Here is a 144179-nt window from a genome sequence, read left to right as displayed (position 1 = left end):
CATTCACATTAAGCAGTGATAGGAAGACATCATGGTTTGATAACCACCATAAGTTTCTACCTTCTGATCATCCTTTCAGACATAATAAGAACTAGTTCCTAAAAAACAAAATGGAGTTCTCACCACCACCACCTATAAGAACCAATAAGGAAATGTTGCACATGATAGATGAATTGAGACTACGTAAAGTCACTAAACTTAATGCCTAAGAGATTAATGGACATATTTGTAAGGACTGTGGTTAGAAGAAAATGAGTATATTTTAGGATTTATCATACTGGAGTTTGAATCTCATTAGACATAACTTAGATGTAATGCATATTGAGAAGAATGTCTTTAAGAATATTTTCAACATTGTTTTCAATATTAAGAAGAAAAATAAAGATAATGGGAAGGTAAGAGAAGAAATGAAAAGTTATGCATAAGATATGAGTTTGAAAAAAATGAAGCAACAAGGAAATATTCGAAAGCGTGCTACATATTAGATAAAACTATCCAAACAAGAACTGTTTGAGTGAGTTAAAAATTTAAAATACCTTGATGGTTATGTTTTCAACATGGGACGATGTGTGGACATGAGAAAATTGAAGATGTTTGGAAAAAAGAGCCACGGTTGCCATATTTTTATATAAAGGTTGATGCCTATTGCTTTTCATGAGCTACTGCAAACAAATGTGTGGCATGCTTTAAAAGAGTTTAGCCTTTTCTTTAAAGACTTAACATCCATAATAATTATAGTTGTAAACATGGAGAGACTTAAAAGAGAAATTCTAGTCAATATTTAAAAAAATGGAATGTATAATCCCTCCTGGTTAGTTGAGTCAATGGAGCATCTTCCAGTGCACTTGCCTTATGAGGCAAAAATTGCTAGTCTAGTGCAATTTCAGTGGATGTATTCGTTTGAAAGGTATAAACATCAGATTAATCTTTTATTAATTTATCTTAATTTGTTGCTTATGTAGAATTGTTTATCTTCCAACAGATTTCTTGGACACTTGAAAAAAGTGTCAATAATAAAGCAAAAGTGGAAGCTTCCATTTGTAATGTATACTTAATGGAAGAAGTGTCCACTTTTTATTCTTATTATTTTGAGCCCCATGTGTACAGGAGATTGTAGAGTGTTCTTTGTAATGATGATGGTGACAATGTCAAAGAAGTTGAAGGAGCTCTTTCGGTTTTTAAACATCCTAGTTGTGCATATGGGCGATTGATATGCTATTTATGTAGCTACAATCTAAGACAGTGAACCTATCGATGCAATCTAGCACTAATGGCGAGTATCAAGGTCGTATCCCTCGAAAAAGTGAAAGCCCAGAGTTACTGCTTTATTCTCTGTTATATTAGCCTAAAATGAATGATGAATAATTTCTAAATTCAATAATAACTACAAGCTGAGTTCTAAGTGAGATGCATGAATGAATGGATAAATGAAACAACTAAGACAAGAAAGTAAACCCAAAAGGAACCTAAACTAGTTGGCAATCAAACAAAAGATAACAGATTGATAAGTCCAATTACGCTACCCGTAGATGAATTCTTAACTGAATTCGGTTTCTCTCTCGAGATAACCGAATTCCTAAATTCAAGAACCTAAAGTTGGAATCTCTTCCTAACGATTGATCCTTAAATTAGCATTAAGCTTTAATCCGCCTCTATTAAGCTTTGTTAATTCTTAATCCGGCTAGTCAATTATCCTTATCTCTAAGTGATTATTAACCAGTTCTTGCTATTCAAAATTTCAATTACTAAATGAACTTCTCAATCACAAAAAGCAATCTAAACACCAGAATTCATAACGTCTCATGAAAAATGCATTATCTTATTAATACTGAAAGCAAGAAGGATATAAAACTAAACTCAAACAATCTAACAATTTAATACTAAGCCAACATAGTAACGAAATCCCAATGAATTTAATCGATCTAGCTACTCATGTTCATGTTTAAAACAACTAGGAAATTAATTATAATGAAAGAATAACAAAAAATGAAACATATACACCCTTTTCTCTCGAATTGGATGAATAACTCCAGATCTGAATCAGCACTACGATTAATCTCCCCAATTGCCTCTCGATTTGCTCCACTACTGTTTTGCACTCGGAACCTTGCGATTCCAGGATTTTCTCTTTCTGCAACTCTCTCTCAAACTTAGTACTCTACAAAAACCGAACCAGCCGCCAAAACTCTCTCTTTCCTCCTTGCTAACCCTAGCTCAAGGAATCGTTTTCCTTATATAATTGTCCCAGCACGGCTGGAGTTTAAGCCGTGCTGAACCTTCGGATCTTGCAAATTAGATCTTCTTCCTAGCTGTGCCCTCGCCGGTGCTAAGCCACCACGGGCCGTGCTGGAGGTCGTGATAGCCTCGGAAACCATGCCAAAACACCACATTTGAGGATCAAAGGCTAATAGGTTGAGCACGGCCAGAGTCCAAGCCGTGCTGATCAGCACGGCCTTGACCTAGGCCGTGCTCAATGTTTGAAATGCAAGCCCTTGTCCAATTTTAATGAATTCCCGTCCGTTTTTGTATGTATTGATCTAAAATTGCTCAAACACTAATGATGGAGCTATAAATTCTCCTGAAATGCAAAAGAACATAAAACACGGGTGATCTTGGAATAAAAACATAATAATTGCTAAGAAAAGACACAATAATATGCAAGCAAATATATGTAAAACTATACACATCAAATCACCCCACACTTAAGCTATTGCTTGTACTCAAGCAATTAACAACTCAACTCATAAAATTGTAGTCAGCAAGTCCTTATAGTTTATGCCTCTAGTGGACAACAGATAGTATTCAACACATCTTAAAAAGAACTCAATCATAAATCAAATTGCAAATCATTAACCGAGAATGGAAATAATATTAATGCATGAATAACTTAAATAGCAACTCAATACAAACATCACAAATCAATGCCTTACAAGGATCACTCATGTCACTCAAAGTGTATATAAGGTGAAAAACAAATCCCTTAAAGCAAATGCACAAAACCCGATCACCATAAGCTTGCTCATAAATCATATATTCGCTACTATGAATAAGTAAATACCAAAATCAAAGGGTCTTTACTAAGGTTGTAATGGAGCTAAGGTAAAGGTACGAAGATTTGGGAAAAAAGTGTGAAAATGCTAGAAATCTTGCAATAAACAACAATATATGCTCAAAGGATTAAATACCTAAAAATACAAGAGGAATTATTCACTAAAATTCTCCCTTCATAGAATAACACTCGAAAATATTCTAAATCCAATAAAGAGATAGATAATTAAAGAATTTTGTTTATTTTCTTCTTCCTCTTTTTTTTCATTTTTTTCATTTTCATTTTTTTTAATAATAAACTAGCAGCTTATAAGAGACTTGTTGCATATGTAAAGAATAGATATACAGTTTGGATCGAAGGGAGCATCTAAAATAACAAAAAGACTTAGTGAATTTACCAACATAGCAACTGGCATTTTAATCCCACATAAGGGTGAGCATATCACAAAAAGAGATTCCAGCATAAGGGTATAAGAAAGACAAATGTAAAGAATAGTATAATTGAAATGTGTAGGTGTAATTTATAAAGAAAAGTTTAAGGCTCAAAACTAGCTAACTAATGGAAACATAAAGGGTAGGCTTTTGGCCAAATGTCGTGAATCCTAAATCGACCAAATCATCTCATGGTATTCACAATATTCATGTAACTTCAACAAGTATTACAAAGCAAGTTCTAGAAGCAAAGTCAAGTACAATGCACACTCAAATAAGAAATATAAAGAGCATAAATATATTGAATGCTCAACAGGCTCAAAATCTCACTTTTGGGTATGGTATTAGGTGCAATTGGTTCGTAACATTATTAATTGAATCATTACTTAAGAAACACATGCATACGAAATTATCAACGTTCTAAGTTAAAATTCGACAATTCAAAAAATAATTAAATAACACCGGTTTAACCCGGCAGGGCTGATGTGTAACACACCATCAATTATTTTCCAAGGACAATGAACAACAAAGAAAAGTAATTACAATTCTATAAATCAAGTCATCAATTAGCTTAAAATAGCATACTTAAGTGCATAAAGACACAGTGTCCTAACATCCTAACAATACACAACACCTAGTGATAGCAATTTCAGATCTATCTAAAAACCATAGGAGAGAGAAGGATCATCAGGTTTACCCACAACCACCCCACACTTGAACAACACACTGTTCTCAGTGTAAAACGTTATGGATACCCTGCATGGAATGCTCAACTAAGAGAAACAAAGGCAATACAATCCAAGTGCATGACATGTATGAAAAATAAAGTAAATAAATGCAAAAATAAAAGATCTAGGGGACTGCCCTGATCATCCGCCGAGGCTAGTGTAGTGGAAATTCAATGTCCTCGGTAGAAGCTGAATAAAATAAAGAAATAATCGAAACTGAAAATAAAAATTTAAATAAAATATGAAAACTAAAACTAATAAAATGTTTCAAAATAAAAGTTTAGAATATTAAAAATAAAAAATAAAGTTTGGGGTGCCTCCCAAAAGCGCTTTTTTTTTTATGTGATGAGTCTTCTTAGCTGGACTTATGGTGAAAAGCATATGGGTGTAATCGACAACCATCCATCATTCTTCTAGGTAAATGGCTTTAAGTATCTACTTAGAAGGATAATTGTCAACTTCCTCATCTCGATTGTCAAGCAAGCTGCCAATATGATGGGTAAAACTTGCTCCTCATATAGTTGTAAGTAGTCATGATGCTCTGGGGGCTCTTCCAATTTGAAAGCTGAAGTTTCACCAATTGGAAGGGCAATTTCTTCAGGAATGTCAATGGTTTTCTCCAGTCTTTGGCTTGGTTTACTTGCTAGAAGAAACTCGAGCTGCTCCAAGACTTCTTCATTGGATAACTCGTGCTCATCTTCTATAATTGAAGGTACTTGTGGAAAATCCACAAAAATTCCTATAACTGCAACTCAGCATCATCAACTGTACGTTCTTGTTGGTAGTCTTTCAGAGGAATCATGTTTACCTCTTCCTTTTCTGGTTCTATCTCCATGTTCAAGGAGTCGTCCTGCACATAAGCATCATCGTAAAACATAGTAGATAAACCAGAAAATCTCTCACCTGAACGCAAAGTGACGGCGCTCATCTATTCCTCAAATTCAGTAGTGTTTGATGGAGTTCCCAATTGTTCTACAGCTAGTAACTTGAAGATCAAGCCTAATTGATGCTCTATGTTCTCAATTGAGGCTTGTTGACTTTCAAGTACGCTCTTTACTTGTTGGAATCTATCCTCAAGACTTGTGAAGAACCTCATTAGCAGCTCCTCTGAAACTAACTCTTCATCTTGAGTTGAAAGTGCAAGACTAGGCCGATATAGTCACGAAATCACAGTGGTTCTTGGCCATCTAAGCTCCATCCAAAAGGTGAATGAGTGCTCCATTCTTGATTGTACGTGCTTTCATACGAGTTATTTAGCCAGCTTTCCATATAATTCACTTATTCACAGTTATAAGAACAATGAGCAAAATCACTACTCAATGGACATTCATTACTCAAATGTAAACCAAAACAAAACAAAAAACTTGAGATGAAAGGATAGGAGTGGAGAGTTGATCGGTCGCCCCGCAAAACGATTCCACTTGAGCTTCTAAGGCTGCACGTGTATCCCAATTTTTAGCACTCTCTTGGTTTCTGATCCCATTCTCCAACGCATCATACAAAGAATTAGAATTTAGCATTGAACCCTCTTATCATTCACTATTTGAATCATAAACTTAAACTAAATAAATATGTACAAAAAAAAGAATAAAATAGAATAAAAATGGCTAAAGTAACAAATAGTAAATTTCACTTTAGTTTCCAAACAATCCCTGACAACAGCGCTAAAAACTTGATATGCTATTTGTGTAGCTACAGTCTAAGGCAGTGAACCTATCGATGCAGTCTAGCACTAATGGCAAGTATCAAGGTCGTATCCCTCGGGAAAGTGAAAGCCCAGAGTTACTATATTAGCCTAAAATGAATAATGAATAATTTCTAAATTTAATAATAACTACAAGCTGAGTTCTAAGTGAGATGCAGGAATGAATGAATAAATGAAACAACCAAGACAAGAAAGCAAACCCAAAGGGAACCTAAACTAGTTGGCAATCAAACAAAAGATAACAGATTGATAAGTCCAACTATGCTAGCCATGGACGAATTCTTAATTGAATTTAGTTTCTCTCTCAAGATAACCGAATTCCTAAATTCAAGAACCTAAAGTTGGAATCTCTTCTTAACGATTGATCCTTAAATTAGCATTAAGCTTTAATCCACCTCTATTAAGCTTTGTTAGTTCTTAATCTGGCTAGTCAATTACCCTTATCTCTAAGTGATAATTAACTAGTTCTTGCTATTCAAATTTTTAATTACTAAATGAACTTCTCAATCATAAAAAGTAATCTAAACACCACAATTCATAACGTCTCATGAATAATGCATTATCTTATTAATACTGAAAGCAAGAAGGATACAAAACTAAACTCAAATAATCCAACAATTTAATACTAAGCCAATATAGTAAAGAAATCCCAATGGATTTAATCGATCTAGCTACTCATGTTCATGTTTAAAACAACTAGGAAATCAATTATAATGAAAGAATAACAAAAAATGAATCGTATACACCATTTTCTCTCGAATTGAATGAACAACTCCAAATCTGAATCAGCACTACGATTGATCTCCCCAATTGCCTCTTGTTTTGCTCCATTACTATTTTGCACTCGAAACCTTGCGATTCTAGGATTCTCCCTTTCTGCAACTCTCTCCCGAACTGAGTACTCTACAAAAACTGTACCAGCCGCCAAAACTCTCTCTTTGCTCCGGCTAACCCTAGCTCAAGAAATCATTTTCCTTATATATTGTCCCAGCATGGCCGAAGTCCAGGCCGTGCTGAACCGTCGGATCTCACAAATTAGGTCTTCTTCCTAGTTGTGCCCTCACCGGTGCTGAGCCACCACAGGCCGTGCTGGAGGCCGTGATAGCCTCAGAAACCATGCCAAAACACCACATTTGAGGATCAAAGGCTAATAGGTTGAGCACGACCAGAGTCCCAGTCGTGCTGATCAGCACGACCTTGACCTAGGCCGTGCTCAATGTTTGAAATGCGAGCCCTTATCCAATTTTGATTAATTCCCATCCATTTTCGCATGTATTGATCTAAAATTGCTCAAAACTGATGATGGACCTATAAATTCTCTTGAAATGCGAAAGAATACAAAATACGGGTGATCTTGGAATAAAAGCACAAAAAGTCTGTTTTAAATTGTCAAGTTTCAAATATTTAGTTACTGAGATCCAGTTATAATTGTTAAGAAAATACACAATAATATGCAAGCAAATATTTATAAAACTGTGCACATCAATGATCAAAATCAAGGAGGATATTTGACATTAAGTATAAGACTGCATAAACATTTATTTTATTGAATTATGAGGAGGTTAATCCATATGTTAAGTAAGTTCAATTTTTTTATTAACACTTTCCCTCCTTACATATGTCAACTAAGTTGTTTAGCATATTCCTTTATCTATTTAGCATATTTACGGATGAGTTGAAAAGAGCATTGCCTCAAATTACTGATTCTGAGCTTGATGGAATGCTTGAAAACTATTTTGCAGAATGGTTTGAAACCTATGTAAGTAATTAGTACAAACTTTAATTCTTTATAAACAACACACATTATTCCACTAAAAGTTGAATACAAAATTTGTTGTATCATTTTTAGATCTGCCATAATATTATAAACGAGTTCATCCAAGACCTTGCAAAAGAGCCTTTACATATGGTTGAATCTTATCCAACATATTTCGTTAATGGTGATAAAATCCATATGAAAGCTCATGGTTTGATTAAATTAACTTCCAAAAGTAGAGTTTGTATTAGAAGCTCAAATTATAGTGTAACCAAGAGTGACTATTATGGGCGATTAATAGAGATTCTGCGGTTAGAATATCCAAATCCCCAATTAAGTGGACTATACTATTCAAGTGTGAATGGTTTGATCCTAGTGATAATTTTAGGTTGAGGGTGCATAGATTATATCCTTTAATGAATTTTAACCAAAGATGCAGACTCAACAAGTACGGACCATTTATTCTCGCTACGCAAGCTGCACAAGTCTATTATGTTCTTTATTCTAGCTTGAGAAGGGATATATCTGACTGGTTGGCTGTATGCAAAATAAAAGTGAGGTCGATTATCGATGTCCTACTAAAATTGAGCCACCAACAATCGATAATACAACCTTTCAAGAAGATGAGCCAGTGAATCTGCATATCAATGACACATCTACAATCATCAGTGGATGTGTGCTCTTGAATGATGCTGAATGAGTATTTGTTGATTTAGTTGATGATGAACATGGAAATTCAGATAACTAATACTTGAGTCAGATTCAAAAGATAAAGAGAAAGACGAGGATACATATGCTAGTGATAATGATTCGTTTGATTACGTATTTCTTGTCTTTATTTCAAATTATTTAATAAGCATATTTGTAAGAATGTAATTTCTTACAATTACTTTTGTTGTAATTACTCATGTGATATATATTTTCTGACCGTTTAAAATATTGTAAATGTCCATAGGTTTTACACATGGCAGGTAGGAAAAGAAATGATAGTAGGCGTCAATCTACTATACCTACACTATCTCCACCTATCACCATACATCATCCACCTCCTACCAAACATACTGCACTACCATCACCTCCTCCACCTCCACCTCTTATATAGGTTTTGACTTTACAACCTTCATTATCACATCCACCACCTGCCCCTCCTAATACGCACTCTCGATCGACATCTATATCAGTGGATGTACTAGCTCTACCTCCACTGACGCCTACAATGTCCAGTACACCATTTACAACTAGGTTTGTAGTCCATACTGATTCTGGGTTGCACATAGTCGGCTACGAGTCAACTTGCGTAATAATATGTAAGCAATATATAATTATTTTATTACTTAATATTTTTTAAATAATTATTTATTGATTCATATGCACTAATATCTATTATGTTTTATATGTTCGTTACAGTTTGGAGCCATTTGGGTTTTGCTCACACAATATTCAAATTTTTTTAGGAAAAGATAAGATATGAAAGGGATGAGGTGGAAGTTAGTTTCTGAGGAAACTAAACACTTTTATTTTAATGAATTTAAGGTATTTTAATAAATGTTATTTAAAAGGTGTAGAATATGTAGTACATGTCTATTGCATAATTCATTTACATTATTGTAGAATATGTGCTTGTGGGAGGAAGTGGTAAATGCCCCTGTTCGAGATGCATGGAAGAAGAAAGTTGCTACTCGATATCGTGATAAGATATGCAAGATAAAGAAGGCAGGCAAGAAGCCAAAGTTTATGGAATGAGAAGCTTGAGAGAGATGGTAACATAAATAGAACAAGCTTAAAGCTAAACAGATATCAGAGCAGTATTTCCAGAATTTATTGTCACATGCTTCTAATGGCTCTAGACCATCTACCCATACAAGAAGCATGACTACCCATCATGAGCATATAAGACGACTTGTAAGTTTTATTATTAGAATTTTTCTAATACAATATATATTTTATGATCTATATTCATTTTCTATTAATCAATTACAATCACTAGAATGCCTACCTATTGCTCTAGAGTTGTTTCCGCACACCCATATTAAAAGGGGTGACAACTAGACTTTTATAGATTCGAAGTTTAAAACTATTTATGTATAGTAACTTACTTATAGTAAAATATCTTTAATTCAATTTTGAGGTTATATTGACATGTTTTGAAATATTTAACACATTTTCAGAATATGTACCCGACGAGTCGGGAGTAGCTTACATAGAGTTATGAGACCATGGATGATAATTTGTTATTCTATAGGGTTATCGACGGAGAGAAGAAGAGTCGGATTTACGGTCTCGGTTCATAGTCCTTTAAGTTTTATGGGCATAATTCTGCCTCTTCTTTAGCAACATACCTTCCTGGTGGTAATATAGATTCCACCGAGTTTCAGGACTTGTAGATGAGGGTGTTCAAGTAGATTGTGCAGCTGCATGAGAAAAATGTGCAGATTCAGGAGTAGAATGTGTAGATCTGAGACTTACAACAACATTTACAAGACCTTGCCCGCCAAATTCAGGAGATGCGCTCAGCTTAGCCTCAACCTAAGCCCCCTCCCCAGTCTCCTAGTGACAATGAGTCACTAGCTCATTAGTTTACTTTTGACAGTTTGACTGTATTATAATTATTGGTACTTATCATTTTCTTATATCATTGTAATGTATATATTTTCTATACTTATTTACTTTCTAAGTTTTTAATATACAATTAATTTTTGCAATCATTTAGTGTTAATTTATAATATTATTCAATAAAATTAGTCAAGTGTAGAAAAAATTTAAATAAAATTATTATTTCTTAATTTAGTAATTTACTAACGGATTACCGATGGAATTATTTTTCAAGAACAGTGATCATGTACTGATGGATTATGGATAGTTTTTTCTTTTCTTTCTTAAGAAAAAGAAAAGAAATTAGATTATCGACAGTTTACCGTTAATAAAACGGTAGCTAAATTGTGACAGTTTACTGACGGTAGATCTGTTGGTAAATTTTCTTTAATTTATAAAAACTAAGATAATTTAGCGACAACCAATCTAACTAATTATCGATGATTTAGTCGTTGGTAATTTATCGATGGTCACTATTTCCATATATAATTCTTTCTGACGATAGAATTACCAACAAATTTTATTTATTTCTAAACCATCGATAAGTAGGTTTATCGATAGAATTTCTTCCATTACCAACGGTTCCATTGGTAAATTGTCAGATTTTTGCAATGGTTATTCAAGATCCTTCGACAAAAGTTCATGAAGTGATGATGCAAGACTACCAAGGTGTGGCATTCTTTAAAGTTGTTCGTGCCACCAGCATTGATCACTATGCTATTTCAACCTCCTTTCTTTAATAAAAATAGTAACTTCTCATTTTATTCTCATGCCATTGCTATGCGTAGCATTGGAACACCTTCCATTTTTTTCCCTTAGTATTTGTAAATAATAATTCTTGAATGATGAATTGCAAATCTATCATAAAATAATAGAAATAAAATAAAAATAAAGTCTAAAAAAATATAAACTAAATAAAAGACTCATTTTCCTAATACTATTTGGACGAGTGCGAATAAGAATAAACAAAAAGAAAATGAAAATTAAAAGATAAATATTTAAAATAAGGTTGCATATTTTTCTTTTTATTCTTAAAATTTTTAAAAATTCATTAAATAAGAGTAAAGAATTATTCACGCTTTTAGTTTGAGGTATTGCAAACAAAGTTATTAATATCATTTTGATCGGTGTTTTGGAATAATATATTTCAAATTTTTATTTCGGTTTATATATTGTATAAAAAAATTAATTAAATAAATATGATTGTATTGATTACTTTAAAATTTATATTTCTATACATATTAATATAGTTAGGAAATTTTTTTATATAGACTTGATGTATTCACTATCATAAATAGGAAAGTGATGGGTTATGAGTTTTATATTTTGATATTAGGTGATTGACACATACTCTATTATTTAAAACTAATGAATATGTGCCAATCATCTATTGATTTAGTGCAAGGGTGGGGACATACACCAAATATATATAATAATTTTCTTATAATTAGTACTGATATTGAAAATGATTAATGTAATTATAACTTGTTACAATTATTTCTATAAATTCAAATAATTGAATTAAATTTTAAAATGTGACAAATATTATATAATGAACTAAATATTTTATTAGAAAAGTATTCAATCTAGGTACTACTTTTAAAAGTTTTACATTATGAATTGAAAATAGAAAAATAGAAATAGAAGAAAAATATATCGGTTGAAATACACATGAGTTGTTTCGACCAAAACAATCAAAATAGTTAAAATTTTAAGCGGAACAAAGTAAAATATTACTTTATATATGATCCCTTATTTTCTCACCTTTTCAAATTCTTCCTTTCCATATGCCTTTCTTTCAAAAAAATGGATAGAAAAAATCATAGTTATCAAATCTGGTATGACCCGACCAGCTGAACCATGAATTAAATTATATTTCGATTCGAGTAGTTTTTAAAGTCTATTTTTACATTAATTTGCTTTGAAACTGACGACCTGATGGAGTCACCAGTGACATTGTGATCCGGTCACGAGTCACACAGGTAAGTGGATCAACTGCATCAATTAAAATTTAATATTGTAAGCTAAAATTCAAACTCTCAAACTTTCAACTTTCAGATTAGAATAAATGTGCTTTAACCAATGACCCAAACTAATTCTATAGATATTTTATTGTAAAACTTATTTCTATATATTAATTTTTCTACATAACTAATTTTTGAATAATAGAATAATCAATGTTTATAAAATAATATTGTAAGAAATTATTTCTTATATTAGCTTTATTTATACAAAATTTCAAATTTCAAATAATAGGAAAACTTATTTTATTATTTATGTGATTATACAAATTTACCAATTTATGATATTTTAGATTTTCTAAAAGATATTTTAAAATTAAAAAGCTACTTAAATTATAAACATAATCTATTAAATTTAGCATAATTTAATATATTTTATAATTTATTTTATAAAAGCTATTAATTATGTATATTCTATAAAAATATTCAATATATAGTAAAATTTTTCTATAGTCATGCATTTAAAATTAAATAAAATTTATAATTATTAAAAGTTATAATTTAATAGAAATTTGAGTATTAATTTTTTTTAGATTTCATATTTAATAGAATCAGTAAAATAATAGAAACTAAAGATAATATATGTACATATTTTATTATATTATATAAATAAAATTAATGAGACAAAATAATATTATAATAAAATAAAATATAATATAACATATATTGTTTAAAGTTATATATATAAATATTCCTATTTAGGAGATAATTTTTTAAAGCGAGATTGAAGAAATGTATAATTCATTATAATAGAAAATTTATTCTTATTTATAACTGATTCAAATTAAAATTGTAATTTTTCATCATTATATAAAAATTATTTTATATAAAATATCACTATATAAAAATTTTAGGGTATATTTCAAAAATACCGGTTTGATGTCGGTTAATTCCTGACTCTTAACCTTTTGATATGAGCCGGTTGGAGCCGGGACCGAATTTGAAAACATTGAGAAATAAAACTACTTAAATTAGTTGCCCTCACTTTCCCCAACTCCCAAACAAGCTCTTAAACCGATTTTAGAAAGAATCCAAACAAACTGGTCCCTACGCACTCCCAATTCAACCAAATCCTCCCTTTCCATTAATTTCCACATCTTACCATTTCTGCCCTCACCATTTCCCCTAATTACCCCCCATCGAACCCGACTTCATTAGACTTCACAGGACCTAAACTCGTCATTCCACAAAAGTAACCTCAGCTAAAGAAGTGCACGAGACAACCGAGGCATGACATAACTGTTCGTATTTATAAAATTATAATACCCTAAAACCGTACGCTTCGACTACCACGTCAACATCAGGTATGTGTATGTCTCGTCAAAATCAACGCATCATCATCACTGTTAATTCAGCAAAAGTGACATAAAAGTGAAGATCGAACGGTTGTACTACTAGGAAGCAAAATGATGTAATTCAGTTAGCATAGCAGAAGATAAAGTCGGAGACAGTCGGGAGTGGGCTCTATTTATTTCAAAAAAAGCTGTTTGGCTTGCGCTAAGTAGAATTTGTAGAGTTTTGAAACAGTAGTAGGAGCAGTAGTCGTAAATTGAAGGTAGAGTGGTGGAAAGGTCTCTCTGCCTCTGCCTCTTCCTCTTCCTCTTTTTATCTGGTTTTCCTTCTTAGTTTTCTTTTTAATAAAAAAATTAGGGTTTCAGTTTTAGCGCTCGATATTGAGTGCGTTCACTGTGTTTCAGAGTTGAGTAAATTTTCTTTTTTTTTGGTTTTGGAATTAGGGTTTTTGAGGTTCATCATCTGCAATGTGGCGCTTTTCTTAGCTAATTTTGCAAAATTTTGGGGTGTCTCCTTGTTTTGATTGTTTTCATTTTCCTGTTTCTGAGTCGTATTCTCTATTTTTAGTTTTGTTTCCATTTTTTTTAAATATTAATTTGTGGTTTTGTTTTTATTATATTATATATAAATCAAACCTGATTACAGTAATTTTTTATTTTTTTTTGTTTTTCTCTCTGAAAAGTAACTTGCATGCCTTTTTATTTGAGTTTAGAAAATACTATTCGTGATTGATTGCGGCTCTGTTGACGGCACTTTTTGTCACTAGATGAGCTTTTGTAATTTATTATATATTTTCTTTACATATTTGTTTTTTCAAAATATTTTTGCCTATGTATATTTATTTGCTTAGGAAGACTTTTGTCTGTTTTACCGCCAACTCTTCAAGCGTATTTTGTATGATTTTTATGTTTATTACATGCGCTGTTTTACATACGTTGATCTGTGCTAAATATTTATTGATTTTGTTTGCAGGGTAGTCTCTTAGCTATTTGCTTATATAGCAGTGATTTTCTCTACTGCTTAAGGTATATGATCTTATGATTATATGTACTTTTTTACTGTGATTGCATGTGGGTTTGCCAGCAATGTTGACTTCTTTTTCCTCTATCATATAATTTGATGTTTGACTTTGCTTTGTTTGTCTGTGAAGTGTATTTTGCTCTTTTGGTGTGAATAAGTTTGTGGGTGCTTTCTTGTTCATTATTGTGCTATTTTTAGGATAATTTGTTTTATAAATTGGGATTATTGAAGAAAATGTTTTCTCTGGACTTTTGTCAGTAACTGTTTTTAGTTTGTATTTATTAGGAAAACTTTAGCAATCTTTGATCTGCTAACTTGGATTTGTATAAATTCTAAAATTATTTTGGTGCTTCACGGCAGATTTGTTTTTTATGCTCGAGATTTTTACTTAATTTTGACACATGTTTTATAGTCACTGTAGTTGGTTATTCTGCTTGGTGTTGAAAGAGAAGGTTTTGTTAGTGTCGCTTATGATGTATCTTCTCGCAATGTTTATGTGCATATATGCTAGATTTAATCTATCTGTGCTCTTTAGCTTATGAATAATGGCAATGATGTAATTATTTTCCCCTTATTTCCCCTGGGTGTTAGGTTTTTTTCTGTTCCTTAGGTTAATGTATGGTGAATTAGTAGCTGCAGTTTCTTGCTTTGTTGATCTAGTACTTATTCTCATGTTCTTTTACTCTTGTGGTGAAATAAATGTTTCATAGCAAGGAATTAACAATATACATGTACAATTTTACTACCACTTTTTAAGGCTGTGAAGATTTGCTTTTCTTGCAGTGTTTTTCAGCATACAAAATTTTGCTTTGGTTAGAGTTTCCATTATGTAGTACTACAAAATTTTACAAAGTTAATTTCCTTAAAGTATTACATTCTGTTGCTTCCTCATTTTTGTGTTATGTTTATGGGTAGATTAATTTTGAATTTTGCATGGTTTTTGCTGAATGGTTTTTATTAGTATGATGCCTGGTTCTGTAACCTTCTTTTACTGGGGCCTGGTCATCCAGTCATTCATCAGTCACATTCATCATCTTCATTGGATGAAGGCTTCTGTTTCTGTCTGTCTCGTTTCCTTTCTCTCATTCACTTGTGTCTTCATTTCTTGTTGATTCTTAGGTAATGGATTCATTTGAACCTGATGGAAATGGGTTGCGTGAAGGAAATGGGATCCACGAGGGAAATGGATCACAGGAAGGCTTACCGCCTCCCCCACCTGTTGTTCCACCAGATGTGGTTCCAATGCGAGCAGAACCTGAACCAGTCAAGAAAAAGGTTGTCAGGGTTCCAATAGCTAGGCGTGGCCTTGGATCTAAAGGCCAGAAGATATCTCTACTAACTAATCACTTTAAAGTTAATGTTAACAAAGTTGATGACTATTTCTTCCATTACTGTGTATGTTCTGCCTTCCTCGCTCAGTTATCTACTTCCTTTTTCTTATTTGTTAATCTGCAACCATTTTGCACATAGTTTGCTTCAATATTTTATTTGTTTGAACAGGTGTCCCTTTCCTATGAGGATGGCCGCCCGGTTGATGGTAAGGGTGTTGGAAGAAAGGTCATTGATCGAGTGCATGAAACTTATGACTCTGAAATGGGTGGAAAGAAATTTGCTTACGATGGAGAGAAAAGCTTATTCACTGTTGGTGCTCTTCCACGCAACAAACTTGAGTTCACTGTCGTGCTTGAGGATGTCACCTCTAACAGGTAGGAAAACTGATGCATGTTCTGGTCAAGCTCTTGGCTTATCTTTTCTTTTGGCAATTTATGTTTCTTTAAAAACCTTATATTTTTCTTTTTAGTTGTCAAATTTTGTTTTGGTTTTTGCAACCCTAGTTTATTTTGAGTTCCTCTTTTTTTATTCTTTTTATTCTTTTCCCCAACTCCCAGAAATAACGGAAATGCAAGCCCTGATGGGCATGGTAGTCCCAATGAGGGTGACCGAAAGAGAATGCGGCGCCCATATCAGTCCAAAACATTCAAAGTGGAGATCAGTTTTGCTGCAAAAATTCCCATGCAGGCCATTGCTAATGCACTGCGTGGACAGGAATCTGAGAATTCTCAAGAAGCCATAAGGGTCCTGGATATTATATTGCGCCAGCATGCGGCTAAACAGTAAATGAAACTTGTTTATTTGATTTTTCATTTTGATCTGTGAGGCTATGTATTTCAACATTTGTAATGTTGTTTGTCTACCTCAGGGGCTGCCTTCTTGTACGCCAGAATTTCTTTCACAATGATCCAAAGAATTTTGCAGATGTCGGGGGTGGTGTTCTAGGTTGTCGAGGATTTCATTCTAGTTTTAGAACCACTCAGGGAGGGCTGTCTCTGAATATTGGTATGAATGTATTACTAGAGCTCCATGATGTTTAAGTTTTGGAGATTATATTTTTCACTTGCTTTCCTGTTCAGATGTATCAACTACCATGATAATTCAGCCTGGTCCTGTTGTGGATTTTTTGATTGCAAACCAAAATGTGAGAGATCCCTTTCAGCTTGACTGGGCTAAGGTAACCAATGTCATGTGTATTGTTGTCGCTGTGTTTAAAGCTCCTATTCGTTTGCAGAACCTTGATTCTTATGTCTATTGACAGGCCAAACGAACATTGAAAAACTTGAGGATTAAGGCAAGTCCCTCCAACCAAGAATACAAGATAACTGGTTTGAGTGAGATGCCCTGCAAAGAGCAAACGTATGCTTTTTTGTGATTTCTTTTTGTTTTGCTGTAAATATTTTTGGTAGGTCCATATTGCCTTTTATATCTTCACAGCTTAAAAAAAGCTCCTTTTTTTTTTCTTATGTAGTTTTCAATTAAACCAAAAGGGAAGGGATGATAATGACCCGCTTGAATTAACAGTTTATGACTACTTTGTTAATCATCGCCGTATAGAATTGCGCTATTCTGGTGATTTACCATGCATCAATGTAGGGAAACCAAAGCGGCCTACTTTTATTCCTATTGAGGTAAGCCATTTGATTATCTATATGCGCAATAAATAACCCTTATTATGGTGTATTTATGTTTCTTTTGCTGTTTGTTTCCATCTAGCTTTGTTCTTTGGTGTCCTTGCAACGTTACACAAAAGCACTCAACACCCTTCAAAGGGCTTCTTTGGTGGAGAAATCAAGACAAAAGCCACAAGAGAGGATGAGTACTTTATCAAATGTGGGTGTCCTCTGTATTTTCTAGCTTGTATCATTTTGAATTCAGCAAGTTCATTTTCAGTAACCTATTTTTATTACAGGCTTTGAAGAGCAGCAATTATGATGCTGAACCTATGCTACGCTCATGTGGGGTCTCAATCAGTACTAGTTTTGTTCAAGTTGATGGCCGTCAATTGCAGGCGCCAAAGGTATTTGTCTAACTTGCTTGTGGCCTTCAGCTCAATGTGATAGTTAAGTTCACCCTACAGCTTATTAGTTCTTTCATTTCTTTACAGCTAAAAGTAGGCAATGGGGAGGATTTCTTTCCACGAAATGGGCGCTGGAATTTTAATAACAAGGTAATTGTTTTTTTTTTTTTCTTTTTCCTGATTATGGTTTTGATTTCCTTTCTGACAATGTAATGGAATTCTGTTGAAGAAACTTGTGGACCCAAGTAAAATAGAGCGATGGGCTGTTGTGAACTTCTCAGCACGTTGTGATATACGTAACCTTGTACGTGATTTGACAAAATGTGCAGAGATGAAAGGAATTGTAAGTTGTCTCGTATTAGGTTTGTCAGTGACATGCATAATCTACTAAGTGAACTGACTGGCCTTATTTGCACTGTTCTTTAGCCTATAGAGCCTCCTTTTGATGTATTTGAGGAGAACCCGCAGTTCAGACGTGCCCCGCCTACAGTTCGAGTTGAGAAAATGTTTGATTCGATACAGTCTAAGCTTCCTGGTGCTCCGAAGTTCCTTTTATGTCTACTTCCTGAGAGAAAAAACTCTGACCTATATGGTTAGCAATTTAAGTTTTCTTATGTTGTAATGAGGCTCTTTTTTGGGCTTTTCTGGTTACTGAATATCTATTGTTACTCCAAGGTCCTTGGAAAAAGAAAAATCTTTCTGATTTTGGAATTGTCACCCAGTGCATTGCTCCCCAGAGGGTCAATGACCAGTATTTGACAAATGTTCTTCTGAAGATAAATGCAAAGGTGAGATATATCAGATGGTTTTTCTTTCTACCATATTTTTCTTTGATCCCTCTTTCCCCTTTGTTCTTCTTAATCGTCGTTTTGGACATAACCATGCATTAAAAAACAGATATGTAATGGAAGTTACCAGGCGGTTTCCCAATTAGAAACATATTTCAATGGCTTGAATACCTAAATTGAAGGCACTTTTCATTCTGCTGACAGTTTGGACTTTTGGGGACCTATTGGAAGGTCTCCTTTCCTGCTTTATTGCTAATATTCTTGTAATCAAATTTACTTGTTTTGAAATAGAAGTTTTAAAAACTAGTTAAAGTCAAGCTTCATAAATACTAATTTTACACATTTATTTGCTTGATCTACTAAATTATTTCAAATATTTTGGAACTGTTACTTGTATTGTGAAAGTGTTTAATCCCTACTCATATTAATTAATTAATAATGATAACTAGAAATGATTAGTTATGTATTTATGCCTATTAGTTGTTTTCTTTATAATTTTAATCAATTCGTTTCTCTTTTGCTTGCAATGTTTTCCAAAGTTTGCATATGTATTGTAATAATCCGATTTTCTCAGTGTTGGGCCACCTGTTAATTTCTCTCTTTTGCAAAATCATTGCAGCTTGGTGGTTTAAACTCTATGCTGGCAGTTGAACATTCTCCCTCTATACCACTGGTTTCTAAGGTTCCTACCATTATCATTGGTATGGATGTCTCACATGGCTCTCCTGGGCATTCTGATGTCCCATCAATTGCTGCGGTACTTTTTTGTGCTTATTTATGTTTACAGATATGCTTTGGATATTAAGTTTTTCATGTTCCGTGTTTCCTTTGAGTCACAGGATTGATTTTTTTGCATTGTCATCTTTGGAAATTATAGGTAGTCAGTTCCAGGCAGTGGCCATTAATTTCTCGATATAGGGCATGTGTCCGCACTCAGTCTCCGAAGGTTGAAATGATAGACTCTCTGTACAAGCCTGTGTCTGACACTGAGGACGAAGGCATGATGAGGTGTTTCAGATAACTAGTTGAGCAATTTGTTGTTCCTTTGTAGTTGAATTTTGAAAGCTGGAATTCCTATATATCATATTCAAGTGATGTATATGTGATGTGTTTTCTTTTTCTCTTTCTTTCTAGGGAGCTTTTGTTGGACTTCTATTCTAGTTCAGGAAAAAGGAAACCTGAACAGATCATCATATTCAGGTACTACTTTTACATTTTCTATCCTATCCTGTTTAAATGCTTCTATCTGTTTATACTTATTTATATTAGAAGATATTAAAAATAAGTCTAATTGATGGCACACTTGGTCTCTGAAAACCATATGTGGGGATATGAACTTGCCCCCTTTTAAGTTCTATTTTATACATTTAACTCTTTTTTTTGGGCCTTACTGTGATTTGTCCTCTCATTTCTGTATAAGATTTGATCCAGAGAGCATTTATTTACTTACTTGATTTTTTATTTAATTTCTGATTGTGGTTTCACATTGATGGATGTCTACTAATTGCATGTACCTGTATGACACAAAAATGATCTGGTGTTCTTCAAATGGCATTTGCCATGTAGAAACAAGCCCTATTTTTTCTTTTTTGTATTTGATGTTGTACTACCGTGACCATAAAAAATTAGGGTTAAATTCATATGCAGTCCCTGACTTTATGTGCATTTCGAATTGCAGTTCCTAAATTTTAATTTGTATCACAAAAATATTTAATTTAAGCAATGCTGAAATCCTTTTTGCATAATTTTGATAAAAATTCATTACAGATATGATATAGTATAATAGCTTGACGTAGAATTAATATATTTATGAGTTTAAGAAGTCCATAATAGTATATCACATCATAGTTTAATGGGATTTTACCTTATCGAGTTAAAAAGGATTGTAGGGAGTTTTGTGATACAAATTGAATTTTAGGGATTGCAAGGCAAAAACACTTCAAATTGAGGATTATTAATGAAATTTACCCTCTTGAGTTACCATTACATGATCTTGATGCATATCTATCATACTGGATCTATTGTATTGTCTTTTGTTTGTTGAAAAAGATTTGTTTTTGTTGTCATCCTAGATGAAACTTGTTTTTCTCATCATTGTAGTTTGAATTATTTTTCTAGAGTTTTGTATGTGAGTGGCTTCATGCAAACGCTGTGTTTGTGTAACCCCCAACCTCAAGGTATGACTTGTTATTTATATTAGGATTTGCTCGAGGTTCTAGCTGATGGTTGTTATGTTACTTTCATGTTGCATGAATAAGTGCTCGTGGTCCCTCCTATTTTAGTTTTTATCAAGTGTTGATGATTAAGGTTTGATTAGGGATGGCGTCAGTGAATCACAATTCAATCAAGTGTTGAACATTGAATTGAATCAGATAATCGAGGTTAGAATCAATTCATCCAACTGGCATGCCTTGATTTATTTATTTAATTAAATGGAAGTCAACTTCATTTGCATTCTTACAGGCATGTAAGCATCTTGATGAAAAGTGGAATCCCAAGTTTGTGGTGATTATTGCACAAAAAAACCACCACACTAAGTTCTTCCAGCCTGGACTTCCTGATAATGTTCCACCTGGTAAACTAATTTCATTGATACTTATAGTTCCATGAATTTGTGGTTGGATTTATGTTGTTATATTTGTTGCCTTTCAGGAACTGTCATTGATAATAAAGTCTGTCATCCACGGAACAATGATTTCTATCTCTGTGCACATGCTGGGATGATTGTGAGTATCAACATAATGCCTTGATAGGCTGTTAGAACTTGGTAGATGTTGTTTGCATCTTTTCTTAACCAAAAGAAAAATTTGTTACATGCCATTTTTACTGAATGTCATCACTGGATTTTAAGAATACCATTTGATTATAGAAAAACAAGAATACCGTTTTTGCCTTTGGGCTTACAACGGGCATACATTTTCCTCTGGTTGATATGCAGGCATACAATTGTCCTCTGGTTCATATGCGGGCATACATTGTCCTCTGGTTCATATGCGGGCTTACATTGTCCTCTGGTTTATATGCGGGCATATGTTGTCCTCTGCATACATTTTTCTCTGGTTTGTATGCGGGCATACATGTCCTTGGTCTTCTTGCATTTATTAGTTTATTGTTCCTCATTTTCTTTTTTGGTTTTACGAGCATTCTCATGTATTTATTCTCTTGTTACATAGCATGCTGTTTACCAACAAATGATTTATTCGGGTGGATGCTGTCCTCTGGTTTATATGCGGCATGCATGTCCTCTGGTTTATATGCAGGCATGCATGTCCTTAGTTTTATTATAACTGCATTTATTAGTTTATTGTTCCTCAATTTTGTTTTTGGTTTTATGAGCATTCTCATGTTATATAGCATGCTGTTTATTGACAAATGATTTCTGAGAGATGGTAATAACTAAAAATGTTCTGTGTGATCTTTAAAATGATACACGCGCATATACATGGAGTATGTTGTATTTCCACAAAATTTAGAAGAGGATGGAGGCTGTATAATGTCTATATGAAGTTGCCATGGTAAATGATAAAAAATGTAAATCAGTCCGAGTCTTTGGTAGGTTTTTCATATTTATTTTAAAGTTGATTGCATTACTTTGTGACTACTACAACTTTGTTTTCTGTCATTTGCTGTACCTTACTGTGTATTCTAGTTGAGACTGATTGTAATTTCAGGGAACTACGAGGCCCACCCATTATCATGTTTTATTAGATGAGGTTGGCTTTTCAGCGGATGAACTTCAGGAACTTGTGCATTCATTGTCCTACGTGTGAGTAGATTTTTGTCTTGGTATAGTTTGTCTATAATCATTTCAGGGTCTAGGAAATATAAACAATTATGCTGAGTGATACTGTTGCTTGTTATTGTAGGTACCAAAGAAGCACAACTGCCATTTCTGTAGGTAAGTGTTTTTTTTTTAATATTGATTATATTTGTGTTGCTATTATCCTTGTAAGATATTTTGAATGTTTAAGGCTGTGCTTGCCTACTGAATTGCGAGTTGAGTACAAATATGGAAGATTAGATTAGATTAGCTATTGCTGCTTCCCGGATTCTGTTCTACCAGTATCTTCTACGGTGTCCATCTATATGATATATAATCACTAAATCGGGTGGTCAGATCTTTTTAGCTGTGATATCTTTGTTTTTGTGCATTGTCTGTGCAGTTGCACCGGTGTGTTATGCTCACCTGGCTGCCACTCAGATGGGACAATTCATGAAGTTTGAGGATGCATCTGAGACATCCTCAAGTCATGGTGGTGTAACTTCTGCTGGAGCTGTTCCTGTTCCTCAGATGCCCAAATTGTCAGATAAAGTCTCCAGTTCAATGTTCTTTTGTTGAGAGGCCTATGCCCCTGTTTCCCTTGCTTCTGTACAAATGATGCTTGAAAGATATATTCGGTGTACATGGGCATTTTGCTTTTGCTGCTCTTTTGTTACAGGATCTGAAACATGCCACAGGGTAGCGCTGCTGGTCGGGTCGGGTCGCGTTAGTTTAGTTTTATCTTAAGATGGAAGAATGTTTTTTGTTATAGGGTAGCGGCGCCTGACGGCCACCTAGGCTTCTTTTTGTTTATGCAAGTTTTCGATACTCTGGATGTAAGTATATGGTTTAACGTGACAACCTGACTAGGTGATGTTTTGTTGCTTTCATCTTTATTTGATTCTGCTACATCTGAAAAGCCAATGCTTGCTTAGTATATTGAACAGGAGAGAACACTGTAAATAAGCTAAAAAAAATAAAAATTCGATATATACTATACAACAGTCTTAATCCCCGAAATATGCAGGCAGTGAAAAGTTTGCTGGTAATTAATTTATATGAAGTGATTCTGGAGTTAATCCCATAGCCAAGAAGCTCATCTGTTCATCTGCAGGACCGGAAGCATTTGTTTCGTCAGTTTGCTTATGTTTGATATGCATGTAATGGAATTGGGGCAAAGGGCCAATTTGGGCCGGTTAAATATATTTAATTTAAATCTTTTCAATAAATGGCTTTCAATTTAAAATTTTCTGTATATGGTCCTCAGAAGTCAATTACACTTCTAACTTGACTTCACTTCTAACTTTCGATTTATTAATTGTTTCTTTATTGAATATTGAAATTGAATTCAGATGCCCATAACCATAAAAAGGTTTGATTTTATTTTATTTTAGAATTGTTCCGTGTATGTGTATGTGTATGTGTGTATATATATATATATATATATATATATATATATATATATATATATATATATATATATATATATATATATATATATATGTCTTCTTTGGTTCATATTGAAATTTCAGTTAAGTTATGCTATAACTATAAGAGAACGAAGAGTTTTGGATTTTTTCGCTTTTATTAAGAAAATGTTCATTCTTCAGCTCATTTCAAAATATTTCAATTGATATACGTAAAAAAATAGACCAATTTCGCTACTTTATTACTTAATACTTTATAGATTACTTAATATTTTATAGTATGGAAATGCAATCATTTCTTCTGCATTGATCCGATTTATGAAGTGAAATAAGAGATTTAAAGAATGATATAGGCTAAACTATATTAGTAATAAGTAAATTCTTTGTATGTAAAAAGTCTCGATATTTTTTAGAGATAAACACCAATCGAAAGGTCTGAGACGTTATATTTTAATTGGTCTAAAAAAATTACGAATCTATTTATCAAAAAAATTAAAATCTAACTTATTAGATTAAATTTTAATTTATTTAAAATATTGAATTTTGATTTATTTAATTCTGAGAAAGTTAAATTTTTAAATTTTTTTAAGTATATTTTTATATAATGCGTCACTAGAATTAAAAAATAGATATTATTTTTAATTTTTATAATTTAATTAAAATATAAAAATAAATATTATTTTATTCTTAAAAAAATTAAATTAGTATATTTACTATTTGAATACAAATTCAAGGAGTTATCTATTTAAAAAATATATATTGAATGTATTTAATCTTAAGATATAAGTTTAACTTTTAATTATGAGAAAATTAAACTTTTAAATTTTTTTAAACATGTTTTTATATAATGCATCACTAAAATTAAAAAGGAAATATTATTTTTAATTCTTATAATCAATTAAAATATGAAAATAAAATATTATTTTACTTTTTAGAAAGTCTAAATTAATATATTTATTATTTAGATATAAATTTAAGAAGTTATTTACGTAAAAAAATATAAATTAGATATATTTAATTCTTAGACATCAATTTAAGAATTTGCTAAAGAAATTTAAAATAAATGGATTTAATCCATATTATATTTAAGGGGACAAATGGACCATTTATCCAATGGAATTATCATTATGTTTTATTATTATTTTGCATGGTAACGCAAAAATATCATAAGTAGTATGTGGGTGACTATCATTAACGGGAAAGACTCCCTGAAAATATATTCTTGAAGAATCTGAACTACACCCGTAGTAGAACTCATCTGAAAGGGAAAAGGTACGATTTTGCCCTGCCAAATGAGGACCGGATTAAGGCATAAATAAATATTTATACTGGATTAAATAAATTTTTATAACAGTAAGAATCTGAAATTTAATTCCTTTAAGAAAGCTGTTATTATGCATTGATAGGGGGTCTTATTAGCTGAAAAATATACTTATTTTAAAAGTATTAATTACATTATTTTAAAAATTTATTTTAAAAGTATTAATTAATTTGATAACACCTGAAATTTTAAAGATATTAGTGGTAACCCCTGTGTTCTGGCCTCTATTTTGCCACTCAGTCACTCTCCCTAATATAATTGTAGTTTTAAATTCACTTAGTAGTATGACGGTGCCTCAATGGCGCAAGCACATGAATAGAGAGGACTCAAATCACATTCTGACCAAAATCACATTAAGAAGAAAAAAGTAAAATTTCTTTCAACTTTTTCCTCGTTAGTTAAAGTTTTCCTTTTTTTTTACAGCCAACCACATAAACATTCGAATCCTCTTTTAAGGCATCGGAGCTTTCAAAATAATTTTTCAAAGCTGACTAGCATCTGAACTATTGGACTAAACAAGAGCTTAATTAGCTGACTTTACAGAGAAAATATCACTCTTTGATAACTTTTAGATATCACCATCTCGAGCTTCACAATCTTCATACACCAGAAAAATAATTTCTTTTCAACATTGGGGAAAGAAGCTAGGTTGCATGAAAACTTCAAAATGCTCTATTTTTGTATCATACATGTTTTGGACATTTGGAATTTTTAAAATCTTTGAACACCCTTTAGAAACTTCAAAAATTATACTTCATTCGGTGCTTATTAAACATGTCGACCAACTTCAAAAATAGTCAATGCATCATAGTTGTTATGTTATAGGCATCCCCCTTATAGATTTTAAAACAGAATTTAAAAACTCAGCATAGTTAATTGTCATATCATCATATGTCGATATCTGTTATCAAATGACAGTGTCGACTTCTTCTTTGGTATACTATTAAACCATATAACTGTTTCTTGATGCCTAGCTTTGATTTTCTTCATTCACGTATTAAATTTTTTCTTTTGATGTTCGTGACATATTTCAGAATCTAAATTCCACTTTGCTTCTAAAGAACAAGTTCTTGTCTTCTCATCTTCAACTTTGGTTGATTGCCATTATTGATCATAAAGGTCCAACTGTCTTCTCTTTTTTCTTTTCCTTACTTTCATTAATTTTTTTTTCTTGAAAAATATTTCTCTTCAATTATTTGACCCGCTAATTCATTGTGAATTAATTGTTATTTAACTCTATTATTACTAATGTAATTTATAATTGTTTCATTATTTCAATTTAATTATTTTTTTTCTAAAATCTTATGATCTTGATATAGTTGATGTTGAATTGTTTGAGTAAGTGGTTATAGTGGCATTTGCATCAGAAACTTCAAAAGTTTGAGCTCTTTCCTAACTTTTTATTCATTATTATCTTTAAAATTTAACAGATATTGTTCCTTTTTGTATAGACCATTCTTCAGTATCATAAAACATTGCTCTTAATTTATTAATATCTTTTTCTAATTATATAAAATTAGATATTTATTTTTTATCCTTTCTTTACTCTACATAAATTGCATATTATAATCAAAGATCATTTTAGCGAATCCTAAAAAGAGGTATATTTTGCTAATTTAAATTTGCATAATTTATCATAAAACTACTTTAAAATAATCAATGATATATTTCCTAATAAAAAAAATAAACATAACAACAACCATAAATTTAATCTGAAAAATTACAAATAAACTTTTTACCTTGTATGATAGTTTCTTGTATAATTTCAATAATACCTACAAAATCATAAAATAATAAGTATATTAACATACTAAAAAGTACAAAAAATATAAACAGTTATAAAAATGGTCATTTAAGGTAAAAAAAGATATACATACAATCATTATCTTTTTAAAATAAAAAAAAATTTCACTTCCAATGAAAAGAATATTCTACACCGATCACAAAATAAAAACACAGAAAAATACTCACGAGCTACTCTAAAAGAAAGAAAGAAATATTTTTTTTTTGAAAGAATAAAGAAAGAAACAAAGAAATGAAAGAAAGACAATTGAAGGAAGTAAAAAAAAAAAAAATGAAAGAAGAAAAAACAAAGAAGAAGAAGAAAACAAAAGAAGAAAAGAAAGATGGCGACAGAACTTTTGAGAGAAGAAGTGATATTAATATTTGCTTGTGAAAATGGTAAGCATAGGAAACAATCACATTTTATTTTCAACTTTAATTTTTCTTTTTATAAAGAGTAGTTATTTCAGTTAGTGCTACATGCATGCAAATTAGCTAAACCAGCTACTCTCCGTAATATGAGTAAACTGCAAATTATTAAAAAAAAAAATTCTTGGTCCTATTCGCTTGTTGAACTGGCACTGTCTGACATGACCAAAACTTTTTTTTGATTTTAAAAGTATTCTAAAATGGGATTTATTTCTAAAACTATCCTAAATTCAGAAGTTTATTTAAATCTATCCTAAAATGATAATTTTTTTTTTCAAATGTATTAAATTGAGAAAAAGCCCCAACCTTATAACATTTTTTTTCTCAGGGCTAACCTTCAAACCCAGCACAAGTATTTAGGTTAATACTCAAACCCTTGCAAGAGCATTTAATACTTTACAATAATCTTTACAAGGTTTGTATACAAAAATATCAAAGAAGATGAAAAAGTGTTAAGCAATTAAATTGACACAATTAGGAGGTTGTTTGTTGATCCCAAGATTTTATGTGTGCTTTTGATGATGCAAAATATTATTATTACTAATAACCTTATTTAGTATTGTTGTTCTTAGTAGCTAATCTTTAGTTATCATTAATGCATATAAATGAAGATAAAGACATAATAAGTATGGATATAGATTCAAGAGTCAAGGACGTAAATACTTGAGTCGATATGAAGATCAAGATAAAGTCATGAAGTAATAAAGATGAGAAGAGTGATATAGCATATAAGGGCAATACAAATAGCATGTGGAGTCAAGAAGCTCATGTGAACAAGCATGATCTCAATGGAATAAAATTAGTTAGCTGAAATTTGAAAAACAAATTGTACCACTTGAAAGAGTCTATGAGAAAAAACTATATATGGATGGATGGCTATATCAGTCTAGTTTTAAGAACAAAAATTAGAATAAGCTTTGGAGTTAATAAAATAGAGTTTTGAATTTTTGAGTGAATTATGCACAAGCTGTCAGATTAGACTACAATTGATGATGCTAATTTGAATTAGTGGTATTATTGCTAAAAGAGGATTTTTAACATTGCCCTTCTTCAGATTTTTAATTCTAGAAGCCTAGTTTCATATGCAAAAGGTTTTATATCAATCCGAGATATATGGAAGATGCAACATCCAGAATATTGAAGCATATCCAAAGTGTCATGCCGAGATGAGCAACAAAATGTTTTGATTTTTTAGAGTATGAAGATGACTGTTTTTAATGTTTCTTAAAATTACAAAGTTGTAGTAGACTGGTGAAAGTTAAAAAAAAAAATGATTCATTATTTAGAGTTATAGAGCTCAAGATATTGAATTTGGAAATAATCGCGCTTGTGACATAAAAATCGCGACTGCAAAAAGGAGCAAAAACAGTTCACTAGAGATCGCGACCGCGATTCTTCAACGATCAGATTTTGGTTCAATCTCGACAAGGATTTTTTAATCGCGAAATTTGTGCTGACAATGCATTTAGCGGCGATTTTATAGATGTTAGAGAAGATTTGACCTAATCAACTTTTGTAACGGCTATATAGAGGAGAGACATTATAAATACTCACTTGGAATATGAACTTGAAGGTTGTTAAACTCTTCAAAGATCAAATACAAGTGGAAAACATCTATATACATCTTTGAGCATAGAATTTATCATCAAACTCTCTTGTTCTTTATTTGTAAGTTTGAAATACTTTTATGTGAGGATTGTAAGTCTACTTTACCCTTTACTATTGAGCAATATTTGTAACGGTGGACTTGGTTTCTTTATTCTCTAAATCATTCTCTATTGTAATAGTTTGAGTGTGAGCCATAAAACACTTGGATTTGAAGGTTTGAGTGTTAGCTATTGAAAGTACTTGGTTTAAGTGTTAGCCATTCAAAAACACTTAGGTTTGAGTGTTAGCCATAGGTTAACATTTGGATCTTAAGGTTTGAGTATTAGCCATAGAAAAACACTTAGATTTGAGCATTAGCCATCGAAATATTTGTAAGAAGTTTATTGCTCCTGTAAAAGGATCATTAATAGTGGAAATCTCAACTGAAGCTTGAGGAGTGGATGTAGGCAAGGAGTTGGTCGAACCACTATAAATCTTGTGTTTGGATCTCTCTTCCCTACACTTTTATATTTGTTATATTTATGCTTGCTATATGTGGTGATTTATTCTTGCATTTTGTATTCAGAATTATTCAATTGCTTTGATTAATTGCTTCCGCCAAATTTTTTTTTAATACTCACATTTTTCAAAGTAAATTTTTTTAAGTAGAATTGATTTTTGTAAATAACTAATTCACCCCCCCTCTTGGTTGCCATAAGATATTTCATTGTTGATTACCAAAAATATCCTTTAGAAGGGTTTTCATAATCCCTTAAGGCCAAAGAGACATTAGTCTACAATCATAGGGCAAAACCTTACTTAAACCTCTAGATAGTGCATTAAATGCATTATCATAAGATAATCATGGTTGCTACACTTTAATTGCACTCGCAACTAGAATTTTACGGTTATGATATTTAAAGTTGAAATGGCTATAATCCACATGGCATTTCATAATTCACCATCTCAGAGATAACCGTTGGCGATCTTCCTAACGGGTATGAACATCGCAGTCGTGAAAGGATTACTACGATCACAATCTACCCAAAATGAGGAACATTATAAAAAAAATTATGTTTATCCGTCGCTAAAAGTGTAAATTGTGTCGGTAAAAGGATTGAGCGACAGCGTAGCGTTAGACCACGACCGCCGCTAAAAATAGTGTCTTACCAGTGTAATGATGTCATAGGAGTCCGTAGAGAAAACTGGTGACGGCAAATGCAACTGGCGACGAAAAATGCTGTCACGATAACTTAATGTTGTCTTCACTAAAGGCATAGCCAAAAAGGCATCGTATCTCAATTTACCGATGGACAAAAGGCCATCAATAAACCATCAGAAAGCTAGGACATCGCCAAATATCCATTGGTATGCCGTCACTGACGCTGTTATATTTATTATTAAAATATTAAATGGTGGTCGCTAATTCATTGGTAAATGCAGTTTTTTTATAAAGTTAATTAGCATACAATATTAATATTTAATGATATTATAATAATTAAAAAATAGAAATAGAAACTAAAATTATAAAATTACAAGATATAAATATTTATGTACAAAAGTATATAGTAAAATGAATCAACTATAAAAAAATATTATAACATACAATATAAAAATGAGTCTAATCAGAGCCAGCAGACAAGGAGGAGTCAACCTAGTCCTGAGCTGGAGGATCGGGGATACCAATCGCAAACGCACTGGCTAGAGGAGCAGACACAAGTGGTGGAATGATGCCAACACCAAACATATGAACCATGTGCTGCATCGTTCGGTCTAGATCTGCTATGCAAGCGCCATACTCCTGATCCAGCTTCTCTCGTAGCTCATGTCTCAGCGCCTCCTATGAGTGACAAAGGTGGTATTGTTGGAGCTATCAAAGCTATGGAGCTGGGTGAAAGTGTGCTTGTTGGGAATTAATATAAAACATGAAGAAAGACGCAACGGAAGCAAAATAAAAAATCTTCAATTTCCACCAAGGATCTCATTGATGTAAATCATTCATAACACACAAAGCAAACAAAAAAGGAGAAGGCTTACAAAGAGAATTTCCAGCCGATTTAAGGAGTGCTTCTTGCTTAGTTGATTCTTAATTCTTAAGGATGATTGATGCACTTCAAAGCTACTCAAATGACCAGTCTCTTATAGTGATCTACACAACCTTCTAAGCAAAGATCTCTTAAAAACTTTTAAGAGATTGAGAAGAGAAGTAGTAGATTGAATGCTAGTTCTAAGTAAAAGGGATGAATCAATTAATCTTATTGATTGATTCACCTGGGGTATTCTTCTCAAGAAAATATTTTTTTTCATCAAGATCATCAAATTATTAGCCGCTTTTATTAATCTCTTTATATATATATAGCCTTTTTAATTAAAATCCTATTTAGAATTTCTACAAAACCCAAGCTTATGTTAAGTCATACTTTTGTTTTTCTAATTGAAATTTGATTGGTTAAGATATAGTCCATGGATAATAAATTCATTTAGGCAGAATACTATACATTAGCTCTTAATTAATTAACTCTTAAATAGGCCTAATATATATAATCTTAAGCCTAAATACTTAAAGTTGCATTTTAATCCTCACTTAAATTCTATTTTTATGTGACCCAAAAGATTCCTAACATGTTGGAAATGAATATGGATTATGAATTAAACTCCTTTAATTCAATATTAATTCTCTAATTAACTTAATCTATATTCATAGATTAAGATTGACATCTAGTAATGCATCATGACCATCCAAATGTGTAGGAATGATTAAAGTATTTCAATCAACCTTCGCAATGAACAATTTTACAATGTAATTCAATCCTTTCATTGTATTTTTATCCTAATTTATTTATGGAGCATGAATGCAAGTGTCAACTCTATAATTAAACTAATTATATTTATCCCTAACGATTGCGTATAACATTTTGAATAAGATCTATGACACACTTTTCATAATCTTCATTCATATAACCTTAGCCAAGGGTTTCCATGTTAAAACATATAAAGAATCATTGGGATAAGGTCCCGTGAAATATTACCTTGGGCAATAATTTCTTTATTGATAATTTATTATCTTCATATGACTCTTACTATACCAATTGATTATCCTTTGAGCACTCTATTTTTAAGAGGACATAAGATAATATCAAAGTATAAAATCCTTATATAAGATAATTTATTGTTATCTCAAGTCTAAGGATCATCCTTACATAATTTTCACAAGAGTATTGTCTATAGACACCTGGGATAATTTCCATATGGACTGCTTAGTAGGATCATGTTCAATGAACTTATTCTTATAATAAGCACCCATATATTTATCTTAGAATTCCTATTCTTCCACCTTATGAGATAGATTGCTTACTTTATAATTAAGTGATAACACATTATGATAGTCTTGAGCGTTTGATTAATATCCAACAATCAATATTTGATTCTTTATCAAACATCGACTATGAACAAAGTTTATGAACATATGTAATGAGAATCTCATCACTATAAACTTTCTTTATAATTTCTCTTACTTTGTGTTTATATTTCATGGTGTTCATCTTTAATAGTCTGGATTATTTCTTTATAATACTATGGCCACTCATACCATCAAGAGTTGAACAATGCCTGTAGTGTAATTATATACCATCAATTATGATGTATAAATTAACATTGAACAATTAACAACTCCTTATTTTTGGGACATACTTTAACAATGCGCCTCTGAACCCATCTCGTAGATGCATTACTTCTTCTCCCCGTTGCTGATGTTGATAAACAACTACAACATGTCAACCAATGGAGGATCGGAATAACCCTCTTCGGGATGAGATGCAGCAACTACCCGTACCTTAATAGTATCATGTATTAGAAAAAAATTAAAATTAATTAAAATACCATATGAAATTAAAATACTAGGAATATTAATTAAAAATTTATAAGTAACGACTGACTGTCGATGAACTGACCATCGGTCTTGTTGTGCAACCGCCTAAACAGCTCAAATGCAATAGGATTGCGACCAGCTCCCTGGCTTAAACAAAAGAAAATGGTTAAATTAAAAATAATTATAGATTACAAATTTAATTAGTACTTGTAAATAAATAGTTGAAGTTTGTTAATTCTTACTAATGTCCGTTTATGGTTAATGACCGACCTTGATCAAATAATATGATAAATAGGGCCTGTACCAGTGTTGACAACTTCATCGAGATAGTTCTTGTTGTGGGTCTCAGAGGCTGCTTTCACCTCGAGCCTCTTCCAGTAGTCTGTCTAGTGGACTCAAGTGTCCCTTCTTCCGTTTCTCTTCAATTAAGGTTTCATGCTAAGTTTCACATGGAAGATTGGTAATGGATAGGATACACACCTATTTAAAGATATTTGAATTCGAACCTGATTAAAATATATATCCCTGAAATCGATTCCAAATCTGTTTAAAAGACTGTCTTTATTATCCGAATCCATCCGAAACCCAAATAAAATTATCTGCATATTACTAACACCTGATAAAAATCCGTTTAAATAAAATAATTATTAAATATATTTATGAATATTTAAATGAATAGTGGGAATCCTACCCGTTTATATAAACATTCAATTAATTAAATAAGTATCTATTTATCAAACTTGTTTAAAATAATTAAATTTTAAAATATTGTCTTTAAGTTAAGGAAGCCGAGTTGAACAAAAGATAGAGTTTCAGTTCCAATGAAAGCCCCTACTCCCATAAAGTTGGAAAGTGAAGTTCAAGTGCTGAAGTCAAAGAGAAGTTTCTTATTTCTGTGACCGTGGCTACAGTTGCAATAAGTACTTTAAAGCTCAACAAGGAAAAATACAACCTTACTACTGGTTCATTGGATTTCGGGCCGGATGGATCCAGTGCATTGATCAGTAGAGGGTCTTGATTATCAAAAAATCTTAGCCAACTAGTTCCTCTTCCTGCTGTCCCCGTGAGGGAGAGCTACCGCTAGTATTAGAGGCTGCGTTAACCGAAGGCGATTTTCCAATAGCTAAATAGAAAGATGAGCCTCTATAACTGAACATAAGATAATAAAATCTAAGCCTCGATTGAAGATTCAAGAGAATTGGATTTCTCGAGCCAGTGAGAAAGATAGTTCGATAGATACCATAGCCGTTACGAAGATGGGTGCTTCTCGACAAAAAGAGATTTTGGATGAGCTGGGGGAAGAGCCTTTGAATGCAAGAGATCGAAAAAATAGGAAATTTCAAGGCTAAAAAAAGTGAACCGAGTTGGCCCTAATAAGACTCAATTTCTATTAAAGGAGAGGAAGCTGGTTTAAAGGCCCTCATCGGGAGCTAATCGATTTTTTTCATAGAGATTTCCTAACTATGAATATCTTCGGTCGGGATAGAAAAAACTAAGTGGCGACTGAGCGGGGAATCCCCCATATTAATAAAAATTAATATAAAAAAAACTATAAAATATAACCTAATCAAATTTAATATTCAGCCTATTAATAATAACTCAAATATAAATTTAATAAAATCTAGAATAATATGTTAAATAATAAAAATAATACAATATAATAATTTTATAAATTTGAATCCAACCTAAGTGATACAGATAATAAAATTAAATTTTAAATTCATTTCAAACTCATTTATAATTACTTGAATTCATCTTATTAAAATTTGGTCAAATTAAATATCTAAGATAGCCGCTCGCCTGTCATCGCTATTACCGTGTACATTTATCAATAAATTTGGTGGCTGCGTGTTACAATGGCATTGAAAATATATGACTTTATTACCACATTTAATAGACAAAACTGAAGATATGACTCAGCTAAGCTAAATCATGACATGTAATCTACTGGAATATATACAAACAATTCTAGATTCATTTTTTAATATATTCTTCTTTGTAATATACATTATAAATACCTTCTTAAGTTTGTTTCCTATAATATATTTACATCAAAAGATATAATAATCATTTTATTTTAGAATATATCCTAGCACCATAGTACTTGAAAAACAATATAAATCATTAATTCTTTCTAATAAATATACTATTCATTTTGCAATTAATGTATTTTTTAATAATTAATGAATAACTTTATTTATAGATTTGTTTAAATTCATGAATTAAAAATGAATATTAAATTCCATTCAGCTCGATCTAATAAAAAAAATTTAATTTAATCAAATTTCAATTTGGTTTGCTTTTTGGCTTTAGCTTAGTGTAATCCAATTAAAAATATAAAAGAATTTTCTTTTTCCAAATTAGAAAACATATGATTGTTTGTGCTACTTATTGTCTTCGATGCTATAAGAGAGTTCATATTGTTGATGTGATGATAATTTCCCTCAACATTACTAATAATAATATGCCTAATGGCATGCGATTAAGGTAGAAATAAAGAGATAATTCATGGTTGGAGGCTCTAGATATAGAAAAAGTCAATCAAGAAACTCTAAACAGAAAAAGTAATCAATTTGCAATAGCTAGCTACTATATATCAAAAAATGTGTTTACATAAATATATGATCTTTTTACATTAGAAGTTTTTTTTTTTTTAAAAAAAAAAAAAGAAATTATGTTGTTTGAAAGATAAGGAAGTTGACTTTATTATTTAAAGTCAAGTAGTTATTAAAAGTGTAATAAAGCCATTCATACTAATGGTCCTGCCAACAATTTCCGTACGGAGAAAGGACGAAATCAAAACAATGTTCTGGGATTAGGAAACTGAGCCATTTTCTGATGTTTCTGTAATCTGCGCTGACATCAAGACGAGGACTAAATTAAAGAAGAATGTCCGCACCATGCGACACCATAAACATGGGCTGCGCAGGCCTTTATATTGCAGGTCAAATGACCCATGTCTTTAGTTCACTCATCATGCTGTCCAGCTGAAATTTCACTGTCACGGTCTTTTTCTTCTTTTCTTTTTTTCCTTTTCTTTCACTTGTTATGGTTTTTTTCCTAAAAACTTTTTTTATATTTACGCTTTTTCTTTTCAAAAAATTCTATTATACATTTTTATTTTTAAATTTTTTAAAAAAAACTAAAAATATACATAAAAAATACTAAAAGTATATCAATTAATTTGTATTATTATCAAACTAATCAAGTGAGATAAATTTTTTTTTATTTTGTATTTTTATGTTTAGTTTCAATGAATTAGAAAATATTACATATATTTTTTTATAGTAGCTAGCGTATTTTGATAACAATAAAGATGTGTGTTTCAAAAAATATATCATAATATATATAAAAAAGACTAAAATATATTAAGATAAAATTAAAATAAAATAAAAAGAATAGTAATTTATATATAATTTATTACAAAGAATTCAAATCATTTATATATAATTTTATAATAGAATTTATTTATAAATACATCTCTTTATTTGGTGAAATATTTGAATTAATTTACAAATTATTTTAGAATTTAAGAGATAAAAGGAGAAAGAAAGAAAGAAAGAAGAAAATGGATAAAAGAAAAAAGAAAGAAATAGAAGAGGATGAATGTATTTAAATCAAGAATAATTTTGTGATGATAAAAAAATAATCTCATTTATATGTTTATTAAACTATAGTAAATTTTATTGTATCTAGTTTAGTTAAACCACACTTCTAAAGATCCAACGAAATAGATTTCTAAATTAATTTTTGTTTATAAGAAATATAGATTTACATATGATTTTCAAAAAAGATTTATAAGATTTGCTTATATAAGCACAATATTCAAATCACATTTATAAAAGTTTGTTGTTTCTAAATAATTCAAAATAAAAATTAATATTTTTGAGAGACTAAATAAAAAAAATAGTTAAAAAGTCTCTTTTAGAATTTGAATTCTTTATAAAAAGAAATTAAAATATTAAATATTTAGCTAAATATAATAAACTAATTTAACAAAATTTAAGTCATTTAATTCAAAATAAATAGTTAAAAGCTTATCATCCGAAAGATAAGTATCTAATTTTTAATTAAAATTTAAGTCGTTGATTTCAAATTAAAGGTTAAGATCACCCAAATATTAATTATCATGTCTAATCATATTTAAGAGGATCTATTTTAATATTTAAAAACATACATTCTAAAAATACAAAATTTAAAGATTTAAATTTTTAAAAAATAGATAATTAAAATCTAAAATAATAAAAAGTAATAAATTTTGAAACTCCAAAATATTAATATGTCTGACATAATATTGAAAAAGAGCTGATAGCTGTTCAGTTTTAAAAAGTTAATCTTATATATTTGGTAATCTTATTGCTAATATCTTTTAGAACTCTTAACAATTATAATTCATATCAATTCTAAATCAAAAATTTTGTGGACAACTTTATTAATCTAAATATCTTCTTATATCTTTAAGATCCTAAACTAAAAAAATATCTCCTCTTTTTATTATAACTTTCAACCCTTTTTCTTTTTAGTATAAGCAAAAAACTATTATTATATATATCTTTTAGTTATTCCACTGTATGTATATATATAATTTTTTATTAGCATGTAAATCTTAAAAATAAAAAATAATTAGTTGATATCTATATTGATAATTAAACATATGAATAACAATTATAGATGATTCATTAAATATAATTACTAATTAATTATCAGTTATAAATCACCGACTACCAGTTACTAGTAAAATTTATAAGTCTTAGGCTATAAAATTCATAAAAATCTAAATCTTTACAAAAGAACATACTTAATAACTATTTCTTAAAAGAAATATAAAAGGATCTCATTATCCTTCTTTTAGCACATCAAATAATCACAATACATATATATAGTTTTGAGGATTTTTACTTTTCTCCCTTTAATCACTCTTAGTATAACTGTCTGGATAAGTTTTCCTTAAAGCCAATTACTCGTATATTTCCTAACAACTAGAAAAATACCTTAAGTCTCCAAACGCCAAGGCTCCAAAATCTCAAGTCTTCAATATATTCAAAATTATGTTGAGAATATTTTAGAAAACGATAACCTAATTTCTAACTCTATTCTCTCAAACCAGATTAATCCTTTATCCAAATCATTAACAGAGTTCTAAAGTTAGCTTGTAGTACCTAAAAGTAAAAATGGCAATTCTTTTAAATCATAATCACACATCACATTAATGGACTTTGGCTGAATTTTTTAGGATACTGTCCCTTCTATGAGAAACTGAACTTATGTAAATTTTGGATAAATTTTTCAGTTGGTGCCAATCCTTTGGACTATATTTCAAATTGATATCAATACTTTAATTTGAATATAACTGGTACCCAAACTACACAAAAGGATATCAATTTAGAGCAACTCTCCAATTTTCGACCAATTGATACTAATATGACAATCTGATGATGAGGTATACCTACTCATTTCAATTTTTCTTATACAAAGTTTGATTTTATTAATATAATCTTTAATGAGGAAAAAACATGATATTAGTACGCTCAACTGCCCAAAATCATCAGGCCTCCTAAATATACTCTGAAGTTGGACCAAAGTCCATGAGAATATCATGTGAAAATAACCTAGTTAGAGGAATGTACGCAAAAAGGGGTAAAACAAAATAGGGCTGTTAAATAGCAGTATAAAAGAGTAGAGAAACTAAAATAATAACCAACACACTATACAAAAAACCAACCAGAACACAACAGCGAGCAATATATCTAAAATATAGATCAAGACATCCACAAAAAAAAAGAAAAAAAAGAATCTAGAAAGCACACGAGCAAAATGATGAATAGTTTTTTCTGGTTTTCTAGTTATAGAAAAGAAATGCTATTACAATTTCTGAACAAAAATGTGATACACGTCAAATCTTGTTAAGGAAAAGCAAGATAAGTTTTTGCAATAACAATTTTGACATTAAAAGCGTTTTTGTTATTGGAAGCAATTATTAAGCCAACTGAATTGTAATCCTCAAAAAAAGAAAAGAAAAAAGAATAGTGCCATTATTGATCTAATATAAAAAGGTGAGTAATATTTGCCACTCTTCAACAAATATCTCTTCCCCTCCAAAGAGACATATTCTTGTCTCCAGGAACATCTAACCTCTTCACTAAAGCAATGGCTTTGCCAATTACTTCAAATCAAGAAAATGTTGGCTCTTCCATTTGTGGGTTCCATTGGCTTCATGCCTTTCTTGCAAGTTTAAGGGCTAAAGTCTTAGAAATTGCAAAATATGCAAAGAAAATAGCAAAAGATGATCCAAGAAGAATCATTCACTCACTTAAGGCAGGACTTGCTGTTATTTTGGTTTCTTTACTATACTACATTGAACCACTTTATAATAGTTTTGGTGTTAATACAACTTGGGCAGTTTTAACTGCTGTGGTCGTCTTTGAATTTTCTGTGGGTAAGTTTTGCATTGTATTTAGTTGTAAAAATTTATACATATTTTCTTCTTGTTAGTTCTTTTTTTTTTCTTAATATTTATTTGCACATATATCTTTATTTTTCAGGAGCAACTCTTGGAAGAGGTCTAAGTAGGATGTTAGCAACACTGGTAGCTGGTGCTCTTGGCCTTGGAGCTCATCGTCTAGCGACACTTTCCGGGGACATGTCAGAGGCCATAGTAATCAACGTAATTGTCTTTTCAATAGGTACTGACAACATTTAAATTTATTGAAGTATATGCACTTTCAACTTGTTCAACTGATCATTTACATATATGTTATGGTTTTGATGCAGTTGCAATTGTGTCGTTTGCAAGGTTTTTCCCGAAAATGAAAGCAAGATTTGATTATGGATTGATGATATTCATATTGACATTCTCCTTGATAGCAGTATCAGGTTATCGAGAAGAAAGCATACCAAAAATGGCACTTGAGAGACTCACAACAATTGTTGCTGGCAGTTGTGTTACTATTCTAGTCAATATTTGCATATTCCCTGTATGGATCGGACAGGATCTTCACAATCTAGTTGCTGCTAACTTGGAGAAGCTTGGAAACTTTTTACTAGGTACATATCCAATGCATGTGCTTTTGTACATATTTAAAGACCTCATATATTGTATAGACACTATCACAGGAGAGATGACGCATGCTGCTACAATGAATCACTGAAATATCAAGAGATTTAAGTGAAGAAAGCAATAAAAAGAAACAAAGAAGAGGAGTCCATTAAGAGTTTTTCTTTTCACGGCAATATACTCATTGTAAAAACAATAATCATTTATATCACATAAGAAAACTTGAATCTGAAGCCTTTATCTCTAAAAAGCAATTGGTCTTTATCACTTGAGAATATTTTATGTATATAAACATTATACATCATCCATAAGTGATTGAAATGATTAAAATTGCAGGATTTGGAGGTGAATACTTTGGAGTGTCAGAAGATGAAGATGCACCTAATGAAGATAGGTCATTTCTTCAAGGATATAAAAGTGTTCTCACTTCTCAAAGTGGTCAAGAAAACATGGTGAGGAACAAGCTCACAGAAGTGTCTCTTTTAAGTAGTTCAAGAAGTTGCTTGAAATGAGAAGAATTTTAAATGTTCATATCGTTTTACAGGTTAATTTGGCAAGATGGGAACCTGGTCATGGCCGCTTTAGGTTTCGCCATCCTTGGAAGCAATACCTAAAGATTGGAAACTTAATTCACCAATGTGCCATTAAAATTGATGCTCTTAACAACTACCTCGACCCTCAAATCCAGGTCACAATATTAGTTCGTACATATTACATTAACTAAAACTTGAGTGACTAATGGTGTAATTAGCGAGGCATATTTATTGCCATGCTCACTAGTTCTTGCTTGTCCTCCAGACTCCCATGGAAATTCGAAGAAAAATTCAAGAACAATGCACAGAAATCAGCTTAGAGTGCGGAAGAGCTCTCAGGGAATCATCATTATCATTGAAAACGATGGCCCGAAATGAATCTGCTCGTCTCCATGTAGCAAACTCAAAAACTGCTGCTGAAAATCTCAAATCACTTATAAAAATAGGTTTATGGGAAGAAGCAGACCTACTAGAGATAACATCAGTCACTGCAGTTGCTACCCTTTTAATGGGGACTGTTCAAAGCACTGAAAGAATTGTTGATGCTGTCCATGAATTAGCATCTATGGCAGGTTTCAAGACTGAAATAACAACGTCAAGTTTCATCCAAAGAGTACACGATGTCAATGTACAGAACCATGAAATTACCATGGGTGGTGAATGATCCAGAACTATATATGAATTGCTTCAAAATTCTACGGAATGCTGTAAAATGGGAGTAGAAATGAATCCCAAAAGCCTAATTACATGTTACTGAAAGTAATAAAGTAAGTATGTTCAGTTTATTATTACTTTCTTTTTATTGATAAAACGTTAATGAATTTTATGATAAACATAAGCACATTAACTAAAAATGACAAATTTATAATAATATTAAAACTCTTAATACTCTAATTAGGAATTTATTATTTAATTTGTGGTAGCTTTCATATTTTTCTCTTACATAACATATACAACTTGTATTGTTTATTTTTCCGTTTGTACTATCAATTCTAATAGTATAGGACTTCTAATTCAATTTTCAGTTTCCTTTCTTTTTACTCCTACAACTTTTAATGCTCTGGGTCATAGCATCACACAATTTGTATTCATGTGTAAGAAATTCAAAAGAAAAGTTTAGTAACAATATCTGTATTAACTAATCGTTTACTTAAAATTAAATTTATTGAAAAAATTTAATAAATTTTTTAATATTTTATATCCTTTTAAAAAATTAAAATTTTATTAATATTATAAAATAAAAATTATTTTAAAATTATTTATTGATTAATATTTTAAAATTACATAAATTAATATTATAAATATAATAGCGGATGCAAGGAGGGCAAGAGTGGGCCACCCTTTCAAATTACTTTTAATTAATATCTTTTTAAAAGGTATAAAAATGTGACATGTGGTTTTAAGAATTGTAGTTTTTCTATGGAATGACGTACTTTATAATTTGAAGTTTCTCATTCTTTTACTACCTTATAAATTAATATCTTTAGATTTTTGTAATTTAATACTAGCATAATACTTATTTTTAATAATAAAATTATTTATTAAATAAATTAAAATACAACTAATTACATCGAATTCATATTAAATAATATATATATATATATATATATATATACATATATATATATATATTTTATTAGAAATAAAATTATAATATTTTTAGATGTATCCTAACCGTTGATTTGATGGTATATTACTTATAAAATAATTTTATTATTAAAAATAAATATTATACCAATATTAAATTATAAAATCTAAAATATTAATTTATAAGTTAGTAAAAGATATAATAAAACTAATCGCGGTGTACTCTTTTATCTCTAAAAAAAATACATTTCTCTAACTACAAAAAGTCTAACCACAAGATCTGTTTTTGTAATTTTTTAAATTTTTTTACTAATACTTTTTATATTTTAAATTGCTCACCAAAAGACTTCCTAAAAAGACTTTTTTACTAATATCATCGTTCTTCACTTTATATCCCATATACTTTTTAATATTCAATTCGCAACTGAATATAGTTGATATTACTATTTTTTAGAATTAGAAATTATTGTATTATTAAAAAGCTAACTTCTTAGTTAATATAATATTTAAATTATTATTTTATACAATTAAGATTATTGGTAATTAGGAAACTAAGTTGTTGTTACTATAATATTAAAAGTATAATTAAAATAATATTTTTAAAAATTATAATAATTATTTAATTATAGATATAACTTATTAATTAATAAATTAATAAAAATTATAAAATCAAATATAAACTTGATTTCCATCAGAAATAAATATACATAAAATAAAAAAAATTATGTCAAAAATATTTTACATTTCAAGATTATATATATATATATATATATATATATATATATATATATATTTAAAATTTTTAGGAAAGACAGTTTTTAATTTCAATTTGCTATTTGTATGGGGTGCCAACTCAATTCCTTATGATGTTGAATGGAAAAATCGGTAATCAAAAACTATATATATTTGAAATAAATATGACAGACAGTACACGATTAAAACAAGTTTATATGGCATTCAAAGTCATCCCTTACAACGTCATGCATAAAATGGGAGGTACTTCTGCGATTTCTTTTTCATAATTAATAGGCTGCTCGTGGTTATTTTGTTCCACAAAGGTTATTAATCAAAACAATAAGTTAAATTAGATTATAATATTTTTTTTATAATTTATTGTTAATCAAATTATAAATAATAAATTTCAAGAAATTATTGTTGCTAAAAATAAAAGTATAAGGATATATTATTTAAAAAATAAAATTACAGGAGGTAAACTATGGGTGGTAGTTTCGGGCACGCACTCAAGTGTTTTTAGCGACTACGGCACTGCAAGGCCTTTCAATCTAATCGAGAACACTCACAAAGACTAGCGCGGAGATGTGAGTCGTCACCCGGATAACTGGAACACTTTTACTAATAAGTGATATTTCTCAATTCCATAAGGAAACTTACGTCACAAATTTTGAGATGGATTATAATATTTCTGCACATTAAACACTACAACATGTGAAAGTATATCTAAGTCTAGTCTATTTTATTAAGCCCAACCCATACTCCAAGTTATTAACCTAACTTACTAATTAATTATACACAAAGCCTACTTAGTCTAGCCAAATACCAATTATGCTCTTGAATTACAACCTTTAAATCTAATGGAGTACTTTTTATGATAAGACCCAATTCAGTTATCTTATTATAAGTGGGTTGATTAATTAACTTTAAACATGGCAAAGCACATCTAAATATAACTAATTTTAATTTTAGGCTCAATTACCATCTTATTAATCCTATGGGCTACAAGTTTTATGCCAAAGTCCAAATTGAAAGCCCTAAGTCTAGGTGATCAGTTTTATCAATCAATGAGGTACTTTTCATCAAAAGTTATAAAAGTAAAGCAAAATAAAAGAAAGCAGGAAAATCGCTAAGCTATTACAAACCTCTTACAACTGGAATAACTCAAAAATAATTAAAAATAGGCTAAAATTGGCAGAAAACGATGAAAATCCTTGATATCATTAAAATCAAGAGACTGGCAGACAAACAACCGATCGGCTACGTCACAGAGCTGATCGGCTCTAGGGTTTTCTTAGACCAAATTTGCAATCTTTTAGCTTTCTTACTCCAAAGTACTCGAAATGCATGCAGGGAAACACGTAGAAACAGTTAGAATATGTACAAAACACATAATTAAACTTATTTTAAAGACATAGAAAAATTAAATTTATGAATAAAGAAAACTTAGAGTGAGTGAAGATGTCAATTTCCTAAAACATGTGTATGGAAAAAATCATGCCTAACCTAAATCTAATCATTAAATAATTAGATTCTATTATCCCTAGTGGAGTTGCCACTATGGGCGGCAAGTTTTAAGCGTGCACCCAAGTGTCTTTAGCGACTACGGTACTGCAAGGCTTTTTAACCTATTCAGAATCACGCTAACTAGTCATAGAGACTAGCGTAGAGATGGAAGTCGACACCCGGATAATCGTGACACTTTTACTAATGAGTGATGCTTCTCGATCCCATAAGAAAGTTTATGTCACAAATCTAGAGATGGATCCGGAAGTCAACTTTCTTATTTGTGTATATCTGGTTTTAATTTCATTTTTTAACGGTTTATTGCCTGTAAATGCATCATAATATTTCTAAATATCAAGCACCACAACATGTGAAAGTCCATTAAAGTTTAGTCCATTTTATTAAGTCCAACCCCATACTCCTAGTTATTAATCTAACTTACTAATTAATTATGTACATAGCTCACTTAGTATAGTCAATCACCAATTATGCTATTGAATTACAGCCTTTAAACCTAATGGACTACTTTTTATGATAAGACCCAATTCAGTCATCATATTCTAATTGGGTTGATTGATTAACATTAAATATGGCAAAGCGCATCTAAGTCTAACTAATTTTACTTTTAGGCTCAATTACCATCTTATTAACCCTATGGGCTACAGGTTTCATGCCAAAGTCTAAATTAAAAGCCCTAAGTCTAGGTGATCGATTTTATCAATCAATCAAGTACTTTTCATCACAAATTACAAAAATAAAGTAGAATAAAAGAAAGCAAGAAAATTACTAAGCTATTACAACCCTCCTACAACTTAAATAACTCAAAAATAATTGAAAATAGGCTAAAATTGGTAAAAAAAATAGTGAAAATCATTGATATCATCAAAATCAGGCGAATGGAAGACAAACAAGTGATCGGCTATGTCATGAAGTTGATCGGCCCTACGTGCAGCTGATCGGCTATGCATAGAGCCGATCGGCTCTAGGGTTTTCTGATACCGAATTTGCAATCTTTTAGCGCTCTAACTCCAAAATACTCAAAATGCATGCAAGAGAACACATAGAAACAGTTAGAATATGTACAAAAATATAATTAAACTTATTTAAAGACATAGAAAAATTAAATTCATGAACAAAGAAAACTTACAATGAATGAAGATGTCAATTTTCTAAAACATTCATATTGAATAAATCATGCCTAACCTAAATCTAATCATTAAATACATTAGATTCTCTTATTCCTGGCAGAGTCGCCAGTGTGGGCGGCAGTTTCGAGCGTGCACCCAAGTGTCTTTAATGACTACGGCACTGCAAGGAACTTCAAACAAAGAAGGGGCCCTCACTGCATTTACTCCCCCTTCGGCCTTGCCCCATTATACGATGAGAGGATCGGGCTTTCCAATGTACGAGATCTTGTAGCACTTACCAATGAGGCCCTATCAATTAGTATTACACAGAAGAAATCATTTCAACCTATTCGGGAACACGCTAACTAGTCATAAAGACTAGCGTAGAGATGTGAGTTGCCACACGGGTAACCGGAACACTTTTACTAATGAGTGATGCTTCTCGATTCCATAAGGAAGCTTACGTCACAAATCCATAGATGGATCCGGAAGCCAACTTCCTTATTTGTGTATATCTGATTTTAATTTTATTGTTTAACGAGTTATTCCTTATAAATGTATCATAATATTTCTACACATCAAGCACTACAACATGTGAAGTCCACCTAAGTTTAGCCCATTTTATTAAGCCCGATCCATACTCCAATTTATTAACCTATCTTACTAATTAATTATGTACAAAGCGCACATAGTCTAGCCAAATTACCAATTATGCTTTTGAATTCCAGTCTTTAAGCCTAATGGACTACCTTTTATAATAAGATCCAATTCAATAATCCTATTCTAAGTAGGTTGATTGATTAACTTTAAACATGGCAAAATGCATCTAAGTCTAATTAATTTTACTTTTAGGCTCAATTACCATCTTATTAACCTTGTGGGCTACAGATTTCATGCCAAAGTCTAAATTTAAAACCCTAAGTCTAGGTGATCAGTTATATCAATCAATCAGGTACTTTTCATCATAAGTTACAAAAATAAAGCAAAATAAAAGAAAGCAAGAAAATTACTAAGCTATTACAACCCTCCTACAACTAGAATAACTCAAAAGAGGCTAAAATTGGTAGAAAACGGTGAAAATCCTTGAAATCATCAAAATCAGGCGATTGGCAGACGAACAACCAATCGACTATGTCATAGAGCCAATCGCCTCTATATATTACCGATCGACTTTAGGATTTTCCTTGGCCGAATTTGTAATTTTTTGGCACTCCAACTCTACAATACTCGAAATACATGTAAGGAAATACGTAGGAACAGTTAGAATATGTACAAAGCACATAATTAAACTTATTTTAAAGACAAAAAAATTAAATTCATGAACAAAGAAAACTTACACTGAATAAAACATGCATATTGAACAAATCATGTCTAACCTAAATCTAATAATTCAAATACATTAATCATCGCTAAAGAAAAATTGGTATAACATGTTAACATATTCATTTATAGCATATGATTATCATATTTTAAACCCAAGAATACAGGAGTTATCAGATTCAAAACCTAAGAACATAGAAGTTATCAGATTCAAAATCCAGGAAACATGGATATCATAAAAACATGTGAGTCATGATAAGACTTAATTCTAACACATATAACATTAAAAAATAACAATCATTGCAATAAATTACAAAATCCTAATATGTTTCTAATAATATAAAGATAAAAAAAAGTAATAAAGAAATTAGGAAAGAAGACAAAAATAATGATATGGATGCTTTAAAATCCTCAGGTTGTCACTGTATTAAGTAGATTCTTGAGTCTTAGGAGTAGAGGAGGAAGTTGATCTAAAGATGGAGTAGGGATTTATAGTGTTTAGTGGGTTTCGTGTTTGATTTTGAAAATTACAATATGTATGCGAAAAATCTTTCCAATCGTTCTATACAAGTTGCTAACCCTTTAAAACCTAGGGTTTTCTTTTCTATTTATATAAAAAGGTTAGGAAAACCCTAGAGACTTAGATATACTCTCCATTTAATTATCGATAATTTCAATAACTAAGATAAAAATGGCTTTATTAAAATCTTTTTCTAATCGATAAAAAATACTGATTTTTTAATAACTTGAAATAATACTGATAAATACCAATTTAATCATATGAATAATAAAAAAATTAGATAATTATTGATAAAATTCCTTCTAGAAAGTTGATTTTGATAATTTTGGGTGCTTAAAATTGGAAATACATAAAAAAATGACCACAAAATTCGAGTTTTGAGCCAATCGGTATTGCATAGAGTCGATTAGCTCTACATATTGGCAGACTCGTATAATTTATAATTTAGACCTCGAACTTGGCCATCTTATTGATTTTGACCTAAAAATTTAATTTTTTTTAGTCAATTTAGCTTAATTTGATTTCCAGCCATAATATTTAGCTCAATTAACTATACTAACTAGAATTTTGACCTTCTCTAACTCTGTGAGGCTCGAAGGAAATAACAACTTTCATCGTCGGGTTTTTTTTAATTCCCTCGATATCTAAATCCGTAAAATAGGTGATAATACAAATATTTATGAAAAGTTTAATTGAAAAACTCAAAAATTCATTTACACTTTCATTAATGGAGCATGTAATACACACACTAACTCGCCGTTAAAAAGGGACTTAATGCCAACAAAAATAAAAGTATAAGGACTCTATGGATAAATAAAATTACAAGGGAGAATTGTAAAAAACAGTAAAGTGCAGGGGCCAAATATGCATTTATCCTTTTTTTTTTTTCAAGATTTCAATATTTTTGCTAGAGCCACGCTAAAGGAAAGGAAGCAAGCCAACAAAACTACTTTGTATGAAGGTACCTCTAGTCAAGTAATTAATCTTGATAAATTGAGTTTGTCTTTTAGAAGATATATTATTGAGGGTTGTTATTTGGAATAGTTTGGGTGTCAAGGTGGTCCTTTAGCATGAGAAATAATTTGTGCCACCTACAATCATTGGAGACCATAGAAAGCAAATCTTTAGAAACTGGAGTCAGAGAGGATTGGGAAGAAGCTAAATGGACCGAAGGAGAAAATGTCTTTTTATTACAGCCAAGTAGGTACTTCTTAAATCTATTATTTGTGGAAATATCCACGTGTATTTATTAGTCAAAGATTATTAGTGCACTATTAGTTTGTACACAGTGTAAATGTTTTACTATCTTAGAGGTATCGTAGTTAGTTGATAATCAATTGTATATATTCTGTTTTGTAGTCTTAATTCACTAATGAGAAGTATACCTTTTCGGATACACTTTTTCTCTTTCTAATTCCAACTACTGATATACTTTTTCTAAGCTCCAAACTCGATCTTATCTTTGCATATAGTATCAAAGCTTCGGTATTAGGAGCTTAGAGTCTATTCTGCTACAATTTTTGCTAATTTTTTTTCAAATCAACTTGTTCGATTTTACTCTACAACTGAAATGGTGGAAATTGATATTTCTCAAGTTGATGAAGCTACAAGGAACAGTTCTAGGGTTCCAAAGAGTTCATCAAATGACTCTTATATGTTACAATCTTCAGATTATCTAGGTTTAGTACTTGTAAGTGCAATGTTGGATGGAAACAATTATCTCTCTTAGAGTCGTTCAATGCATATTACATTAGGGGTGAAAATGAAGTTAGAATTTATAAATGATAAAGTTATTATGCCAAATGAAGACTAAGAGGAGTACGAGGCTTGGTTGAAATGTGATCTAATGGTTAGATCTTGGATAGTCAATGCTATTTTTAAGGAATTTGCAGTTGCTTTTCTCTACACAACAACAACTAAAGATTTATGGGTAAGATTAAAGAAAGGTTTAGGAGAGTAATGGTCCACAATTATACCAGATTCAAAAAGAAATAGGCTTTATTTTTCAAGGTAACTCTAATGTCTTTGTTTACTTCACTAAGCTAAAAACGTTTTAGGACGAACTTAATTGTTTTTAGTCCATTACATGTTTGCAATTGTGGTACTATGAAGAATTGCTCATGTAATATAGTTAAGTTTTTTATTGATTCAACTAATCAAACTCGATTAATGCAATTCTTAATAGGATTAGATGATTGTTTTGAGGCTGTTAAGAACTAGATACTATTAATGGAACCACTACCAACTATTAGTAAGGCTTATTCTTTGATTTTGCTAGTTGAGAAGCAAACGGAAGTTATGACTAACTTTATTAATAATAGTAGTGCAAATGTTACAATGATGGCTAGGCATGGTCAGTTTAATAGAGACGGTTATTGTAGGGTTTTGGTATGAATACTAGTAGTAATTACCATGTTAGAGTGAATAATTTTGGTAGTTTCAAAAAGGATTTCAGAAAAGAAAAACCTAAAGCCAAGCATTATGACTATTGTAATAAGGATAATCACACTAGGATACATGCTTTCATTTACATGGATTTCCTGAGTGGTTTAGTGAGCATAAGAAAAAGAAAAACACTAGATGGTTGCATAAGTTTCTGGCCTCAAGGCCATCTAAATAATCCATATAATCAATAGTATGGCACTCCTTTGGATGATTTTGAAAAAGCTACTCCATAGGTTTTGGGAGATCTGAGTACTCAGCTGGTCTCAGTTGCCAATTCATAATAAGGTTTGATAAGGAAGGCTAAAAGGAAGTATTCTCAAGATCAGAACTACTTTGGCAGTTCTAACTTTATTGGCACATCTCATCAGATTGGAGGTTCTTCCTTTGCAGGTAAACTCTCATCTATCTCTTTGTTGTGGTTGTTTTGCTAAACCTGGAACTCTAAACACAGGGGCTACAGACCATATTATATGATCTGTCCTTATTCCATTCTCCTTTTGAACCTAAACAACCCATACTTAAATACTTACCTGATAGTACAACCCAACTTGTTTCCCATGTTGGACATGCAGCTTGGACATGCAGCTCTTTCTTGTAAAATCAAATTGCATAATGTACTGTATCTACCATCCCTTCACTGTAATGTTTTGTCTATCAATAAACTTACCAAAACTGAGCATCATTTTTGCCAGTGCACATTGTTTCTTTCAAGACCTCTTGACTGCTGAAGTGCTTGATGTGGCAAAAGTTTAACATGGTCTTTACAAGCCAGATAAAACTAGTTTTCATGTTTTACTGTTAAAGACCAACACAAAAAAGCATTACACAGTCCAGAAACTAGGAACCAAAGGACAACAGACCTGGGAGCATGTGGCCTCAGATCTGTACAGCTGTCAGCTGTGCAGACAAGTACATCACAGGCCTGGCAAAGGCAAGAAAGGGAGCGACCTTTCTTCCCTAAGGAGCTAATCAGGTAGCAAAGAAGACCGTTGAAGCTCAACCATGTATATATATCTGTAAAATTCACTTGTAAAGACTCAGAATTCTAATTTCCTTTGTAATAGAATCATCATTGTTCATAAATATAAATTCTACATAGTATCAGAGCAGGTATAACCTGTCATCACTTACCTCAAACCACAGTCACAAGCATTCAGCATGGCTCGCAACGACACCACAAAGATAACCAACATTGTTCTCAAAGGCAGCCAGAATTATTTTGAATGGTCAAAATCGATATATATTGGTCTCAATGGCCAGAAAAAACTGGGATTCATTACTGGAAGCAAACAGAGACCAAAACCAGTAAACCCAGTAGCTCCAACAGAGGAAGAATTGGAGAAAATGGAGGAATGGCAGACGACTGACCATTTGGTCATGTCGATGATTACCAATACCATGGAGACACAAATCTCCCGACTCTATATTCTAATGGAGTAGTCAAAAGCCATTTGGGACAAAATGAAGGGTCTCTACGGGCATCAGTACAACTTTGCCTATATGTTTAAACTCAAGCAAGAGTTGTCACAAACAACTCAGGGTACAAAAAATTCCTCCGAATACGCCACTGAAATTCTAACAAAATGGGAAGAATTACAAAGTTACTTACCTCCGACGAACAACCCCAAAGAACTACAGAAAAGGGCAGAATAGGACCTTGTTTACACCTACCTAGGGGGACTGGATTCCAATTACGAATCCCTTCAGTCACAAATACTCTTGTCATCCTCCCTTCCAAAGATCGATGCAGTCATAGCCTCTGTCCAATAGGAAGAGACTAGACGAGCAGCGATGAACCCTGGCCTCGAAAGCACAGATAATCAAGCCTTTTTTTCTTGTCACTTAGACCCTCTAGACGCGCTGCGCATGCGAGGAGCGCCTACATCTGTCGAAAGGTGCGACCACTGCCGAAGGCAGGGTCCCACCCGTGACAGGTGTTGACACCTTCATCCGCACTTGCGCCCATCTCATGGGAAAGGTGACCGAGGGAATCGAGAGAGAGGCGATGGAGGAAGAAGAGAAAAGAGAGACAAGAGATTCGGCGGCTCATGTCTCTCTAACCCTAACATATGGGAAAATGAAGTCGGGTCTCGGGGCAATGATGAAGCCAAGTCTCGGGGCGGTGTACGCGGGTCAGCACGCGGATCCGACCTTGGGCCTGGATCAAGTCATCCCAAACAAAGCGAGCCCATGGACTTCATTCGATCCGAGCCCAACAGTGCAGCCCGACCCGACCCGGACTCCTTCAACCATTCGGATCCGACCCATTTTTCATAACCAATTAGACTCGATTCAGCAGACAATTCTCAACTCTCTCAGATTATTTCCCAACTTTAGTCGTTTGTAAATCAACAACAAATCCGTGGGTCAGGTTTAGTCTCTAACTCAAAAAGTTATTTCTCTTCCGCTTATTCTAATGATTGGATTATTGATTCTGGTGCAACTGATCACATGACATGGGACTCAACAAAATTTCATAATTTTGTTCCAATTGAGTCTCAACATGTCATCGTTGCAAATGGTGGGAAGGCCAAAATTTCTAGTTGTGGCACTTCCACCCTTCTTTCTAAAACTATTCCTGACACTTTATTATTACTTGATTTTGACATCTAATTTATTATCTGTTGGAAAAAAACTCGCCATTTAAATTGCAATGTCATCTTCTCACTTGCTTCAGTGACATTTCAGGATCGCACCACAGGGACGATGATTGGTGAGGGATATTGCAAAAATGGACTTTATTACCTACCCAACTCCATCACCCAATGTCTTGCGTCGACAAACCTGGTTGATCAAGGGATGTTGATGCATCGGCGATTTGGACATCCATCCGACCAAGTCTTAAATAAGTTTTTTCCTTACAAATTAAACTCTAGTTGTTGTGATATTTGTAAATTTTCAAAACATACTCGTCTTCCTTTCCCTTTATGTACCACTGTCTCTGAAAAACTGTTTGATTTAATCCACTCTGATGTTTGGGGACCCGCCCTTGTTACTTCTTATAATCATTTTCGATATTTTGTTACATTTATTGATGATTACTCGCGCACTACTTGGCTTTACTTATTAAAAGGAAAAAAAATGAAGTTTTCTCCTGTTTCCAACAATTTTTCAATTTCATTCAAAATCAATACAATGCTAAAATTAAAATTTTTCGCTCTGACAACAGTACTGAATATCTAAACAAAAATTTCTCCGACTTTTTTATACAAAAAGGAATTCTTCATCAAACTACGTGTGTTAACACTCCTGAACAAAATGGAGTCTCTGAACGCAAAAACCAACATCTTCTTGAAGTAACTCGGACTTTACTTTTTCAAAATAATGTTCCCAACATTTTTTGGTCGAATGCTATCCTCATCGCTACCTACCTCATCAACCGCCTACCCAGTGTTAAGTTAAACTATCTCAGTCCCCTTGAAATCCTCAAAGGTCGAAAAATTGAACTTGGGCACCTTCGTGTCTTCAGTTGTACCACCTTTGTTCACACCAAAAGACACTATAAATTTGACAAAAGCTCTGTTAAAACTCTTTTCCTAGGGTATTCCTCTGAAAAAAAAGGGGTACAAGTGCTACGACCCTACCACTCACAAAACTTATATCTCTTGTGATGTCACCTTTGTTGAGCATGAACCCTATTATCCCAGTGATCCAGTCAGAACCCCTGAATCTCATGATTTATTATTTCCGCATAATCCTCTTTTTTCTGATAACCAAGTACAGGAAGGGGGGTCTCATCACAACTCTCAGTCAATTCCTTTAGGGGAGAAATCGGTAACACTGAGGAAGTAATTGCCTTAGAAAGATCCACTCGATCCATCAGGCCTTCTGTCAGGTTAAGAGACTATGAGTCCTATGAGGTATCGTACCCTATTCAAAATTTTATTTCTTATCAGTCCGTGTCCAATCAGTATAAGGCTTATCTAGGAAGTCTTACTAAGCATACCGAACTGACTTCCTTCTATGAAGCTAACACCGACCTAAGTTGGTGCAAGGCTATGGAGGAAGAACTTCAGGCCTTAGAAAGAAATGGCACCTAGGAACTTGTTCCTCTTCCACCAAAAAAAAACCTATTGGCTGTAAATGGGTTTATAAAATCAAATACAATCATGATGGGACAATTGAAAGGTATAAGGCTAGGTTAGTAGTAAAAGGGTTCACTCAGACCTATGGAGTAGATTACCAAGAAACCTTTGCTCCTGTGGTTAAAATGAGCACTGTGCGTATTTTATTATCTGTTGCTACTAACTCAGGATGGAGCTTATTTTAGATGGATGTTAAGAATGCATTCCTTCAAGGATCTCTAGAAGAAGAAGTCTATATGACTCTTCCCCCCGGTCATAAATCTACCTCTGATCCCTCTCTGGTATGTAAGCTTAAGAAGGCAATTTACGGGTTAAAACAATCCCCAAGAGCATGGTATGCCAAGCTAAGCTATTTTCTTTTAAAGATTAATTTCAGCAAGTGTGCGTCTGATTCTTCTATGTTTGTCAAACACACTCGCACCTGCACTATCATTATCCTTGTATATGTGGATGATATTATTATAACAGGTAACAATAACGAGGAGATTGAAGAAGTAAAAAAGAAACTAAAAAGGGAATTTGATATCAAAGATCTTAGCCAATTGTCCTATTTTCTCGGAATAGAAATAGCCAAATCTCATTAAGGGCTTTTCTTATCTCAAAGAAAGTATACTCTGGACTTACTAAAAGAAATTGGAAAAATAGGTGCCAAGCCCATAAACACCCCTATGGAGACTAAAACTAAACTCAACTTAGAAGATGGAAAACCCCTCGACAACATAGGTCACTACCAATGTCTAGTGGGAAAATTGATTTATTTAACGGTCACCAGACCTGATATTAGTTTCGTTGTAAGTATGGTTAGCCAATTTATGCATACTCCCCGCACTTCCCATTTAGATGCAATCGACAGAATACTCAGATATCTTAAAAGGACCCCGGGTCAAGGTATTTGGATGAAAAATAATGACACTGCTAACACCATTGTTGCTTTCTATGATGCAAATTGGGCAGGAAGCTGTGATAGAAAGTCAACCTCAGGTTTATGCACCTTCGTGAGAGGAAATCTAGTGACTTGGAAAAGCAAGAAATAATCTGTGACTGCAAGATCCAGCGCGGAAGCAGAATATCGTGCAATGGCATCAACCGCCAGTGAGCTCATTTGGATTAAACAAGTACTAGCTGATATGAAATAGAATGCAAGGGTCCTATAAAAATGTACTGTGATAATCAGGCAGCTAGACACATTGCATCAAATCCAGTCTTTCATGAATGAACCAAACACATAGAGGTTGACTATCATTTCATAAGAGAAAAGGTCCAATCCGGAGAAATTGAAACCCCTTTTGTCAAAAGCCACGAGCAACTGACAGATATATTCACAAAAGCACTCGATAAAGGCCATCATCAAACACTTCTTAGCAAGATGGGATCTCTCAACTTGTTCGAACCTATCTTGAGGGGGAGTGTTAAAGATCAACACACAAAAGCATTACACAGTCCAGAAACTAGGAACCAAAGGACAAAGGACCTGGGAGCATGTGGCCTCAGATTTGTACAACTGTCAGCTGTACAGACAAGTACATCACAGGCCTGGCAAAGGCAAGAAAGGTCGCTTCAACCCATCAAGAATTAGGAAGTTAACGTTGACATAGAGCATAGGAGCTAATCAGGTAGCAAAGAAGACCGTTGAAGCTCAACCATGTATATATATCTGTAAACTTCACTTGTAAAGACTCAGAATTCTAATTTCCTTTGTAATAGAATCATCATTGTTCATAAATATAAATTCTACATACATTATAAAATTGTTTCATCTCCTTTTGTAAATACCATATCCTCTAAACTTGCAAGTTCTTCATAAAAGGATTCAATTTCTTTTGTACATGTTTTATCTCTTAATAAGAGGATCAATTTCAATCATGTTCTGTCAACTCTTTGCTTAAAAATAATGAGTATAATTTGTAGCATGCTAGGCTAGGACATACCCCTTGGACAAAATTTTCTCAAATTCCAAACCTTAAAGTCCCTAATTCTAATCATTCTTTCTGGTCTTGTATGTCCATTAGTTAAATAAGTTAGATTGCCATTTACTAAGAGTTCTATATAAACTATTATCCCATTTCAGCTAGTTCATGTTGATTTATGGGATCTATACAAAACTCAATCTATATCGGGAGCTAGGTATTTTTTACCTCTTGTAGATTATTTATCTCGAACCACCTTGACTTATCTTCTTAAATCTATTATTCAAGCAATTCCTATATGTTATGAAATTCTTAAGTTGCTTGCAATTTTTTGTTACAATATACAAGGCCTCGTAGCTAGCTTTTGATAGGGAGTGATTCGAGTAACGAACTTTATTGACAAATAGGATGGGGCACTATGAGCAAATTCTTAGTTCAGGATAGATAAATGTGGCATCATCCAAAGACTGGCAGTTTCTTTGTCATATCAATATATAATGTTGCCATGGAGTCGAAACAAGATAGCCCATAGCAGTTAGCAACAATCTCGAGGCCTCTGCAATGCCAAAACACAAAATGTCATTCATTTTAGAGCTTGAATTTGCTATAAAAAATGGCATTTCATCTAACAAGTTTTTTTATGAGTGTCCTCTTATGGGCGGCGGTTTTGGGCATACACAAGTATCTTTAGTGACCATGAAACTACAAGACTTTGTAACTTAATCGGGAATATACTAACTAGTCACATATACTAGTGTGAAGAAGGGAGTCACCATCTAGGTACTCACCAGGACACTTTTTTTCACTTTGTGGCAAAACTAGATTCCTTAAGGAAGTAGTGCTACATATAGAGATGAATCCTGAAACAAACTTCCTTACTTGTGTATTTCTAGCTTTAATTTTATTAATCAATAATCTATTCCCTATAAATGCAATATATAAATGGTCTGTATAATTCTAGCCCAATTTTATTAATTAAGTCCAAGTTTATCGACCTTTAACTTAATTGGACTACTTTTTGTATGCAAGGAAGCTTGTTTTAAAACTTAGTCTAGATGGGTCAGGTTTTAGTAAACATAGCAAAGCCTACTTAAATCTAGTCTAATTTTATTTGAGTTGCCTAATTTACCTTATTTTTCCTAATTAGCTTATTAGGTTTTATGCAAAAGCTATGTGAGTTGATTTTAGTTAGCAATTGCATTAATAATCATATATTTTTAATTATCATGGAGTATAATAATAAAAATAAAAGAAGCAAGTAAAAGCAAACGAAATAAAAATTAAAACTCTTTTACAACTATTGGCAAAAAATAAGCTAAAACGGACTAAAAATATAAAAAAAAGGGAAACATCAAAGCGATTCAGGGGGCATAGTGTCGATTGGTTGTACAAGGCTCCAGGCGACCCTGTAGTCTAAATTTTGGCAGTTTTGTCTGATTTTAGCATTTTTAAGCTCCAGGAACACAAAATATGCATAAGAATATCAAAATGATTAGCAAAATATTAAAATCAAGTAGAGCAAAGCAAGAAACAAGCAAAACAAAAAGATAGCATGCAAGAACAGACCGTAACAAAAGCAAATGGGCAATAATTTTAGCCAAATAGAAATAGAGATGAAATTTCAATAGATTATTATACCAATTAATTAATCATCATGAGAAAGAGATAAAAAAAAATTTCCTAAACATATTGATTACTAATATTGTATGTGAAAACAAATAATTCTAAATAAATAGCAAATATAAATAAGGAAACTATCCTAAAATATATGAGAATGACATATTCATTTAAGCAGATAATAAAAAATAAAACAAACTAATTTAAGAAACATGACAAAACCTATTTATTAATTAATTATCCTAAATATACATATCTAATGATGGAAAAAAACCCAATTATTAAATAGCTACCCTATACATGTACATCTATCAATTACTATGGCAAAAACTAACAGAAGTAACTTAATGAATCATGGATAATAATAAAATAAGTCCAAATGCATATTTATGCCTCTGAACTTGATTTATTTAGTTAGTTTAACACTTTTATTTTTGACTTAACCTAATAGACACCTAACCTTATTTTCTTAATATATTTTAATACTATTTAACATGTGTCTTCATTCAATAAGTCAAAATGTCTACAAAGGTATTTAAATATATCCAAAAAATAAAGTTCATGCATATATTAAGTTAAATTGAAAGTTAAAGGTGTTTAGATATTAAAAGAAAAATATAAAATTCAAGTGTTTGTTAGGTTAAATCGAAAATTAAATGTTAAACTAACTAATCGATACAAATTCATAAACATAAATATGTATTAAGGCCATAAAATAAATAGATCTAAATCTAAAAAATATATATATGAATAACATATTTAAACATGTGAAGGCATATAAATAATAATAAAAATAATAACTCAAATAGATATTTGATGAGATGATAAATAACTCTTAGATTTTCACCGTATTATGCAGACTCGAGAATCTTAGGATGAGATGTTGGTTCAAAGATTAGTTATTGGTCAGTATCTTCTAAAGTAATTTTTGGGTGTTTTAAAAACTATTGATACATTCAATTTGTATGTCTATCAACTTACCAAAAACTATAAGCCCCATAAGTTCTATTTATAGAAAAAGTGAGGAAACACTAAGAGTTAGGATAAAGTCCAGAAAATTATCAATAATTATAAATAATTAAAGATAATTATTGGCTTATCAGATTTGCTTCTCAAGTGATAGATATATGATTATTCTTTAAAAATCGAGATAATACTCAATTGTTCCCATTTGATTATCAATACAATTAAAAAACTTTTAAAATTTAGATAATATCAATAAATTCAAGAAAATTTCTTTAAAAAATAAAATCTAATAATTACGGGTATTTAAAATTTTAAAATAATAAAAAATTATTTGTAAAACTATATCTTACAGTCCATTGGCTCTATGCAGAACCGATCAACTTTACAAATTGGCAAGAGCTGAAATTTTTTTGTTTTAGTCTCCAATTTTTTACCGTTCAATCAAATTTGACCCAAACTTATTTTTTCAATCAATTTTGACCTACTTTTGACTAAAGTTTTGCAAAATAACCTTTTTGGCTAGATCAATAGACAACTCTAACTGAGACTTTAACTTTTTACACATTTGTGAGATTCAAGAGAAAGAATGATTTTTATTATCGGATTTTCCGCAACCCCCTTGATATCTAAATCGAAAATTTGATGGTTACACCTTCCTAAAAGGTCTAATGTTAATCAAGGGATTTGGGTGGCAAATATGGAGGCTGAGGCAATCTCTTTCGGTCACTAGATGGCTCAGGATTATTCGTTTTTCGACATGGCATTCTAGTGCAAGTAGTGATTTTCAAGTCATGTTCATGATCTCATGTTAGATGATTGGAAAACATAGTGGCCTATAGGCTTGCTGATTTAGCTTGTACTAATGTTCCTAATTGGAATGAAAATGATATTACGAAAAATTGAAATTCAATCTTCTATTAGTGTATTAATTCACACACGAATAACATACAGATAGATATCAAAATTCATTGATTTAAAAAAATATCGAAAATTAGAGAAGAAATAAAAATCTCTAACTTATAGAATTTTATTACCTCTTAATAATAACTTGATCCTATTAACTTTGCATACAAAGGTATTTATAGGATTTATAATGTAACTTTAATATTTAAACTTAATAAATAAAAGTAAAAAACTTATAAAATAAATAACACATTAATATCATAAGATAACAAAAATTAAAAGTTTTTTACCATATGTTTATCAAGTTTAATGACCTCCAACACTAATGAGCATTATGCAGAGAGAAGAAAGGATCTCCAGCATTAGGAAGAAGGGAAACAATCCTGAAAATGCAACATCATCAACATAGTTATTTAGCCTAAGTTTTTGATATTTTGCAAGTTCCTGAGGAACTAGAAGTCATCATGAGAATCAAGTTCCATAGGAACTTAGAAACACTATCAACTGTTTTGCTTAGGATCTTTACTTTATTTTGTAACTTTTGTGAGCCAATTGCAGAAACAGTTTGGTTCAAAGCTTAAATTGATGTATTTTTGAAACCTGTTTTTGTGGAACTAATTAATCAATTCAATTATATTTTGTCATCCAAATTTTATTTCTTTTCCTTATATGATGTTTGCATGACAAATGAAAAGGATCAATTCCACAAACACAAGTTCTGTTTTCATTTCCAATCAACATAACATGCTATTACATGACTAACACAATAAGCAATACAATCCATGACAATAAAGCAATAAAATATCTTGTCTTCAATTTCTTCTTCAAACTTTCACACTGTGCCATATTAGAGTTCTTCAAGTTTTGAAGTTCACACCATAACTCGTCCAATTCCTTTTAAACATCATCACTACAGATAACACTAAAACTAGCTGCCTTCAATTTTCTATTTTTCTGCTAACAACATCATCCTTTCCATTTTCAGCTCATTTATGATGTCTCTAACCCTATTACTAATAGCTTCATTGTGCCATTCAAAATATCCACAACTTTTAACCTAAAAATTGCAAACAAAATAAGTCAAAAACCATCAAAATCTCTTTAATATCCCCAACTTTAGTTTAAAAAGTACTTACTTCATAATTAGGATATCCATAGAATCTACGCCTTGAATTATCATCAGTCCAAGATGTCTATCTTAGAGCCTGAATCCTAACCCCCCTGAACACGACATTTGCAAAACTTTGAAGGGCCTTCATAGTTAAATTCAATGTTACTTCTCCTCCTTGATCTTGCTGTTAAAATTGATGATAAAGCCATTACTGAAATGGTATTACCAATTGATTATGTTGCTAAAGGACTTACAATTTCAGTAACCATTCTCCCTTTGCAAATATACAAATTAAATTTTTAGAGTTTTCAGTACCTACTTCATTTTGGGAGGTAAGGAAAGAGAAAAAAGAACAAATTTTAGAAAATTATTACTATTATAAGGACCCACAAACTGCCATTTCATCTTAAGCAAATGGAGAAAACTTTTGTTATCTAGCTTCTGTTAGCTAAGGGCATATATATCCGGAAGACACTAATTTCATAGTAAAATGTCTCAAATTTTAGTTTAGGGGCATATATGTTCTTCAGGTCAAACATTAGGGGTCAAAATGAGCATTTTTTTCTATTTTTATTACTATTTATCCAGCGCTGTGTAAATCTTATTGTTATTTTAATTAAAATATCTTTTAATTTAAAGTTAAAACTGTTTTTTTATTAAAATACTCGTGCATATAAAATTCAACTTATCATAAATTAAACACATGATTTGACAAATGACGAAATTGATATACCATTAAATCTAATATTAAAAAGACCTTTATAATTGTTTATCATTTTTTCAATATTATTAATTAATATATAAATTATATTTATAATTAACAATGATAACATAATTAATTTATGCTGCGACAAAAGGTTCAAATCAGTATTTAATTAAAAATAATTTATAAATTAAGTTTATATAAATTAGTCCAAAACAATATCATAAATATAAAAATATCCATTATAATTATGTTTGGGTTAAAAAATTATTGCATATTATATATCAAATTATTAAAACATTAAAATGCCCATATCTCATAATATAAAATTTAACGCATGTTTATTTTGTAATGTAGAAAAAGAGTACCTGTCTCATAGCATACGTAGAAAGAGTAGCTCACGCTGAGGACAACTAAAAAGCACAGAGTAAAGAAGTTGACTTTCAAAACAAAGTTTCCTTCCACAACAAAAATCAATGGCATAAAAATATATCATTTGGCTCCATAATCTATCGGCATAGAAGAACAGAAAACAAAATATAATACTGTTATTACATGATTGATCACGTAAACCATGATCTGAACTACAAGTGCTAAAACCCCATTATCCACCACGCCTTCCCATGAAGGCACAAGATGGAGGAGAAAAAAGGAAAGACAGGGAGCGGAGAAAAAGAAAGAGACCAAGGCGGGAATACAGCCCACACAAGCTAGTAACAAAATTGCTCGTCCATAACCTAGTAACAATATTACTCCTCCATTGGGAGAGTTTCCTCGATCTGTGAGGATACCTTGACCTTGATCTTGGATGTTTGAGATTGCTCTTGTAGCACTGAAGGAGCTTTGACCATGTGGATATCCTGCTCCACCTCTTTTCTCTTCTCTTCCAGCTCCTTGGCTTTGTTGCCCTTCCACCTGTCCATATGTTCAATTTATGAATAGTTTTTATTAAAATGAAACATCTTCTAGCTTTTACATCAGTAATGGAGTGGATGGCAAACCTCTTTTCAATGTGTTTGATTTGCCTGCGAGATCGAACTTTATCAATTGTCTTGATAGCCTTTAGAGTATTCTCAGCAAGATTCCTGTCATATCTTTCGGGCCTATTTCTCTTTCTCTCAAACTCAAAGGTTGAATCCTAGGCAAGGGAGAAAGAAATAAGCATCAGGACAAAAGGCAAAAAATTGTTTTTTTTTTTTCAACCAATAGAAATACAAGGATCATCCTAAGAAGTTGAAAGCAAAGGAATTCTCTTAACTTGCGTCATGTCCTTCCCATGTAAGCGCCTATAGGCCTTCGTCCATTTTACTTTGCGTGGGTTTCTCTTCATTTTAAAGTTCTTGTGACATTTAGACCTACAAAACCGAAAGATCTGCAGAGACATTGGTAATCAGAAACATGAATGACAATAATTGCTCTAAAATGACATAAGCTCAGACTGAGCAACATAGGTAAGAAATTTGCAGTTTAATAAACCAGAATTGCAAGATGAGGATTATTAAACAGAAATCTCCTCAACCTAATAACTAATAGTGTCCAACAATGTTGAATTCAAGACAATAATGATGAGAAACTTCTCAATCAATCATGCATCAAGTTCATAAAATCTCATTTCCATAATTCTCAAGTACATTACACTATAGGTGGACATAAAAACAACAATCAAATTAAAGGTTGGAAAAACCTAAGTCAATCTGCATGCAAACTGACATGTAAGTTCAATTACACTGATTCTTTTCAAACTATAACTACATAAACTACAACTTGCTTATAATATGAACTAAGCCAACCGACATTGGAGTTTATCAATCTTGCTTAACCAACTCAGAAATAACAAGTTCAAGCAATGCAGGGCAGTGACGACACCTCTATGAATCATCAGTGAAACATTAATTTAATCTCTAATTGACCCAATAAAAATCATGTACTACGAGCTGAAAATACTTTTTGAAACATTTAGACAACAACATATGAGTACATTACAGAAAATTCCTGCAATAGAGTACCCAAGAATACTGTATGTAAAACAATTACCTTTGCATCATTACGAACAAACTGGATGCCATGTCCAGGATATACAGTAGACGAGCAGAACCAACATTTCTCCAATCTCATTGTGTCTGTGGTTTAAGCAACCACAATTTCTGAAGAAAGAAATAAAAACAACCAGCATAAGTGCAAAACATATGAAGAAAGCAAACAAAAGGCCATGCTACTGCCAATTTCAACATTATAAAAGAGAAGGCCACTAATTCAATTCAAGCACTAAAGGCAAAACAATAGATAGACAAATGGTTACAATATAGTATGATTAGCACCAAGAAAATGACTGCAAAGAGCAAACAAAGGAAAGAGAATCTGGGAGACAAGAAAAAGATGAATAGGCAAAGAAACACTACAGTATCCTAAACTTAATCAAATAAAACCTTGAAAAGATCCTTCGCTATGTTAATTATTAATTTACTTGAGCATTTTGCTCCCTTCGCTAGAATGAAGGGTAGACGAGAAACAACATATTGACAGTATAAGAATACATGAGTAAACTGGAATCCGATTTTTAATTATCGAAGCACGCGAAGGAATCAAAAGTTTGAAACAGCTAGCAAAGCGAAAAGCTAATTCATATTTCATACCCACCCAACAACCAGAAGCACAGTTTTGATATCTAAATAAAACACTGGAAGCACAGTTTGTTTTACAGAAAAAGAAAAATCGAAGGTGCGTCGAGCGAACAGCTCCGGAAAAAACACAGCAGCAAGGAGGAAGAAACAAATATAACAGAGGAAAAAAAAAAAGAGGCAATAAGGGACGGCGACTGAGTTAGAAAATGATAAAACCCTACCATTTGAAAGAAGATGTCATAGTAGTTTTGGACATTTCTTGGGCCTCTACTAGAAATTAACCCGCACATTGTTCGGATTAATAAAATAATTTCTAATTTAAAATTAATAACAAATCTATATAATTTTAATTATATAAAATTTATTTATTTGTTAAAATAAATAAATTTACAATGAAATTAATTTCTAATCAAATTATTTTAAATTTTCAAAATTTTAATAAAATTATAATAATTAATCTTATATAATTTTAATTATATGAAATCAAAATAGCTTTAAAAGATGTATTTCTTATAATAAGGTGAATTAACCCTCCAAATTGTCTTTTCAACGCAATCCTTTATTTAAACATCCAACAATACTGAAAAGCCTCCAAAATTTTGTATAATCATAACTTAGTAAAATTGAGTTGCATATCATCAAATTAGAAGGTCAACTAACAAAATTCATTTAACAAAGTCAATAGATTTACACAAATTTACACTTTTTTCTGATTTCTCACCAAATTAATAACATGGTATCGATTAAATAAATTAATCAACTAGATTGAAGGACTAAACAAAATATATCCAAAAAAAGATTTATAAACAAAAGCTTTATAGGAATAAGTAACTCAAAACGAGAAAACAAAGAGAAAAAGACATCAAGGAAGAGAATAGCATGAGTGGCAAATAGACCCATCAAACAAAAAACCCATAACTCGTAAAATCACAAAATTAAATGGAAAACAGTTCTATAACCTAAAAATAAAATTCATGATCCACATAAACGACTAATTTAATTCTCATATATTGCAGCAAATCTAAAGTGAGATCTAAAAAAAAAATAAAACAACTAATAAAATGAAATATTAAAAAAAATGGAGATAAATAAGAGAGAAAATCAAAAGAATAAAAATAATAAATTACCTTTGCCTTTGGGAAGAATGTTAAGGAGGCCTTGGAAGAAAATAGAATTAGAATTTGTAATTTGTTACATTTGTAATTATCTTGTATACAATTATTAATTTTTATAATATGATTAACTAAATTAGTCAAGTCATCATTATTATTCATAGGATCCATTTTAATATTTTTTGACAGGCTACTAATTCTTACACTTTTCTTCATTATTCACTAGTATGTATAACTACAGAAATTCGAGTAGACCCTACTATAATTTTATGTATCAATAATATAAATTTAATTAATAATAAAATAATAAAAAAATTATTAAAAAAATTAAACTGATTTTTAATTAACCGCAACAAATAAAAATTTCAACTTAAACATAATTCTAATATGATTTAGGCTATGATAATCCATTTTAATATAATTTTTTAAATTTTTAATTTTATGTAGAATTTTTGTTATACAATTTTTAAACACAAATTAAACTACTCATACAATATAAATATTAAATTATCAAATATAACAACATAACATCTAAAAAATATATATGAATTTTTAAAGTAAAAATTCATACCTTATATAAACTAACAGACCTACAAAAATTATAAATATCAGTTATATTTACATAATTTCTTATTCAATTATATCAAAATATTATTATATAATGACATTACTAAAAATTAATAAAAAAGTTTCTACATAAATTTTTAAATATCATCATACTTGCTCATTCATAATTTCTTACTCATTTATATTCAAAAATTATTACAAAAGATAATACATTTAAACTTGACTGCACTATTTCATCATACTAACAAAGTCTTTTACTCAGTCATATCTAAATATCATTATATAATATTGTAAGAAAAATAATACAATAACATTTATCACTTGAAAATTTTAATATAATTATACTGCAAAAACATTATATGAAAACTAACCTAAAAAATTATTTGAAGGTATAATAAAATATTTTTATAATATTCAATTCTATAAATACGTTACCCATACTCTGTGATCTTCGTCCATAATTTGCTATCTAAAAAAAAATTTATACAAAATATTTCACAATTTTTTTGTGTTTGATATATTAATTATATGTTTTAATATTTTTTTGAATTTCAGCTTTTCGTAAAATCTTTTTAATCGCTAAAAGCCTTGTTTTAATTATTTATCAATTCTTTTTTTTCTACAAAGTCATTTTTTTTTTTAAATATTGTGATATGTTTGGAAATACAAAAACATTATATATAAAATATTTATAACTACAACAATATCGTACTTATAAAATTTCCTTATAGTCATAATTATTTTTCTCATTTATACAACTACAAAAAATATTATAAATAATATTACCACTATGAAAAAAATAAACAATAATACACATATTATAAAGGTAAAAGGTAGGGATAACTTTTTAAATTTTTGGTCGAATCTCAATTAAGTCTTTAAACTTTAAATTAAAATAACTAAGCCCTTAAATTAAATAATACAAAACAAATTAAGCCCCCTTATGCAACTCCTTTACTTTTGGCGTTAACTATTTTGGCAAAAGGTACCAATAGCCCCCTAAACTTTAAACCAAATCTCAATTAATTCTTTAAACTATAAGATGAACAATTAAGACCTTAAACTAAAAGATTAAAATTTCATCAAAAGAAAAAAGATAAAACCCTTTCATTTTTCACACCTAGGTTTTATCTTTTTTTTTTCTTTTTCTGAAAGAATTATTTTGTATTATTTCTTAGAAATATAAAAGCAATAGAATTTATAATTTTAGTGTCTTTATGTTATTGCTTGTTATTTTATATGGACCATTATCAATAAAAATAATTATAGTAGTAACGGAGTTGCATAAAGGGGTTTAATTGTTATGTGTTATTTAGTTTAAAGGCTTAATTATTCTAACTTAAAGTTTAAGGGCTTAATTTATATTTATTCAAAAGTTTGGGGAGTTAACTGTACGTTTTACCAAAATAGTCAACAGTAGTAGTAATGGAGTTGTATGGAGGACCCTAATTATTCCGTATTATGTAGCTTAAGGGCTTAATTGTCCAACTTAAAATTTAAAAATGTATATGTACCTTTTGCCTATATAGAACTACAATAAAATGTATAAAAAATTATATAACATAATAAATAATAATACAGAGAAATTTATAGTTAGCACTACTACAAAGAAATATAAAATCACAATAAATGTAAAAAAATTATAAATGACATAATATACACAAAAATAAACATAATTAAAAAATTGCAGATATAGCTTCTTACCCTATATGATGATTTTTTTGTATAACTACAATAATAGCTACAAAATTATAAATATTATTATATAATAATATACTAGAGATTTTAAAATAAAAGAGACAAAAATATTATACTTACAACTATTATCTTTCTAATATAAAGTAAAAAATATAAAAAATTTCTTTAACTCCACCAAAAGAAAAAGAAAGAAAAAGAGATAGAGTAGTTTACTACTAAAATAAAGAAAGAAAGAAGAGATTTTTATTGTTCGCTAAAGAAAGAAAGAAAAACAGAGAGGAAGAATGAAAGAAAGAGTTAAATGAGACAAAGGTCTGGTTCACGGGTTCAACATTAAATTTTTTTTAAAGTGAAAGTAGGGTGTCAAGCTATTATTGCATGCATGCATGCATGCACTAGCTCACATACTACTTTCCTTTTACCAAAAAATAACACCTTGCTTTCTTAGAATTCTTACACTATGCACACGTCTCTGCACACACCAGAGAATCTCTATCATAAAAAAAGAACGTTGGCCTTGTCACCCTAGAGGACTTGCGAATAGGTCTGTCCCCCAGTCCTCTTGGCTCACAAGACCAATGTTCTTTTTTTTCCTCCATTTGACCAGTTTAAATATCTATCCTAAATTAGAAATTTTTTTCAAAGCATTCTAAAATGAGAATTTAATTAAAATTTCACCTGAAAATGAGAAATATTTTTTCAAAAACATTAATTAAAAAAAAGCCAGATATGTGAGCTTCAAAGATGCAAGTAGACTATCTCCATTTGGAGATTAAAGATAGAAGAGCTCGCGAGAAGATTACCATCAATGGAGAGCTAAAATAGGAGAGAACAATGAAGAACAAATATTAAGTCTCTCAAATGGATTGGCAAGATAGAATTCTTCATTCAATATGGACATCAACTATATCAAATCAAGAAAATTAAGGCAAAAGTGACACTTTTAAACCTTAGTCTTGATTGTATATATTTGATGTGTTTGTGAGAGTAGTTATTGAATATACATGTGTTAAATAGTTTTATTGTGCATATATATTATATGTTGAAGTATAATTGTATAGTTTGACGTGTAATAACCTTTTGAATTATGTACTTAATCTTATGATTTAATACATGCTACATTTATTCCACAATTGGTACCATCATAGAGAATGTTTTGTTATCTTATGTATGCTAACCCTTAAGGACTCAATAAGTTAAAGGATACCAAACTTATGGATTCTTGTAGATATACTTCAAGAAGAAGGTTCTTGTATCATGCTTTAAAAAAAGGACATGAGCCAAGTTTGAGCAAGCATGAGTGCAAATTAAGATACATGCTTTTAGGGGGGTCTAAATATTGATAATACTAAATTTGAAAAGCAAAAGTGAAATATATCCATCTCTTGACTTATTTTGATTAAAATAATTTAAATTTTTATTTTCATGCCCCCAAAGATTTTAAAATATACTTTATACTTGAATTGATGAAAAATAAATTTTACTCTTAAGATAAATACATCTTATTCTTGATTAAGCTAACTCATTGCTCCTTCAAAGGTAGCTATTTGTGCTTTTATTTTTATAGGTAATATAAATAAAATATATGGGTGGCAGTTTCGAGCGTTCATTCAAGTGTACTAGTGACCACGGCATTGCAAGGCTTTACAACTTAATCAGGAATACATTAACAGGTCATAAAGACTAGAACAGAGAAGGAAGTTTCCACTTAGGTAATCACCATGATACTTTTTCTAAATTTATGACATAACTATCTTCCTTAAAAAAGTATCGCCACACCTAGAGATGGGTTCAAAAACCAACTTCTTTAATTGTGTATTTCTACCTTTAATTTTATTAGTTAATAATTTATTCTCTATAAATGCAATATATAATTTCTACATATAAATAGTAAGCATGGCTGTGATCCGCCTAATTCTAGTCCATTTTATTAAGTCTAGCCCAACCTTACTTGTTATTACCCTAATTGACTAATCATATTTCATATAAAATACTCACTTAGTCTAGTCCAATGTAATTTGTTTAGGCCCAATCTTACTAGCCTGTAACTTAATTGGACTACCATTTGCATGATAAAGCCTGTTTTACTTTCCTAGTTAAGTGGGTTAATTCATTATTAAACATGGCAAAGCCTACCTAAGTCTAATTAAGTTTTATAATTAGGTGCAAATTTACATTTCTTTAACCTAATGGACTACATCTACATGCAAAGGTCCAATTTTAACATATGTCTTTATAGGTTAATTTTAATTAGCAATTATACATCAATCAATCAGATATGTCCACTATTTTTACAGATTATAACTAAAGAAATAAAAAGCAACAAAAATGAAGGAAACTAATAAAAATACATTCCTTATACAACTACTGACTTAAAATAAATAGAATTAAACTAAAACGGACAAAATCTAGTAAAAACGGGTGAAAACGGACAGGTCGAAAGATGAATAGCCGATTGGCTGTATGCTAAGTCAATCAACTATATTTCGATCTAATTGATTGCGTAACTCTTTGGGCGACAATTCTATCAATTTTTTCAGTTTTTAGCAAATTTGGACTTCGAAACACCCCGAGAAACGATTAATACATATGAAAATAAAGCAAAATTAATTAGCAAACAATTAAAATGAAAAAAATAAGCAAACAAATAATAGAAAAGGTAAACCAGATCAAAGCATGGAAAATATGCATTTTAAGTGAACTTACTGTGATTTAAGCCCAAATAAGAACATATGTGAAATTCAATCAGTCATCATGCTCAAATTGATTATTATTCATGAAGTTAATAAGAAAATAAAAAGAACTGATAGATTCTAAATATGCTAGCAATAAAATGAAAAGGTTAATAGAAATAAGCACGATTAACTGTATGTAAAGCCGATTGGCTCTAGAGGCTGGCAAGAGCTAAATTTTCTTTATTTTAGCCTTTAAACCTAATCGTTCAACCGATTTTGACTATTCTAGTCAATTTGGCCAAATTTTGGTGGTTCTTATTTCAAAATGTAACATTTTGACTTGATCAAGCGTGACCTTAACCAAGACTTTGACTTTCCACACTTCCGTGAGACTTGAGAAATAACAATTTTTATTATTGGATTTTTCATAATTCTCTTGATATCTAGATTCAAAAATCTATGCTTACAAAGTACAAAGTGATTTCGAAGAGAAAATACTCAAGAACTCTTGATGAATATGAAGAGAACAACATACCAAGAACCATTATCAAAGTCAAAGAATTTAGTATTTTTAACTTTCTAATATGCTCAAGGAGATTCAATTGATCTTAGTATTAAAGAAATTTGCTAGTGGAAGTTTAGTTGCTATATTATTCTTAAATGGTATTTACTCTTCACTCTTCAATGAACTTCATGAGTTTTGAGTAAATCTTTATGTTACACTTAAATTCTTATTTACTAAATTTTCTATGTCTTATTAATATCAACCATTACCTTCTTATCCTTCTTTCTATTAACAACAAGTGGTCTCACCCTTATACTTGTTAACTGTGAAAATGATTATTAGGTTAAGGAGAAGCTTAATCTATATGATTATCATGCTTAGGGGGAGATATAAATGAACTAACATTACACTTGGAGAAATATAGTTATTTTTATTTTGTAGGAAAGTCATTTAAGCTTCAAAAACTCTCTCCATCATTTAAATGTCAATTGATCAATCTACAAAGGTTGAAAATAAGTTGGAGGAGCTAAATTATCTATTCTTGAAATCTTGCTACAAAAGAAGGAGAATCATGCATCAAATTTCTATCATATTAAGGGGATATATCCAAATCTCACTTGCACATTGGTTTTAGATATGTTTTAAATATTATAGATGAAGTATTTGAATATATACTCTCATACCTCAAGGTTTCAAATGGTAATATATTATAGGGCGATAAATTGATTTTTTTTAATCATGCTCTTTTGATATTGTCTATATCATTTTCCACATTTTATGAAAATTCATAGTTTATACCAAAAATTATGGTTTGAGGGGAGATATATTTTTAGTTATGCAAATAATACCTTTTTAAAGGGGGAGTAAACATATAATGAAGATTCTCAAGTTGTAAAAAAAATGAAAAATATACATATATCTTTTTATTTCATACATTCATTTAAATTCTTATATTTTCAATATCTACACTTTATGTTAGTGACCCTTTTTAAATGATTCCAAAAGGGGAGAATTATTTTGATTATTGCATGAATGTTTTGTCATCATAAAAAATGTGGAGAATATTGGCCCATAAGGTTTCATATATGATTTTGATAATGCAAAACATTATTATTACTAACAATCTTATTTTGTGTTGTTGTTGTTAGCAAGTACACTTTGATTTCCATTGATGCAACAACACAAAATAATATCAAGAGTTGGAGTATGAAATATGAAGATATAAGCATGAATATTGATTCAAGAGTTAGGGATTTGAAGACTTGAGTCAATATAAAGATCAAAATAAAATTATGAAGTAATAAAGTTGAAAATAATGATAGAACATATAAGGGAAATGCATAGAGCATTCAGAGGCAAGAAATTCATGAGTAAGGATGATCTTTATGAGAGTAAAACGATAACTAAAGTTTGAAGAATAAACTATACTACTTGAAAGAGTTATGAGGGCAAGCCATACATTGTTGGATAGCTACAACAGTCTAGTTTTATAAAAAAAATTATTATAATTTTTTGGAGCTTGAAAAATAGAGTTTCAAATTTTTGAGTGAATTATACTCAAGTTGTCATATTAGATTGCAGCAGATAAAATCAATTAGAATTAGTGGCATTATTTCTACAAGAAGAATTTTAGTATTTCTTTCTTCATATTTACAGCTTTGAAAGTCTAGTTTTATATGCAAAAGGTCTTACATCAATCTCAGGTGTATGGAAGGCGCAATGGTCAAAATACAGAAGCATGTTCACACTATTAAGACTATATAAGCAATGAGATATCTTGATCTTTTAGAGTATGAAGATGGTTGATTTTGAAGTTTCTTAAAATACACAGTTGTGGTGGATTGACTAACACTTCTAACAAAATAAATAGTTCATCATTTGGAGTTATATATAGCTCAAGATTTTAAATTTTGAAATGATCACGCCCTTGAATAATTTTCAGGTCTATGAACAATCGGAAACCACCTTTAGAGCCGTTAAAGTGGGAAAATTATAATTGTTGCATCCTTTGCACTTGTAAAGTTCGTTCACGCCCATGACACCCTTTAAATAACTATATCTTTATCTTAAATGGGATAACAACTATTTCTTGCTTGGAGCTACAAATATTCATTTGCAAAATGGAATGTAAAGGTTCTTGAGCTCTCCAAACTGCATATACAAGTAAGAAACATTTCCAAACATTAATGGGAGATTAAATCATCATCAAACCCTCTTATTCTTCATTCTTTAGATTGAAATACTTAGTGTGAGGATAGCGAGCTCACTCTACTTTTGTTCTTAAGCTTATTTAAAGAGCGGGTTTATTTTTTTATAACATTATTAAAACACCTTTTTAAGAAGACTTAAGGTTGAATTTTGATTGAGTTGTTTGAAAAACCTTATAATACTTTCTAAACACTCATTAGGTAATGAGAGTTGGGTTAAAAAGAAATTAAGTTTGTCCTATTGTAAAGGTTTGAGTATTAGCCATAGATAACACTTGGATTTAAGGGCTAGCATCGAAACACTTGTAAGAAGTTTGAGTGCGAGCTTGAAAACACTTGGATTTAATCTTGCACCCATGAAATAATCACTAATATTGAAAATTCCAAGTGAAGCTTGAAGAGTGGACATAGGCAATGAGTTGGTCAAACCATTATAAATTTCTGAGTTTAATTTTCTCTTTCCTAAGCTTATATATTTACTTGTATTTGTTTTATTACTTGTATTCTGATATTGGATTATTTAATTGCTTAGATTAATTGCTTATGCTACTATTGATTGTGATAGTCGAAACTTTTAAAGAAAAAGTTTTTAGTTGAATTTGATTTTTATAAACAACCAATTCACTTTCCCTCTTAATTACCATAAGATATTTCATGTGTCCTATCTTAATATAAAAGTGAGATTATTAATTAAAAATAAGAGATAATGAGTTTCATTTTTTATGTATAACAAAAAAATTAAGTAGAAATAATTCAAAATTCATTATTCTTTACGAGAAAAAATGGTAAAAAGATTGATTTGTAACACTAAAACCTACATTTTGCTTTATGAAAAATAATACTTTTGATATTTTAATCTAAATACTAAATTGTTTTCAATTAGAGTTTTTTCTTTTGTTATTTGTTTGTTCTCTTCTTTCTCTACCATTTCTCTTTTTTTTTTTTTGCTTTTTATCAAAAATAGTGAATTTTGATGTTTTAACTCTCTTTTTTTCTTTATAGTTGTTTCCATCTGATAACTCTTAATTATACTTAGAGAATAACAAATAATAAAGATACATGTCTAGAGAAAGTTGTATAAAATTGTAACTATTTGTAAAGTTTATATAGCAAATTGTTACTAATTTAAAATTAAGATGGGATGTATAAGTTCAAGCTAGATAGACTCATTCTTTCTAAAAATAAAGATTAAAATTTAAATCTTACTAAATATAAAAAGGTAAGTACATAAATGATAGAAAATTTTTATTTACACTTGGTGTATACACCATAATGAATAAGAAAGTGATATGTATATACAAGTGTTTTACACTTTGAGATTGAATGATTGAAATATGCTCAATTATTTAAAGCTAAAAAATATCTGTCAATTATCTATTGGTTTGGTGTATAGGTGGGGACATACACTTAAACTAGACAAAAAAATTTCAAAAATGAATGTGTTATTTGCCTAAATAATAAAAAGATCTTATAATATATTTTTTAATATTTTAATACTAAGTGCATAAACCATTGACATTTTGATATCCAACAGACTAATATTTTCCATCTATTATGGTTGATGACGTAGTATTTATTTTATTGAAAGAGATTAATAAAAAAATCTTATTAATTAGTTAAAAAAATATCATGAATAGAAATTATTTTATAAGAGTATTCTAACAATGCTCTCTATATGTGCCTTTCTATTAAATTATAACTAATTATGTCTCTATTTTAATTTTTCTTGAAATATGTGTGTTCCAACAACATTCTTTATTTTACTATCTAATTAAATTTTTATTAATAAAATAATAAGGGAAAAAAATAAATAAGGAGAGAGAATGTGACTCCTAAATTATTTTAAAGAATTTCTCTAAAGCTTTATTTTTGCATATACTTCATTTAATAAAAAGGAAGCATAATTTAAGAATTTGTTAAAGACACTCTAAACATAATTATTGTCATATTAGCACTACATCATCATAAATATCATCATAAATTTAATAATGTTACTATGTTTGGTATGAAAGGTAATAATGTGAATTGTAGGTTTCATCAATTAACTCCCCAATAGCAAAAATACTATAATAAGTTGAATTAGAAGAAAAACTAGAAATTACCAATTTAATCCACAAATTCGGATCGTTCAAATATTGAAGTAAGAAGATGGATGCTACTTAACCCCTTTACCAACAAGGATAAAGATACTAAGATAGACTTTGAATTTCCTCTTATGCCACAAACAAGAAAGTTTGATAAATAACAAGAAAACAAAGATTTTGATTTTAACACCACAAGCTAGAATAAAGCTTGATAAGTCACAAAGTTCAAACAAGAAATTAAAGACAAAATTTCTCACAATAAAACTCAAACAAAGTTATAATTCATATATCAAATTCAATCCCCCAAAGAAAGAAAAAAGACTTGTTTATATAGAATACAATTCCATGCACACACTACTAAAATAAAATCTCACACATAGGATTACTTTTACTCTTAAATAGCCTTAGTAACCACTACCCACATTAGTAGTCATTACTTAGTATTAATTATCCCATTAACTTGTATATGGTGACTCTTAATAATCACTACCCATATAGAGTACAAGTTCATGCACACACTACTAAAATAGACTCACACACATAGGATTACTTTTACTCTTTAATGGCCTTAGTAACCACTACCCACATTAGTAACTATTACTTGGTATTAATTACCTCATTAACTTGTATATGGTGGCTACATATAACCCTAATTGTTATTAACACAAAAATAAGTTAAATATTATTCCTTGGGCCTTCATGGATGCCTTATTGGGTTGAAATTCTTGGGCTTTCCAAATATCATTAATTAAACCCAATATGGCTTTTTGAATATTCTTGGATTTGAACCTTGTGATTGGGCCTTCTTGTACTATTAATAGATCTTGAATCTCTTTAAGTTTTGAACTTGGATTCACATCAGGTAATTTTTCTCATTGTTAAAATTTTTAAAAACATTTTAGATCCTATAATGATCTAATCTTAAATATTAAGATAAAATTAGAATAGTGTGTTTTTTTCTATAATACTATTTAGTTTTCATATTATTTTGTTAATAAATGACATTTAATTTTTACTTGCATTAAAATTTTACAGTTTTACATAAAACTGCATAGTTTTAATTTTTCGTATTATTTTACTTTTTATATGTATTATAGGTAAGGTACTTGTAAATTCATCTTGCTCTAAACTTATTCAATGAATATACTAAGTTTCTCTTTCATCTTTCTAGCCTTTTAAGTCTTTAATCTTAGCCTTGGACCCTATTAATGTGCAAAGGATTACTTGAAATCTCTGAGCTTTAGGATTCACATCAAATAATTTAATGGAAAAAAATATTGCAAAAAGAAACTACACAAAATATATACCCAAATTTGCCAAGTTCAAGAAATTGTCAATTATAAGGAATTGGTAGTCGAATACAACTTACTCAAGTTAAAAGTACAACGTAAAACTGAAAATAATTACTAACAAAACGTTCCGTAATCCTATGGAAAATGAGAGCATATATAGTGTGATAATACTATGATAAAACCCTAGATTTACATGTACTTAAAGAGGAAGCTGGAGACTGCAGCAGCATAGATAAGCACAGGAAAAAGGATGATGATCTGGGCATAAGTGTTTGATATTGGAGAACCGTTTTTGAGTGACGATGGAGTTGTAACCGGATCAGGTGGAGCAAACTGAACATAGACTGCAAGTTTCATTCCCTTGAAGCAGTAGCCACCACTGCTAAGAAAATAATATGGCTTTGCATTTGTAAGATTAAACACATCACGTCCCCCCCTTGTAATATTTGTCACGAAACCTTTGTCAATGCACTTGTCGTAGCTTGTCCTGTTCACCTCCAGCACGTTATAGCAGCTTCTATTAAACCCAAAATCTTGAGAAAGAAAAACAGAAAAATTACAGTTGCATTAGACCAGATTTTACTGCATGTTCTTGCATCAAATACTGCAGGAAAATTTGGAAACTTGTAAGGCAGTGAAAGGGAACTTACATAGCCAATCACCAACATAGAAATTTTCATGACTCGCCCATTCTGTGAAGTTGGTATTGGGTCTCCAAGTATATTTTCCTCCCCCAACTCTATGCAAGACTGGCTTTCTGCAATCTGCATTGAGTGACATGATCGCCACCATCATCAACCAAAGAAGCAATTTTCTCCAACTCCAAGCCTCCATTTTCAGTCTCTCACTTCACTATATGTATGGCTTGATGGAGGCATTAATTGGTAAGTAGTCCTGAAGGGGTTAAATAAACAGTAGGCACATATGAGTATCTTCTTGTAGATTGGAAGTTGGCAATCATTTTAGCATGAATAAGACTAGCTGTTAGTTTTTTTTTTTTTTTTTTTTCTGAACTTGTGATAAATTTACTGTAAGATCATCAATTTCCCATGGGATTGATCAACCCATATTTGTTTTAAATGGACCATTTTAATTTACAAAGAAATTAATTGATTAATTAATTAATTGTCTTTTAATTAAAGGTTTATATAAGAGATTGAAACATAAAGGCAGTGTCTAGGAAATCGTCCTTCCCCTGCTTCAACTGCCATATCATGCTTTACAAGTTGAAATTGTACAAGTAGAGTGGGTTCATGGGAATTAGGACTGCCAGCAGTTAGTTACTGTTAACTGAATTATAGGATAATTCCTTTATACTAATAAATAAAAAATAATAATTAATTATTGGAAAATAATATTTTCCACTGTACCAATATAGTGCCATAAATGAATCAAATATCTCGCAAGTTATTGACAGTTTGAATCAATAAAAAGTTCGTTCGAAGTCGTTCGTTAATTAAACAAGCCGAGCTCGAGTTCGATTTTATCGAGCCAAGTTCGAGTTTCATAGAGTTTGATTCGTAAGCTCGCGAACCTACTTGTTTATTGACTCGCAAACAGATGCGTGAACATGCTTATGAGCTCGAGCTCGAGCTCAGCTCATTTATAAAATTCGTAAACAAGTTTGCAATCTGGCTCGTTTATAAAGTTCATGAGCAAGCTCGTTTATAAGCTCGACATGCAGACTCGTTAGTAAGCTCCTTTATAGATTCGAGCTCAAATTTAAAATAATAATAATAATAATAATAATAATATAACTATAATATTTAAATGAAGCTATTTATATTAAGAACTACAATAAAAAATAATAAATAAATATATTCTATAATAATTTAATAAAATGTGTATTTTCAAATTAGATGAAATAAAATTGACTCATTTTAGCTTTTATTTTTCTTATAAATTATAATATATTACAATAATAAAAATATTCTAATTGCATCCTTTAATTATACTACTTTAATAAAAATTTATTTATTATTAAAATTTTAATTAGTATATAATATATCATGATTAACTAGATAATAGCATAAAAAGAAAAAAATTAAATATTGTATGTAAATGAGGATAGTCAAATATTGCAATTATTGTAAAATCTTATATGTATCTTAATTTTTTGACATAAAGTATTTTATTTTAGTCTTATACTCTTCAGTTTCTAGATATCTCATATTTGTCCAACTCGATTTTTAAAATCAATAGAGTGGAGTGTTTGGTGTTGGCTCATATACTTTCTTTGAGAAAATCTTAATTTAATTAAAATTTTGAATTGAATTTATGTATATATTCATAAATGGTAATCAAATTGAAAACTAAGTTAAAATAAATTAAAACTATAAGTTAAGATATTATTATGAAAAACTTTTAGCTACTTTATAATATCACACTTCGATTATTTTATATTTTAATTTTTTTAAATATTATTCATTAAAAGGTGAGTGATGTTAAAAAAATTATAGAGCTGATATATATATTTCTTTTTAACTTAACACAGTCTTGTGATATATTTAATATGGTGTTCTTGTAATATTTATGATTTATTGGTCTTTACTTATTCATATTGTTTTAAATAATACTTTTTTGTATGTTTTGTTGTATTTTTATAGATGCTGATGTTAATTATTTTTGTTGTATTGTTTTGCTAAATTTGATACTTTCATAATTTCTTGCTATATTTTTAGATGTTGTTATTGATTAATTTAATTATTAAAAAATACTTAACGAACTCGAGCTCGAATTGCTTAACGAGCTCAAACTCGAGCTTTTCTCATTATGCAACCACTTAACAAATTAAATATAAACCGAGCTCGAGCTATTCATCGAACCGAGCTAGTTGCGAACTAAGTTTGAATTATTTGCAAACTTAATTATTTTTAAATGAGTCGAGCTTGAGCTCTATTACAAAAGCTTAAATCGAACTTGAATCTCTATTAAAATTAAACAAACCAAATATGAAGTTGTTGTTATTTAGCTTAACTTGGTTCGATTGCGGCACTAGTTCTAGTGATCATGTTTAGCATCACATGTCTAAGGGTGAGAAAAAAGAAAAACTGAAATAAATAATAAACAGAAACTTAACGGTCAGTTCTTTTTAGTGATCAAGGTTTGGTTCTTTATTTGGATTTAGGGTTAGTGGTGCTTCAATATGTTCATTAGCAATAAATCAAGCAAATACTTTCTTTATGGTCTGGCATATATATGGCTTGTTTAATTAATCAACATATGATTATTAAAAAAATAACTCTAGTAATTGTAAACTAAGCCAATCCTTAAGTATAACTTTATAAATTAGTTTTCTATTATCAATACCATGAATTCACCCATTTCAATATGATATATTCATGTGCGAGATCTTCTTCAATCAAAATAAATTTTATTTAGGAAAAGAAAGAATAAAGAAAATACAATACAAGCTAAAATAGTAAAAATGAAAATGAATTATTTTGTGTGAGAATATACGAATTTAAATAATCTAAACTGAATAATGTTAGACTTTTTCGGAAAATACAAAAATATTAAAGGAAATTACAAAAGATAATTGTCAACTATTTAAATGACTAGTTCAATTCTCTCCGGAAACTACTTCGACCATTTCATTTAATAGTAATTGACATTTTATTTGAATAAAAAAATCAATTTTATGTAATTTTTTTATATTCAATGCCACATTAATTTTCTTTCTCTTTTATTTTATTTTTATGTTAATCTTATTTAAAGTATTGAAATAGGCTTAATAAAGTTTGAGTATATCTAGAAATGCCAACACATAAGGTATGTGCTCATTTAAGGATATCGAACTCAAATCTGAATAAAATACATATATCCAAACCTATCCCGAATCATTTAAAAAATTATCTTTTTTATCCAAACTCGTCTCAAATCTGAATAGAAATATCCACATACTATCTGAACCCGATAAAAACCCGTTTAATATATATAGCTATTAAATAAATTTTATGAATATCTTAAATGGGTAGTTGGAATCCTACCTGTTAAATACCCATTTATGTAAATATTCAGATATTTAAAGGGATATCTATTTACCAATCCGTTGACAATAATTAAATTTTAAAACATATTAATTAAAATTAATCAAAATAAAAGAAAGTATAAAATCTAAATCATGTAGTTTTAAATAAAATTCTATAATTTTAATTCTTTTTACTATTTTATTTTATATACATAATATATATGTATGTCATTTAAATAGATATCGGATACCAGATTTTGATGCTCTATACCTGTATATGTTTAAATAATAAAAAAAATCATAAATATCCATTTCTTTTATCAAATTTATGTTTCTTTTGTTGTATTTTTCTTGTGTTAAAATATCGAGAATAGTCATTGATTTTTATTTTTTTTGTTGATTTTGGATAAAATAATTGAAAAACAACCACATCGTAAATTTAAAAAAAAATTAGAAAAACAGTTTTTTTTTTTTTTTAAAGTTTAGACAGTAAAATCAATATTTTTTATTAATTTTAGAATAATTTTAAAAAACTCTCTTAAGTAATCAAGTTTGGGTAGTGGATATCCAAAAATTTAAATTCGAACATATGATACATACTCTACATAAGTAATAAAATTCAACTTTGAACCATATATAATTACACGTACCCATCCTATTAGGACTCCGCCGGGTTGGATACTCAGAAATACCCACCTAACTGTTATCTAAAATATATTTATAAAAGAATAATTTAGTCTTATTTAACTATTTTAATCACTAAAATCAACAATTACTATGGAAATAAAGGAAGTCTAAGTTTTAGTCATTTTGTAATGGATGGATCTATCAAAAGAATATTCTATCAATAGCACTAGCTATACTATTTGTTGCATTTAAAGTGGAGTTCACATATTCTAAATTATTAAAATTCAATAATATAAATTTTTTCCTTTTGTTTTTTCACAAAAGAGGGTTTCATTAATAATAATAATAATAATAATAATATAATAATAATAATAATAAAATTACTCTTACAAAATTGCTCCATTAAAAATTCTTCGAAAGGATTTCAAAGAGAAAAGAATGCAATAAAAAAAGAGAAAAGCACGACCCAAAAAAGATGCTACATAAATCAGAATTTTAAAATTATGAAACTATCTAGGACAATCATCCTCAATAATAAAAATTAAGTATCTGATTAGTCACTTTTATATTCAAAATTTAATAACAGAAAAGAAAAAAAAAATTAAACCATATCCGCAGAACAGCATCCTTTTAACAATCAGTTGCTAAAACCTAGGATGCCTTCAACGAATTTCGACAAAGTTTTAGAAGAAGAAGATGCAACCTAATAAAACACTCACAAAAGTAACAGGCATAACAATTTGGCCACAAAAATATTTAGATGGGGAAGCAAAGTTGAGTGATGAAGCAGGTGGTGAAGTGGGTGAAATATTGTCAACATTGACAGCAACTTTCATTCCTCCAAAGCAATACCCTCCACTGCTGAGGAAGTAATATGTCTTTGGCTCAGTCAGTTTAACCACATCTCGCCCACCCCTTGTGAAATTCTTTATGAAGCCTACATCATTGCAGTTTTCGTAGCTTGTCTTGTTCACCTCCAGAACATTGTGCATTCTCTTGTCAAATCCAAAAACTACAATGGAAAATAATATGCATGTCAGTAGCTAGTAATACCAAGACAAGTGCTTCTTTATGAAAAGAAAGATGAATTTGGTCGATCGCTAAATATTTTATTTATTTTGTAGCAAGTGTCTTTCGTATTTGTCAATCTGTAAAAGGTGACTAGAATCTTAATCACAAATGTCGTAATGTTATATAAACAAATTAAACCTAAAATACTTAACTCATATACAATTTGGACTTGTATCATTAAATATAGCTAACTATTCTTGAAGGACATCAGTTTTTCTCAAAAGAAAGAAAAAGAAAGAAGACATGTGTTATGTAGTTACTGTCTACGAATGGTCTGTCAAGTTGTCTTTCAAGATTGGCGCATGATAAGATAGCCAACTACTCTCTGAGCTCCCAAGAACAATCTTTCTACTTCTTGGAAATAGTTCCAATTTGACCTTTTCGCCATTTTAGAATTAAATTTTGAAGTTTTTATGCTCAAATGCTTAGCCTTCCTAAATCTCATGTAAAACCATTGGGTTAGTTTATTATTGACTAATTAAAACATTTCAGTGTAGTTCGGTTGTAAATAGTGGGTATTTGGGTACGTACTAAAAGATAAAGGACGTAAAAAACTTGAAGAATGATTTGCAAGATTTGAACTCGATCACAGATTCTACCCTCCCAAGATTGAAGCACACCAAATACTACAAGTAGTTCCACACTTGGGACTACGTAGAAAACATTTTCTACCCAAACAAATAACAAAACCAATATATTCAAATTGCTGTGTACTGATTTTTCCCCTAAAGTTATCATAATGTGATTCTAAATCTTTCATTAATGATTAATGTTATTTTATTATAGTGAGATGTTTGTCGCGGATGAATGCTACATCCATAAAATTTTGAAATTCTTTTATAAAAAAGTCTCAGAACTTCAAAGGAGATGATGCAACTGTAAATCCACCAAGAAATAATGTTTTTAGATTACAATTTAACCCAAGATCAGTTAATAAACAATTAAAGAATCATACAAGAGGGTGTGTATATATTATTCAATTGATGAAAAATACAAGCAATTGGAGACAAAATTAAAAATAAATAAATATAAATTTAAAGGAACTCACAGAGCCAATCACCAACATAAAAGTGATGACGACTGGACCAGTCAGAGAAATTGAGATTAGGATGCCATGCCTGTTTCCCTCCTCCCACATAATACACTTCTCCTTTCACACCCTTCATTATCATCATCACTGCCACAACCACTAAACTCAAGATTACAATTTTTCTTAAAACTTGATACTCCATTCTCAGTTTCATGTTGTTTTAATTTTAGGGTTCCAAAAGAATTAGAATGATTTTGCATTTAAATCGGGCCTTAAAAGTTTTAAGTCTATTTTGGGCAAGGGATTTGGTAGTAGACATTAAATAAAAATATACATATGTTAATTGTCTACTTGTCTGAATACGATCGCATTAGGAATTAAAGATCTTTCTATTTCAGGCTTGGCACACTTGTCACTTTCTATCGCAGGTTCACATTAAAATTTAATGTTATATTTGATTGAAATTCATTAAAAATTTTATACTTTTAAACAGAATTCATATACAAATAAATTCTTATGTTCAGCACGTTATATAAAATATATTTCAAATGAAATGAATTTTATAAACAATTCTATAGTTCAACTTATTATTTTATTTGGTCAACAATATCTTTATTAATTTTAAATTAATCAAAGAGTGATTATTTTAGACTTCACCTATCTATGTATATATTTCATAATTAATTATTTTTAAAAAAATTTAATTTCATTCTTCATAAATATCTTTTTTTAATTCTACCAATATTTTTTAAAAAGAGCTGATGGAATTAACACTATTAGACTCTTTAAAATTATTTTGCCAAATTAATAATTATAAAGTTAAATTAAAGGTCTACCAACATAGTTTTAAAATTATAAATTATAAATTATTAATATTACAACTTGCTCTTCTCATGCAAATAATAATTATCATGAAAGCAATAAATTTTTTAATAACAAACTATTAAAAATCTTACAACTCATTTAGCCAAAAAGATCTTAATACAGCTGTAAAAGTCTTACGAATCATTTGACGAAAAAAATCTAACACAATATCAAAAGACTACCATAATTCTTCAATTACTAACATATTTTTACTAATATGATTAATACCGGCTATTCACTTTCATTTTCTTCTCCAATCAAGCAAGCTTAACATCACCATCACATGTAAAAAAATCTCTTAACTAAATATTCATTATCCTTTAAAAAGTCAAGAGCATCCATTACCTCCCACTTGACTAATCCTAATTTTTCCAACTCTGTTGTAATTTCACTTGCAATATATAATATATATATATATATGTTGACTGCTAGTTATGATTGCACATGCAATTTATTTCATTGAATAAGTGACCTCCATAAGCTCATCATCATTAACATCATATGTGATTCTTCTTTTTTCTACCTCCTCCTTTAGAAGGCAATTTTGATTGCCGAGAAGCTGATGAAAAATTTGTCATGAGTTGGTGACCCTGGAATAAATCAAGCTGAAGGATCTGGTTGCTCCAAAAGCACCTCATCATTCATTTGCATCTCATCAATATCATCATTATGTATATCATGTTCTATTCGCCACCTATGAAGTTTCTCTTTCGCAGTTTCAGTACCACCTCTATTTGCTCAAACTTTTTTAAATAGCTCATGAGCATCCTCTAAGAAATGAAGTTCTCCCGCATCAAAATAATACTCAATCTCAATCTCCAAAATAATACTCAATCTTAACTTGAAAGTAATAACAAATGATACAGTACCCATAAGGTATATGTAAGAAAATAAAACAAAAGAACTTGTTTCTAAATAAAAATTATCTGGAATATAAAGTTTAGTACCATAGTTGGTCAAAATTCTATTAAACTTTAGGACTGAAATGGTCGATCAATCAATCTAAGAGTTTAAAATTGGAAGAGAAAGAAAAGAAAAAAGATGAAAATTTATGCAAAGATAAAGCTTTGTATATCATATCATATCACAAAGTATAAGCCCTAAGAAAATCAACGATTCTCACGAGGTCATGACAAAATAAAATAAAAAGAAGGTGGCTTTTTCTAATATTCAAAGAACTTATTTCTGCTCACATCAGCAGAACAGAAAGGAACACACTGTCTTAAATATTAAAGATGAAAAATTACAAAATACTAGTTTTGATAGAATTATTGATAACTAATTTATAAATTTAAATTAAGAAATATCATCACCATTCTTCTATCCATCACAAAAAGAAAGAAAGAATGGAACTTATATAATATTTTGCATTGATTAATTTCATAGCCCAAAGGAATAAAAGTATTAAAAAAATATAGAGAAACAAAGTGGAAAGAATACATGTATGACACTTTCCCAAACACTTGGTATAGCCTCAATTCTTTTGTGATGTCATTCCAACCAAATCCTCTTTTGTTGTCCAAAAGTTCAATAGCATATTCATTAGCTTTTGAATAATCTTCAGTCGATTAACCGCTTTATCTTTGTTAATTATTTTTCCAATCTTTTAGAATTTCACATTAAGCATAGCAATAACATGCTTCCAAGATTTTTATTAAACTGCTTCTCATTCTTGTTCCTTTTGGCTTTTTCTTCTTTTAAAAGATCAAGAAGGACTTTATCCATCTCTTTTGGCCAATGAAAATACTTTTCAGTTGCTCTAGAACTATTCACAACTTCAACTTCAGCATTAATTGGTGTCTTCATCTGTCTATAATAATATAGGTACTAGAGCTAATAATTATAAAAGTCATGATCAACCAATTAGAGAATCTAATTATAAAAAAATTTAAATAACCAATAAGCATAAAGAAACTAATAAAGTTTACATATCAATAAGCATAAAAGGAACTAGTAAAGTTCACATGTCAACAAACATAAAGGAATAAATAAAGTTACTATCATATAAGGATCCTACGATCTAGACACATATCTTGCCACATAATCGTAGCTATGCTGTTTCTTATTTTCTCTTCTTGCCTTGCATCTGCATCTTTAGTTTTGTGTTCTACTTCATTTACTTCATTGTCATATTGCATTACTTCATCATCACCTTCACATAAAAGATTTCTATCTGGATCATACATCATGAGAAAATTATGTAAAATGCAACAAGAAAGAACGATTTTAGAAATTGTATGAATATTATATTTTGATTTTGTTCCGCTAGATATAATAGGAAATTTTTATTCTAACACTTCAAAATCCCTTTCAATTGCATTATGTAAAGAAGCATGACAAAGATTGAATAGCTCCTTTAAAGTCTCAAGAGGACGATGAGGGTACTCTTTCAAATGGTATCTAGTGCTTCAAAAAGGAGTAATAAATCTAGACCTCAAAGGATAACCAGCATCAACTAGGTAAAATTTTCCTATATTAAATTAAAATTTTTAATTCCTTAAATTAAAGAATGACAATATATAGCATATTCTTATGAAATTATCTCGAGGAACTATCAAATTATCTTTCCTAGTTAAACTAGCTTCAAGAATCCTTGAGTCTGAAGCTGACCCTTCCTAACCAAATAAAATATAGGTAAATTTCAAGTCAAAAGTGCATGCAACTAATATATTCATTGTATATATTCCTTTTCTCCCCCTATATCTCGATACATATGCTTTTGGAAGTTTAACTGAAATATGTATACCATCAATAGCACCAATATAATTCTACACAAAAAATAGAATTCATAAAAATACTAACATTTTATTTTATTTTATTATTATATTTAAAGACAAATTAAAAATTATAAAGCTAAGTTAAAATGTCTACCTAAAAGAAAGGATAAATTCTTCCTTCACTAGTCAAGATTTCAAGAGAGATTGCATAACCATTTTATTGCACCAAAAACTCATTTTCTAGAGATATAATTGCCCTTAGGACTTGGTGAAAATGATGGCTTATAGTTTCCTCACTTCGATGAAAGAAAAATTTTACAGTTCGATTCTTTACATTATGAGCTAAAATGTGTAAAAACTTTACAACTTGTTCCTCCACACAACTGAATTGAGTATCTCTAAGTAGATTTTTTTTTTTGTTTTAATATGTTGACTAGTATTTTTAAATGTATCTGGTCCCATACATAAGATGTTTTTTGCATCGGGATTGTTTTGTAATTGTCATATTAATTCTTGTTGAAAAATTTGTCTCCTAGTATTAAACTTCGTCAATGGTTTCTCAATAAATCGATAAACATGAAGAAAGAAAGCTAAATAACCAGCATATCCTATAAAAGATGCTAGAGCATTCCTGTGAATGTTCCTCATATTACTTGATAGTTTCAGTTGAGTATAAATTTGATTTAGAAAAATTACTGCAGTAGCAAAGAATAACAAATTATTAGACAAACAAAATTATGCATAAAACATAATTCAAAAGTAAAAGTATATATAATGTCAGTAAATGAATACATGTACTTTTAGACCTTTGAAGGCAATACCATTTTGAAAACATTGATGATGTTAATAAGCCATGTGGTATAGTGATAAGCCTACACAAGTTTTAAAGCTTCAAAATACAAAATTTGAGTTTTGGAACTTTATTCATTGAGCTCTTACTTGACTGGGGTGGAGGAGCTTATTAGGCGTGGGAATGTTCTTTCTAATTGGTGGCAAAAGATATATCTAATTAAAGCTAAGGAAAACAAGAAAAAAGGAAAAGAAATATACAAGTTGATTCACCTATTTTAAATTGTATAATGCATATTTGGAAAAAATATTAATAAAGTAAATATGAACTTGTATGTAATACATAATTGTTTATCTTAAGCTTAATTTTTATTGTCAAAGGAAATAAAAAGTCTAGTTTTCTATTTCTATCTTTGGCTACTAATTTCTAGCCCTTGGCCCAAGTTTCAAATTTTTCTGTAAGAATACAAAATTAGTTGCTACAAACTATACTAGGCTATCAGTTCACGTTATGGGACTAACCTAATTAAGGGTGTACCATTAAATTTGAGTTATTAATTATCCATCTATTGCCCATAATTTTAGTCAACGAAGTGCTATAATAAGTCAATATATCTTAAATTCATTTTTTTTATTTTTTTTCAAAGGCAAATTATTAATCTTGAAAGGGAATACTAATAGAGTAAGGAAAAAGAGACAAAGGTATAGGAGTCGATGAGCTTGATGTGAACCTAATTGATGATTTAAAAAATCGATTGGAACTTGAACAACAAAAAAGAAATACTTCAAGCTCAAGTGCTAAATGGTGGAGACTATAATAATAAAGCAATAGAGTCAGGCAAGTCTCTTGAAAAACAAGTCAAGAAATAGAGTTTTTTTTCATTTCTTTAAGTTATTAGGTTTCTACTTACTACTCCTTATATATTAATTATATGTATTCTCCATACTACAATAGCAAACCTAATTGAGAGGTTTTATAATCCAACCAAAGGACAAATTCTTTTAAATGGAGTTCTTCTAGTAGAGATTAGTCATGAACATCTATATAACAAAGTAATTTCATATATACCTATTACTTCTATTACCTGCAAAATGGAAAATATTAATTAAAAGTAGTTTTTTGATTGCATAATATTAACTAAAAGTAGCATAGTGGCCGAGGAGCCTGTTCTTTTCAACTGTTATATAAAGGAAAACATAGCCTATAGGTAATGTGGGTAAAATCAATAGCATTGACATAGAAAATACAGCTGTAAGTTTCTATCTCTTCCTAACAATGTAGTAACCTATCTTTAATTTTTTATACCTTAATTCCTTTAATCAAGTTGACATGATTGCAATGTTTTAGAAAATGGCAAATGCGCATGAATTCATATCAAAATTTCTAGATACCAAACTAATGTATGATCAAACATATATACACAAACACAGCAGTGGGTAAAGATGTATTTGATGCTATTAGATTGAGATAATATAAAAAAGAACAAGGATCAATTGAATAACATAAACCATGAAATATACAGCCAATAATCAAACACATGATAAGTGCTTAAGGCTCTTACTTTTGAGCTTTATTTTATATTAATTTCACCTTCAGTTGAGTTTGATTTGTTTGTTCAAGCTTAATTTTCAATTCTTTTAGGCACTTTAAGGATAATACATGTCAATGAGTTAAATGCAATCGAAAAGTGTAGAAATCAGGCTAAGAAAAGGCATATTCATGAAGGTTTAAAGTCTCACATAGGCATGATACAGGAAGCTCTTGCCCGTGTGGTCTTCTCGTGTAAGACAAGAATACTGGCAGAATGAAAGGAGGCATGACAAGGGAAGCACACGCCCTTGTGGTCTTCCCATGTGTAATAGGAAAATAAGCAGATTGCACTAGAAGTTCACACGAGAAGGGACATGCTCATATGACCTTCCTGTATGCCCCAGAAGGAGATTTCAAGCTATGAAAAGCTAAAGTCGTGTGGTGCCCATGTGGTCTCCATGTTAATCATAAAAATACACTATTTAAAGGAAATTTGAGGGTTGTTTTGACAGAGTTCCATTATTATTTCATTTCTAGAGAGAGAAAAAATTAGAAAATTTAATTTACTTTCATTTCTTAGGATTTTATTTGTTATTTTCAAGAAAGAACATCATTTCCATCATTGTTTTCTAAGATTGAAGATCCAAGATTGAAGATTCTCATCTCCAATCATCCATCAATAGTTTGAGATTTTATTTCCCTAATCTTTGTTTCTTAATTGCAATGTATAGAAACTAATCTTCTTGCTATTTGGATTTTGATGAACTCTAACTTGTATTGTGTGGATTGTTTCAAAGTTAATGCAATTAAATCTTTTTCTTGAGTTGTTTTGTTCCTTTGAAACAACATTTTGATTGCTAGACATTAGTATAAGAGTGAAAATAGTATTCATAATTAAGTTCCTAGTGGAACGATACTCTTATTCATCACTTTATTACTTGATACGACCGGTGGACTTTTCCATGTGCGGATAGCGAGCATCAATATAAAAAGCAAAACAAAAGAAAATCGATTAAATAGACATAATAATGAAGTATACCAAAAGCTAATGGTCAATAGCCTTTTGTTTGTTAAGCCAATGAAGAAATGAACATATGGAAATTAGGGCTCAGTTGAGGAAACACTATAAAAATAGAAATCCTACTAAAATCAACTTTAGGGAGAAAAAAATGTTATCAAGGGTACTTTAGTCTAAAAAAATTATGGGGTTATAAATGTAGAATTCATTTGCAAATTCCACCAATTTTATTAGAATTTACTTTAGTTAAATCCAACTCTATAGAATTAATAAACTAGAATTCCAAATGAATTTTCATTTCAACCAAACACGTTAACCATAGAATTGCAAATGAAATCCATAAAATTTGTGGAGTTCATTTCAACCAAATATAATATAAATATATTTTCCATTGTAGTCCTTAAATTTCAACTTGAAGGAGGTAACATCATAACTTGACATACAATGGCGAGCCCAGAAAATGAAACTAAGGGCACACTGTAAAAGTAAAGTAATATAAAGGATGGAATAATAAAAATTCAAAAACTATAGGGGAGGGGACAACTGGTTAAAATTTGGGGTACTAATAATATAAGATACTTATATTTACATCTTTTATATAAAGAAAAGGCTTAATTACAAAAGAATTCTCGACCTTTGGCGTTTTTCTCAATTTAATCATGTGTTTTTAATTGTAACAATGCCATGCGCGACATTATAAATTTTGTCAAATTGATACATAAATGAAATTTTCGGTGAAGTTTATTCCACGTGGCTGCCAGCGCTCTGGTGACTTAAACACGTAGAAATGGTGCGTTTTAAAGCAAAAGCAGAAATGTTGCATGTTGCCCTATAGAAACGGTGCATTTTATAGTCTTAATATGCCCCAAATGTATCGTGCTTCATATGCCCGAAATCCCTAATTTCCAAATGCATTTGCAATCTGTAACCCTAGTTTTTCTTATTCTTGTGGTTGATATGCCCCCAAATTGAAATTTGTTTGCTAGTTTTAAGGTCACGCATGGAAGAGGTAATGGTGTTGTATTAAGTTGATTGAAAGATTCATTTGGAACTTCTGATCCTGTAATGCTTCAATTGCGAGCTGGATCAGTAGTTTGATGGCTTCACCTTGACATATGAATGCCTTCCTTATACGGAAGATGTGATGAATCATTTGAAGGCTGAAAGGGCGCATTGGAAGAGGTAATGAAAGTGAAGATGGTAATGGAGTCAACTATTGCAGAAAACTTTATGACTGCAGAAAGCTTGATGACTGCAGAAAACTTAATGATTGCAGAAAACTTGATGGCTGCAAAAAGCTAAATTCTGAGAAGAAAATGCTACAAAGAGAGTGTCCGAATATGGTTTGAGAAACTTTTGTATTGTACTACTCATTGGTATTAGTATTGTAATGCCTATGAGTTTAGCTTAACTGTTGGATAAATGTTTGTTTTGTAATTTGAACAAAAATATTGAATAAATAACAATGTTAATTTATGATTATTGAGCATTTTGACATAGGCCATATAACTTGAAGTTGGATGCCTTTTGCATATATGGTACTAGTATAAATCATAAATGGAGAATACAAGTGTTTAAGAAGAGTATGAATTGATGAAAAGGCATTATCTGCCTTCAAAACATTCTGTTAATATGTGTGGGTACAAAGGCAGTATTTGCCTACAAAAAATTAGTGCAAAGGCTGCTATAAAGAAAGGCACAAGTCTGCAATCAAGATAACAGACACAATATTTGCCTAAAAAAGGAAATGTCATGCTCTACATTTAATCACAATTGCATTGTACTACTCAATTTGCTTGACTCTCTTGGGTTCCAACAGGTGCAACACCTCTCCCACCATTTTTAGCTCCTCTGCCACGATCTCTGCCAGCTCTATTGTTTGTTGAACTTGCAATTGTTGGTCTGGCATAAGCGGGAACTGTTTTGCCTTTACTTGCTGCTGGCTTTGCTGATGGTGCCTTTGCTGCTGCCTTTGTACCAGAAATGAATTTCACTCTCCTTGATTCAGGCATCTAGAAACCAAACATAATTGTTCCATTAGACTATGCATAAAATAATAAGAAATAAAATATTGTATTGAAATTACCCTTAAATACATGTTGCCAGAATCTTCAAAGATTCTAACTCCATAACCTTAGTTAACCTGTTTGTACAACCATAATGAATACATATTGCTTCCTACTGTTCAAATGTAAACCAAATACAAGTATTCAAATATAAACCAAATATAAGTGTTCAAAAAACTTACTAATGTAGTTTCTTTTTTCCTCCTTTGAGGCCCACTTGAAGGTATGCCAGCAAATTGAGTTTGTCTAGATTCAGGTCCACTTGGAGGTGTGCCAACAAATTGACTTGGTCGACTTGAACTAGGGACATCAGACTGAGTTGTTGGGGAAGTTGCAGTAGATCCAAGTGCAGAAGTTGCTTTTCGTGGCCTACCACGCTTGACTGGCAGTTTAGGAGGCTTCTTGAAAGATGAATCATTTTTCATCTTACAACTCCTTTTGTTGTGCCCAACTCCTCCACAAACTGCATAAGTCATTTGAATTCCTTGTCTAGACAGTTTATTCGGATTCTTTGGATCTTCAGTGATATCTCTCTTCCTGTTCTTCTTAGGTCTGCCAGGCATTTTCTTAAATTTTGGTGCCTTGATTGGAAGCCTATCAGCTTGTGGCCACATTTTTCTGCCATTCAGTGGCTCGAGAGCATTTTTGTAGGTTTCAATATAAGTGTCTACACTAAAGTACTTGTCCACAAAGGTTGCACTATCCTGGTTCATCCAATGAATGCTAGAACATGCATGGATACAAGGAATGCCTGTTATCTGCCATGCTCTACAAGTACAAGTGTGCATATTAATATCAACCACAAACTGATCCTCTCCTATGTTCACTTGGAACTTACCACCAACAGCAGGTTTGCAAGTACATAATTTGCTATTGTACTTGATTTCTTCAAGCTTAGTTCTAATTCTAGGTGTGATGGAGTCAGTTCAACCACTAGCATGCATCAACTTATTGTGCATTCTCTCTATTAATGCACATCTAATCTCTTCTAGCATGTCTATAATGGTCATACTCCTAAATTTGACAATGTAACCATTGAAGGTTTCACTGACATTGTTATCAATCATATCACACTTAGGAAGCTCAGAAATAAATGACTTACAAAATTTGGATGGATCCTTCTGTAAAAAATTGTTATAGGCAGCTTCATTCTCTACTTTAATTTGATCAAAGGCTTCCTTATAAGCAGCTTCATAAGTACTTCTAGCTGCACTCCAAAACATGTTTTTTAAAACTTGCCCTTTAAACTCCTTCTTTCAATTACAATAAACATGCCTAGCACAATTCCTATGTTCAGCAAAGGGTGCTAGGTTCTTTATAGCATTAGTAAGACCCTGAGCAATAAAGCAAATATAATTATTAAGCAAATACAAATATAAAGTAAACAATAATTAAAACAGTCAAAAAAATCACCTTTTGTTGGTCTGACATAAAGGTCCATCCTAAACCATCTGTAATTTATAGCTCCTCTAAAATAATGGTTAAAAACCAAGTCCCAAAGTACTCATTTTCACATTCAACTACAGCCCAAAAGATGGGGAATATTTGATTGTTCCCATTTTTACCTACTACACATAATAGTGTCCCTCCTAAAAAAGTTTTCAAAAAACACCCATCAAATCCAATAATGGGTCTGCAACCCTTCAAAAACCCTTTCCTTAAGGAACTAAAGTCTACGAAGAACCCTTTAAAAGTGCAGTCTTCATAAAGGAGGAAATCAAATCTACCTTCCTTATCCACCCTAAGCAATTCAACTTTGTAGCCTCTTAACTTAGCATAATGTTCCTGTACAGACCCTCTTAGCATATTAAGTGCTTTCCGTTTTGCCCTATAGCACTTTGTTCTTGACACTTGAACACAGAACTTCTCAAGTAAGTCATCCTCTAAGTCCTTCACACTCCAATTGCCATTTCTTCTGAATCTATGTATATATTCCTTAGCTATCCATTCAGAGGTAGCTTGCCTATTTTTCATCTCCCTAGGGCACCTATGCTCACCAACATATATCTTAATAGCAAAGGTATGCTCTCTTTTAATCATGCTTCTATACAGTCTCTATGGGCATTCCTTGTTACATCTCATTTGAAGTTGGTACTTGCTGCTTCTCATCACCTGCACATTTTGACCATTAATAATTGCACATTTACAAACTGCAGCTTTGCACTGATGTGCATCTTCAAATCGCATTCCAAGAACCAGCTGTAAATACTTATGATCACATCTGGGATCATATACAACCCTCCTCCTCTTTCTTGAAGCCTCTTTAATGCCATCCTCATCAGTACTGTCTGAATTCACATCCCCATCAGAGTCTTCGTATTCACTTACAAAGCCAAATGCTTCATGTCCAGCATTTTCTGCCCCAGTAGTGCCATCAGTAGATGCTCTTTTGAACTGCAAACCAGTGTTGCCATGTAATCTGTCAGCAAGTTCATCAACAGGCACATAATTCTTATACTTTGCTGTCCTTTTCCTTGCTTTTACATACTCATCATCATCTAACAGTTCATTATCATTTAGTCCATCATCTGTGTCACTCTCATCAACTGGTAAGTACTTAGGATCCTCTTTTGATTCTACTTGCTGTTGCAATTGCTCACTATGTTCAACACTGACATCAAACACAGTTTCATCTAAATCATCTAAATTGTCACTCTCATCCTCAGTTTCATCTAAATCATCAGTCTCACTCTCACTCTTATCAACTGGTAAGTAGTCAAGATCCTATTCTGATTCTACTTCCTACTGTAATTGCTCACTATGTTCCTCAGTTTCATGTACACCTTCTGGATTTTCACTAATACAGCTAACACCACCATCTTTTCCATGTACACCTTTCTCTCCTTCAATATAGACTTGTAATACTCCATTGCCTTCATCTATATACTTAATCATATCCATTAACCCTTTATCATCCACCATTTCCCTTAACCTATTATTCAAACTCATTCCTAGAATCTTATAAGAAATCTTTGCCCCATAATACCCTAGTTTTTTTGCTTCATCAAGTATGTCAAAATATTCTATCCTATATGGGTCTAATCCATGTTTAGGTAAAATATCTCCACCTACATAAACCACATTCCCACAAACAGATGCAAAATGCCCACCATAGTTTATATATACAGAAAAGCTGTCAGACATTCTGTTGAAAGAGTGTATGAGTTAATATTTCAACAAGACAAATACAATCATTTTGAGAAACCCGAAAGTGCAGTAATAAAAAATTGATTGATGCCCTACCCCACACATATCGCACTATCTCGTTAATGTAAAAGTTTCTTAGAAAAGCAATTAACAATGCAATAACTTACTTGTCCTTTTCCAGTGTCGGTACTTCAAGGGACCACAATGTTCGATGACTGCTGCTGTCTTTGCTGGTTGAAGAGACCACAACGTGTTTGATTCTTCAAAGCGGCTTCACTTTCACTCTCTTTTACTTTCACTCTATTCTTCAAATGGTTTCAGTAATCACAAACGGTAAGAAATAACGGCTATTTCAATTTTATGGATTTAGAGTTTTCTTACACCATATACGCCATCGTTTCATTTTTTTTTGTTCCTATTTAAGACTATAAAAACGTATCGTTTCTATAGGGCAAAACGCAGCATTTCTGCTTTTGCTTTAAAAACGCACCATTTCTACGTGTTTAAGTTACCAGAGCGCTAGTAGCCACGTGGAATAAACTTCACCGAAAATTTTATTTATGTATTGATTTGACAAAATTGATAAGGTCACGCATGACATTTGTTACAATTAAAAACACGTGATTAAATTGAGAAAAATGCCAAAGGTCGAGAATCTTTTTATAATTAAGCCTAAAGAAAATTACAAAGTTATTTTTACTTATTAAATAAATATGTTCAAAGTAGGGTTAGAAATGTCCTATTATTTTTGTACTTCTTACAAAATCTCACTTAATGTGACATATTTTATGATAAATCACTTGGCTTGGTAGATGAACGTCTGGCTAAATAGATGAATACCTTGACAAAGTGACTTTCAAAGATGCAATACCTATAAACAAGTAAATTAATGGAATCGGCAGAGGTGGGTCTTTTGAATCCTTACCCACACCCTGCATTTCGTTAAGTCAGATATTTAGAAAACAAGTAAAAAGAATATGAAGTTGTTAGATGAATGTTAGATGCCAAAGCTATAGGTTAAACCTCCTTATATATTGTTCAGCTAGTCCTTCTTAGTACGAAAATAGGACTCATCTCTTGGCTTATAGGGTGTTAGTCTTCTAGTCAAATTCCATTTTCTGATGTTGATTAGATTTACCCCTAAATATCATGGAATGAATGATCTTTATCCAAATGTAATTAGAATTAAATAAGTTTTCATCTAAGCATGTTATTTGAAGTTTTTCTACTAATTAGGAATCCTCATTTGTATTGGACTTGAGTGATAATCTTTCACGTATCAAAGTTCTTCCAACCTTTTCATCCTATTAGGATATGTATATAATTCATATGTGGTTATCACTTATCCCCCCCAAGCATATACTGAATATTTATATTCAACCTAACTCGGGTGTCTTCAACTAGCTAATTAAGAAATTCTATAGAAGTATGAACTACATCGAGCAAGTAACAAGCAATTTTACATGCCTTATAGAGTTGCTCAGACTAGCTTGGCTTTCTGAATTTCAAAAATAAGGATGTGAATCAATTCACCTTCCTCTAACACTTGCATCATTTAGAGAAATGATGTGACTATTGGTTTCTTCCACCAGATACTAATAGTGTGTTTGTTGTTTTCTTTCTCCTCTTTAAATGTCTTGTTTGCCTCTATTTTCTTATATATCGTCTTTCTTTCTTTTTCACTTCTTTAATATTGTAATTCTTAGTAGTACTTTCTGGATTTTGCTCTCATGTTCTTTTCTTTTTCTTGCCCTCTGCAACATTTCTCCTTCATTTTCTAAAAGTTGCTTTCTTCAAGTGCCTTAGAAAAGTCCCACTCTTTTGTTTGTATTTCTATAGATAATTAATTCATTATGGCTAGCAGCCCAAATGAATAAGGAGGTATACTTCTACTATTTTGGCATCTGAGTTTTCTTCCTTTCATGTTAATAATCACCCTAACTACCCCTCATGCCTTTCGTTTGTAGATTTAGAGCTATTTAAAAAATTGTATAAAATCCCTAAAGAATATACCATGGTCTATATGTCCCACCAATTTCTTTGGGAATAGTATCCTTAAGAAAATGAGATTGTCATATATGAAGAACATTTGAAAGTAGGTTTTAGGTCCCATAGATGAGTATTTAGGAGATTTGTACAAAACATGGGTATTTGCCTTAGCTTTTAAATAACTTTGCTCCGATAATAAGATTACTGCTTCAACAAACTTTCTCTTCTATTTCTATTCTCCTGCTTGAGTATTTGAGTATGCTTTTGTTCATATCAAAGTTAGGCCAGATAGTAAATTTTTTGATGGCTTGCCTTCCTGAGTTAAGGAGTATAGAGATAGATATTTTAGAATTTCTCACCCTTCTACTTTTAAAGACTTTGTTTAGCATTAGTATAAGTGTTCACCCATTTTTCTTCAAGAACTGTCTCCCTATGTTGCTCAAGTTTTGGCAGATAATATCAAGGCTTCAATGCTGAAATTTTGATGGAGAGGTTGAAGGAAAATGGGAGAGAGACTTGAGGGTGCTTAGGGCGCAATGCCCAAGTCTTTTTGAGGGTGCCCTAGGCGCGATGCCGGAGTCTTTTATTGAAGGTGCTTAAGGTACAATACCCAGGTCTTTTGAGGGTGCCTTGGGTGCAATGCCGACGTCTTCTATTGAGGGTGCCTGAGGTGGGATGTCAGGTGCAATGCCGAGGTCTTTTGTTGAGGGTGCCTAAGGCGCAATACCTAGGTCTTTTTTAGGGTGCCCCAAGCGCGATGCATAAGTCTTTTATTGAGGGTGCATGGGGCGTGATGCCCAAGTCTTTTTGAGGGTGCCCAAGGTACGATGCTGAGGTCTTTTTAAAGGTGCCTTGGGCATGATGCCGAGGAATTTTATTAAGGATGTTTGGGGTGTGATGCCTAGGTCTTTTAAGAGTGCCTCGAGCTCACTGTCAAGGTCTTTTATTGAGGGTGCCAAGGGTGTGATCTTGTGGTCTTTTATTAAGGGTGATTAGTGTCCAAGAGGCTGACAAGTTTTGCATTGTACCTAAAAAGGACAATAGCTTGTGGTTAGTATTCTATATTGAATTAGGGTGAAAGAATCATACATGGGATGCTCATTTAGCAGTATTTTTGCTTGTCTGGGTCAAAGCCTGTGTGCAGGCCGCGGGGATTCTTTAAGCGTTCCAGTTTGATGTTCTTTATTGATAGTTTATTCATGTATGCATGGGTCTATTCTAATTTATACATGATTTGCTTGCATTAGGGTAGTAGGAAGGATGCCATCACGTCGAGGCTGTGAGGATTTCTAGGAACGTGCACGATCTGGTGCTCTTGGGTGCTTGATGCAGACTTGACCTTACACAATTTGTCCTCGTTGCGGCTTCCAAATACTTTGGTTAGATTTCACTACTTCCGGTGGTTTAGGCACCGGTAGTATGGCAATAAATCTTATGAACTTGTTAATGTATGTCCAAGGAGATGCAGTTAAATCCTACTTCTTATTTTGGCTTTCAGTTTGATGACTTTGGAGATTGTGCTCTTGCTTTGCAAGTGTTTACCTTTCGAGTTCTCATAGGGAAGAGATTGGGATATGCCTTTTGCGGGAGCCTTCTTGTGAGCTATATCCCGTTCTTCTTTTTTTCTTCTTTTTTTTTCTTTTTCTTTTGCCTGCTCTAGTTTTTGTCTAGACTGCCTCTTTTCGGTTTTCAATCTATTTTGCCTTAATTGTTGCCTAGGCAGCCCTTTTTTGGATTTTCAACCTAGTATGCTAGCCTTACTTTTTGCCTAAACCACCCCTTAGGGGTTTTCAACTTAGCAAGCATCTCTTTTTGTGATTTTCTATTTTTATTTCATTTTTTTAAGAGTATGGCTGCACAAGGAGCAAGAGTCACTTGCCCTCCTGACTGCTTCTAACAATGATGACTTCTTGGCTGTTGATGTGCGTTATCGCTTTCGATCCTGCCTACTTGGGAGACATTTTACACTTTTGTTAATTGAGCATTCTGAAGATTATCGCATGAGCATATTGTCATTCAATATGATGTTATCATATCATTTGATTCAAGCATAATTATCATTGAGTTCATATGCCTAGCCGAACTCTAGTCGTCAATTAGTCTTTTTCAGGTTTTCTAGTTGACTATTTTCTCTAGGATGCCCTAACTTTTGCCCAGGTCTCTTTTGTTGGATTTTTTTAGCCTAGTGGCTTTTCTCTTTATTCTGTTTTTTTATTTTGGTTAATTTTTGGACTGGTGCTTTCTTGCCTAACTTGGTGGACATGTACCCTTATTATGACTCGGGGAAAGGTTTTGGGCTGGTGAGCGGACTGTCACGTTTGCATTGGGTATTCTATCTTATTTTTTTGTTTTTCCTTTTTCTTTCTTTTTCTTCTTTGGATTCAAAAACATATTGGTTGGCCTAGTCTTTTGTCTTGTTTTGCTTTTGGATTTAGACCTATTTTCGGGCTTAACTGGCTTGGTATAGGGCACGGTTGAGATTTTAGGCTAGGTATATTTCTTAAGGATTTAGGCAGGCAATTTTCTCTCTTTATCCCATATTTTTCTTTTCTTTACTTTTCTCTTCCTTTTTTTCTTTCTTTTTTTGCTTTTTTCTTCTTTTCTCACCCTTCCCTCGGGGGTTAAGCTAGCTTGTGAATGCGATCTCAGTTATGCTCGAATCAAATGAATGATGGGGCATACGAAAGTAATGGTGCAAATAGAATAATCATAAAAATGCTTGATTAACAGTATGCAAAATGTTTGTATAAATGATTGTATTGGTCATTCCATAGATCATCTTATTAAGATCAACCTCTTCAACATTAGTAGCGTAATCCCTCAAAACCTCAAAATTCTTGATATGATAGGGAGCCAGCTTATCATAGAGGTGCGGCAACAAACCATTTATAGCGAAGCACACTTGATCTTTTTCTATTGGTCGGGTGGTCATCTTTGCCACTTTAGTGCAAAATCACAAGATGTAGTCGAGTGCAGTTTCATCGAAGAGTTGTCGAGTAGCTTCCAAGTCTCGGGTGCTTACTTCAACCTTAATATTGTACCCGTATTGGCCCACAAATCTCTCGGCCATATCTTTCTAGTCTTTCCTAACTTTTACATCTAATTGCCAGTACTATCGGGCTGCAGCTCTAGTTAAATAGAGACCAAAGTATTGGATTATTTGTTGTTTTGTCAGGTTGGAACAGGTAGACATGCTGACTCGATATGCATTCTAGAAAGCTTGAGGATCACCGGACCTACCAAATTTCAGCAAGTCGAGGAGATTCACCTTTCCTTTAGAGGTGTTCAGCATAGGCTCATCGATGTCTTTGATGGCTTCACATCCTTTCATTTCAAGCAAATTCTACATTTTATCCAACCTTCTCCTCGTCTCTTCCAACTGAGGGCTCTCTATTGAAGGCGAAGGCGTCGAAAGGACTTGCACCTCATCATCACCATCCACGTGTTCATCAGAATTATCATCATTTCCTCTATCCTTTCCCACAACAGGAGTAGTAAAATCTAAAGTAATGGGTGATTGTTCTTCATTGTTGGCGTTGTCGATGTTAACCACAACAGCACTACTGATGGTTGTATTTTTGCTGATCATGTCTAGTTTCAAAAGATCTAACTGTTGTTTGACCATTTTCATTAGGTCTTTCATCTGATCCTTAATAGCAGCCATCTCAGCTCATAGTGTTCACAAATCAGCAGAGCTACTTTCTATCATTTTTTGTTTATTCGCGTGTGGGTCGCCCTTCTCTTCAATCCAAGCAATGATGTGCATGGATTGTAAATGCAAATGCATGTATCATGGTGTGCAAAGGAGAGGAAACATCAAATAAAGAAAGCGGGTTAGTCAGGATATACAAAAATTCAAAGCATCAGATAGGATTTCACAAGAGAACAAGAAATTTATCAAGTATTTACATGCAAAAATCCCTCATTTTAAAGTTCATAGAAAGGTCTCATTCTTTCCTTGGATTTTTGGTTTCGGCATAACTATCAACTAGGGATAGCAATACTCGCTCTTTTTTCTCTAGTGGACGACCATGATTTTCTTAAAAGATAAACGATTTATTCCCTGACATCCGAAAAGGAGCTGACGAAGCCCCATGTTGATTACCGAGAAGAAGGTTAATTATTTTGAAAGAATTTCATGTTCGAGCATAAAAAGACCTAGAACGTTGAAAGAAAATCACAGGATTAGTCGCACACTCGACTGCTTTACCATAAGTCTCCTCGGGTTTACCCGTCGGAGGTGTCGATTTAGGGTCATACCAAAACCAGAGATTCTCGATTCAAGTGGGTGGATATTTTGGCTAATCTCAAGGTCTTCTATCAATATTCTGACCATCATACAAACATATAATATGGTAAATCCTAAGGGAAGGAAATATATCTTACTATATGAGCTTTGGTATAGGTTATAAAGTTGAGTTTCCCTTGGTAAGGAGTACCCTTTTTTATTCCTCAGACAAACTTATCCCTTTTGCAGTTAGCAAGGAATTTTGTTGGCACTACTCAACACGATAAGTTCGTCACCTCCTTAGTACGACCAAGGGTGCGATCATCATCAGTGCAAGTCATCTCATGTTCGAGTGGAACATTGATATCCTTTACATCGAAGCCGTCGGGAATATAGGGCCTTCTTTAATTCTAATGCAAATGGAATGCAATGCTGAATCAATAATATTAGGAAAGGAAAAAGCTCATCCACTTCTCAGGGTCAACTTTTCGAGTCCCCAACAGAGTCGCCACTATATGTGGTAGACTTTTTCGTGGGTTTACATTGCTGGTCAAGGGTCCGCTCTTCGTACTAGGCACGTTTCGAAGTGAGTTGTTTGGTCGAGAGCCCTAAAGGATTATAAAATGGCCTTAAGACCACTCGGAGAAGGATGACAGTTTTGTACCCCTCGCAGAGATTCTAAGTTTCTCCCTCCCTAAAATCAAAGATTCTATGTTTGAAAAGTTAGGTACAAATAGGAAAGATTCTTTGAAAGCACCCTTATCCGCCTAAGTGGTGAAGCCTAGCCTACACTAGAGTAGACGAGCCTTTGTCGATTCTAATAAAATTATCTTAGCTTAGGTTTATCCTATATTCATTTTGTTCATCAATCTTTTTATCTTTCTTAGCATGTGAGGTGAGTAACCAAGAATCTAGCCTAAGGCGGGGGTACTTTATTATCTCAACTAGTCTGATATGAGGCACATTGGTGCCTTTACTAATCCTAGTCGGGAGGCACTTTGGTGCCTTAGGTTTTATCTTGGCATGCCATATTATTCATATTATTTGCAATTTTTATTATCATAATTTAGGTGATGGATTCATTTTAGCCTTAGCATTTAAGGTGAAAGTATACGAGACGTGGGGGGGCTTACTTTGGTAAGCTTCTATGTGGGGTGATCACATCATTTACTAAGTTCAATTTTATCATGCATTTACATGTGAGGTGATCTAAGCATAAAATTAAACATATATAGAAAGAGATTAGAGAGATCGCGGCGCTTAGGAGAAATTATTACAAACTACAACCTTTAGAGCCTCAAAACAGTTGAATGAAGAGCTGCAAATAATAAATAAACTATGCAATTATAAAATAGAAAATAACGATGCACAAAGGATATTAAGGTCGAACCCATGTGAGCATAGACTAAGCCTACGCGGATTCAAGCTTCCAGAAGCCTAAGAATGCCAAAACAACTACATCTTTTAATAATAATTTATATCTAAAGGGTCTAGGTTGAATCCGCGCGAATATAGGATCAAGCCCATGCATGTTTCATTCGTAAAGAGGAGAGCAAATGGGTCTTGCACCCCTAAAAATAAAAGTGGAGAGCAAAATTTAAAAAAAAAAAAACTAAATATATAATATCAGATAAAATTAAATTTGACCCTCAAGTGATGGATTTAAAATGTAAAATCAAAATTATGTATTTAAATATAAAAAAATGTAAAACCTTTAAAAATACTTTATGGTACCTTTTTGGAAGTAAATAGAGTTGAGTTGATTTTTTGTGTTTGGAGAAGGAGTGTAGAGAGAAAGATGTTGGTGTGTAGAGAAAGAGAAATTTTGGTGTGTAGGGTGTGTTTAGAGAGAGATTAGATAGAGAGAGTGTGGCGTTTGGGTATGTAGAATGTGTCTTCAAAGTGAAGATGGAGGGAGTTTATATAAGTTTGGCCTAAGCGCACAAGCTTAACTTGACAACTTTACGAAAGTGTGGTTTTTTGGTTCTAGAAAATTAAGGGTGATACTCGAGGCAGTTTACATAAGTTTAACACGAATTATTTATTCAAGAACATTTCATCAACTAAAATATCTCATCATCGGGCTTAGAGAGATTTTAACTTGAAAAATTTAGTGATAACACATGCAAAAACTCCTTATCAAACTCAGTTGACGCAAAATTGAGTAGTACTTCAGTTATTAATCCTCCATTAGGTATACTACTTCTCATTTTTGTATTAGTCTTTTCCAAACTCATCCCATATGCATAGGAGTTTAGGGATTAATTTCATAATACCCTCATCCTTCACTATATGGGATAGTTCTCTAAAAAGACCCTTGATTTATTGTTAAATTGGAGTTTATTAGATCGCATTTAAAAAGCTTTAACACCTTCCCTCTATGTTCTTTTCTCTTATTTCTTCTCCTATTTTCAAGTTAAGCATGATTGATCCTTCTAGTCGGATTGGTTGTCCTCCGAATGCTTGTAGAGGAGTAGGGACAGGCTTCAAGTCCAAAATTGCTCCTCCCTCTGGGAAGAAGTGATTTGCATATACGGAATCTCCCACATACCGGTGACTAAAATGAAAAATAGTTTAATTGTGAGAATTTTAAGGAATTCTTCAACAATTTAAACATAATATGCACTTTGCCTCAATAGCACACCCCCAAACGAATGGAACAGCAAAAGTCATCGATCATACTATACTCTACGGTTTGAACAAAATGTGAGACAACAGCAAAAGAAAGTGGGCAGAAGAACTATATAACGTGATGTGGGCATACCAGACCACTTCAACGAAAGCTACAGGAAGAATCCCATTCAAATGGCATATGATATCGAGGCCGTAAACCCTGCGAAGGTTGGCCTCCAAACCATAAAGATCCAGCAGTATGAACCGAAGATAACAGGAAGGGTTTGAACTTGTAGATTTGGTGGGCGAAAAGAAGCAAGGATCCAAGTTGAGGCCTACAAACAACAAATAACAAATTATCATGACAAAAGAATCAAAAATCGATAATTTAGCACGTAGATCTAGTTCTGAAAAGAGTAAATATCGGAAGAAGAGCATACCAAGAAAAGGCAGTACTAAGTATTAGAATAATAAAAGCCTGAAAAAAATTATCGATAATTATTAACAAATTTTTGCTATTACTATTTCGTAAGCATTTATAGAAAGGTTTAATGAAGGGTGCCATTTCAAAAATGCAAAGCTAAATAAAACGGTTTATCTCCTTAAGAGGCCAAAAAATTTTCCGCTCAAATACTGTGACCAACTAGCAAACGGTTTATAAAAAGTTATAAATTTTGTCGCTCTAAATAAAGAAGAATGACAAGAAGGAAAATATATATATATATATGCATCCAGGTCATAATATGCATGTTAATTTTTAGAAGCAGCACATAAATTGCAAATTGGCGAGCATGAAAACAGAAATTAGCAATTAGCAAAGCCACAGCTCAATTACAGAACAATCCATAAGCAGCATCAACCTTCACAAAAAGGAAATCTTATATCTTTGCCTTACCCTGAGAAAACAGCAGCGGACATCAATCAAGTGGATGCACAAGGATTGACCCACCTAAAACTGTTCTGCATTGTCCGTAGCCAGCAGTCTTGTACCTAGCCTTTTGTGCGGAAAAAGCACGAGTCTAATATAATCTGCACAGAACCTACTCTTATCTCTGTTTGTGTATTGTTACAAAAGATTCCAACTTACAGAATATATTCCGATTCCATCCCATACATTTTACAGCACAAGCCACAACTCACATCCAAACTTCCATTTTAGACAGACTTCAGACATAACTTCCATGTCTGTTTTATGCTTCCACATCAGACAACAGTATTACACCACTTATTTTTTAAGAAAATCATGAAGTTATCTTTCATCACCATGAAAGCTAGTTATCCTATTGATATTTGAAGATAAATGAAGGAACATGGTAGCCCCAGAACTGAAGACCTCTTATAAGTAATGCAACCAGCAGAGATAGTTTCTTTTATGTATTCAGAACTTGTTTTGTCAGGCTTCTCCAAGTAATGCTATTACTAGACCTTCTAATTAGTCCCTCTACAGTTGCATGAGGAAAGGACTTGAGCTACAATTCTGATAGATAAATGACCAATTAATTGAATAGCTGGAAGTAGTTCCTATTCGGTAGAAGCACAGAAAAAGGGGAAGGCAAACTTTTAAAATAACAACTTTTATAAAGTAGGTTGGAAGATTTCAGAAGAAAAAAGATGTAATAAATGAACTACAATATTCCGCTGAAACTGACTTTTCATTTGCAAAATCAAAAATGCTTTTACAAAGAGTTACAAATATCAGTCTACCTACTTAATGATATAAGTTACAAATTGAACAGATTGAGAGACAAGTAAAATCAATAAGTTATTCTATGAATTAGTCTGAGTTCAATCAGTAAGTTGTTTTCATTAACCTCTTTTTAAAGCTAATGTACTCCGCCCATAGGATGGAACAGGTTGACGAAAAGAAGCTGAACCAATTATTTCGCACTATGGCAATAAGATGAGAAACTGATAAGAGATGGATGACAGATACAAGAGCTCCACAACTCATTCGTCTTGACAAAATGGCAGGCGAACACGAGCTGATCGTGGAGAGGAAACAATCTCTCTGAAATTTCTGCACAAAGGAAAATGGAGTAATTATCAGTACAATGTGCAGAAAAGCTCTATAAAAACAGTAGTATTAAAAGATGACACGGTTGAGTGATGTAAACATCGGAAAATGGAGGAGAAAATTGAATCCGAGTTAGATGAAACAGAAGCCACAGTCAAGATGAGGAAGCCAACTCTGAACTGAGTATAAATGAGTAATATTGAAGTATAATGAGCTGGAAGGCGTCCATAAAGGTAGGGAATTGAAAATGTGGGTATACAAGTGGGATTGCCAAATCATGGCCCTATGAACATCTACCAGTTAAACTGTAAGAAATTGATTAACTAACTTACTTTCCTTCTGGAAATCCATTGACCAGATCTCCCAGTTTTCACTGACTCCACCGAATGGTAAGCAAGTTTCTCAAAAAACTATGAAATTTGATCCCAAAAGTATCCGCCACACTTTGACCTTCCACATTACCAATCAAAACCAAACTATACTTGACTACTCTACATCTCAAATAGTTGGCGATTAGCAACCTTAGCAAATTAAATTGATAATATATGCTAATCACCAGATTTCCATTACAATACATGTTGGCATATGAAGAGTAGACAAATAATGAAAATGAGAACGCAACAAGACATGAAAAATGTCCTGCCAGCAAATCTTCACAAAAGCATATTCAAGAAGCAATACCAGTTCTATATTAAATGAAAATGGTACACCCATGAATAATCCCTCCAAGTGCTTCCATGGGTCATATTAGTACCTATGCAACCATGCCCATCATTTTGCTACAGGCCAAATTTACTCCTAATATACTTTAAGGAATCGATCCCCAAAGGAACCTCCCATTAGAACTTTCCCATTAGAGATGGTATTGGAAACCAAATAACCAAAAGCCAAACCCAACCCCTAATTAGGCTTATAAACTCTCCTCGATGACCAAAAAACACATTCATGACTCACCTCACAAGAATCCTAAACAAAGAATAATAACAATAACAATAACAATAATAATAATAATATAGTAATAAATAATAACAAGATTAATAATTAATGGTTACTTTTTTTTTTTCCTTCTTGGGGCTAATATGAGTTATTATAAAAAAAAAAAAAGAAAAAGTCCTCTGCAACTAAGGAATATTTCACTTTAACAGAATTCCCATTCAAGGAAACATTTCCAAAGAAACTGTGAACTTAAATGTCCATTTTGAAAATCTGCAAGGTATTATTGGGAAAGACCCTAGTTTTGGGAACTAGGTTGAATTTTCTGAAAGAAAACTATGAAAATGGCCATTCTACATAAAACAAAATCCAAAATATACCTACATTGCATAAGCATCAATTAATGGTTTGAATGTTTGATATATCTAACTGTTCAGTTGATGAGAAAACTTAAAAAAGCAAGGAAACTTTTGTATTGGTCCTTCTCCACAATTTCTTAGAAGAGATTCTTCATGTTTTGCTAGACTTTGGTGGGCTATGAAAGAATAGGAACAAAACTGATAGTAAAATTAGAGAACTATTATTTGATTTGTATGAGTTTTCAAATATGTGTTATTTCCCCAAATTTTGTCAACTCCCGAACATAATTTTAATAGCTATTTTTTTTTCTTCATATACTAATAAGATTCTATTAAAAGGAGAAATATTAATAAACAATCATAAGATATTAATATTTTATTACACATGCCAGACAGGTGGATTAATTTGATCCAAAAATTAAAATTCTAGACTATATATATCCAAATAGAGCTTTTATAATTGAGCATTTGCCAAAAGTTCAAGGGCCAATTGAACCTTTAAGCCTTTAAAAAAGCAACTCCAATATTAATACTAGAAAGTTCCTAAGCCTACTTGGAATAATCAGTTGTTAATCATGAAATTCTTTACATTCATAGAAATTTACAGGTTTAGCCACTATTATAATCAGGTCAGCTTTTGAGATTCTTATATACTGAGCTATGCCTAATCTATACAGGCCTATAACTAGTCCAAGTTGTTCATGTTCTCAAAATCCCATATGAATTTAGAGGATCCAGCTTGTGTTCCAAGTTTATAAGTAGATAGAAAGCTGCTATAATGCTGGTATTAAAATTTGGAGCAAACAAATAACGGATAAGGAATGTCTCAAATTTCTGCTATTCTCTTTTGTAAGGATTTAGCTCACATCACTAGACTTCATTACAAGTTTCATAATGTAGATTCTGCCTAACATAAATCAATTTGTAACAGCACAGACAAGATGATGCGCCAACTTCAAGTGGTGTGCATTAATAAATTAAACCCAACACAAAAACAAAGAAGAGAAGGACCAAATAGACCTTAAATTGTGCTTACTCTTTTATTCTCCTTTAAAGTCTATCAATTCATTGCGAGGGGCATAGAGCTTTGCCACTTGCTCCTCTGCCTCAATATCATTAACCACACCACGGCATCGTGGGAAGCCACAATAACATGCTAATTGTTCATCAATTGAGAAAAACCTGAAAGAAATAAATCAGCACCAAAAGGAAACAAACAGAACAAATGTGTTTACAAAGGGTTGGAGAATAACCTATAATCATAAGTGAGTTCCTCCCATCTTTTGATATCTCTCTTGGCAAATATAATTATATGTTCATCACCATTAACACTTATTACTCTTGAGTAGCAATTGGGCTGCATCCAAAATGTAAAACACGTGCTATTTACATCTCTTATAATTAGTATTAATAGAAATCAAAAACAAAAAAAAAAAAATATTAGTATCAAAAGCAAGTTGTCCACATGAACATCCACCTTCAAGTAATACTAACATGGTTCAAAGGGAAATTCTACATGAAACTAAATGAACAGAAAAAAGATATTATTATGCTTATAAACAGAATGAGAATATGAGGAACTGAAGCAGCACACCTCACATGAGTGATTAATCAGATGAGCAATGCTTCCTGCCCTGGTAGCATCGATGACTCTTTCATCATTAATACGAAACATGTAAGTTCCAGCACCCTGCATTTAAGAAATTAGTCATAAAAGATATTTATGTCTAACAGCTTTCAGGACTTTAACTGAACCTCATAATCTTAGTCACATAGGATGAACTGAATCGCACCAAAAATATATGCATACCAACATGAAAAGCAATGGCATCATCAGAAAGAGAAACATACCACTAAAGAATTGTATATGAAATGTTCCCTTCTGTCAGCTATAGGTGGCCTAACAAGTTCGCCAGTGTACTCGATCACCTACACATCATACATTTCAAAAGCTTAACAACCAAGTACACTTTTGATTAAGAACTATATTCAAACAGCAAAATAATTACCATGTCTCCAGCCCTGTGTGGATGCTTTGCGAAGATACCAAATCCATGAATTCCAGATTTACCTAAAACAAAAAGGTGTCCCCCATGATCAAAGAAAGTAGAAACCAAATTACCAGTTAAGACTTCAAACGCTCGTTCATATACAATAAATTTACATAATTAGTGCAAAAGATAAAAAAAAATCACAACAAAATAGGCCAAACAGTCTTTGTGAAATAACTGCATGTAAATGTGCAAAAAGATTTCTGCAAACAAATTTGCACATGCACTCGTCAACAACCACATGCATATAATTTATTACAAGAACATAAAAAACCTTTACCATATTAGAAAAAATGAAAAAAATAATAGAACTAAAAAGGCTCCAGTTGAGAAAAAAAAATTATGTCCTTGTGAATTAAGAGCCAGCAGAAAATCACAACTTTGACATATTGAAAAATATATGCACAGCTTCAAATTTTATACTTTATTGTATATTCCTAATCATACCCATTTACCCACCCTAGTTGTCCTCTTGAATTCTACCAGTTGTAACTTGCTAATAAACCTAGATATCCACCCACCAAAGATGAACCACATTATCAATCACTTGGAATGGTTAGAATGAGCAAGTTGCTAAAGTCAATAGATTGTAGATTTTGTTACTGATTTGGATAGTGTACTTGTCACATAAGCACAAGACCTTCATGGGAAAAGAGGCAAAGGTACCTTTAGGGATAATAGTTTCCAGAGTCAAATAGAGAGCATTACAAAACTATCCAAGGAACAAGATTTCTGTTCACAATTACTCAGGCATATAGTACCTTTTCCTGGCTTCTTTATGGTTATCTTGCCTGCAACTTAGTATTTGTAGAGGTGGTTTCCTTCTATAATAGAAGGCAAGAACGAAGAGCTAAGTTGTTGTAATATATTTGTTCATTGTTCCGTTTAATTTGTATTCTTCTTAAAAAGCTTTCCGTCTTGCCTGTTAGAGTTTTCCTCTGTCTTACTCTTAATTATACTCCAAAGTAAATAGCACTTCTATTCTATCTCTTACAACTGAGAAATTTTAAAATTAAAAGGAAACCTAGTTTATCAACTTCTAGTTATAAATATTTTTCAAGCATCAATATTCTCTTCATTAAAATACTGTAAATTCATCGTCATAATCCCATAGATGACAAGTGTAAATGAGATACAAACATGAACTCATTCAACTCACTCATTTTATGCCAGACTACTACTGGTAGATTAGACACTCAAACACGAGATATGATGTTTTCACTTAAAAACTGGAGAAATGTATGAAAATTTTTAAAAAGAGCAGAGGCTAACTCAGCATACGCCCTTCTATACCCAAAACCATGTCAAATTAACTACTACTATTCAACATAACTTTAAAAGTTAATTTAATGCTTGAAGGTTAATGCCAAGCTTTGGGAATAAAAGATTATAAGAACAAGAAAGATAATACACTTCAGGAATTATAGATCACCATATAGGAACATAATATCAATGCCATTGAGTTGTTAAAGCTTGTAATAATCAATTTATGAAATAAAAACAACCCGCTTACCAAAAGCTAATCTCTTTCGGAAGGTCTGCCGCATGTATTCATACTTCTCAGCCATAGATATAATGTTATTAGGAGCATCAAGCTGAGAGGTTTTTAGCCATTGAAGATTAGAAGAAAATCTAGAGCCCTCAACTCCATTTGAGGGCAGTGTAATGCCTGATGATTCATGTTGACAGTAACCACCAACCAAGTAAGGTTGATTCTCAACAAATAAGCGCTTCAAGGATGCAGCAGCAAGGGCTTCAGGTTCCTTCCTCCCTCTTCTTCCAAAATAATTGTAAGGCTCTATGCACAAAAAAGAAGGAAAAGAAAGATTTGGACCCATTAACCATATAATAGGAGATCAACAAAATTTGCAAGCATTGATGCAATGACTACTACATCAGCAGTTATTAGTTAAAGTGAAACATATCAGCCTGAGACTACAAAACTGGAATACATGCCAAAGGAACACATACACCATAGTAGAGGAACAGATGAAGGGGAGAGAGAGAGAGAGAGAGAGAGAGAGTGACAAAATACTAAATTGTTGTAAATAGCAATAATAAGCACTACAATGAACGAATAATGAAAACCATACCACTACGAGCACAGCCGGAGGGATTACATGGAGGGATATAGTCAGAATATCGATGAGTAATCCGACCAATTCGTTCTTCTGTGACTGGACGCTCATTCGATGGCTGCTTGTGCCGCTTGCAGAAGGAAAGTAGACGAATGCACTGATCTTCTACATCGTCATCTACGGAGAGGAGATGGAGTCTCTCTTCATCCTCAAGCTATGCAAACATAAAAGAAAAAGACAATACAGAAAACATGAGCAATATTATAAATAAGCAACAAGCCAATGACATCAACGTGCCATGAAACAATGACAGATATCTACAAGTACAATGAAACCCAATGCTTAAAATAAAGAAGGAAGATTACCTCAACACAAAGGCCTGCTGCGCGTGCACAGAGTGGATGATATGCCACCCGACAAGTATTATTTGAACACTGTAGACACAGCATTTCAGCAGTTAATGAAGGAAGAAGAAATGACATAAGATGAGTAAGCAGGTCAATGCATGTAGAAAGAACCATTAGTTATACTGCATGCCTTTTATTGCTAGAGAGACTAACTATAGTCTGCTATCTTAAATAGTAATGAACATTTATTCATATATCTTAAAGCCACATTCACTATTAGAAAAATACAATTAATCATAGACAAACTTTTATCAAAATAAGTACAACGTCTTTTGTCCTTTCCAGAAGAAAATTACAGTATTTCGTTAGTTGGAAGACAAATGTGTCAGGTGCAAAATCTTATCTAAGCACCACCGAACTTGAGAGACCATAGTTCTAAATTTCTTAAGTTTTTGAACTTGAGTCAAGTTCAAAAACTTAAGAAATTTAGAACTACGGTCTAGACCCTATGTTTCGTATGAAAACATGATTGAGTACTTTCTAGCCCTTACAAAACCTTAATAAGTCAACACATAAAGAAGTCAGTCAACCGCTGGTTAGATCTTTGATTCAAGACTCAAATGTAATTTGGTTAGTTCCAAATTGGCTGGAGTTAGATGAGTTGCAGCATCTTTGTTTCATTTGAGCCTTTTACCTTAATAATTCAGCACTTAGCATTCTTAATTTGGTATTTGGAATTAAGATCTTGTTGGGTTAGGAGTTCAAGTAGCCAAGAGTTACTTGAATTGATATTTACCCTTGAAATTTTTTCTTTTTAAGAAAATCCCTTATTAACTTGAGACAACTTCCAGTCCAGAATTGTGCTTCTTTAAGTAATACAATTCAACCCTAAACAAGGAATAATATATATCAGACTTGGAACCTTAGCACTTTTATTCATTTTTGCTACGTCGTTTCTACTTCTATTTTTCTTTTCTTTAAACCATAAGATGGAATTATGGAGCTACTTCAATCATTCAATGATAGTTATTAATAAAGTAAGATACACTCTGTCTGAAAGCAAAGTTACTCTAGAATTTTCCTACATTCAAACTTAGGAAAATTGGGAGCATAAAACAAGGGATACAGAAAATGAACTAGAACTACAAACACCTACTTTCAACTTCTATACCTAAGGCAATATGATTACCTGCAACTCAACCAAAGACAGCAATACAGATACAAAAATTAACCATAAAGAGACCTTTTATATAGTTGGAACAAGGCCTTAGTTAAGATAATCTAACTTTTTAAAATAACTACCATAAGGAATATTAAACCATCACATGTACTCTTATGAGAACAATAATGGGCTTACTTGGATGCAGGCTCCATAAGCTACACCGCAAATGCTACATAAGAGTTTCCAGCGGTCCTGTTTAAACAGATAATATGATCAAAACTCAAAAGGAAAATAATGCCCGTACTTAAACTCAGAAACTCCAACTGCAGTAGCTCTGTTCTCAAGCTTCTTTGTTAATACTGAATGCAACTGATTCTTAAGACTCCAGAAGAATTTCGAAAATAAATGTTTAAAAGGGAAATTAATGCAGCTTAAGAATTGAAAAAAAAAGTTACCTTATTGATTCTGTTCAGCCCATCAATAGGCTCCATTCTCTTGATATCAGACAAGCAAGTTTCTGTACCATAAACTGTATCAATGAAACTCATTATAAAAGAGGAATAATCAAGTCTGTGCTATAGTTACAAACCAGGTATCCATATGGCACAAGCCAGATGCGCCCAACGACCATCAGTTGTAGGCTTCATAGCACCACCTAAAGGAAAGACAATTTACAAATTCAGCAGTGTATAGTAGTTTATTGCTTCATTTAACAAGAGATTTCAATAGCATTATCATACCTATAACGGGACAAAGACAACAGGGTGGGGAGTCTGGGGCGCCAGGACGGCATAAATTGCAATACCATAGTACACCATCCACAGGTTCTAATTCTCCATAACATCTGGCATGGACCTGAGTGCACATTACTTCTGATAAAACTGAAGAAGAGACTAGAAGATTCTACTTAATTTGTAAACTCAAAAAAATTAAAATTTAACTTCACTCCAATATGAAAGAGGAATTATTGGAGACAACTAAAAGAGCAAAGAGCAAAAAATAATGATAGCAACTGTATCTAAAATTTCTTAAAGCTGCAGCAATTATTCAATCCACAATTCATATCCCATGAAAATAGCACAAAGAAGGCAAAGGAACCCTTACCATCATTCTGCATTTATCACACTGCAGGAACAGATTGTTTTCGTATTCCTAAAAGCAAATATCCACAGTTAGGACGCAAACATCACATCATAGCAAGATGAGGGTAAAAATCAGCGTTTGAGAATCAAAGAAGATAAATGTTGTGCAGCTAGCAAATGAGAACATTAATGTCATGTGAAACAACAGAAGGAGCATTGAACAATCCATATACAATTCCTCTATCCTTCCCTTCTCTTCAATAGAGGAGAGAATTCAAAGTATTAAGTGTTGTCAAAATAGCGTTCAGAGAGAAATCAGAGAATTTTGGTTTCACCTCATCCATATGACAGACATTGCACTTATCCAGGTCTTTCCAGTCAACACGGACAGGTCTGTAACCGACAGGTAAGTCCTGATATCTTTCAGAGGTTAACTTGCATATAGACATTTTGGAATAAAGTCTGGATTTTGATAATCCCTGAATACCAATGGAAAATATTATCAGCGTACATGCAGGTTATTTATGGAGAAGTGATGTGTTAAGACACAACATAAGAAGATCAAAGCATCTACAGAACCACTTCACAGAAACACCAAGCAAATTTCACCCTTCCAAATATCTCCAATGCTAATCTTCATATTTGTTACATGGACCCCGGACTATCAACATCCTGAGAATGTAAATACATATTTGGATGCACTATAATTGGAGCAATTTTGACACCGAAACAGTGAGAAGCTATAATTTATTCATTCCAATTTCAACACTTTATTTTTTCTCCTACTTCCTTTATTCTGTCAGTAAACTGAGGCCCTATTAAAAAAAAAAAGCTAAAATCAACTGCCTTGTCCAAGTAATTTCCAGCATCTCATAAGTCTCATTTTTATAATTCACATTGCTGTCAATCAATATAATGTATTTAGGCCAAAAGCTACTAAATTGAAATTGAAGGTGATTCATGACTTAATACTCCTAGGTCAGCTAATGAAGAAAAGGTATGTCAATATGTCATGTCTAAGAATACAAGAAAATCAGGCCACCGAAGAGTCAGAGAATAAATTTAAACCCCACAAACAGTTTTCAGAACAAGTCTAATTTTTTTCTTGAGCAACTTAATCCTCAATTTCTAGATTAAACATGCAATCCTGTGGACTCGCTCTTAGTAGCCAGTAACTCATCTAGTTTCCAGGAACATAATATCTGCATGATAGTGGAGGTTATCGAAACAGCCAAGTAAACAAAAAGTGAATGAACAATTTTCCAACAATTCTCCAAGTAGCTATTTGAAAATTCAAATTATATAAAAGACCATTTTAACATCTGTGAATAAAATGTGTGAAATAAAAGTTAAAACAACAAAGAGAAACAGCTAGAAAACAGACACATCGCAGTTTACGACTTATTTGCAGCTCTAGGAGCTGATAGAATAAATCAGAATACACTCTGCAAATAATACTTGAAGATAGAGATATTAATAGCATACCTTTATAAGTTTCATAACTTCAGGATTAGAAAAACCAAACATGTCAGAACCAGATTTATAGAATCTTTCCACAACACCTTCAGCACTAAAACCATCAGAAGCACTATATTGCAATTTCCTTATTCTTCTGTATATTTTATCCCAGCAAGCGCATGGAGTGGATCCTCTTATCTGTAAAAATAATTATCATGAACAACTATATGTTCAGCAGATTCAACACTACTAGTAGATTGGCAATAACATAGCTAATGCAACACCAAATAAAAACTCAAATTTGATTGCGTACAAACTACAAAAAAAATAAATCGACTGAAAAGAAACTTTAGCCTACTAATTAAGACATGTACCTAAAGGGATTTATAAACCATTGTCAACATGGAGTTTACAAAAACAAAAGCCAATCCAGGTTTGCAAAACCTATCAGATATAAAAATATTAAATGAGCTTCCCCTCTGAAACCAGCAATATTTAATTTCCTAAAGGTAAACAAATTGCATGGCCAAGTTACTAGATTTCCAATCCCAACATATGACACATAACAGGTTCAATAACTACCAAGCAGCGTACAATCTTTATAGGAAATGCAAAGAAATTTTATAATTTGGCCAATAAGAAAAAGAAAGCACGGGAATGAAACAGGTATCTTGACTGTTGCCACAATAATTCAAGTTCCCTTAACATTATCCAAATTAATAGCCAAAAGAAATTACTGAGTAGAACATACAAGACACTGCATGACTGCAATCGAAAAAAAAAATTCATGTAATAATAACAATCATAAACATTCTGATTACATGCATCTACAATTGTTCTTTATTAAGCAGCACTATTAAATACATGAGATACTGATAAGGACAAAACTGGTAAAACAAGCAACCCGCGACTGAAAATATACGAGATTCCATTCTTTCTCATGTTATTACAGCAATACAAACAGCTAAAAATGACATCAAACAGCAACCATGCGTAAGTATTCCAATAGCATAAGAATCCTGGCTATGACAAGAAGTATACGATATTAAGTCCGAGAAAGGAAAAGTACACAAAACCCACATAGATAATCAATATCAAAAGTAGCATGCACTCGTAGGTCTATGTCTATTTCATCAAAGCTAACCTGTTCTCCATTATCCAACGTCACTCTGAATAGAGGCCGAATCTTAGACTCAGCATCTCTCAACACTTCCATCTTATAAATGGTACATGCACTTGGATCTGAAACCCGCATACACAAAAAAGGCAAAAACACAACGCCGTAGACATCAAAACCAATAGAAAAAAGCAATGGAGGACAATCTGAAAAATTAAAGTATGGCAATATAAATGCATATGCAAGAATCCTAGAAGTAATCATTCAGAAAATAACCACCCGTTACTGAAGTAAACTTCCTCAAAGCAGTATATCCTTCAGGCCAAATGAATCTATCATTCTGGAAGTATTCTGAGTCCTTGACAATCTTTCCTGTAATAAAGATTTGATGCTTTAAATACTCAAAAATTAAATATCTAGTAATAATAAGTTCTAGTTTCTACATGGCCATTGTAATTATATAGTATAATTATACTTAGGTGCATGTAGATGTATGTGAAACAAAAAAAAAATGGATTAGACAAAAGCCATGTGGAAATTTTTCTTGCTTGAAAACATTACCAAGGCTTATTATTTGCAAGTCACCAATCACATATGGAGAAGTTTCAAGACCCCTCAATATTCTTTGGATCCGTTCATTATCTATGCAATCTTCACTGGAATCTGAACTCCCTTCATCCTCACTACTTGCACTCTTGCAACTATCAGCATTCATGCTATTTTGGAGCTGTAGCATTCTTCTTGGTAGCTTTTGTTCACTCAGATACCTGCTCAAAAACCAAATACAAGTTAAATTGGCATTTTCACAATGAAAGAACAGGCTTCTGCAGTAAAGCTTATCCATTTGAATACAATATCTCTCAGATATCCAACATCAACAATAAACAAATCTCAATGTTAACTTTAGCCAAAAGGTACCGGTTTCACAAATTCTAGCCATGTGATTAATGGTTAGGTCACAAGCATTTATTAATTATTAGCTTATTTAACAATTTATACACATTTAAGAGCACAGGAAACAAAATGGCGTCTTATATAACAACTTCAATAAAACTTAGTCTGCGATGGACGCATTCTACTGAATCATCAACAAGGGTACATTGTTATGTCCCCAACAGAGTGTACACTTTAAATAAGTAAATGCGGCACACATCTCTGTTATATACCAACTTCTGATATCAGATTGACAAAATAGCCCATGGTAAATAAGCTCACATTTTTGCTTCTTCCAGACTTCTTGTGAAATGAGGTTTCCTGCACTTCAGGTGAAACGACGAAAGAAGTCCTTTGAGAAATGAGATTACCTGCTTCGGCTTAATTCTGAAAAACCACCATGTAAAATGATGTTAGCATGAGATATAGACATGTATCCTTCAAAACAAAACACAGATAGTACATCTCCTTCAAAACCTGAGAATAATTACAAACCTTGCAAAATCATGGGTACCAAAAAATTGCACAAACACAGATCTTTCTCCAGAAATTTTATTTAAGCCTTTACGTTCTCCAATAAGTGATTGATCCACAACAATTGCTGGCCACATGGCATGACCTGCACTACAACAATTAAGAGATATAGTTGGTGTAAAACCAAAAGGGTGAAAAATTAATTCCATCACAAGACAATAAGTGTGGTAATATCCAATATAATACCACATGCTCTCATTATAGTTGGAAGCACCTAATACAATACAGTACATCTAGCTACAAGTACGACAGTTTATTGGTTTACAAGTTGTATCACAGTTTATTGGTTTACAAGTTGTATCATGAACTTCTGTTTTTGAGTATATGCTGGTAGTCATTGATCCCTTGTGTGAACCATGAGTTTAATCAAGATGAGAAATCACAACAAGCAACAGTTTACTTGCAGACAGATTATGAAGAAACCCAAGAACCAATTACTCATATGACACTGCGATAGTGATTTTTGGCAAAAGAAAAAGATCACAAGTGCAATTCATGTCTTGTGACATTATAGAACTTTTTCTAAAATCTATTAATAGAATCCCTGTAATATGTTCTGCTTTATTAATACATAAGTTATATCAAGACAGGAGAATATTTAGAACTCTAAAGAGAATAAGAGCAGACAAATATAGCGCAGACCAGTAAGTTTTGCCCATATAATATCCCCAGGCTCAAGATCTTGGCAGTCATCCAGAACAGCAGCTAACGCAACCATCTCATCATAATCATAACAATCACCATCTGCGCTCTTTATACTGAAAGTCAAGTTCAGCTGCTCCATCTCTTCGCGTGAAATATAAAATTTTATTTTCTCATTTGAAATAACCAAATCCTCTTTATCTCCATCTTGATATTCAACCTGCACTTAATTTCATATTTGATCAACAGAAGCACCTTAACATGTACTTTAATGCCCCAAGAAACTCAATTTTAAAATTAAAAAATAAATAAATAATAAATATAAATTAAGCATCAGAATTCAGAACCACACATGATGTCGTTTAGTCTCTGATGTGTACCCAACAACACATCCGGAGTACCAATCAGCATCCAATGGCCAATAAACCTGCAAACAACCAGTTTAATTATGCATACAAAGAATCACATTAACTTCAAAAATCATGAACTTAAAAGCAAAGGACACATGCTTACCTTGCATGTCAACCCAATAAACTTTTTTGGATCAACACCATCAATGTTCAGCCTAATCAAGTCAACGAAAACCACATATAGGTGATTCTAACATTTTTAACAATCACAAAATATACAAATAAATATGCTGTGATTCTGACATTTTCAATATCATAAACTATACTTAATAGATATTCTTATAAAAAAACTACCTGACCCATCTTTTAGTAGTAGGCGACAGCAATAAAATCCTATCTTTATCAGAATTCTGTACAAAATTCCTCTTCTTTCTCTTTAAATTCCCACTATTATTACTATTTACATTATAATTTCGACAGTCCCTCAATCTCGGCATATCAAGACTGCTCAAAACCCTAGAAGAATCATCAACCCCTAATTTCACCAACTCACTACTCCCAATTCTCCTCCTCTTCTTCCCCTTCGGCTCAAAATCAACCCCAATGGTATCCTCAGAATCGCAAATTTCGGTCTTGACAACCACATTACTTAATTCAGCAGCGCGTGCAACCAATGTCTCATAAAACGACGGCGATTTGTGCAGTCTTTTACGAGAATAAACATAAACAATCGGTGGTCTATCAAGAGGATTGTGATGATGATGATGATGATTTTCTACAAGTTTTCGAGCTTTAACTTTCTTGGACATAACATTAGAAGATCCAGTAGCGCTGACAGAATAAACACGTTCCAGCGAAACGTAACGAAGACGAGCTGCCGCTGTATGACTATTATCGATATTCGTATCATCTTCTTCTCCTCCTCCTTCTCCTTCTTCATCGAATTCGCGGCCGAGTGGTGGCCGCTGAAATTTATGCTTCTGGAGAAATGCCATTTCCGATTTGGGAGAGAGCAAAAGAGTCTGGTCTGATGATTCTTTTGCTCTCTCACTCACTGACTTTCTACGACACACTCTTCTAGTAGAGTAATTTTGGGGAATTCGGGAGAGGGAAATGTTAGCTAAACCCTAAAGCTTTTGACAAAGGGAAGATGATTAATTTTTGTTGGTTTTGGAGGGAGGGGGTTTTATTTTTTACCAAAAAAAAAAAATATCAGTTTCCCGCCGTGTTGTTAGCTTAGCTAAAGCCTAAAGAGGAGAGATCGCTCACGCACATGAATGCTTTTTGTTTTTGTTAGTGTTTTGATTCTTTTTTATTAGAATTAAAGAGTTTATTAATGGCTGTTTTTCTTTTTAGCTTCTCACCGTTTGCTGTTGGGGCCCGTGGGCTCTTCTTTGTATATAAAACATGCGCGGGGGAAGGAAATTGGGCCACCTCAATTTTAAGAAGGATTCTTTACATAAATATTTTTTCTAATATCTATTACTTTTTACCTTAAAAAACCCATAAAAATTACGTTTAAAAAAAATTTAAAATCAAAACAAAAAATTTCAGCTATTCCATCGTTCAAAAAAATAAATTCAGTATTTTTTTTTTCTTCCTTTACTCTATAAATTTCTAAAAAATAATAAAAAATTACGATACTATAGTATAACTTTCATTTTCGACTTCCAAAAATAACATCTTTTTCTTCCTTCCTTCACTACATAAACTTTAAAAAAAGAAAAAGTTGCAATAGTCTTTCTTCAATTTTTAAAACCTCCGTCTTCATCTTACAACAGCAAAATCAAATATGAACGAATCCATCAAATTTCTTTAAAAACTCCATTTAAAAAAAAAAAAAGACAAACTATTCTTCCTTCTATTTATTCGATAAAAGTTACTGCAACATAAATCTAGAAAATTAACAACAAATTAATTTAAAGATTCATTAAGAATAAAAATTTAAAGATAATTAATTTCAATCAAAACACTCAAAAATTAAAAAGAGCAAACGTACATATTTAATTTATTTAATATATAGAGAAAAAAAATAATGTTATCCAACATTGTATAATGTTTATGAAAAATAAATTTAAAAAAAAAAGATTGATTTGTTATTTATTTGTTAGATGTAGATATTAAATTAATGACTTGTTTACTAAATATTTAAAACATCTAATTAGAAAAATATTTATTAAATATAACAATTCTTTGAAAAGCAGATATAGAAAGTTTATCAATATTCGTACACAATTTTGATGTAATGAGAATGATGCTCACGAAAGACTCAACAATTTAATACAAAGACTGTCGAATTAATTGAAACTCAACCAAACATCGACCGGATTGGAAATCGAATATCAAGTCAAGAGCATATATCCACCTTTCAAAATAGCAGACAATCAAACACTATTATTCTACAAAAAGATAGAGTCAGATTACACAAAATATCTTTTATGCATAATAGTTTTGAATCAAGAATAGAAAAATAATTTCTTCGATTCAGCCTTCATTCCAAAATAGAAACAAGAAGAAAGAATCAAAAGAAGAAGAGGAGCATAGTCGTACGTATTCCTTCTATAGTAGAAACATCATATATAAAAGGAAGGACTTTAGCTTTGCAGAAGTCGGTAGTTTTTCCTTTCCAGTGAGATTGGATGAATTGCTTTTCATAGTTATATCGCTAAAACCCTTGCGATTCTACTTTCTGAAAAGAGTCAAAAGAAATGAAGTAGGTCCATCATAATAAAACACATGAACATAAAAAAATCAACATTTGGAGAATAAACATATAGCATTTCAGGTGTACTTGAGTATGTGATTTTGATGAGTAAAAAAGTAGTAGAAGAGGATGAAGAAGTGAAAATCAAGAGTTAAAAAGCAGATGTGATAATAAACATAAGGCATTCAAAAATAAAAGAAGGTTAGATATGCAAAGACAAACTCATTCTCCAAGTAGTAATCAATTTTTATGCTCTTAACAACCACTTCCAATATAAAGTGTAAAATTCTCGATAAAGATAGTATTTTTTACAATGTTTGGATGACAATTGCAATTAGAAACCAAGAGCTTCAAAACATGAAAAAATAACGTTGTTTGTGATTCGAAAGCTCAACAACATACATATATGTCCATTTAAATAATACATAGTTGTCCAACCATCCAAATACTACATATTTAAATCAGTCTGTCAGCACAGTTAGGCAATACCTCCTTAGTTGGTTTAACATGCCAAAATAAAATAATAAGTTTTAGAATCACTATTACACAAAATCTAGAATTCTAATAATAAAAAATACAAATAAAATTAGTTACATTAAACCCGAAGATGAAGGAAGTCGGGCTGCCAAAGGAGAAGAACTGCGAAAAATCTAACAAATACTTGAAAAATAATTAAATTTGAGACTGTCAGTCCCGACAGTTAGTTAAAATAATATAATCCAAAAATAAATACAACCATCTCAATGAAATATTTATTTAATTAAAATAAAATATTATATCATATTAAAATGCTTGTCATGCCATGATTTAGAAAAATATAATTTAAACGTTATGGGACGAGTACCTCAACAGAACCCTAACCCTAATACTAGCAGCCTTTCGGCTCTTTTACTCTAATAGGACTGACATCCAGAGAGCGAAGCTCAACTAGGGTCTTTAAATCCAGCATGGTCACTTGATTCCCAATAAAGCCGACGCCCAGAGAGCAATGCTCGACCATGGACCTTTACTCCGGCAATCAAATCTTCACAGCCTAGAGAGTTGAACTCGACTAGGGCAAGTCTCAAAAATATTCTTTTACTACATGTCTCTAATTTATACCGGTGCGCACGCGGTCCTGATGCATCCCATCAGGTGGCATATTCTACTACCGTCTCATCCCGAGTCATAATACAATCATAATATTAATAATGTGAAAAATGGCATAAATAGCAAGCAATCTTAATATTATTCAATAATTTATTAAATATTAGAATTAAACAGCATCACGTATAGCGGACATAAAGATTAAATGCAGTACTATTAATAATAATAATAATAATAATAATAATAATAAATAAGATGGTAAAAAAATATCAATAATAATGAAAATAAAATTAATTATAATAATAATGCTAATAATAATCATAATGATTATTAATAAAAATATTGCATTTAAATTAGACATGACATGTGCAGTGATTATATGACTTCAACTTACAGTTTTAAAGACCCCCTTGCTTTGCTCCTATGTCTTGGGTAGAGCGGGCTGAATCAATAGATTATCTATTCACGAAAATAATTCAATCAATAAAAATGAAAAATTTAATAAATAATCCTAAGCCTAGACTCCTATAATTAACTGTCTAAGAATTTCGACTTAAAAATTCTACCGAAAATTCAACAGAACTTCCCTTAAAATACAGACTTTTACCCTCCGTATAACAGGTTCAGAATTTGTCAAAAACACTTTTAATATTGATCAATTATTTGATAGAAGTTCAGCCACCAAAGCTGCATTATTCTTCCCAAATCCGCAATGCAACGCAACCACAAATATTAATTAACAGACTAGCACAAATATTTATTTTACAACCAACTCTCCATTAATTTCTCAAAATTTTTTATTTAATCACAAGCCAACATAGAACATACCCAACCAACTGATATCTTAAATTACTCAAATTTTAAGGCAAAATAAGACTAATAATTAATTTACAAAGTTTACTGCATTAAAATCACTAATTAATAAAAATGTATGCCTGAAGATAAATATTACATTACATTAAATTAAGTTCTCGAGTCTAAAATATTTTACCAAGACGAGCTAAAATTCGCGAACTAGCACCAGAGAAATCGAGAAGCCGAGACGAATTTTCTACCTGCCAGCACGCATCATGAGGTCACCAGAGTCCGTTCGTCAGAATTTTTCGACGAAGGCAAAAATGGTATCCAAGGATGCCAAATTATAGATCAAGATGTTGAGAGTCTAGATATGCAGTTATCTTCACCAAATGACCACTAGAAGGCCACCAGAATCGCCAAAAACTGAACAAGTCCGACGAAACCACACTCATTCCAATCACTGGTCCAGTGGCGGCGTCAGAGGCTGTAACTGTCCAAGTTGAGGTTTTTGGGGGCGGGGAAGCTATTTTCGGTTTCGAATTGGCCATAACACGTCGGCAGCGAGATAGTTCAACGTTGGCAGCAGAGTGTAGCTTTCTTTCCTTCTCCTTCAACGTTGTCGATGGCTACAAACGGAAAAAGGAAGCGTCACGGTATGGGCAATGCTGAGAACTTCCCTTAGCCGGAGGGGAGGTCGACAGCAACGGGAGGGAGAAAGGGGAGGATATGCATAGGGACCTAACTCAATTTTTTTTTAAAAAGAAAAATGCCTTTGAGCCCCCTTAAAATGAAATTCCTACAGTAACCCCAGTATATTATTTATTATTTATTTTAACACACATGTATATATATATATATATATATATATATATATATATATATATATATATATATATATATATACTTAATACTTAGTTATAGTCAATTAAGTTAATATAAATTTTAAGCTCATTAAAACCTTCTCGATACTAAATAGATGATATCTAACATAACTTAAATCTTCCCTTTTATTATTTATTTTATCTTTGTGATATACATATATATTAAAGTTAATTTAAATAAAATTTGACTCATTTATTCAAAATCATAAAACTATATCTTACTTTCACTGAGAATCAATATTATGAAATTATTTATGACAATACTAAATTTAAATGTTACTTATAGTAATCAATTATTATTATTTTAAAAATATTTTATAAAAGGCTCAATTAAATATTAAAGTATTTATTAATATAATGCCCCTAGTAAATCATTAAAATTTTATTTTTAAAAAATTTTGAGTATTACAATAGCGATCAGATGTAAGAAACTAAATCAATCATTGAAAATTGCATAAAAATAAAATATCTTAACATCAAAACAGTTTATATTCTTTCAAATATAATAAGAGATATGAAAGATGATTACGTTATATCTATAAACTACTCAAAAGCTTGGAGATCAAAGGAAAAAGCATTAGAAAAAATAAGAGAAAACTATAATAATCTTATGGGATGTTGTCAAGCTATTTGTACATGATCAAAAAAATCAAACTTCGGTTCAATTAGGAAGCCACAGACAAAAGAAGTTCTCACATTCCTATATATATTCATGACACTTCAAGCTTCAATAAAAATGATGGACTTGTTGTATACCGATAATAATAGTATAAATAGAAAGAGGTGTTTAGGATTTAGGAGGAGGAATCAAGAACTAAAAACTGGTCGTAAGTGAGATTAAGACTTCAGAAACACTAAGAAAGAAAAAACAAAGAGAAAAGAAAGAAAAGTATCGTTGTTCTTAGTCATCGTTAGAAGATTCAAGCCACTGGAGAAAGAACCACTTTAGGAAACAAGGCATTGAAGAAAGATAATTTTTGGAAACCTTTTTTAATCGATGGAAGATTCTTTTAAAGCCAGATCCAACACTAGATTCCTACTCAATCTTCGATTCAATTGCATCCTCATCGCCTGAGATTCACAAATTAAATATTCATAGTGATAATGTGAGGGTTCCTTCAATTAATCATTCATCATCATCATAATATCGGTTCTTTTATTTCTTCTTTTGTCTTTTTATTATTTGTTCTTAGAAATATGATTAAGATTTTGATCTATGATAAGTATGATTAGATTTTAGTTTTTTTAATGAATATACATGTTAATAGGGTTTGATTCTAATAATAATAACTTAGGGTTTTGAAATCTAACATTTTGCCAATTAGGTTTTTAGATCTAATTAGAAACATGTTGTGGGATCAATATTTAAAATTTTTAATCATTATGATTTGGTAATTGAACCTGTTAAACATGATTTTTTTTCTGATTTTCCTTTTGTTAGTTTACAGTATTTATGGTTTTTTAATTATTTAGGATTTTGATCATTTAATCGAGTTCTGTCACTTTTATTTTAGTGGTTTATCCTATTTTCTCTCATTCTAATCGAACTTAATGTTTGTGCATGTAATATTCGGCTATGGAAATATGAAATTGTATTGACGAACGAAGAAAATCAGCTTAGGAACCTTAGAACTGACAGGTTGTTCAAGCCAGACTCTAACTTCTGTGTCTTTTTGGAGATTTTAGATCTTTTCCTTTTCACAATCATATTTGTAGGCTGGTTGTAATAATTAGATTTTACTTTTTATTTTATTTTATTTTTTTATTTATTATATGTTGATTAAATATATAATTATGTGATTGGTTAATTAAAATGTGCTACATAGACTTAGGGTTAAAAAATTGATCTAACATGGATTTGGTAGTCCAATAGGTAATCAACTTTAAGTGGTCCTAAAATTTTAAAATTTAAGTAGACTTAGCGAGCTTTAGCATGTTTAGTTAGCGCTTGAACTTAATTAGAGTTAAGATCACAATGAATGGGCCTTCTCATAACAAGTAGTCCATTAGGGTTAAATGTTGGAATTCAATAGAATAATTGGTAATTGGGCCAGACTAGGTGGGCCTTGTACATAATTAATTATAAAATTAGGCTAATTATTTTAATATAGGACAGGTTTAATTAAAATGGGCTAGACTTAGGTGTATCATATATGATATTTTGGCTTGCTTGTATATAAATTACTTGCATTTATTGAGAATAATTTGTTAAACAATAAAATTAAAGATTAATGTACACAAATAAGGAAGTTGGCTTTCAAATCCGTCTTTGAACTCTGTGGCATAAGCTTCCCTAAGAAATATGAAAAACGCCACTCATTAGTAAAAGTGTCCCGGTTATTACTTAGGTGGCGACTCCCATCTCCGCGCTAGTCTCATTGACTAGTTAGCGTGTTCCCAATTAGGTTGAAAGTCTTATAATGTCGTAGTTACTAAATACACTTGTGTGCACACCCGAAACCGCTGCCCACACATTTCAAGACTGATTTTATGAGATTTGGTTAAGAAATGAGAGAAATGAAAGAAAAGGTAAAAAGGGATTTGAGAGAAAAATGAAAGATGAAATGGGTAAAGTGAATGTTAAATGGATAAAAGGATATGTTTGGGTCTTAAAAAAGGTAAAAAGGTCATTTTGGTCCTTAACCTATAAAATTATTTTTTAATCCCTGGTTAGATACCAACACAAGTCATCAGAAGAAATCTAAAAGATCAATTTGCATTCCAAGATGAGGATTTTCAAAAAAAAAAAATTACCATTTTGGTCCATGATCTATCAAAATTATATTTTATTCATTGGGTGGGTCAATTACCTGTATGACCTCTAGAATACATCAATTGAGTTAAATTACAATCCGAAGTGGAAATTTTCAACCAAATGTACCCAAAAGTGAAAATTATCAAATTGACTTGAGATGAGATTATAGTATAATTACTTCCTGAATTGGAAAGTAGCTAGAGGGAAGTCTCTACAAAGGTAAAAATTGATAGGCGTAGTTCCAAATCAACGGACGGAGTACCCATATCAACGAGCATAGTACCTATATCAATGGGTGTGGTTCCTTATCAACAAGCATAGTACCCATATCAACGGGCGTGGTTCCCAAATTGAAGCAGGCGAAGACCTCAATACTCAAGCGGGCGTGGTCCCACATCAAATCAAAAATCCTTTTCGAGCTTAGGGGCGTGGCTTCTACAGCTTATTAAGATATCATTTTTGACGTGTCCTTGATACTATGATTTGTCTCAATTTATTTAATCGCATGCATGTTTATAATTTTCGACAAACTGGGGGCAGCTATCAACACCTATTTTCTAGATCTAGATATCGAGAAAATTATGAAAAACTCAATGATGAAAGTTACGGTCTTTCTCGAGTTTTGGTGTAAAGACCCGAAATTAGATTAAATGAGATATTGTCCACTTTGGCCCTCCATTAGCCTCATGGTTTTGTCTTTTTGGTGGGTTCGAGAATTTTTCAAGAGGTCACACATCTTGAAATTTCTCTAAACCAAGCACGTTTAATTTTAAAGTTTCTATAACTCCACAACCAAACAACCAAAAGGTGCCTCATATGATTAGTTCCAACTCTTTACATATTTATCAACCATTCCCCATCCTGTTTTGATGTGCAATTTGATTCATTCATATACCCCCGTATCTTAGAGTGATGCCATCCTAGAAGCCGTTCCTTGTTCATACATCCTATCATTACCTCCCCGTCCACTTCCCTCCCTCATCGGACCGCTTATCTAGGTCAGGCTCTTACATAGCCACCAGCTTCCGCCTGGTTCGTCCTCGAATCATACATCTACTAGAGGGGTCTTGCTCTAATATCATTTGTAATGACCTGGAACTAAATCACATAAGATATTATCCGCTTTTGCCATCCGTTGCCCTCACAATTTTGTCTATTTGGCGGGTTCAAGAACTTCCTAGGAGGTCACCCATCCTGGAATTTCTTTAAACCAAGCACGTTTAACTTTGGAGTTCCTATAACTTCACAGCCAAACAACCAAAAGATGCCTCACATGATTAGTTCCAACTCTTTCCATGTATTTTATCAACCATTCTCCGCTTTGTTTCAATGTGCAATTTGATTCATTCATGTACCCCCGTACCCTAGAGTTTTGCCATCCTAGAAGTCGCTTCTTGTCCATGCATCCTATCCTTGCTCTGGCATTCACTTTCCTCCCTTATCATACCGCTTCTCTGGGTCCGACTGTCACATTTGGAGATTGAGAAGGGGTGAATCTGAGATAAAGATAGGGATAAGCAGACTTAAAACTACTTTTCTAAATTAATTTAAACCAAAGTAACATAAGCAATAAAGTTTGAAGAGTAAAATAATAATTTTCATGAGTTTAGGGACTAAACTGTTAAAATTTTCAAACTCTTTAACCTTTGGAGCCAATCGACTCTATGCACAGCCGAATCGGCTAAGCATAAAGCCGAATCGGTTATGTGCAGAGCCAATTGGCTCTACACAAGTTGATTAGCTAGTTTTTCGATTTTCATACTGTTTTACGTTCATTTTCGAATTAAAATGCCAAAAATTGGTAAAAATAAACTTCTAGAAGGTATCTATGATAATTATTAATATTTTTAAATATTTATTGATGATAATTGTTTAAAATTTAAAATACAATCCTTTTTTATTCGATATTAATTTAATAGAAGAAGGATGATTACAAACTATTTATTTTAATAAGTCAATAATTATTAACACCTTCTAAGCTTTTTTAACCCTACTCCTATAAATGGCCTAGGTCTCGAGCTAGCTACACTAAGTAAGAAAAACATATTTTGTTATAGAGACTGTGCAACATATTTGAGTACAAATTGATACATATAGAAAGAAAACCTAGGCAACCCACTAAGAAAAAGCTCTAAAATTAGGAAACCCAAAAAAAAGAGACTGACAGAAACTTTGGAAAATCCAAAAAAGGCAGAATTGGATTCCTATCCCCTTTTTGATTCAACAGCTTCCTTATCTCTTAAGACTCTCAGAACGATAACTAATGGTGAAAATTGAAGGTTCCCCTACATCAACATCTCCCTTTTAATTGATTCAATTTCTTTTCTTTTTATGAAAATATATTAGAAATATCTTTTTATGATTATTCTATGCAATCCACATGATTAGAATTAATATTTCTTGCCTATTGAACATGCTGATTTTATTGGATTTTGAATATGATAATAAAAACACCTAGGGTTTTAAACTTGATTTATCATATTTTAAATCAAATTAGACAATTAGATTATATTTTCTTTATTTTTTGATTATACATGTTTTAACCTTATTCTTTTTCTCATGTGCATGTAAAAACTTAGTTTTAGGTGCGAAGATTGAGGAACGATCAAAGGAAATCCCTCCAAGCCTTTAGAGTCGATCGGCTCTATACATTATTTAGCAAGAATATCATATTTTCAATGTATTTTGCAGTTTCCTGAGTTGTAATTTAGTTTTTTTAGGATTTTCTTTATGGTTTTCTAGTTGTAGGTGGGTTGTAATAATTGGATTTATTTCATGTCCTTTTATATTTGCCTTTTTTAATCTATGATGCCTAAATACATGTTACATGATTGCTTAATTAAAATTGGACAGACTTAGGCCTTAAAATTTGACCTGGCATGAAAACTATAGTTAATTAGCTTAATTAAAATGGTAATTGGGCTTTAATATAAAATCCATGTAGACTTAACAGGCTTTGTCATGCTTAGTTAGGTTAAAATTAGACCATATTAGATTTAGGGTCACTGAATTAGATATCTCCATAAAAAATAGTTAATTAGGCTTCATAGGCTTAATTATTAAAGCATAACTAGTAATTTGGCTAAACTAGGTGGACTTGTACATAATTGACTAGTAAATTAGGTTAATAACATCGAGAATTAGGCTAGGCTTTAATTAAAAAAGGCTAGACTTAGGTGGACTCCACATGTTGTAGTGCTTGATATGTAGAGATATTATGCTGCATTTATAGAAAATAGCCTATTAAACACTAACATTAAAGACAAACACAAATAAGGAAGTTGGCTTCTGGATCCATCTATGGATTTGTGATGTAAGCTTCCTTATGGAATCGAGAAATGTCACTCATTAGTAAAATTATCCTAATTACTCGGGTGGCGACTCCCATCTCCACGCTAGTCTCTGTGACTAGTTAGCATGCTCCCTATTAGGTTAAAAAGCCTTACAGCATTGTAGTCGCTAAAAACACTTAAATGCACGCCTAAAATCGCCTCCTATAGTAGCTTTTTCTTTAGAAGAGGAAAAGTCAGGTGTTATAACCTAAAAAGATATTTTTAAATATAAATGAAGTTCCTTAAGCTCAAGCTTTGTTGGTTCGGGGTGGCTTCTAACTCATTCTTAATGGAAATATCTAAAGTGTCACTACAACTCTCATCAATTGACAATGGGATTGCATCATCTAATTTATCATAGAAGTCTAAAAATTTATCATCTAAATCCTCATCTACTCTTTCCAATGTAAAAGTTGTCTCTATCTTGTCTTTTTTTCCTGCAAATAAGTGTTATAAACAAGAAAATCTAAGCAATCAAGCTATGCACATTTATCAATTGAAGTCTTATGAGACAAAGTTAGAAAACAAAATACTTTAAATTCAACAGTCTCTCCTAAGACTATCATGGTAGGTTTCTCATTATGCACATCAATCACAGTTCCGATAGTTACCATGAAAGGCCTACTGAGGAGAATGGTTTATTCCTTATTCTTTGCTGATGTGTTTTCCTTATCAATTACTTATAAAATTAAAAGGGATTATTAACTTACCTATTTGAACTATTAATTCTTCCACTATACCTCTAGGTTATTTTATCAGCAAGTTGTAGAGACAAAGTGTAGGGCTTCAACTCTCCCAAGCTAAGTAGTGCATAAATTGAATAAGGCATCGAGTTGATACTTGCTCCTAAATCTAACATGGTTTTTATAATATTTTTATCGCTCATTATAATATCCATAGTAAAGCTACCAAGATCTTTCATCTTAAAAAGCAACTGATGTTGAAGCACTTCACTTGCTTTACTTGCTTTTTGTGATACTAGTATTTATTCATTGTTCTTATATCACCTTTCATTAATGTTTAACTCTTTACAGAATTTTGCATAAGCTGGCATATTTCGGGTAACATCTAATAAAGGTAGATCAATATTAACTTTAAAGAGCATTTCAAAAATTTTAGAATATTGCTTATCATGTTTGCTCTCTTTAAGTAAATTTGGAAAAGGAATTGGTGTCCTATAAGGCTAAGTTGTCTTATAGAATTCATATCAAAAAATGCTTCGTTTTATTTTCTTCTTAAACCAAGATTAGGCTCTACTTTTTCTTTCTTTTGCATGTTCTCTTTATTGTTTTCTATTTTTATTGATCCATCAGCTTTAGGTGGACCTGCATAAGAAGAAGAGTTTTTTTCAGTTTTTATATCAACTTTATTATCAACAATCTTACTACTTATAATACTAATAATAATAGAAGTAGCTTGTTCATATTGACTTGATAGTTTTATTTTTCTTGAGCTCTTGAATAGCTTCAACAATTTATTGTGTTTGAGTTTCTAAACATTTCATTGAAGCCTCAACACAATCTGTCATTTTCTTATTCCTTCCAATCCTATCATGAGAAACCATCATAAATGATTAAAGTATTTCTTCCAAACTTGGATTTCCTTGCACATTAGATTGAAAAGTTTGTCCTTAAGTTCCTTTGAAATTGAGAATCTTGGTTTTGGTAATGATGTTGATTTGGGTTCCTTAATAATTATGGTCGGTTTTGGTCAGTGTTTCTTTAGGATAAATGTGGATAGTTTCTCCAATATAGATTATATGTGGTGGAATAAGGGTTATTCATAAGTTGCTTGGATTGGTAAGGCTCTATCAAATTGACTTTTTCATATACATTTCATGTATAAGTATTAAAAGATGAATAAATATTAGCACCATGACCATGAATACTACAAACTCCGCATACCTCATTTGCTTAGCGCATTTTTAGCAGATATAATGATACAAACTTGCTTAATCAATTCAGCCGATTGTATAACTATGTCATTACTAGTTGTCACTTTATTCACTCCTACTCATTTTGTGCTCACTCTTTTGCTGCGAATCAGGTCTTAACATCTTAAAGATATCATAAATCTCATTAGTTATTTTTTCTAACATAGCACATCCAGCTGCATTATCAACCTTACATTGATACTATTGTGTTAATTTATCATACAATAATTTGTTAGTTACTGGAAGTGGATATCTATGGTGTGGGCACTGAAATAAAAATGACTTAAAGCGATCTCACACTTCATGAAAAGATTCAGTATCCTTTTGATAAAAACTTAGAATTCGAGCTCTGAATTCTTTGATATTTTAATATGAGTAAGACGTACTTATAAATCTTTGGTAAACTTCATCTTAAGTACTAAAAAAATTAGCCTTTACTTTTTCCTTTAATGAATAAGAAAAGCACCTCATTCTTAATTGGTCTTCATTTAATGCAAACAATATAAATGTATGAACTATAATATAGAACTCTTTAATGAATGTCAATGTATTTTCACTAGGCATTACCATAAAATGAAGAAAGCATATTAAAATGAATTTAAATCCATAATTTGTAGATGTATCACCTAGAACAGAATAAGCATTCTCAGCTATTGTCACATGCTCTCATATATAAGAACAATATTCTTTTAGAACTAATTATAAATAACAAAACAAGTGAATAAAATTAATGTTTAGTACTATAATATTTAGCAAAAAGTCCAACTCAAAACATACCTAGCAACAAATATAGTAATTGTCAAGCCAAATATCAAAATAAAAAAATTCTTTCCATTAACCATAATTTAGTTAATCAATATAATGTTTAGCAAAGCACCCAAACTTAAAATATCCATTAATTACATAACATTGCTTACCCATCAATAAATCCAATAAAAATAGGCAAAAGAAAGTAAGAACAGTAAACGAGCTATCTGAATAGAACAAAGATAATTGGTCATCAAAAAGCTGAAAATAAGAATGAGTATTGTAGGAAGCAAACAAATAAGTTTTTATTATTTTAGCTAATAGAACAAAAAACCTTGTCAAATCTACAGATTTTGTAAATTTGAAGTGCGTTTTTTATTTCTGGAAATAATAAAGAAGCTTACTTGAATAGAGTTGTTAACTAGTGAAAGAAGCTTCTTTTAACTGACGACTAGTGATCACAGATAGTAGACAACATATCCTCATTGACTAGTTACCATAAATTCAAGAAGCTTTCGGTGGCAAGTGACCACAAATGCTCTTCCAATAGCTTTTTGAGATGAGTTCGAAGCTGCAATTTTTTATTTTAGCAGGAAATGAAAATGGGGTTAGGGTTTTATAAATGTGAAAATTTTGGCGTCCAATGGTGCAAAAAAATGAAAGAGAAGACGAGATAAAGAAGGCTGTCAATTTTTTTTACTTTAATGTTGGTAATTGGAGACCACATTACTTGGAAGTAGACCTGTCCATGGGCCTGGGTACTCGCCCGGCCCGTCCAGGCCCGCACTCTTCGGGCCGGGCTTGGATAACAATTTTTGTGTACAAGCCCAGCCCGGCCCGAACCCATAAAAAGCCCGAACTTTTCGGGCCGGGCTTGGAATTTTTATAAAAATCCAAGCCTGGCCCGGCCCGATGTTTAGTTTAATTAGAAAAAAAAAATGTCATACCTAGCATTTGAACTTGTGACCTTCAACTTATAATTAAATGCTACATACCATTTAGCTACCTATTATTTTTATCTGTAATTTTATTGTTATTAATAATATATTTAAATAAAACTAAACTCAAGCCCGACCCGACCAGACCCGCCCAATCCGACCCGAACCCTCCCAGACCCGATCCGTATTTACAGGTTTAACAATTGGTCGGGCCGGGCCGGGCTTTTTAAAAAAAAATCAGGCTCAAACTTGGGCTGAGTGATATTAAAAAATTCTCAGGCTTGGGCGGGCTCGGGCTTGTTCAAAATAAAGTCAAGCCCGGTCACGCCCGACCCATGAACATGTCTACTTGGAAGCTATATGGTCACTATTTATCAAAATAAGTGAAACCATTAATAAATAGTGACCCCATAGCTTCCGCTAATGTGGTTGCTAATATCTTGCTATATTATTAATGATATATTATTAAATTAATATTTTTATTAAATATTATTTAATTAGTATTTTAATTTTATTATTATTTTAAGTGTATTACTATATTAATTTAAATGTTTCTTTATTTATTTATATATTTTCTTATTTGTCATTATTTACATTTATTAATCTAATAATTAATGTTCAATATTATTATGATTAACTTAATATTTTAATAATAAAACTCCAATTTAATAATAAATTTGTAATAACTTAATACTAATATATAATAATAATAATAATAATAATATATGATAATCATTATATATAAAATGTTATAAATAAAATATTTTTTATTTTATTATCTATATTAATTTTGGATATTTTTTTTAGCTACTACATAATCTACGGTTGCTAAGTGGCTTAAAGACCCCTTATAGGTGTCTCTAAATATAACACCTAAAGCTGGTATTGTATCATATATTACTTACAAATTTAGCAGCCACTTTAAAAGTAATTTTGAATTAATGATAATTGTGGTCTCAAGGTGGTCGATGAATCTCACCAAATTTGGGTGCAAGATTTAGCAACCACTTTTAAGTGGTCTCTAAATCAGATACCATATTTTTGGTTTTTCGGTTGCTTCCAAATTCCTTTAGAACATGTAGTAGTAAATTGATTTCTAAGTGGTAGCTAAATAGTGATCACATATTTATAGTAGCTAAATGCGATGGTTAAATTAATATATTTTTTATAATGTAGAGATAAATCTCAATAATATTATTTACAAAAAGATTACAACAAATAAAATTCTAATAGAGTTAGAATTTTAAATTAATAATAATTCTACTTCTAAAAATAGTAATTATCTAATAAATTAATATTCTTGAAACAGTAAATACATCGATATATTTTATAAAAAAAAAATTAAATTTTAAATAATTCCTTTTATTTTTTAAAATATCTTATCAATGTTTTACACTAAAAATATGTATTCTTAATTGTCTTATTTTCTATTATATAGAGTATTGATATTAGATCTAATTTTAAAAGTTCAATTCTATTACTTACACCTTCTCTTTCTTCTTTTCTTTAAACTCTTTTCTTCTACTATTTCTCTATTATTCGATCCTGCTCCGCATATGGTATCAGAGCCTAGTCATTAAACTCGTAATATTGTTTAAGGTAGCGTTGGTCAGCCTGGTTTTCCGTTGGTCAGCCCGTCTTCCCAATTATCAGTCAGGGTGGTCCCGGTAGGTGGTCCCACTATCCTAAACATTATTTACCTGTTTATTGTCTTTGGTTATGGCATCATTGTTTCGTAGTTTCAGTAGTAGAGAAATGGCTTCTTCTTCTTCTACTCTTTCTGAATTAAATTCTAAAGAATTCACTGTTCAAGAGTCTAATATTCCAAAAATAGAAAATCAGTTACATAATTGGTCCATCCCTAAACAAAATATTAATAGTATTTATCGTATTGGAACTTTTAATTTTGCACAAAATTATTCTATTAAACAAACTGAACAAACTATTGCTTTAAATAAATCACATGAAAATTTACATTTACTTTCATCATCTGCATTACATGAACATATTAAAAAGAAATTTAAATTTTTACATATAGGCATGGTTCAAATTGCTGTTAAACCTTTATTCAAAATTGGTTTAGACATACCCATTTTTCTTTATTTAAGAGATGCACGACATTTAAATTTTTCAAATTCACTTTTGGCAATGGCTGAATCAAATTTAGCAAATGGTCCTGTTTATTTTAACTGTTATCCAAATTTTTCAATTTCATTATTTGACTCAAATTTTTTAGACACTTTGATTTTAATTGTTAAAACTAAAAATATAGATTTTGCTGAAAATTCTAGATCTATAGCTGTCATTTATAGGATTTACTATAAAGTAATGACGTCGACTATAGATCCAAGAGCTAGACATTCTTTAACAAGAAATGAGACAATTTTATTTGAAGCTAATCCTTTACATTCTAAAATACAAGTACCAAAAAGATTAAAATGGAATGAGTTATCTCAACTGGAACTTGGGATTTACAAGAAATTAATAAACCACAATCTATTGAAAATAATTCTAGAGTTTCACAAATTTTAGAACAATTTAATGGTTCTGTTCAAATAAATTTTTCACCTACTTTTTTACCTTCTTCTAGACTTTCTACTTTTGAAAATTCTAGACCTTTTCACACACAGCACGTTTTCCAAATTCAAATACAAATTTACAAGGAGTTGATTTTGACAATAGGATTACTCAACCTTTTTACACTGATTCTATAGATCAAGATAAAAATTCTGATGAACCTGTTTTGTCACCTTCAAGATCAACTATGGAAAACTTTTCAACTTTAAATATGATTTTTACTCCTTTTGAAATAAATAAACCTTTTTTACTATCTGACTATTATCATATACGAAATCGTAAAAAAGTTTTATGGTTTCAAAACTATTTTTCAAAGGGGGAGAGAGACACTATTCAAGAAAAATTTTATGAATATTTAAATTCTGTTAAGGTTAATGTTCCGTTATTTATCTGGTTTGAAATTTATTGTAACAATAATAATATAAATTTTCCTTTTAAAAATCTTTTTACAAATGATAGAGTTTCTAAAATGTGGAATACAACCATAGGAAATAAACAAATAATCTATGTTCATCCACCTTTAGAAGAAGTAAAAATAACTGTTCATAATCAAGAAATAATTGCTTCACCCTTTAAAAAGATAAGTTCTGAAAATGACGACAAACCTCCTTTATTAAAAGATATAAGAAACGTCCAAAATCAAAATAATTATACAAACCAAATTCTTTTTACAATCGTCTCACACCTTGACAGGATAGAGACATTTAACCTAAATAATCAACAAACACCTAGGCCAGGTGGCATACCTATGAAATCTATTTTTCAACCTCATGAAATTCCTGAACAATAACTAATTAAATTAAATGATAAAGATGAAATTTTAAACCAAATAAATTTAAAATTAGCTAATCTGTCTTTAAAAGATAAACCTTCTGTAAGCATGCTTAATTCTGAAAAATCTGAAAAAAATGAAAATTTTGAAATTAAAAATTTAGAAAGTCAATTTGTTAATGATACTTTTGAAATAAACAAAATATACAATAAAAGAGGATACGATAAACCAAGAACTATACACTATTATCCTAGACCTACTCTTTCAGATGTTTTGTTTGAAGAAATAGTCAATTTTACTCAAGCAAAATATGATGGAGATTCTATTTATGATTGGAACTTAGATGGTCTTTCAGAATATCAAATTTTAAATATGTTACAAGAAATGACCATGGCTTGTACTTCGTACAGAGCCATATCTGTAAATAACACTGATAAAAAAATTGCTCAAATGTTAATTTTTAGGTTTACTGGTCAATTAAAAGGTTGGTGGGATAATTACACTTCACTAGAAGATAAATCAAGGATTTTAAATGCTAGAAAAATAGTCATTAAAACTGAAAATCAAACATCTATTCAAACTGAGGAAGAAGATGCTGTGGCAACTTTACTTTTTGCTATTACAAAATGTTTTGTTGGTGAACCTAATCAATATCAAATTCGATCTTCTGAAATTCTTTCAAATTTAACTTGTCCTAAACTTCAAGATTTTCGTTGGTATAAAGATGTCTTTTTAACTAAAGTTTTTTCTCGAACTGATTGCAATCATAGTTTTTGGAAAGAAAGATTTATTGCTGGTTACCTAAACTATTTGCTGAAAAGGTTAGAACAAGAATTAGAGATTTTTATGGGAATGTTATTCCTTATGATACTTTAACTTATGAAGAAATTATTAATTTTATTAATAATGAAGGTTTAGCTTTATGTACTGATTTAAAATTAAAAGCTAAAATTAAAAATGAATTTTTACAATCTAAAAAAGAATTGGGAGATTTTTGTTCCCAATATGGTTATGAACGTATTCAAGCTCATTCTTCAAAAACCAAAAAATATTTGAAAAGAAAATCTTCTAATAAAAATTATAGAAGAAATACTTCAAATTTTCAAAAACCTTATTCTTCTAAAAATATTTCTCAAAATAAAAATAAAAATAAAAATAATAAAAAGAAAAGTCCTCTTGTTTGCTATAAGTGTGTACGTGTTGGACATTTTAAATCCCACTGCAGGATGAGAGAAAAAATCAATGCTTTAGATATCTCTGATAAACTTAAAAATCAAATGCTTAATCTTTTACTATCTGATACAGATTCTGAAAATTCTGATTTAAGTGATTTTGAAGAAAATGATTTAAATATTTTAAGTGATACATTTTCTGCTAATACTGATTTTGAAACCTGTGATGATCCTGGAATTTGTACAGGTCCTTGTTGTAATTCAACTTTAAATGTTTTATCAAAAGAAACTCTTTCAGATCTTTTTGAATTAATTGACAAAATAAATGATCCTTCAGATAGAGAAAAATATTTTTTTAAAATTAAGGGATATTGTTTTGCACAACGAAACCCAAAAATCTGAACATATTCCTTACAACTTAGAAGAAATTTTCCAAAGATTTGAACCAAAGTTTTCTAGAAATTCTACACCTAATATTCAAGATTTACAAGAGGAAATTAAAAATATAAAACAAGAAATTAATAATTTGAAAAATAAAAATTTAGATTTCAAAGAAAGAATTTTAAAATTGAAACTGAATGGAAAAGATAAAGAAATTACTGAAAATACTAATGATTCTTATGTTAATGAATTTTTAGCATATATTACCAGAGTAAATTTTCATAAATGGTTTATTTTTGTTAGAATTCTTATAAATGATTTTAAAATTGAGATGATCGCTTTAGTAGATTCTGGAGCCGATCAAAATTGTATCCAAGAATGAATTGTACCTACACAGTTTTTTGAGAAAACAACTGAAAAATTACATACTGCTGATGGTTCAAGAATGCAAATAAATTATAAGCTTTCCAAAGTTAAAATCTGTAATGATGGATTATGTTTTTACACTTCTTTTATCTTGATTAAAAATTTTTCAGCCACTATTATTCTTGGAACTCCGTTTTTAGCATTGCTTTATCCTTTTTTAGTGGACACTCACGGTATCAAGACTAGATTATTAGGAAAAAAAATTGTTTTAAATTTATTTTCTCTGAACAAGAAAAGGATATAAATATTTTAAAGAAAAATTATGTTTTTAATGATCTTATTAGTCAAAAGAAAAAATAAATTACTTTTTTAAATAAAGAAATTTTATCTTTAAAAATTAAAGAAGAATTAGACCTTGATATGACAAAAGTCAAAATAAAATATATTGAAAATCTTTTTACCAATGACTTATGTGCACCTGTCCCAAATGCTTTTTGGAATAGGAAAAAACTCGTGATCTCTTTATCTTATGTTAAAATTTTTTCTGAAAATGAAATACCGACAAAATCACATGCTATACATATGAATACAAAACTTGAAAATCATTGTAGGAAGGAGATTGATGAATTATTACAAAAAGGATTAATTCGTCATTCTAGTTCTCCTTTGAGCTGCTCTGCTTTCTATGTTTATAATGCAGCAGAAAGAGAACGTGGTGTACCTAGAATTGTCATAAATTATAAACCTTTAAATAAAGTTTTAGAATGGATTAGATACCCTTTACCTAATAAAAGAGATTTATTGAAAAAACTTTACAATTCAAAAATTTATTCCAAGTTTGACATGAAGTTTGGTTTTTGGCAAATTCAAATTGATGAAAATGATCGTTACAAAACTGGTTTTAATGTCCCTTTTGGTCATTATGAATGGAATGTCATGCCATTTGGATTAAAAAATACACCATCAGAATTTCAAAGAATTATGAATGACATTTTTCATGATCATTAATCATTTACCATTGTTTACATTGATGATATTCTAGTTTTTTCAAATTCATTAGCACAACATTTTTCTCATTTGCATAAGTTTTATAATATAATTAAACAAAATGGTTTAGTTGTTTCTCCACCTAAAATGAAATTATGTCAAACAAAAATTAGATTTCTTGGACATGAAATTTTTGAAAATAATGTTTTACCAATTTCAAGAGTTTTAAAATTTACTTCTAAATTTCCTGATGAAATTAAAGACAAAAATCAACTTCAAAGATTTTTGGGATGCCTTAATTATGTGTCTGATTTTTTCAAGGATATTAGAATTCTCTGTAAACCTTTATTCAATCGTCTTTTAAAAAATCCAAAACCCTGGACACAGGAACATACCCAAGTTGTACAAACCATTAAACAAAAAATTCATCATTTACCCTGTCTATCTATTCCTCATCCATATGCCTTTCTCATAGTAGAAACAGATGCCGTTGATTTAGGTTTTGGGGGTATTCTTAAACAAAAGTTACCTGGTCAAAATACAGAGTCTTTAATCAGATTCTACTCTGGAGCATGGAATGAAACCCAATCCAAATATTCTACTATTAAAAAAGAGCTTTTATCAATTGTTTTATGTATTACAAAATTTGAAGATGATTTAGTTGGAAAATATTTTTTACTACGTATTGACTGTAGTGCTGCTAAAAATATTTTAGAAAAAGATGTTAAAAATTTTATTTCAAAACAAGTTTTTGCCAGATGGCAAGCACTTTTGGGAATATTTGATTTTGATATTGAATATATAAAAGGTTCTTCAAATTCTTTACCTGATTTTTTAACAAGAGAATTTCTACAGGGAAAGAAATCAAGCTAATCTTTATGGGCACTCCCATAAAGAAAAAATTGTCGCCAGCCGATTTTGCGGCTAACAAGTCTGGACATTCTTTATCATTGATTTCTACAAACAGGTTTGAAATTCTTGACAAAACTCATTTACCTTCTACCCCACCAAAACCTTCAAACTTTTTACAAGCTGTTATCAAACCCGGTTCTTCTAAACCAGAACCACCTAAATACTTTACAAAACCACAACAACAAATCGTTACCATTCCTGAAAATGAAATATTCAATGGGAATTTATAAAATCCCAATTATCAGCAAATATTTCAACATATTTTTCCTTCTCGACAATTCTTTATTCCTGAAAACTCTTACAAATTGAAAAAATTCTATGAACTTATCCTTTTAGATACCAACTCAATAGAAATTGAACATTCCTTTGACCGAGACATGCCCGAAAAAATTTCTTATTCAAAATGTAGAATTTTGAAAGTCCTTACTTTAACAGATTGGAACCAAAACCCATATACTGCAAAGAAATTTTCTGTTACCTTTACACCTCCTTGTTACAATTACTTTGACTACCAAAAGGCCTGGTACAATACCTTTTACCTTCGAAACTGGAATCACTCTTGGTTCTTTATGTTCCACAAAACCAATTCAAAAAATTTTCCAAACTGGTTTTCAGATTGGTGGACATATTTTGGACTTTGCCCAGAAATCCTACCTGCTAAGATTATGGAAGGATTCACCATTTTTAAAGAAAAGTTACCTATTCTTAAGCATGACAAATTAATTATTTTTTCTGAAACCTTTAACCTACCTTGGATATTCTCTTAGCAATTCAAGGTAAAACCTTTTAAATCTTCTCCTAATGTAAATTTTATTGCCTGCTTAACCCGAGAATATAGTGTCAAATGGTGGACCAATTGTAAGGATATTCAGGCCAATAAAGAAACCGTCCTGAAACATTTCTCTAGAAAGAATCCTATGATATCAGGGACAAGTCAATCTATGGGACAATTCAACTTTTTATTAGATAAAAGCAAAATTTTAGTAAAATTATCTGGAAATACTACAAAGAAAGAGTTTAAAGCAGCCTTGGAACAAGCATTATCATAAGTCTTTGGAGACAGTGATGATGAAGACTCTGGAAGCACTGGTGGACCTAATTGCACTCCTCAAAATAAAGACGATTGTTATGGACTTGATAATTATGATATTCTTTTTGACTAAATGGACAAGAATCTTTTCCTTTTCACAAGTGGAAGAAAACGGACAAAAGAAGATGATAAGGATGAACAAAGTAATGGACAAGAATAATGGACAAAACAAGAAGACAAAATAAGATGATAAGAATGGACAAAGTGGCGGACAAGAATCTTTTCTTTTTGACAAAGTAGTTTAATTATTTATCTTTGTTATCTTTTGTAATAATGTAACAGACTCAAGCTTGTTTGAAGTCCGAATAGTGTCCTACTTCTTATTATAAATAGATGTAAATTAGATGAAGGGAGGCACGCTTGAATTATCTTCCCTATTAGCTTTGTAAAATTCTCTCTTCAAAAAAACTTTATATTACTTACACCTTCTCTTTCTTCTTTTCTTTAAACTCTTTTCTTCTACTATTTCTCTATTATTCGATCCTGCCCCGCATATGGTATTAGAGCCTAGTCATTAAACTCGTAATATTGTTTAAGGTAGCGTTGGTCAGCCTGGTTTTCCGTTGGTCAGCCCGTCTTCCCAATTATCAGTCAGGGTGGTCCCGGTAGGTGGTTCCACTATTCTAAACATTATTTACCTGTTTATTGTCTTTGGTTATGGCATCATTGTTTCATAGTTTCAGTAGTAGAGAAATGACTTCTTCTTCTTCTACTCTTTCTGAATTAAATTCTAAAGAATTTACTGTTCAAGAGTCTAATATTTCAGAAATAGAAAATCAGTTACATAATTGGTCCATCCCTAAACAAAATATTAATAGTATTTATCGTATTGGAACTTTTGATTTTGCACAAAATTATTCTATTAAACAAACTGAACGAACTATTGCTTTAAATAAATCACATGAAAATTTACATTTACTTTCATCATCTGCATTACATGAACATATTAAAAAGAAATTTAAATTTTTACATATAGGCATGGTTCAAATTGCTGTTAAACCTTTATTCAAAATTGGTTTAGACATACCCATTTTTCTTTGTTTAAGAGATGCACGATATTTAAATTTTTCAAATTCACTTTTGGCAATGGCTGAATCAAATTTAGCAAATGGTCCTGTTTATTTTAACTGTTATCCAAATTTTTCAATTTCATTATTTGACTCAAATATTCAAAAAAATTTCCAAACTAGTTTTCAGATTGGTGGACATATTTTGGACTTTGCCCAGGAATCCTACCTGCTAAGATTATGGAAGGATTCACCATTTTTAAAGAAAAGTTACCTATTCTTAAGCATGACAAATTAATTATTTTTTTCTGAAACCTTTAACCTACCTTGGATATTCTCTTGGCAATTCAAGGTAAAACCTTTTAAACCTTCTCCTAATGTAAATTCTATTGCCTGCTTAACCCGAGAATATAGTGTCAAATGGTGGACCAATTGTAAGGATATTCAGGCAATAAAGAAACCGTCCTGAAACATTTCTCTGGAAAGAATCCTATGATATCAGGGACAAGTCAATCTATGGGACAATTCAACTTTTTATCAGACAAAAGCAAAATTTTAGCAAAATTATCTGGAAATACTACAAAGAAAGAGTTTAAAGCAGCCTTGGAACAAGCATTATCACAAGTCTCTGGAGACAGTGATGATGAAGACTCTGGAAGCACTAGTGGACCTAATTACACTCCTCAAAATGAAGACGATTGTTATGGACTTGATAATTATGATATTCTTTTTGACTAAATGGACAAGAATCTTTTCCTTTTCACTAGTGGAAGAAAACGGACAAAAGAAGATGATAAGGATGAACAAAGTAGAGTTTTAAAAATTCCACTTTTAAGTGGTCTCTAAATCAGATACCATATTTTTGGTTTTTCGGTTGTTTCCAAATTCCTTTAAAACATGTAGTAGTAAATTGATTTCTAAGTGGTAGCTAAATAGCGATCACATATTTATAGTAGCTAAATGCGATAGTTAAATTAATATGTTTTTTATAATGTAGAGATAAATCTCTATAATATTATTTACAAAAAGATTACAACAAATAAAATTATAATAGAGTTAGAATTTTAACTCAATAATAATTCTACTTCTAAAAATAGTAATTATCTGATAAATTAATATTCTTGAAACAGTAAATACATCAATCTATTTTATAAAGAAAATTAAATTTTAAATAATTCCTTTTATTTTTTAAAATATCTTATCAATGTTTAACACTAAAAATATGTATTCTTAAT

At 31.3% G+C, this 144179-nt stretch overlaps 6 protein-coding genes, 1 long non-coding RNA gene, 1 other non-coding gene and 1 pseudogene across 15 annotated transcripts; 3 read left to right on the top strand and 6 right to left on the bottom strand.

The window, feature by feature from the left end:
* Positions 1 to 13615: 13615 nt before the first annotated feature.
* On the top strand, positions 13616 to 23385 carry LOC8279608 (protein argonaute 4). 6 transcript variants are annotated; one of them, XR_007216997.1, is made up of 25 exons: positions 13616 to 13837; positions 14548 to 14600; positions 15715 to 15990; positions 16096 to 16301; positions 16485 to 16709; positions 16796 to 16932; positions 17007 to 17104; positions 17189 to 17286; positions 17399 to 17558; positions 17644 to 17760; positions 17840 to 17947; positions 18035 to 18097; positions 18177 to 18290; positions 18374 to 18539; positions 18623 to 18735; positions 19355 to 19492; positions 19613 to 19743; positions 19870 to 19935; positions 21053 to 21116; positions 21199 to 21310; positions 21388 to 21461; positions 21674 to 21794; positions 22407 to 22501; positions 22602 to 22633; positions 22899 to 23104. XR_007216997.1 is itself a non-coding variant. In XM_002527718.4 (24 exons), exons 3-24 carry the CDS (start codon positions 15718 to 15720, stop codon positions 23072 to 23074), a joined length of 2766 nt encoding a protein of 921 aa, XP_002527764.1. In that variant the 5' UTR covers positions 13621 to 13837; positions 14548 to 14600; positions 15715 to 15717; the 3' UTR covers positions 23075 to 23385. The 6 variants fall into 6 exon arrangements, 5 of the variants coding, with proteins under 5 accessions (XP_048233956.1, XP_002527764.1, XP_048233953.1 ...); XM_002527718.4 differs by lacking the exon at positions 21674 to 21794 and having other exon boundaries at positions 13621 to 13837; positions 22899 to 23385; XM_048377996.1 differs by lacking the exon at positions 21674 to 21794 and having other exon boundaries at positions 13621 to 13853; positions 22899 to 23385.
* Positions 23386 to 38138: 14753 nt separating this feature from the next.
* LOC8279607 (aluminum-activated malate transporter 2) lies at positions 38139 to 41160 on the top strand. The gene is made up of 6 exons (XM_002527717.2): positions 38139 to 39345; positions 39452 to 39592; positions 39681 to 39953; positions 40300 to 40415; positions 40508 to 40651; positions 40762 to 41160. Exons 1-6 carry the CDS (start codon positions 39057 to 39059, stop codon positions 41158 to 41160), a joined length of 1362 nt encoding a protein of 453 aa, XP_002527763.1. The 5' UTR covers positions 38139 to 39056.
* Positions 41161 to 61484: 20324 nt separating this feature from the next.
* LOC8279606 (probable ribosome biogenesis protein RLP24) lies at positions 61485 to 63943 on the bottom strand. Of its 3 annotated transcripts, none has more exons than XM_015724526.3 (5): positions 63868 to 63943; positions 63060 to 63169; positions 62284 to 62397; positions 62027 to 62163; positions 61485 to 61940 (listed from the first exon to the last, which is right to left on the bottom strand). In XM_015724526.3, the coding sequence occupies exons 2-5, from the start codon at positions 63138 to 63140 to the stop codon at positions 61775 to 61777; spliced, it is 498 nt and encodes a 165-aa protein (XP_015580012.1). In that variant the 5' UTR covers positions 63141 to 63169; positions 63868 to 63943; the 3' UTR covers positions 61485 to 61774. The 3 variants fall into 3 exon arrangements, with proteins under 3 accessions (XP_015580012.1, XP_015580013.1, XP_002527762.1); XM_015724527.3 differs by having other exon boundaries at positions 63659 to 63868; XM_002527716.4 differs by lacking the exon at positions 63868 to 63943 and adding an exon at positions 63663 to 63861.
* An 11888-nt stretch (positions 63944 to 75831) lies between these two features.
* LOC125370986 (lamin-like protein) lies at positions 75832 to 77189 on the bottom strand. The gene is made up of 2 exons (XM_048378557.1): positions 76437 to 77189; positions 75832 to 76319 (listed from the first exon to the last, which is right to left on the bottom strand). The coding sequence occupies exons 1-2, from the start codon at positions 76618 to 76620 to the stop codon at positions 75976 to 75978; spliced, it is 528 nt and encodes a 175-aa protein (XP_048234514.1). The 5' UTR covers positions 76621 to 77189; the 3' UTR covers positions 75832 to 75975.
* A 3729-nt stretch (positions 77190 to 80918) lies between these two features.
* On the bottom strand, positions 80919 to 82745 carry LOC8279604 (lamin-like protein). Its single transcript, XM_015724528.2, has 2 exons — positions 82503 to 82745; positions 80919 to 81395 (listed from the first exon to the last, which is right to left on the bottom strand). Exons 1-2 carry the CDS (start codon positions 82696 to 82698, stop codon positions 81067 to 81069), a joined length of 525 nt encoding a protein of 174 aa, XP_015580014.2. The 5' UTR covers positions 82699 to 82745; the 3' UTR covers positions 80919 to 81066.
* A 1203-nt stretch (positions 82746 to 83948) lies between these two features.
* On the bottom strand, positions 83949 to 86023 carry LOC125370940 (annotated as a pseudogene).
* A 19056-nt stretch (positions 86024 to 105079) lies between these two features.
* On the bottom strand, positions 105080 to 119814 carry LOC8279602 (histone-lysine N-methyltransferase ATX2). The gene is made up of 25 exons (XM_002527712.4): positions 118861 to 119814; positions 118670 to 118721; positions 118509 to 118583; positions 118157 to 118376; positions 117476 to 117599; positions 117263 to 117367; positions 116609 to 116814; positions 116327 to 116419; positions 116075 to 116172; positions 114958 to 115128; positions 113808 to 113951; positions 113495 to 113542; positions 113131 to 113245; positions 112980 to 113045; positions 112846 to 112907; positions 112586 to 112642; positions 111247 to 111315; positions 110897 to 111095; positions 110317 to 110601; positions 108762 to 108823; positions 108604 to 108681; positions 108347 to 108442; positions 108006 to 108109; positions 107789 to 107934; positions 105080 to 105463 (listed from the first exon to the last, which is right to left on the bottom strand). The coding sequence occupies exons 1-24, from the start codon at positions 119499 to 119501 to the stop codon at positions 107793 to 107795; spliced, it is 3312 nt and encodes a 1103-aa protein (XP_002527758.1). The 5' UTR covers positions 119502 to 119814; the 3' UTR covers positions 105080 to 105463; positions 107789 to 107792.
* Positions 119815 to 120846: 1032 nt separating this feature from the next.
* On the bottom strand, positions 120847 to 123885 carry LOC112536254. The gene is made up of 3 exons (XR_003080298.2): positions 123288 to 123885; positions 122691 to 122755; positions 120847 to 121195 (listed from the first exon to the last, which is right to left on the bottom strand). It is a non-coding gene; the product is annotated as an uncharacterized LOC112536254 (long non-coding RNA).
* Positions 123886 to 132244: 8359 nt separating this feature from the next.
* On the top strand, positions 132245 to 132352 carry LOC112536255. Its single transcript, XR_003080299.1, has one exon. It is a non-coding gene; the product is annotated as a small nucleolar RNA R71 (small nucleolar RNA).
* The last annotated feature ends 11827 nt before the right edge of the window (positions 132353 to 144179 follow it).

Source organism: Ricinus communis, chromosome 8 (genome assembly GCF_019578655.1).
Source record: "Ricinus communis isolate WT05 ecotype wild-type chromosome 8, ASM1957865v1, whole genome shotgun sequence".
Classification (NCBI taxonomy): Eukaryota; Viridiplantae; Streptophyta; class Magnoliopsida; order Malpighiales; family Euphorbiaceae; genus Ricinus; species Ricinus communis.
Note: the sequence above shows the minus strand (reverse complement) of the source record. Positions and strands in the feature narration are given on the sequence as shown.

What these genes read in the sequence shown, in the direction of transcription:
- LOC8279604 (XM_015724528.2), bottom strand. Translation starts at nt 82,698, where the DNA reads ATGAAACTGAGAATGGAGTATCAAGTTTTAAGAAAAATTGTAATCTTG. An exon ending in TTATGTTGGTGATTGGCTCT is followed by an intron (nt 81,396 to 82,502) that starts GTGAGTTCCTTT and finishes TTTCCATTGTAG; the next exon opens with TTTTTGGATTTGACAAGAGA.
- LOC8279608 (XM_002527718.4), top strand. Translation starts at nt 15,718, where the DNA reads ATGGATTCATTTGAACCTGATGGAAATGGGTTGCGTGAAGGAAATGGG. An exon ending in GGATGAGTACTTTATCAAAT is followed by an intron (nt 17,761 to 17,839) that starts GTGGGTGTCCTC and finishes TTTTTATTACAG; the next exon opens with GCTTTGAAGAGCAGCAATTA. An exon ending in GAACAGATCATCATATTCAG is followed by an intron (nt 19,936 to 21,052) that starts GTACTACTTTTA and finishes AGGTTTGATTAG; the next exon opens with GGATGGCGTCAGTGAATCAC.
- LOC8279606 (XM_015724526.3), bottom strand. Translation starts at nt 63,140, where the DNA reads ATGAGATTGGAGAAATGTTGGTTCTGCTCGTCTACTGTATATCCTGGA. An exon ending in ATGGGAAGGACATGACGCAA is followed by an intron (nt 62,164 to 62,283) that starts GTTAAGAGAATT and finishes TCCCTTGCCTAG; the next exon opens with GATTCAACCTTTGAGTTTGA. An exon ending in ATCAAACACATTGAAAAGAG is followed by an intron (nt 61,941 to 62,026) that starts GTTTGCCATCCA and finishes ACATATGGACAG; the next exon opens with GTGGAAGGGCAACAAAGCCA.
- LOC8279607 (XM_002527717.2), top strand. Translation starts at nt 39,057, where the DNA reads ATGGCTTTGCCAATTACTTCAAATCAAGAAAATGTTGGCTCTTCCATT. An exon ending in CGTCTTTGAATTTTCTGTGG is followed by an intron (nt 39,346 to 39,451) that starts GTAAGTTTTGCA and finishes TTTATTTTTCAG; the next exon opens with GAGCAACTCTTGGAAGAGGT. An exon ending in CGTAATTGTCTTTTCAATAG is followed by an intron (nt 39,593 to 39,680) that starts GTACTGACAACA and finishes GTTTTGATGCAG; the next exon opens with TTGCAATTGTGTCGTTTGCA.
- LOC125370986 (XM_048378557.1), bottom strand. Translation starts at nt 76,620, where the DNA reads ATGGAGGCTTGGAGTTGGAGAAAATTGCTTCTTTGGTTGATGATGGTG. An exon ending in CTATGTTGGTGATTGGCTAT is followed by an intron (nt 76,320 to 76,436) that starts GTAAGTTCCCTT and finishes TTCTTTCTCAAG; the next exon opens with ATTTTGGGTTTAATAGAAGC.
- LOC8279602 (XM_002527712.4), bottom strand. Translation starts at nt 119,501, where the DNA reads ATGGCATTTCTCCAGAAGCATAAATTTCAGCGGCCACCACTCGGCCGC. An exon ending in TTATTGGGTTGACATGCAAG is followed by an intron (nt 118,584 to 118,669) that starts GTAAGCATGTGT and finishes GGTTGTTTGCAG; the next exon opens with GTTTATTGGCCATTGGATGC. An exon ending in CTTATGGAGCCTGCATCCAA is followed by an intron (nt 111,316 to 112,585) that starts GTAAGCCCATTA and finishes CTGTGTCTACAG; the next exon opens with TGTTCAAATAATACTTGTCG.